Consider the following 144179-nt stretch of genomic DNA (forward strand, 5'->3'; position numbering starts at 1 on the left):
CATGGGGGTAAATACAATCCTCCACAGGCATAGGCTTTAGTAAACCCTGTGTGAATGAGGCCTTAGGCAAATAAAACACCAAATAACTAATATAGAACCTATATTTACATTAATTTACTTATAGTTACATTTATTTTACATATACAGTGCCTTGCGAAAGTATTCGGCCCCTTGAACTTTTTGACCTTTTGCCACGTTTCAGGCTTCAAACATTAAGATATAAAACTGTAATTTTTTGTGAAGAATCAACAAGTGGGACACAATGATGAAGTGGAACGAAATTTATTGGATATTTCAAACTTTTTGTAACAAATAAAAAACTGAAAAATTGGGCGTGCAAAATTATTCAGCCCCTTTACTTTCAGTGCAGCAAACTCTCTCCAGAAGTTCAGTGAGGATCTCTGAATGATCCAATGTTGACCTAAATGACTAATGATGATAAATAGAATCCACCTGTGTGTAATCAAGTCTCTGTATAAATGCACCTGCACTTTGATAGTCTCAAAGGTCCGTTTAAAGCGCAGAGAGCATTATGAAGAACAAGGAACACACCAGGCAGGTCCGAGATACTGTTGTGGAGAAGTTTAAAGCCGGATTTGGATACAAAAAGATTTCCCAAGCTTTAAACATCCCAAGGAGCACTGTGCAAGCGATAATATTGAAATGGAAGGAGTATCAGACCACTGCAAATCTACGAAGACCTGGCCGTCCCTCTAAACTTTCAGCTCATACAAGGAGAAGACTGATCAGAGATGCAGCCAAGAGTCCCATGATCACTCTGGATGAACTGCAGAGATCTACTGCTGAGGTGGGAGACTCTGTCCATAGGACAACAATCATTCGTATACTGCACAAATCTGGCCTTTATGGAAGAGTTGCAAGAAGAAAGCCATTTCTTAAAGATATCCATAAAAGGTGTTGTTTAAAGTTTGCCACAAGCCACCTGGGAGACACACCAAACATGTGGAAGAAGGTGCTCTGGTCAGATGAAACCAAAATCAAACTTTTTGGCAACAATGGAAAACGTTATGTTTGGCGTAAAAGCAACACAGCTCATCACCCTGAACACACCATTCCCACTGTCAAACATGGTGGTGGCAGCATCATGGTTTGGGCCTGCTTTTCTTCAGCAGGGACAGGGAAGATGGTTAAAATTGATGGGAAGATGGATGGAGCCAAATACAGGACCATTCTGGAAGAAAACCTGATGGAGTCTGCAAAAGACCTGAGATTGGGACGGAGATTTGTCTTCCAAAAGACAATGATCCAAAACATAAAGCAAAATCTACAATGGAAAGGTTCACAAATAAACATATCCAGGTGTTAGAATGGCCAAGTCAAAGTCCAGACCTGAATCCAATCGAGAATCTGTGGAAAGAACTGAAAACTGCTGTTCACAAACGCTCTCCATCCAACTTTACTGAGCTTGAGCTGTTTTGCAAGGAGGAATGGGCAAAAATTTCAGTCTCTCGATGTACAAAACTGATAGAGACATACCCCAAGCGACTTACAGCTGTAATCGCAGCAAAAGGTGGCGCTACAAAGTATTAACTTAAGGGGGCTGAATAATTTTGCACGCCCAATTTTTCAGTTTTTTATTTGTTAAAGAAGTTTGAAATATCCAATAAATTTCGTCCACTTCATGATTGTGTCCCACTTGTTGATTCTTCACAAAAAATTACAGTTTTATATCTTTATGTTTGAAGCCTGAAATGTGGCAAAAGGTCGAAAAGTTCAAGGGGGCTGAATACTTTCGCAAGGCACTGTATAAAAGGATTTAGGGTCAATGCATACTAGACAACAGAAAAAATACCAGAGTTGTTGGCAGAAAAAAGCAGCATAAAAAAAGCTTCTACAGAGCATAATATGCACATTTTTCTATGTATTTAGGCCTGAACACTAGAAAAATGCACCCCTAAAAACTCTTGACGTGCCTAAATGTCAAGTTTAGGAGCATTAAGTGTTTTTTTTCAGTCCAAAAGCTCCTCTCAAAAAGGCACTTGTGATGGGCTTTTTTCAGTCTGTAAACGCTGCTCTACAAATATGCAAATACATGAACATTCAGCATGAACATGAATATTCATATGTATGAACACATATGCTAACATAGAGTTGCTTCCACAGGCTGAAAGAATAAATGCCAAACACCTGTAAAAGCAGCATTTTTTTATGCCATTTTTAGTTGTTCATGCTGACATATACATACATAAATGGTAAACTAAGGGTAATTTGCGCTCTCCCTCTGGGTTGCAGCCAGCAAATACACTATCCCAAGTGTTATAATCAAAAAATCTAAAGAAAAGCCCATGCTGCCCAAAAGAGTAGTGAACCTCTTCACAATCCAATCTAGCCTCCGTAGTGTCTTTACCCTTCATGGGATGATTATCTGATGAATGAAAGTCTCCTTCTCTCCACTGCAATCACAAGAGTGCAGATACAGTATATTATCAACTATGCGGCTTCAAGATGTAATCCAAAAACAACTGTTCTCTTAATACTGCAAATACACACACACACCACTATGCATATACAGTTGTGTTCAAAATTATTCAACCCCCAATGCTGTAAAGGGTTTTAGGGAATTTAGTGTACATTTGTAATTGTATTCAGAATGAAATCCTACAAGGACTTCTTAAAGAACCATATGCAACTAAAATTACATCAATTGGTTTTGTAATACAGTAGTAAATGTTTCTTTTGTGAATTCTTCATTGACACAATTATTCAACCCCTTAAAGACTACCACTCTGAAGAACAGAGGTTCATTGAAGTGTTTTCAATCAGGTATTGAAAACACCTGTGGACGTCAGGGAGCAGCAATAAAGCCTAATAAGCACCAATTAGGCAGCTTTAAAATTACTGATACTCAGCTCCTTCTAGACATTTACTAGTGTGGTTACAAACATGGTGAAGTCAAGAGAATGGTCCAGGAAGACAAGAGAAGAGGTGATTACTCTTCACAGGAAGGGCAATGGCTATAAGAAGATTGCAAAGATGTTAAACATACCAAGAGACACCATAGGAAGCATCATTCGCAAATTCAAGGCAAAGGGCACTGTTGAAGCGCTACCTGGTCGTGGCAGAAAGAAGATGCTGACTTCGACTGCTGTGGAACTGAGAAAAGCGCAGAGTGGAGAAAAGTCCCCGTGTGACTGCTGAGGAACTGAGAAAAGATTTGTCAGATGTGGGTACTGAAGTTTGCTCAGACAATATGGCGCACACTGCGTAATGAAGGCCTCCATGCCAGAACTCCCAGGCGCACCCCCTTGCTGTCTCCAAAGAATAAGAAGAGTCGACTGCAGTATGCCAAAAGTCATGTGGACAAACCACAGAAGTTTTGGGATAGTGTTCTGTGGACTGATGAAACAAAATTAGAACTGTTTGGGCCCATGGACCAACGCTATGTTTGGAGGAGGAAGAACAAGGCCTATGAAGAAAAGAACACCTTGCCTACTGTGAAGCATGGCGGGGGGTCAATCATGCTTTGGGGCTGTTTTGCTTCTGCAGGTACAGGGAAGCTTCAGCGTGTGCAAAGTACCATGAATTCTCTTCAGTACCTGGAGATATTGGATGACAAAGTGATGCAGTCCGTCACAAACCTGAGGCTTGGGAGACGTTGGACCTTTCAACAGGACAATGATCCCAAGCATACCTCCAAGTCCACTAGAGCATGGTTGCAGATTAAAGGCTGGAACATTTTGGAGTGGCCATCACAGTCATTAGACTTAAATCCGATTGAGAACCTCTGGTGGGACTTAAAGAAAGCAGTTGCAGTGCACAAGCCTAAGAATGTGACTGAACTGGAGGCTTTTGCCCATGACGAATGGGTGAAGATACCCGTAGATCGCTGCAAGACACTTGTGTCAAGCTATGCTTCACGTTTAAAAGCTGTTATAACTGTAAAAGGATGTTGTACTAAGATTGAATGTCACTTGGGGGTTGAATAAAACTGATAATGATGTGAGCACAGAAAAGACATTTGTGGTTATTTCATTATAAATGTTATGTTATATTTGTCTGACCTACACGTGCCTCTTTGATTTAATTGTAAGCAGGATGACTGAATGATCAAAATCAATGTCAAACTGGCCAAAACAATCAATTTCAGTGGGGGTTGAATAATTTTGAACACAACTGTATGTACATATACAGGATCTCACAAAAGTGAGTACACCGCTCACATTTTTGTAAATATTTTATTATATCTTTTCTTGTGACAACACTGAAGAAATTACACTTTGTTACAATGTAAAGTAGTGATTGTACAGCTTGTAAAACTGTAAATATATTCTGTGTAAACGTGCTGTCCCCTCAAAATAACTCCACACACAGCCATTAATGTGTTGGCAACAAAAGTGAGTACACCCCTAAGTGAAAATGTCTAAATTGGGCCCAAAGTGTCAATATTTTGTGTGGCCACCATTATTTTCCAGGACTACCTTCCTTAACCCTCTTGGGCATGGAGTTCACCAGAGCTTCACAGGTTGTCACTGGAGTCCTCTTCCACTTCTTCCAATGACAACAGCACTGAACTGCTGGATGTTAGAGACCTTGCCCTCGTCCACCTTCCATTTGAGTATGCCCCACAGATGCTCAATAGGGTTTAGGTTCTGAGACATGTTTGGCCAGTCCATCACCTTTACTCTCAGCTTCTTTAGCAAGGCAGTGGTCGTCTTGGAGGTGTGTTTGGGATCGTTATCATGTTGGAATACTCTCCGAAGGGAGGGGATCATGCTCTGCTTCAGTATGTCTCAGTACATGTTGGCATTCATGGTTCCCTCAATGAACTCTAGCTCACCAGTGCTGGCAGCACTCATGCAGCCCCAGACCATGACACTCCCAAGACACACTTGTCTTTGTACTCCTCACCTGGTTGCCGCCACACACGCTTGACACCATCTGAACCAAATAAGTTTATCTTGGTCTCATCAGACCACAGGACATGATTTCAGTAATCCTGTCCTTAGTCTGCTTGTCCTCAGCAAACTGTTTGTGGTCTTTCTTGTGCATCATCTTTAGAAGAGGCTTCCTTCTGGGATGACAGCAATGCAGACCAAATGATGCAGTGTGCGGCATAGGGTCTGAGCACTGACAGGCTGACCCCCCCACCCCTTCAACCTCTGAAACAATGCTGGCAGCACTCATACGTCTATTTTCCAAAGACAACCTCTGGCTATGACGCTGAGCACGTGCACTCAACTTCTTTGGTCGACCATAGTGAGTCCAGTGACCAGTATGAGAGAGTGAGAGTGATAACACCAAATTTAACACACCTGCTCTCCAGTCACACCTGAGACCTTGTAACACTAACAAGTCACATGACACCGAGGAGGGAAAATGGCTAATTGGGCCAAATTTGGACATTTTCACTTAGGGGTGTACTCACTTTTGTTGCCAGCAGTTTCTACATTAATGGCTGTGTGTTGAGTTATTTTGAGGGGACAGCAAATTTACACTGTTATACAAGGTATACACTCACTACTTTACATTGTAGCAAAGTGTAATTTCTTCAGTGTTGTCACATGAAAAGGTACCGTGAGCGCCGAACTGTCTGTTGTTTACCGGGCGCTCGGGTTCGGCACATCACGGATCGGGTGGACAGATTATTGGGTGGGGCTGGGGAAGACCCAGCTGTCATGGTACACGTGGGTACCAATGACATAGGCAGAGGGAGATGGAGTCCTAAATGATTTCAGGGACTTAGGAGCAAAGTTGAGGACTAGGACCTCCAAGGTAGTATTTTTAGGAATACTACCTGTAGCTCGAGCCACACCAAAGAGGCAGCAGGAGATTAGGGAAGCTAACAAGTGGCTGAGGAGCTGGTGTAGTAAGGAGGGTTTCGGGTTCCTGGAGAACTGGGCCGACTTCTCAGTCAGCCACCGGCTCTTTGGTAGGGACGGATTGCACCTAAATGGGGAGGGTGCAGCCGTACTGGGTGAGAAGATGGCCGAAAAGTTAGAGGAGCTTTTAAACTAGGTGATGGGGGGAGGGTACAGAGGTAGAATTAGCCAGTGGGGAGCAAGATTCAGAGGGCACAAATGGGGACATTAGTGGTATGGTGTTCAGAGTTCCTAAATCCAAGGTGTTTATGGAGAAAAATCACAAGAGCAGCCTAAAAACATCAAATAAGGATATGGTATTCATCCGGTCAAAATTACGAGGTTTGTATACCAATGCCAGAAGCCTGGCCAACAAGATAGGAGAGCTGGAGCTGCTGATGTATGAGGAGGACTTAGATTTTGTGAGGATAACAGAGACTTGGTTCGACAACTCTCATGATTGGATGGCAACCATTAAGGGGTATTCCCTTTATCGCAGAGATAGAGAAGGTAAAAAAGGAGGAGGGGTATGTCTGTATATTAAGAACAGTGTACAGGTAAATATGAGGGATGATATTAATAATGGAGCTATGGACGAGGCAGAATCCCTATGGGTAGAACTTCAAAGGGAAGGCACTATGGGGAAGGTAATATTGGGCGTATGCTATAGGCCCCCCAACCAGAGGGAGCAGGGGGGGCGGACCTCCTATCACAGATAGGATTGGCAGTAAGGATGGGAAATGTCAATTTAATGGGGGACTTTAATTATACTCCATTATATAACTTTAATATAATCCAGATATATCCAGATATAGACTGGGCAGAAAGAACCGCGCATTCAGCCAAGGCTCGGCAGTTCCTAAATGTTTTGCAGGACAATTTTATGGGTCAGATGGTGAACGCACCAACAAGAAACAATGCGGTATATGACCTACTGATTACTAACAATACAGACCTGCTCACGGATATAGAAATACAGGGAACTTAGGAAACAGTGACCATAGGTCAATTAGTTTCAGTATTAATCATAGTAATAGGAAACACAAGGGTAATATAAGGACACTGAATTTCAAAAGAGCCAATTTCCCAAAACTGCACTCTGGTAGAAAATATCAATTGGGATAGAACCCTGGGAACAAAGAACACGGAGGAAAAATGGGAGTGCTTCAAGAGCATACTAATCAAAGGGATTGGCCAGTGCATTCCAAAGGGAAATACATTTAAAAGAGCAAAACTAAATCCTGGGTGGCTAAACTCCAACATAAAAATGCATATTAATACTAAAGAAAAGGCCTTCAAAAAATACAAGGCTGAGGGTTCATTGGCAGCATTCAAGCATTACAAAGAGTGTAATAAGAAATGTAAAGGCGAAATCAAGGCGGCTAAAATAGAACACGAGAGACATATAGCGGAAGAGAGTAAAAAGAACCCCAAGAAATTCTTTAACCACTTGCCGACCGCCGCACGACTATCTACGTCAGCGGTCAGCCCCTCACAGGCAAACTGACGTAGGTCTACGTCGCTTGCTTGTGAGGGTCTAGGGAGCGAGCGCCCCCGGAGGCACACTCCCGCGTGGTCACTGACCCCCCCGCGCGTGTGACCGGCGGACCCGATGTCCGCCGGTCACTCTGCGATCGGCGGGGGAGAGGGAGAAAGTCAGGCGGCTTGTGTAAACAAGCTGCCTGTCATTCTCCCCTGTGTATGAGAGATGATCATACGGTTCTACTATGTAGAACCGTTGATCACCGTTCATACAGCTGAAGCCACAGCCAATCACAGTAGAAAGCACGCCCCTAGGGACACACACAGCCCCTCCCTCTCAAATAAAGTTAACCCCTTCACTACCAGTGTATTTTTACAGTAACAGTGCATATATATAGCACTGATTACTGTAGTAATGTCACTGGTAACCCCAAAAGTGTCAAAAATGTCAGTCAAGGGTCCGATCTGTCCGCCGCAATGTCGCAGTACCGCAAAAAAATCGCAGATCGCCGCCATTACGCGTTAAAAAAAAAAACAACAAAAATGACAAAAATCTTTCCCTTTGTTAGTAAACGGGATAACTTTTGCGCAAACCAATCAAAATACGCTTTTTGCGATTTTTTTTTTTTTACCAAACATAGGTAGCATAAAACAAATTGGCCGAAAATGTTAAAAAATTTTGATTTTTACATTTTTTTTGGGGGGAATTTCATATAAAAAAAATGTGAAAAATATTGCTATTTTTGCGAAATTTACGCTCTTTTTTTGTTTATAGCGCATGATCAAAAAATCGCACAGGTGATCAAATACCACCAAAAGAAAGCTCTGTTTGTGGGAAAAAAAGGACGCCAAATTAGTTTAGGTACAGTGTCGCTTGACCGCGCAATTGTCCGTTAAAGTCACTCAGTGCCGAATCGCAAAATACCCCCTGGTCGTTTAGCAGCCAAATCCTCCGGGGCTTAAGTGGTTAAGTATATAATCAGTAAGAAAGTGAGGCCAGAACACATTGGCCCCATAAAAGACGATGAAGGAAATCTGGCCACAGAGGACAGAGAGAAGGCAAAAGTGTTAAATAATTACTTCTCTTCAGTCTTCACAAAAGAATCGGGGGGCTACACTAACCCAGCTTGTAAGGCCGAACTAAACAACACACCTCAGGAAGTACCGCCATGGCTAACAGAGGAAAGACTTAGAACTGAACTAGAGAAACTTAACATAAATAAATCACCGGGACCAGATGGCTTGCACCCGAGGGTTCTTAAAGAGCTCAGCAAGGTGATTGCCAGACCATTATTCTTGATCTTTAAGGATAGTCTACAAACGGGTATGGTGCCAGCTGATTGGAAAAAAGCCAACGTGGTACCAATATTTAAAAAAAAGGCCGCAATATATCCCGGGTAACTATAGGCCGGCCAGCCTAACATCAGTAGTAGGGACCACATACAAGACTTTAGTAATGAAAACGGTATTATTACTAGTAATCAGCATAGATTCATGAAAAATCGTTCTTGCCAGACATATCTATTAACCTTCTACGATGAAGTGAGCTGCCACCTAGATAAAGGAAACCCTGTGGATGTGGTGTATCTGGACTTTGCAAAGGCATTTGACACCGTTCCCCACAAACGCTTACTGTACAAACTAAGGAATGTACAGTGCCTTGCGAAAGTATTCGCCCCCTTGAACTTTGCAACCTTTTGCACATTTCAGGCATCAAACATAAAGATATAAAACTGTAATTTTTTGTGAAGAATCAACAACAAGTGGGACACAATCATGAAGTAGAACGAAATTTATTGGATATTTCAAACTTTTTTAACAAATAAAAAACTGAAAAATTGGGCGTGCAAAATTATTCAGCCCCCTTAAGTTAATACTTTGTAGCGCCACCTTTTGCTGCGATTTCAGCTGTAAGTCGCTTGGGGTATGTCTCTATCAGTTTTGCACATCGAGAGACTGAAATTTTTGCCCATTCCTCCTTGCAAAACAGCTCGAGCTCAGGTTGGATGGAGAGCGTTTGTGAACAGCAGTTTTCAGTTCTTTCCACAGATTCTCGATTGGATTCAGGTCTGGACTTTGACTTGGCCATTCTAACACCTGGATATATTAATTTGTGAACCATTCCATTGTAGATTTTGCTTTATGTTTTGGATCATTGTCTTGTTGGAAGACAAATCTCCGTCCCAGTCTCATGTCTTTTGCAGACTCCATCAGGTTTTCCTCCAGAATTGTCCTGTATTTGGCTCCATCCATCTTCCTATCAATTTTAACTATCTTCCCTGTCCCTGCTGAAGAAAAGCAGGCCAAAATCATGATGCTGCCACCATGTTTGACAGTGGGGATGGTGTGTTCTTTTTGTATCCAAATCCGGCTTTAAACTTCTCCACAACAGTATCTCGGACCTGCCTGGTGTGTTCCTTGTTCTTCATGATGCTCTCTGCGCTTTAAACGGACCTCTGAGACTATCACAGTGCAGGTGCATTTATACGGAGACTTGATTACAGACAGGTGGATTCTATTTATCATCATTAGTCATTTAGGTCAACATTGGATCATTCAGAGATCCTCACTGAACTTCTGGAGAGAGTTTGCTGTACTGAAGGTAAAGGGGCTGAATAATTTTGCACGCCCAATTTTTTAGTTTTTTATTTAACAAAGCTTGAAATATTCAATAATTTTCGTTCCACTTCATGATTGTGTCCCACTTGTTTATTCTTCACAAAAAATTACAGTTTTATATCTTTATGTTTGAAGCCTGAAATGTGGCAAAAGGTTGCAAAGTTCAAGGGGGCCGAATACTTTCGCAAGGCACTGTAGGTCCAGTGCCGAGAATAGAGAGCAATTGAGCATGTGCAGAACACAATGAGGCAGTGTATTACTGAATTTTAAACAGTATAGACACTTATTTTTAATGTTTTACATAGCTATACCTGCAAAAGGGGCCAGCCTGAAGTGATCTATCAGGACATTTTTCTGACTAAGTTGGCTTATGAGAGTAGGGATTGCCCAAAACCTTTTTTTAAAAATGTGGTCAGTCTAAATATATTCAAAACAAAACAAAAGAAATTCCAAGTTCAACTTACCTACCAGCCTGCTAACCAACCAAATTGTCTTGTCTAAAAGTATGCATTAAAAACAGGGGTTTATTTTGCACACATTTACAAATACTTGCGTAAGCTACAGAGCTCCCTCCAGGCTCACCTGCCCTCTGCCTATCCATTATAATGCTCGTGCTTCCACTGTGGAGGCTCTCAAATTTAGAGTTAGGACTACCGAAAAATACTGGGGTGCCTTGACAGGGCTCTGAAGCTTACGACTGTATTTGCAAATGTGTGCAAACTAATCCTGTTTCTAACTCCACCTGTTAGAGAGGACAATTCAGTTGGTTAGTAGGCTGGTTGGTAAGCTGAGCTTGGAATTTCTTTGGTTTTGTTTTGTATGAGTTGCCCTTCCATGTGCCCCTTGCTGCAAAGGACAGTTATAGGTGAGGGCAGTGGCCATTTGTTTGTAGCCTGAATACATGCCCAGGGTAATCAGACCTCAGGTGTAGACTCTAATGCCTCATACACAGGATTATATTTGCATGCCATCGGTGCCAAGAGTTTAAAGTCAATAACTCTACACCAAGTTATCTATATGGACCATGCACCTGTATACAGAGAGTTAACATGATAGCATGTCTTTAAATATTTTCTCAAGGGAGATAAATTCAATTAATCTAACCTTTCCTAGTAGCTGGGGACCTTCAGGCCTCTTATCAGTTGTTTTGCCCTTCTCTGCACTTTCTCCAATTCCCTGATATCCTTTTTATGAACTGGTAACCTGATCTGTATATTCAAGATAAGGTCTTACCATTTATTTATGGGGCTAGGCATAGTAAAGATTTTTATTAATAGATAAATAACAACAAGAATATTTAATATTATTCTTCTAGCATGCATGTTTAGTTTAATTAATCACAATCTTCATCTTTTTGTTTTGTGTATCGCAGGTTACAAAAAAAAATAAAAAATGCAGCCAGTTACAAGAGATCGCTATAAAGAACTTAGTCCAGCCCTAACTCCAGAGGGCAATGTTGTTATGAGCTTCAGCTTTGACAGTTATCAGCTCGAAGAAGAAGAGCTACAGGCAAGTGGAAACAGCCAAACACAAGGAGTCCTTACCTTAATGGAGCCAGGTATAGTTAGATGCCTCCTATATAATAAAATAGAAGTTTATTATATTGATATTATCATGTAGTTTAACATGATCAGTAAAAAATATGAATTGCTTTTGTAATTAACCTGTATGTTTGCTTATGATACGTATGGATTTAAACAAGGATGGTCATACTACCCATGATGCTTTCTCTTTGGAGTTCTGGAGCTTTATAGATATGGATTGGGTGTACGGGGGTGTATTTTAAATGATAGAGACAGAATAGCAACCAAAAATCCAGAAAAAAACACATGATACAAATGTTCAGTTAGTAAAATAAGTATTTTATCTCCAAGCAAAACACGACTTAGTACTTGGTGGAGAAACCCTTGTTGGCAAGCACAGAGGTAAGACATTTCTTGTAGTTAGTGACCAGGTTTGCACACATCTCAGGAGGGATTTTGGTCCACGCTTCTTTACAGGTCTTCTCTAAATCCTTAAGGTTTTTTGTCTGTCGCTTGGCAACTCGAAGTCTCAACTCCCTCCATAAATTTTCTATAGGATTAAGGTCTGGAGACTGGCTGGGCCACTCCATGACCTTAATGTGCTTCTTCTTCAACCACTCCTTTTTTGCCTTGTTTTGGGTCATTGTCATGCTGGAAAACCCATCCAGGATCCATCTTCAGTGTTCTGGCTGAGGGAAGAAGGTTCTCATCCAAGATTTTACAATACATGGTCCCATCTATTAGCCCCTCAATGCAGCAAAATCTTGGACGAGAACTACGAAGATCTGCCACTGCTCAGGCTTGTGGCAGGGGCAATGGGAAATGTCTTTTATCTTGACTGCCTGTTTAATTACATACTGTACCTCACAACTTTTCTGAAATGATAAAGTGAACACCTTTTAGAACACTGTATGAAGGGAATGGACACTTCTTTGCCAGTTACATGGACCGCCCAGATCTAATGACAAGGAAAATGACCCAAAGCATACCGCCAAGGCAACAAAGGAGTGGCTCAAGAAGCACATTAAGGTCATGGAGTGGCTTAGCCAGTCTCCAGACCCTAATCCCTAATTAAGGATTTAGAGAAGATCTGTAAAGAAGAGTGGATAAAAATCCCCCCTGAGATGTGTGCAAATCTAGTCACTAACTACAAGAAACATCTTACCTCTGTGCTTGCCAATAAGGGTTTATCCACCAAGTACTAAGTCATATTTTGCTTGGGGATCAAATACTTCTTTTACTCACTGAACTGAAAATCAATTTATAGCATTTGTTTATATGTTTTTTTGTTTCTGGATTTTTGGTTGATATTCTGTCTCTATCATTTAAAATACACCTATGATAAAAATTAGAGACCCTTCTTTTCTTTTTAGGTGGGCAACTTACAAAATCTGCATGGGATCAAATATATTTATTTTCCCCACTGTAGAGGTTGGATAAAAAGTTTAGTGCAGCATATCACTTTTGGCAGTAAAAAAGTACATTTTGTAAAGATTATTACACTGGGGAACCCAAGAGTGGGGAACGTCTTCAATTATCTATATGGTCCAAGAAACTGTAAGCGATGAGCATTCATCACTTCCGGTTTCGCTGGATGTTAACAAGTTCTTAGTGGGTTGAAAAAAGCATTAGATCATACTGATCTTGGTATGATCTGAAGCTCTTGAGGACAGAGGATAGATCTGGGGTCTAATAGATGATAGATCTCTCAGTAAACAGTACCTTTCACTGCCTATTACTATCATAGAGGATATTTAAATTCCCTGTGATAACATTAAAAGTGATCCAAAAAACTTTTTAAAGGGACAAAGTAAAAAGAAATAAAAGAAATAATTGAAAGAAAAATGTTCCATCCCCTGTGTTTACGCGCAAAAGCGAACACACGCAGCAGTCCTGCATGCGTGCAAACAGCGATCACACCACACATGTGAGGTATCACCGCAAACATCAGATTGTGCTGAGTGTTTCTAGCACCAGACCTCCTGTGTAAATCTAAAGTGGTAACCTGTAAAGGCATTTAAAGTGCCGCCTATGGATGATAAAATGTATGTAGTTTGTTGCTGTTGCACGGGCGTGAGCTATTTTAAAGCATGACATGTTTGGTGTCTATTTACTGGACGTAACATCATATTTTACCAAACAATTTGGTATTATATTTTGTTTTTGTGCATTACAATTCAAAAAGGGATTTTTTTTTCCGAAACAATTGCGTTTAAAAAAAAAAACGCTGTGCAAATATTATGTGCTATAAAAAAAGTTTTAACGTCCACCATTTTATTATCTAGGGCATCTGCTTTAAAAAAAATAATGTTTGAGGGTTCTAAGTAATTTTCTAGCAAATTAAATACTTATTTTTATATGTAAACAAAAAAGGGTCAGAAAAGGCCTGGTCTTCAAGTGGCAGAGCTAGCAGATAGGGAATGATGTGATTGGTTTTGTATACTTGGAGATTGTTAGAGCTATAAAACTGTATAAATAAACAATCAGCCGTAACATTATGAGGTTGGTTTATTAAATACAAATAGACAGACTGTGACCTTTGCAAATGCAGTTGCACTCTGCAAGTGCAGTTGTTCCAGAGCTTATTAAATGAGTTAAAGCTGCACTTTGCAAAGAGTACCCAGTCATGTGCAAGTTGCAAGTAAAAAAAAAAAAAAAAACAGCATTTTAGCTTCCACATTATTGGATGATGGAAGTCAGCAAAGCTTTTCCTACACTTGCAGAGTGCAACTGAACTATGCAAAGTGCACAGTCTATATGCCTTTAGTAAATCAACACCTGTCAGTGGTGAAAGGGAATGACATTGATTATCTTGTTATAATGGAACTCGGAACTTGATGCGCTATATTAGGCAGCAAGTAAACATGTTGTCTCTGAGGTTGATGTGTTGAAAGGAGAAAAAATGGGCAAATGTAAGGATTTGAGTGACATTGACAAGAGCCAGATTGTAATAGCTAGACAACTGGGTCAGAGCAACTTCAAAACTGTAGTTCTTGTGGAATTTTTCCAGTCTGCAGTAGTAGAGACCGACCTAAAGTGGTCAGAGGAAAGAAAACCTGTTAACCAAAGACAAGGTCATGAGCGGCCAAGGCTTATTGATGCATGTGGGGAGCAAACGCTGGCCCGTAGTCCAATCCAATAGAAGAGCTACTGTAGCTTAAATTTATGAAAAAGGTAAAGCTGGGTATGATAGAAATGTGTCAGAACAAACACCATGGATTGTTGTGTAAAGGGCTGTATAGCTGAAGACTGATCAGGGTGCCCATACTGACCTGTGTCCACAGTCAAAAAATGCCTACAATGGGCATGTGAGCTTCAGGACTTGACCACAGGGGCAATGGAAGAAGGTGTCTTCGAGGTGCCTCCAAATTCTTCAGATCTCAATCCAATCAAGCATCCGTGGGATGTGCTGGAAAAACAAGTCTGAGGAAGTGAGAGGAAATTCATCCAAAGTGATGGAGCCCCTGGGTGTTGAAAGGGTAACCAGAGCTAGTGTCCCCATTGAAAGATTTCCCTTTAGTTCTGTTCTGGTGACAACACAAAATTTAGGATTGTCCTTTACTTTCACTCTCAGTGATAATGGTAAAGGACAGATGCAAAAGGTAGCAATAAGAACTGACAGCTGTTAAAATCCTTCTCCATTCTATCCAAAACAAAAAAGAACAATGCCTTTAGTTATACATAAATGTATTTTTTAAATGCAAGCAGTGTAAGTACCTGAATTTTACTTGGTATAAGAATCTTGGAATTAACTGCACAGCAAAGCTCTGAGCGGGGCGTAGAGAGAAGCAGCACAAAAAGCCAATTAGGTGTGTTACAGTGGGAGGAGCATGCTGATAAAAGGAGAGAGCAGAATGAGAGGGAGAGAGATGAGTTCATCAGTGTGCATAAAATATTTGCATATTTGAGATGTTTGCCTTGAATTTGGCTTTAAATACTACTTTCAATAAATGTACTTAGATGTGCAGGAAAAGAATGTGCATTTATAGTTTTTTTGCATCGGAGCCAACAAAGCATTTCACTTTCTAATAGTGGATCGCGGGTGCATTGCCAGGCTCCTGCAAGCTCTTCCTCCAGCTTTATTTCTGTACAAAGGTAAGGACTTTCAGTGGGAGAGCTGGAGCAAGTGTCAAAGAACTACGGGTGTGGTAAAGGCTATGCTCATGCCATTACAGGCTACAAGTGCGTAGTGAGAAGGCATGTATGTTTTAAGAAGGCAGGACTTTGTTTTGACACACAAAGATTAACATTTAAAGGGTAACTGCACTTTCATGGGGGAAAAAAATCAGCAAATAAAGAAAAAAAATATAGCATATACAGTTGAGACACAAATCATATTGTAATTGAATGTTATTAAAAATTACCTTTCCTTTTCAGTCTGCAGCTGTTATAATGTTCTGAAAATGCAATGCAATATGGCTACCTGAAGCTGTTCTGTACACAGAATGTATACTGACCACACCCCAGAAACATCATTTCCTGCTGGTGTGATTGGCTCACCAATTTTCCTAGAAGTCTGCCTAAGATACAAGTCAGATTTCTGGCATCCCCTGCAACAAAAATGTCATTTTAGGTGAGATACTCCCAATAGGAACACATCTAAAGGGATGCAGGCTCAGCAGATTTCCTCATTAGAGCCCTGCAGCTGCCACAGCTGATAGATAATTATAAAACCACTCCCATTTCACCCATTAAGCACAGAGGCACAGAGGAATAAATAATGATTTCTTCAGAATACCAAAAGGTAGGAATCTGCATCAAAGTTTGGTAAAATCCCTGCAATGTACATAGATTACCCAGAGGTTAGTGTTTTTTTTCTCAACAAAAGTGGAGTTACGCTTTAAAATTACTTCAAAAATATTTTAAATGACATTTAGAAGCAATTTCTGTTTTTTGTATGTTGGCTATAAAACCTATTTTTACTGTGGTTCTTTTTCATTAAGATACAAATCCGGAGCCTGCAGACCGTTATCATGGAATATACTTTGCTATGTTGCTTGCTGGGGTTGGCTTTCTCCTTCCATATAACAGCTTTATTACAGATGTGGACTATCTGCACCACAAATTCCCAGGTACATTAAATGTTACATTGAATGTGTTTGCTGACCAAAATCTTTTCCCTTTCATGGCAAATATTTTCCCTTCTCTAACTACTTAAAGGGAATGTATACTGCTGTGTACATATTTTATGTCTGTATGTATTATGATCAGGACAAAAACAACAAAATGTTTTAAATATTTATCTACATTTTGAGTTAGGTAAATCTAAAATACTAGATATTATAATTTTTTGCATTGTTACTCTTAACCAGCAGGTGGAACTATAGGCACTTTTTCACATGCTTTCCTCTGTTCTCTTTAGTGCCTTTGTTTTAAAAAGCCTGTTTACAGAGCTCAATATTTTAAGATGATATTGTGAAATTAAAATTTTTTAGGCTAGTTACATCACACCTCCTCTATAAACATAACATTTGAGCAACTGAATTTATAGTTTCAATACTTATATTGAATTTAAAGTGGCATAAGTAGCGAAACACCCAAACATTTGCCTAAAGTGTATGTACACCCAACATTTCATATTCTTGATATGTGCCTGCTTTACTATGTACTTGTATAGAAATGTATCCTGTTCTCTTTTTATTGCTTCTTTGTGTGAAATCCCTGGTGTTCCTGCCAGTCCCTCTGCTTTCCTATTAAAAACTTACCACACTAAAAAGGAGAGAACAGCATGGTCAGTTCTCTAGCTGTGCTGGGAACTGAACCTGCTTTCCTCCAATGATCAGACTTGTCCTGACATGCCCCCCCCCCCTGCACAGCCATTCACTGGGAAGTTCAGTGTTCTGCTGTTTCTCCTCTCCCAGCTCTTATGCAGCGGAGAATAGAGGGACTGTGATCACTTATTAAAAAAGGGAAAAGGGGTATTTAAAGTGTTTGTTTTTTTTTTTTATTGTTCTATCTATACACACATATTTTGCCTTACATTTCTATTTCAAAACTGAATGGATTGTTTTATGAGTTGAGGGTTTACAATCACTTTAAGACAGGGAAAGCAGTTTACACATACAATAATAGACTATAGCAAATTACACAGGCCTTGGAACATAAAGTATGAGCAATTTAATTTTAAACTGGCTGCATTCTGATATCTTTCCCTGCCATGTATGACATCTATCTCTATAGATTATACATCAAAGCATCAAAGCATCATTGGAGGGGATGTAATACAGAAGGCGCCACTGCACATACTTCAAACATATTGTAATGAAAGTAACATTTAGGATCTCTGGTAGCTGCTGGACCTCAGGGTCTATTTATTTAATGGTTCTATTGTTTCATATAAAGACTGTTGTATTCCTCATGTATTAAATTTGGCAAAGAATATTTTTTGTCTTTGCAATGGAAAACACCATTAGCACCATCTATTAAATCTTGGTTTAATAAGATAGATCATATAAGGTTTCTGTAGGAGCTAACACTTTGAATTGCAATACATGGGACACTTGGAGAAACTTCTACAGAATGTTTGCAGTTTTTTTAGCTCTCAGAATGAAAGACCTAATGAATTTATGACCCATGGATTAGATGTGTGATCTTAACCACTTAAGCCCCGGAAGATTTTACCCCCTTCCTGACCAGGGCCTATTTTGCGATTCGGCACTGCATGACTTTAACGGACAATTGCGCGGTCGTGCAATGCTGTACCTAAACGAATTTGACGTCCTTTTTTTCCCACAAACAGAGCTTTCTTTTGGTGGTATTTGATCACCTGTGCGATTTTTTGATCGTGCGCTATAAACAAAAAAAGAGCGTCAATTTTGCAAAAATAGCAATATTTTTCACATTTTTTTATATGAAATTCCCAAAAATAAAAAATGTAAAAATCAAAATTTTTTAACATTTTCGGCCAATTTGTTTTATGCTACATATGTTTGGTAAAAAAAAATTGCAAAAAGCTTATTTTGATTGGTTTGCGCAAAAGTTATCGGGTTTACTAACAAAGGGAAAGATTTATGTCATTTTTGTTGTTTTTTTTTTAACGCGTAATGGCGGCGATCTGCGATTTTTTTTGAGGTACTGCGACATTGCGGCGGACAGATCGGACCCTTGACTGACATTTTTGACACTTTTGGGGTTACCAGTGACATTTCTACAGTCAGTTCTATACATATGCACTGTTACTGTAAAATTACACTGGCAGTGAAGGGGTTAACTTTTTTTGAGAGGGAGGGGCTGTGTGTGTCCCTAGGGGCGTGATTCTAACTGTGATTGACTGTGGCTTGAGCTGTAGGAACAGTGATCAACGGTCCTACATAGTAGAACCGTATGATCACTGTTTCTACACAGGGGAGAATGACAGGCGGCTTGTTTACATCAGCCGCCTGACTTTCTCCCTCTGCAGCGACGATCGCCGAGTGACCGGCGGACATCGGGTCCGCCGGTCACACGCATGGGGGGGGTCCGTGACCACGCAGGAGCGTGCCTCCGGGGGCGCGTGCTCGCTCCCTAGACCCTCACAGGCTAGCGACGTAGATCTACGTCACTTTGCCTGTGAGGGGCTGACTGCCGACGTAAATAGTGGTTAATGTATAATTTTAATTTATTATTTGTGTAAATTATCTCGTAAATTTTGTCTGACTCAGACTAGTCAATGCTTTCATTTTTTTTCTTTTTCCTTCTTGCTATTTTAGTTAGCTCTCTAATTACATTGTTGATTACATTGAACTGAAGCAAAAAAAATAATAGATATTTTTTTTTTTTTGGGAATAAAATTATCTTTTCCCTAAAAAGTTATTGAGTATTATTTATAAAATATTATAAAATGCAATCTACACATATTTAAATGACACAGAGCAGTTGCTCCCCCAATCCCTTTTTCTCCCACTTTAGAGTTAACATATTTCTGTTTTTTCATATTTTTTATTGTTTTTCCTGACAAAAGCTCCTACAGTCTCACATACCCTGTGTTATGTGTGCTTTAGATACTTCGGCTCAGACATGGTGAAAGACTGGCAGAAGTCAGAGGTTTTTATGATTTTCAATATACGAGGGTTCTTCAAAAAGTTTCTGCACTTTTTTAACTATTAAATATAAAAAAGTGTAGAAACTTTTTGAAGATCCCTCGTATAGTTCTTGATCTTAAGATATCAAAATATTTCTGTATTAAAACTATTATATTTGAACTGATCTGTGGTGAAAAATATATAGAGTTGCATAATATTGCCAAAGGAACATAGAGAGAAAATTTCCTGACCTGGTAAAAAAAAAGATGGACTTAAGTTAGGTTGGCCTTTGACTTTCACGTGAAAGCTAATATGTTCTGCTCACTTTATATTGTTTTTGTCAATATGCACCAGGACTCTGGCTATTGTAATGTTTGCTACTATATGTTACCTCTTGATATATAACTTTTAAATAAAAATGATTAGAATCAAAAAACATGGACTTCTCAAAAATGATTCTAGGGGTGTCAGTGGAAACAAGAGACATCCGGAGCTTTTATACTGTCCTATATTTTAACTTAGATAGCAAAACTTTTTAGCATTTTGGATAGAGTAGAAGGGGGGGGGGGATTAAAACCCCCGTCAGATTTATTTTCACCATCTGTGTACCATTTTAGAGTTTTACTGTCACTTCCTTTCCCATAGCCAAATAGGGAGTATGAGGAAATCTCTGCAAATTAGGGGGGATTCCTTGGGGACCCCCACTTCACCAGAACTAGTGTCTCCATTGGAAGATTTGCCCTCCTATTACTTTTATGGGGACAACCCAAAATTTGGGATTTTCTTTACTTTCACTTTCGATGATAATGGTAAACAGGACAAATAAAGAAGGTGAATCTATTTAACTGGGGCACAGAAATCAATAAAAACTGACAGGGGTTTTAATCCCTCTCCACTTAATTCAAAAGTAAAAAAAAAAAAAGTTTTACCTTTAGGTATACTTTACGTAAGCGAGCACCTATTGGGTTCAGTATCATGTTTTCAGTACTTCAAATACGCACATATATTGTAGGTAATGTTTATTTCAAAATCCTCAGAAACAAAGAAAGGGAAAAGGGGAAGTCATGTTACAGGTTTACTTGCCAAAAAAATATGTGAATAGTAAGATTTTTAGGGTTGTGCATTTTGTTACTGTTTTTTAGATTTTATAATTTGTCAATTATTTCTTTTGGCATAAATAAATAAGAATCATGGGTTATTATTTCGATATTTAATTCACTTCTTATCATTTGCTTTCAGGCACCTCTATTGTGTTTGATATGAGTCTGACTTATATCCTTGTGGCTTTAGCTGCTGTGGTCCTTAATAATGCTATGGTGGAGCTTCTTACTACTCACACGAGGATCACTGCGGGTAAGTAGCAAAAACAAATCTTTGCTTTTAGTTGGGAAAGCCCTTATGTAAAAATCAATGACATGTTAACACAAATGGCCACATTTCAAGGGCTGGAGTTCACTGAGACTAAACAATGTTAGTCTTGGCTCCTTAAGTGGGACTAATTACAAGTAATTTCACATTTTACATACAGTATCTCACAAAAGTGAGTACACCCCTCACATTCTTGTAAATGTTTTATTATATCTTTTCATGTGACAACACAGAAGAAATTACACTTTGCTACAATGTAAAGTAGTGAGCGTACAGCTTGTATAACAGTGTACATTTGCTGTCCCCTCAAAATAACTCAACACACAGCCATTAATGTCTAAACCACTGGCAACAAAATCAGTACACCCCTAAGTGAAAATGTCCAATTTGGGCCCAAAGTGTCAACATTTTGTGTGGCCACCATTATTTTCCAACACTACCTTAACCCTTTCTTTGGTCATGGAGTTCACCAGAGGTTCACAGGTTGCCACTGGAGTCTTCTTCGACTCCTCCGTGATGACATCAGAGCTTTGCGCTCCTCCTCCTGTAAATTGACACTGGTAACCAGTCAGACAGGAAGTCCCCCCATATAACCCCCCCTCCCCCCACCCATACAGCAAGTACCTTAGTTTTGTAGCAAGCAATAAACATCCCAGACAAGAGGGGAGGGACCTCTGTGTCCCGTGATGTACTCCAAGAAATGGATTTTACAGGTAAGCTGTAGGAAAAATCCATATTTCTTTATCGTACATTACAGGACACAGAGCAGCCATATTCATTACTATATGGGATGTCCCAAAGCAATGCACTTGAGGAGAGGGGGTCATCAAAAAATACCGCCAGCAGTCCACAGAAGATCTACATAGCTGCCTGCAGAACACTACGGCCAAATGTAGACTCCTCCTGGGTCTAGAATCTAGTGAACGTTTGCACTGACGACCAAGTCGCAGCTTTGCAAATCTGAGCCAAAGAAGCATGATGGCGAACTGCCCAAGAGGCACCTGCGCTTCTGGTAGCGTGTGCCTTTACCGGAAAAGGTGGAACCTTCCCTTTTAAACTATACACCTGGATAATAACCTCGCGAATCCATTGAGAAATAGTAGATTTAGATGCTGCCTGCCCTTTCCTGGGCACTTCCGGCTGCACAAACAAAAGGTCGGTCTTACAAATCTGAGTTGAACTTTTCAAATAAATCTTAAATGCACGTACTACATCAAGAAAATGTAATAGCTTTTTTTCTGCTGTTTGAGGATTTAGAAAGAAGAAAGGCAGTATAATGTCCTGATTTAAATGACTTTTTGGGCAAAACCTGGGTGTGGACATATAATCACCCTATCTTGATGCAATATCAAGAATGGCTCTTTACAAGAGAGAGCTGCTAATTGTGATACTCTTCTGGCTGAAGATACTGCAACCAAAAAGGCCAATCTTCTGGTCAACAGAACCAGAGGGATATGCCACATGGGCTCAAATGGCTGTTTTTGTAAAACTGCCAGCACAAAATTTAGATCCCAAGGACACAATGGTGGCTTCACTGGTAAAAGCATACGTAGCACCCCTTGAACAAAGGTTTGGACTAAGGAATGCGAACCAATTGCTCTCTGGGAAAAAAACGATGAGGCTGAAATTTGACCCTTAATAGTGCCTTAGGCTAATTTCATATCTACCCCTGCTTGCAAGAAGGCTAGAATTCTCCCGATCATATATTTGTAGGGATGTCATTTGCTGGCCTTACACCAGGAAATTTAAGTTTTTCAGACTCTGTAGAAAATTCTTCCAGCATTTATCAGGTTAGAGACTGCAGGTACAGATATTCCCTGCTTTTCCAAGATCAAGGCTTCAATAGCCAAGCGTCAAATTTAGAGACTGTAAAGCAGGATGGAATATCGGACCTTGAGAGAGCAGGTCCGGGTGTAGTGGGATAACCCAAGGCCTTGCCACTGCCAATTTTAGAATTTGTGCATATCAAAACCTCCTGGGCCATGTTGGAGCCACCAGGATTACTGGTTTCCCCTCTACCTTGATTCTGCATGGAAGAAGTGGCAGCAGCTGCACCAGAGGAAATGCATAACTTCGACTGCTAGTGGACCCCTGGTCCTGGACACAAATCTCTTCAACTTGCTGTTTAACCTGGATGCCAACAGATCTACATCTGGGATCCCCCAGCATTGGCAAATCAATGCAAAGATCTTGGGGTGTAAGGACCATTCCCCCCGGGAAACATCTGTTGATGACTCAGAAAGCCTGCCTGCCAGTTTTCTATTCTTGGAATGAAAACCGGTGATAGGCATGGAACAAATGTCACTGCCCAGGATAGGATGACTGACTTTTGGTGCCTCCCTGATGGTTAATATAAATAAGCCACAGCCTATACTGTTTCTTCAGAGCCCTGTGCCGTGACCGGCGGCTCATTTGCGCTTGCGTGATAGTGACGTCATGCAGCTCCGGACAGTAATACAGCCGGAGTCCGCAGACCAAGAAGGAAGACGGGCGAAAATAGATGCAGCCGGCAGTGGGGACAACGCAGACTTCGTAGCAGGTAAGTGTCACATAATGTGCTAGTATGCGATGCATATTAGCACATTATGCATTTACTTTGCAGGGGGGAAAAAAGTAAGAGTTTACTTCCTCTTTAATGCAAAGAATGCATTAAGGTAAAAACCTTTAGCCTTTACAATCTGTACAGGACAATGTGAATGTGTATTGGACAGCAGGTATACAGTATTACCCTAATATTTGAGTCGTGGTCCCTTTAGGGAAGAGAACTTTGGAGATATTGCTGGGTACTCAGGGTTTCTTACCCATACAGGATAAGGTGTTCCAGGGGAAGTTTGGCTAGAGAGAACTGATTTCCTGTACTCTCTGGATTGATTTAGGACCCAGAATCGCAGAGGTTCGAAGAGTTTTGGGTGGGAATAACCTCCAAACCCTGACTACCAGGACTACTTAAGGGATAAGCCACATTCAAGGGAGGCTTGAAAAGCAGCAGGATAGAATCAGCACCTCTGTTAGTGAGGCAGAGTGGAGTAGTTCACAAGCTGTGTGTATGGGTAAATGCTCTGGGAACCCAGACACTTGTTACTAAACCCCTGCGGCCTGTCCACCACCCTGAAACATGGAGGAACCCTACCCCAGTGTGGGACAAATAGATTAGCAGTGAACCAGTTGTGTGGTTCCTTTTAAGCTAGAACTGTGAGCTGTTTGACTGCTGAAGAAAGCTATTTATGTTTACCTGTTTCGGAGAAACTAATAAAGAACTGTTTGCTTTTACAAATGGCTGCTGGTACTCTTGGGCCCCCACATGACAAATTCAATTAACTAGTGTATTTGCTCTTAAATGTTGATGCATTAATTCTTTCAATGACATTTATATTTATTGTGTTTAAATCACAGGCTATATTTTTGCTTTGAGCCCGTTAATATTTATTGGCATCTGTGATATTTGGCTGGAACTCTTTACATTCAAGCAGTCTTACGCAGTTAACCTTTTTGCTGTTGGTGTGGTGGCCTTTGGATGCACAGGTAAATGATATAAATTAATTTGCGTGTTATTGTTTGTAAATGTGTATTATCATAGTGGATGGGGGTTTCAACTTTACTTAATCAGAACAACAAATCCATGTAGGACTACATGACTCTGCCCTTTTCCCCTTCTTTATAACCTGGAGGAGCATAGATCTGTAGTCCTCAGAGATAACTGAGAATAATGTACCTAATAGCAGTCAGCATAGGCAGAGAGCTCTTTCAGCTCTCAAGATTTCGGGCAAGATCAAAAGGTATCTGCACTTATCAAATAAACATAAGGGGGGGGGGGGGAGTGGGCACCTCGTTTTGACAGGAAGTCCTCCTTCCACCACCCCCCCCCAATCGCAACCATGTCACAGGTCCCAGAAGGCTGTGGGACCAATTACAAAGTGCAGCACGGCTTGCGCATGCACAATGGGCAGTCGGCTGTGAAGCCACAAAGAATCACAGCCAGCTGCTCACAGTAAATATGCCAGGGACCCGAAGACCTGCGAAGAAGCGGTTGGGATGAGCACAGTGCTGGACCCTTGAACAGGTGAATGTCCTTTTATTAAAAGTCAACAGCTTTGTAGCTGCTGACTTTTATTTCTTTCAAACAGGGCAAAGAACCGCTTTAATAATATTCTGTATAATTTATATTTATTTTTCAGTATTACTTCAATTGATTTTATTTAATGGTCATATGTGAACATCACAAATAAAATACAAGAACAATTCACAGAAGGAACTCTAAAGAAATAAAAAAAAAAAAAAAACCTTTAGCTGGAATGCAGCTTTAATTATCCACTAGACAACTGCTTTTAGATGCAGAGGTTTAGACATTTATGGACATGAATAGATCAATAGTTTTAATTAATGTGATTAAACCAGAATGTTCTTCTTGGTTTGATTGATGGATTAGGTTTAAAGCAGCAGTGAAAATAGCCTGAGAAAAGATGTGGGAGGTGTTCAGTATCCAGCAGGACTGGACAAAAGTTAAAACATTAAGCATTCTTAAGGTATACAAGTCACATATCTGCAATGAATTTACCAAGTAGAATTACAACGTACACTAGGCCCCATTTCTGATCAAAAGTAGGGTGTGGGAGGTGTTAAAGGGGCGAGTCATAGCTTAATTTGTAAGCCAAAGTCATTATTTGCATTCTAGTGTACCCCTAGTTTTGGTGATTGTGGGGCATGATAAAGTACAGGGGTTGTAAACTGAAACATAGCATGTAAGAGTGTCATGTATGAGGTTTGCATCACTACTGCCCTATTATCTCAAAATAATCAATATTCTTGATTTGTGATTAAAAAAGGAATATCTTTTAAAATTGACCAAAAATTCTAAACCTATGCAAAAACAAGATTTAAAAGTATGAAAGCTTTCTGTTTTCATATGCACAATATCTTATCACTATTTTATGTTTTTCTAAGTGCAGCAATCCAGCTTTTATGGCTATGCTGGAATGTTACCGAAGCGGTACACACAAGGTGTGATGACAGGAGAAAGTAAGTACATTGGTTAATGCCTTCTTAAGGCCTTACTATGGTAATCCACTGTAATGAATACAGTATACATTTCTTAGTCAGTGTTGTGTGATTTCTGTGATGTATCATTTGGCAACCGTTAGTTTAGGAAGTGTGTCATGTAATATGGCCATCAGTGCTGTGAGTAAAAATGCTCTAGTTTGTGCATTGACAGGTACATGAGAAAAATTAGCGGGACAAGCTTGTACTTTTTTTTTTTTTTTTTTTAAAGGTATTTTATTAGTAAAAGAAAAACAAAAAAAACACACAAACACCGGTAACAAAACCAATACAGGTACAGGAGTACATCATAAAAATAACAGAAGCAAACATAACAGCTTATCAGTAACTCAGGCTAGATATTCCAGCAATTAAATCAGTCCCCCGTATTCCCACAGAGCAACAAAAAAAAAAAAATTTTTTTTTTTTTTTTTTTTTTTTTTTTATTGGATAGTTACTATATTTTTATCAAAAGTAAAAAGATCCAAACAGCAACACAACCCTTCACATCATAAATACCCTTAACAACAGTATAGATACCATCTGACCATTAATAAACAGCGAATGAATCTGCTGACACAACCCCTATGGGTGGGGAAAAAAAAAAAAAAAAAACACACATTCAATGAAGAAATGCCCAGGGGCAGAGAAAGATCATAGTATAAACCGGACCATCTGAATTCCTCCCCATAAATACGGCAGCCCCCAGGGGTCCTAAACCTCAGCCGCTCCCAACACCGATCTAGTCCAGGAGGACCATACCCTACGAAATTTTTTCGGGCACCCCCGGGCCATATAAGTAAGTTTATACATGGGAAGGGCATTATTAACCAGGTCAACCCAAGCGGACACCGTAGGCGGCGCATCTTGTTTCCACCTCAGAGCAATCAATTTCTTGGCATAGAAAAAAAGGATACATAGTAAGGTTTTCTGGGACTGCCGAAGACTCTCCTCCTCCAGATTGCCAAGTAGGCACCTATCAGGAGAACAGATATTCGGAAGTGCCAGTTTCTCTTCCATAAAAGTACACACCCCTTTCCAAAAGGACTGAATCACCGGGCACAACCACACCATATGAAAGAAGTCCCCCTTGTCTCCCTGACAGCGGGGACAGGACGGAGAGGGGAGCCTCCCCATCACATAGAGGCGATAAGGGGTATAGTATATCCTGTGTAAGTAGTTCAATTGGATAACCCTATCCCCTGCGGCTATCAGCCCATGCGACTGAGCCCCAAGAAGATCTTCCCAATCCACCATTTCCAACTGAGGCAGGTCTGCTTGCCACCTTGCCTGTAAGGTCGCCATTTTCCCTCCCCCATCGCCAAGAAGCAACCCATAGTATCGAGAGATAAGTTTAGTGTGGTCGGAATTCATCAGCTCCTTCTCCAGCCGAGTCGGAACCAGGTGGACCCCCCGAAGTCCAAACTGTGCTGCCACCGCGTGCCGAAGTTGCTGGTACAGAAACCAGCATGTCGAGGGGACCCCCAGCTCCGACCTGAACTCAGCGAAGGTCTTAAACGTATGGTCCGAGAACAACTGATGAGCGTACTTCAAATCAAAGCCCGCCCAACGCCTAGGATCTGCCAATTTATATAGGTCTCGCAATCCCGGATTATACCACAGAGGGGCGTTGGGGGATTCATTAAAAGAGGAGCCTCCCACCCTAGCATTACACATATGAGTAATCCTACATGCCATCCGAATAATCCCAGCTCCCTCCCTCCGATACGGGCCTTTCCTATATAAGGAGTTCAGGAGTGCTTCATAGGATCCCATGACCGCCGCCGAGGCGGAAACCGCCGCATTAGGCAGGTCAGGGAAAAACCAGGCGTGCACATGCGTCAGTTGGGCCGCTAAGTAATAGGATTGGAGGTCCGGAGCCGCCAAACCCCCAGCGTGCGCAGGGAGTTTTAGCGTGCTAAGGGAAATCCTCGCCGGCTTCGCCCCCCACATGAACGACAGCAACAGGGATTCAATACTAACAAATAAGCGTTTGGGCAGATACACCGGGGCCTGCCAGAACAAGTAAAGAAAACGGGGTAGATATATCATTTTTTAAATATATTAATTCTGCCCAGCAAATTGAGTGGCAGCTTGCCCCAGGTGGACAGAGTCTGCTTCAACCGCTGGACCATCGGGGCAATATTATTGTCGGCAAACTTCGTAATAGGCTGCTGGATGACCACTCCCAGGTATTTAAATTTAGTCACCGCCTGCAGCCTACGAGGAAGAACCAGGGTAGGAGCACTAAGAGGGTCAAAGGGGAAGGCCACCGATTTGTCCCAGTTCACTCTAAACCCGGAGAACCTCCCGAAAGATTCAATCACCTCTAAGGCTGCATCCAAGGATGCCTGATGATCCGCTAAATAAAGAAGCATATCATCCGCATACAAGGACGTTTTTTCCTCCAGGTCCCCCACTCGGCATCCCCGGATCCTAGCATCTCGTCTAAGCAAGGCAGCCAATGGTTCTATCGCCAGGGCAAACAGCAGGGGGGACAAAGGGCACCCCTGCCGCGTGCCCCGGCAGATAGGAAACTGATCAGTAATCTTATTATTAACCCGAATGCGAGCCACAGGGGTGTCATAAAGGAGCTTAACCCATTTAATAAAGTTCGGCCCAAATCCCAACCTGCCCAGCACAGCAAACAGATAGGGCCACTCTACCGAATCAAATGCTTTATGAGCATCTAGCGACACAATAAGTCTAGTATCCACTTCAGTAGTCGGCATCTGGAGATTCGTAAAAAGACGTCGTAGATTTGTGGCCGTAGAGCGCCCGGGAATGAACCCAGTTTGATCAGAATGAACAATAGTAGAGATAACGGTGTTCACTCTACGGGACAAAACCTTCGCCAGAATCTTGATGTCAACATTGATTAAGGATATGGGGCGATATGAATCACAATAAGTAGGGTCCTTATTTGGTTTAGGAATTAACACGATCAGCGCTTCCCGAAGGGAGGCTGGAAGCACACCACTCTCAAAGGCTTCGGCATATACCGCAGACAAACGTGGGATCAATGCCTCCGAGTAAGCCCTGTACCACTCGATCGGAAAGCCGTCCAATCCCGGCGTTTTATTAGCCGCAAAAGAGGAGACTGCCTCCGCAATCTCCGCGCGAGTAATAGGTCCCTCAAGAGACAGGCTCTCCTCCGCCTCCAGCGAGACCACCGGGATGTCCTGCAAATAAGATGCCAATTCCTCCCGAGAGTAGGTGGCTCCAGAGGAGTATAGAGAACGAAAAAAATCCAAAAAGGCCCCCGCGATCTCCGGTCCCTCCGTGCACAAACGGTGTTGGCCATCATACACAGCAGAGATGGCCGTAGCCGGTTGCTCAGAGCGAGAGAGATATGCCAATATTTTGCCATTCTTATCACCATATTCAAATACCCTTTGTTTCTGGTAGAGCAATTGTTTCTGGGTCTTCTCCAGTAATACAAGGTCCAGTTGTTGGGCACTGTCCCTCCACAAGGCATAGTTAGCGGAAGTGGGATTCCGGATGTATTCCACCTCAGCAGCCGATGCCTCCGACTGCAGAGATTCAACTCTCCACTCTCTATCCTCCCTGAGCTGCTTGATCACGCTGGCCACTGTACTCCGCATGGTAGCCTTGAAGGCATCCCACACAATAGCCCCAGAGGCAGTGTCCTGATTGACCAGCCAGAAATGGGCCATCTCCTTAGCCGTGATGTTAAAGAAAATTTCCTCATTGAGCCACTGAGGGCTCAGGCGCCACAGGTTGTATCCGACCGATGAGGAAAGGCTAAGCTTAACCAGCATAGGAGAATGGTCCGATATGGCTCTTGGTAAATAGGAGACAGACAGTATTCTCGAAAGCAAATCTGGAGAGACAAGGCACAAATCAATCCGAGAGAGTGTTTTATAGGAGGCAGAGTAGCAGGAGAACTCCCTTCCCGTCGGATTCCTCCACCTCCAGCAATCCACCAAACGGTATTTCTCCATTGAGGCCGCTAGAGGAGAGGAAGCCGACCCATCCCCCGGACATCTGTCCATATCGGGCGACACCACGGTGTTGAAATCCCCCGCAATCAGGAGAGGGCCCTCCGCCACCTGCAGCAGCTGTGCCATCACCTTGTCCCAAAAGGCCAAAGTGAATGGAGGTGGAATATAAAGAGATAAAAATGTATAAACCGCATTATCAATTTGAAGCAGAACAATGACATATCGCCCATAGACATCTGTAACAACATGTTTCACCGAGCATTTAAGAGTTCTTGTAACTAAAACAGATACCCCCCTAGCATGACTAGAGAACATAGAATGAAAACCATGCACCACAAACGCCCTCTTCAGGGCCAGAACTTTGGACCCAGTCAAGTGCGTCTCTTGGAGGAATATCACCTGTGGTTTGTATTTGTTAACATAATTAAACACCAAGGCCCTCTTCACTTTGTCGTTTAGGCCCCTGACATTCCAGGACAGTACAGTTAGTGTGTCCGTAGCCATAGTATCAGAAAAAATGTCCGCGGCCCGATGAGCAGAAACATCATTCCCAGGGGAAGCGGTCCATGCCAGGACCGGTCAGCAGGGGGCAGCACAGCAGCCTGAGTCATAGACAGTACCATACAGAGATCAGAAAACAGAGAAATAATTTGTGAAGGTATTAAAACAGTCCCCGAACAAAAAACAAAACCCCCCACCCTGCCCGCAGCCCCAACTTGCCCGAGCTTGAACCCTGAACAAAACCAAGTCATTAAAGAAGGGTGAAAAACAGGTAGAAGGGGTGTTCCTAGAGAGCTACCGAGCATTCGAGCCCGAGCATTGTGTCCATCCGAGGCAAAAGATCAAGAGAAAGACACATCCAAGTTAGAAAGCCCCCAAATCCCCTCAGAGATGCAATGGCACCACAGATCAGCGGAATCCAGGGAGAGGGCCCAGTCAAAGAGCAACAGAACAATAAAGGTGTAACTAACAGTCTCCCAGTCCCTCATCCTCTGCCCAGAGAGTCTAGCCATTGATCAGCCTCCGCAGGATCCAAAAAGAATTGCGTCTTGCCCTTAGCCACCACACGCAATTTAGCAGGATACAACATACTGTAGGGAAATTGACGCTCCCGGAGCCTCTTTTTAACATGGGCAAACGCGGCCCTCTGCCTTTGAGTGGCCGCTGAGAAATCTGGAAAGATAGTAACTATGGCATTATCAAAGCGTAGATCCTGGGAATCCCTGGCCTTTCGCAGGGCTGCATCTCTATCCCTGTAATGGAGAATCCGAGCAAGCAAAGGCCTGGGCCTGGCACCCGGTGCGGGGGCCCTGAATGGGACCCTATGTGCCCTCTCCACAGCAAAGAGCGGGGAGAACGTATCAGGTCCCAGAGTCTGCTTCAGCCATGATTCCACAAATGTTTCCGGATTCTTGCCCTCTGCGCCCTCCGGGAATCCCAAAAACCGGAGATTATTGCGGCGGAGACGGTCCTCCATGTCCCCCAACTTTGCCACCTGAGCCTTCTGTTCCGCCTGAATATCACGCAGGGCCGCAGGAATAGGAAAGACATCATCCTCTACTGCACTAAGGCGCTGTTCAGCGGTAGTGACCCTCTGTCTGATCTTCTGGACATCGTCCTTAAGCAGAGAAAAGTCTACTCTAAGGGCATCAATGTGCGAGGCCAGGGATGTGTGGCAGGTCTTAATGGCCTCCATGATTTGGGATAGCGTGGGCTCCGTTACCTGAGAGGGAGGATGTACTTCATGTTCCACCCCGGGTCGAGCCTCCGGTGACAGCACCGGCCATTCTGCACTGTCCCCCAGCCAGGATGACTGTGATGCAGCTTCGAGCGCACTGTGTGGAGGAGACGGACGGGCGCCATCTTGGATCTGCCTCGAGGGACCCGGCTCCCGAACGGGAGAAGCCGGCCGGTCCCTACCATACTTGACCATCGCTGGAGGATGCCAGAGGAGGTAAGGAGACTCCGAGGGCAGTGTGGAGGTAAATCAGGCCTCGGATGGATCAGGATTCTATGTCGGATTAATGGTCGGCAGCGGAGCTAGGAAAGAACGCTCCTCACATCCCGGAAGTCGGCCACGCCCCCCAAGCTTGTACTTTTCATTCTTCAGACATGATAAATACCAGTGAGACATGGTGAGATTGTATTTCTATAGACAAAAGTGAGATCACACAGAAAAATATACAAAGATTTGTAGCTTAATAGTAGTATGCCAGTTAGACCTATTGGAAATATTTCTGCTGACACAGTAGAAGTAACTGGCATTTTTTTATTTCAGGTATTTATATAGCGCCAATAATTTATGCAGCGTTTTACATACTTCACATCAGTCCCTGCCCTCAAGGAGCTTGCAATCTAAGGTCCATAACTCACATATAGTAGGGTCAGTTTAGACAGAAGTATAAGCTGCTACCATCATGTCTTTGGAATCTGGGAGGAATCCGCAGCAGGCACAAGGAGAACATGCAAACTCCAGGCAACTAGTGCAGTGGTTGGGAATCGACCGATGGCCCTAGTGCTGCCAGACAAAACGGATAACCTCTTAGCCACTGTGCTGCCCATGGTAGCTGGCTTATAGAAGGAAGAGAAAATTACTCCAGCCTGGATACAAATGTTTTCTGACCACAACCACGTGTGGGTGAAAGGGTCAGTGCAACTTACACAAAAGCTCAATGTGACAGCTTAACATTTCAAACACCATTACTAACATGTTTCTAGACTCCTTCTCTTTCTCAGAGTGGCAGCGCCGTCTGACATACCAGTATTCCTCCACATATCACTAAGTATGGGGAGCCATCAGTGCTGATGGAGCTTTAGGCTTGGTCTGTCCTGGCTCTTTTAGGAGTGTGCAGGGCAGGATTTGCTTAACAAAGGAAAGCTATACACTGCTCAAGGTAATGGGAAGCTTGATGACCAACAGTGGTGCTCGACCCGGCTCGCCTCCGTGGACAGTCAGTAATGAAAAGAAATGGCTGCACTCAGATGTGGTCAAAATCCAGGTTTATTGGACATCCCAATGTGGCAAAAAAGTGGCAAGGTAGACGCGTTTCACACACTAATATGTGTGCTTAATCACTTTTTTGTCACATTGGGATATCCAATAAACCTGGATTTTGACCACATCTGAGTGCAGCCATTTCTTTTCAGGATTTGCTTAACACTGGGACAAATCCTGGTGAGTGCACCCTTGCTTGTGTAGTTTGTATTCAGTTTCACTGCCTAATACATTCAAAATCTGTGAGATTTGAAATAGGCAGAGGGAGAGCTTTTCCTGCAAATATGCTTAGGCAAAAGAGACACCCTTACCTCACCTCCAGTTGTGAAGAGTTCAGAAGCAAAATACATACTTTCATGCTTTTTACAGATACCCACAATGGTCAGTGCTAGTATAAAGATGAGCAAAATGGACATTTCTACTGTTTCAAAATATATATTTACTGTTGTTGTAGATTGTCTACACTCTTCAACTAAGGATAACAGATATTTCATTTCTTATTACAGGTACTGCAGGAGTTATCATCTCACTCAGCCGGATCTTCACCAAGCTGCTGTTACCAGATGAAAAAGAGAGCACCATCATCTTTTTTTTAATTTCGATTGCACTGGAGCTTATCTGCTTTGTTTTGCATGTTCTCGTGAGAAGAACAAGATTTGTTCAATATTATACAAATAAAAGCTTAGCTAAAAACATGTTGAAGAACCCAACGGAACCAAGTTTTCGTTACCAAGTGCACCAAAATACCTATGTAGAAGAGGTAAGTGTTTGCATTTATATGTACAGAAATAACATCAAAAACAGTGTAGTTCTGAGGGTACCTAAACATTTGAGATTTTATCTCTTTTATAATAATCCAGAGAAAATATGCATAAACTATCATATCTAATAGGAAAATGGTTTATAAATAAGTACACATTTTTTGGCAGGTCTGTAAGTGGCTAACCACTATATTTTAAATGAATGGACACAAGCATTGTGATCTACTAAACCTTATCATGGAATGGACACAAGCATTGTGATCTACTAAACCTTATCATGGAATGGACACAAGCATTGTGATCTACTAAACCTTATCATGGGGCTAAAAGTTCTGATCAGCAGACCTGACTGTGACTTAAGTGGGGTACTAAGCACTATGGTGTTTAATGAACCAATTGTTCCTGCTCACGGATTACCTTTATCCAAATCCTAAAGACTGTGAGTTCCAGCACAAATTTCTTTATGTAAATATACCATCTCCACTGCTAAATTTACATAGGTACATAGTTGGTAAGGTTGACAAAAGACACAAGTCCATCCAGTTCAACCTGTGGTGTGTGAGTGTGCTTGTGTTTATGTCAATAGTACCTTTTATATCCCTGTATGTTGTGATTGTAAAGGTGCCCATCTAACATTTTCTTTTAAACTATTGATGCTCCCTGTGGATACTACTGCTTGTGGAAGAGAACTCCACATCCTTACTGCTCTTACAGTAAATAACTGTCTACACAGTTTAACCACTTTGAGACCGGAAGATTTTGCTGCTTAATGACCAGGCCCTATTTTGCGATTCGGCACTGCGTGAATTAACGGACAATTGCGCAGTCGTACGATGCTGTACCCAAACAAAATTGACATCCTTTTTTTTCCCCCACAAATAGAGCTTTCTTTTGGTGGTATTTGATCACCTCTGCGATTTTAATTTTTTGCGATATAAACTAAATTTTTCTCATTCTGCTATATATAACATTTCCCAACAAAAAATATGTAAAAATCAAAATTATTTAACATTTTAGGCCAATTTGTTTTCTGCTACATATTTTTGGTAAAAAAAATCGCAATAAGCGTATTTTGATCGGTTTGCGCAAAAGTTATTGCGTTTACTAACTACAGGAAATATTTATGTCATTTTTATTGTTTTTTTTTTTTTTTTTTTGCGGGACTGCGAAAGACAGATCTGACCCCTAACTGACATTTTTGACACTTTTGGGGAGACCAGTGACATTACTACAGTAATCCGTGCTAAAAATATGCACTGTTACTGTAATAATGACACTGGCAGGGAAGGGGTCAACCCTGTGGGTGATTAAGGGGTTAAATGTAAGCCTAGGGGAGTGATTATAACTGTGAGGGGGTTGGGCTTGTGAGATGACCATAGAGACATGCGATCCTATACAGCAGGATCGCATGGTCTCTGTGATCATCTCAGGGAGAAGGACGGATGGCTGTGTTTACATCAGCTGTCCATCCTTTTCTGTCAGTGGGGAGAGATCGCGAGTGGCCGGCGGCCATCTGAGCCGCCTGACACTCGCGACAGCTTCCCTGCTGACGAGCGCACTCGCCCCCTAGCTCCTCCCAGGCGAGCGCCGTACATGCACGGGACTTTGCCTGGGAGAGCTAGCCTACCGCAGTACATCTGCGGCGGCTGGACGTAAAGTGGTTAAGGGTAAACCGCCTAACTTCCAGTTCTAGTGAGTGGCCATGTGTCTTTTTAAAACCCTTTCACTGAAACGTTTTTTTCCCTAAGCTAGGGTCTCCAGTACGGTATTTGTACCTTGCTCATGTGTCCATTTACATGGGATGAATCCCACTGGGTTCTGACAGTACATGGCTATTCAACGTCAGTGTGCTAGTATGATGGTATTTGGCAAGTGATGATGGCATTTTCACAAAACATTTCTGTCTTTAGAGATTCATATTTGCAAATATTGACTTCTAAAATAAGAAACTCTGTTTTTGTCTATGGAAAATCCAGGCTTTTGTTACAAAGAGTGGGAGAAATGTCTTGTGACTAGAAATCCTTTGCTAATAGTTACCGAATGATACATTTATTGGGAAAGTGTGAAAGCAATAATAATTATTGGTCCAATGCCTGGTATACCTATACTGACTTGTAGGCAAAGGGTTATAGGGGTTGCTGGCAACATCAACCAGTCACATGGCAGGTGTGGGAAACAGTTCCAGGTTACTTTTCATTTTAAATTCTAGACTTTTTTCTCTACAGTAATGTTCAAATGCTACAAGAAGTACCCCCTTTTACACAAGGTCCAAACAACGAGTTGCCACGCACTGGTCAATACCTCCCCCCTGCAGTTGTGGTTCTCACTTGATCATATGCTTCCACCCTGCACTCTCTTTCACCCATCCAGTCGGAATTATACTTGTATGTTGAAAAAGAATAGCGCACACATGCAAAAGAAATTACTACCAAATTTGAAGACAATCCATAAATAAAAATGGGGATTTGGTCCCACCATATGGCCATATAGTGCTCAAGCCCACCACTACGTCAAAGTACCCCATTATCAGTGGGTCCTACACTATCCATGAAAAAGAGATGAATCCAGCCTTTCTAACCCTTGGAGATAATACTCCTTGCTGGGAAAGATGTGCAAATGCACTACAGGGGACTCCTCCTATATCCACTTGATAGTGGACACTGATGGAGTACAGGTGTGTGTGGGGGGTGGGGTGGGTTGCTCAACCCCGGTAGTCTGGTCAGACCGAATACATAATAAACAAGCAAAAAATTTGGGGGAGCAAACCCATGTATTTCTAAAGCTGGTGCAGCTATGAACCAAAAGACATGTATGTTGAAAAAGAATAGTGCACACATGCAAAAGAAATTACTACCAAATTTGAAGACAAGCCATAAATAAAAATGGGGATTTGGTCCCACCAATTATACTTGTACTGTTGGGCACAGATCACTCCACCTGACGGTACTAACTACAGGTGTTCTTTCCGCACCAGACACTCCGCTACCGCTCTTTAAACGTTTTGTGATGAGAATGATGCAGCTTTTATGTATTTGATATAGTTTGGCACTAGCACTTTGATACAGTATTGTTTATTAGGAATAATGATGAGGATTTTTTGGGGTATGTAAATACACCAAGTACACACACATTGAGTAAGCAGCACTGGTACTTCACCATTTTTTATTATTTAAAGGCACCCCCTTTTATCAGCAGCAGCTTATTGTATATTTATATTTATATATTTATTATTTTTAAATCCTAAGCGCTGGCCCTATATATTCAATGATGATGCAGCTTGCCACAACCCACTCCCCACTTAAATAATTTGTGCAGGCTAAATAAATATAATAAGTATGTAGCACTGCTAATTTGTTACTATACAAGGTTGCATAAACAAGAGATGTGTACTGTAGATAACATATTATAGAAGGTAAACCTACTTTGTTTAAAATAAGCGACATAACATTTTCACTTAGTATTCACACATTTTTCCAATTGAATCCAATCAGAAAAATGTTTGAAACATGAGAAAACCTTAATAAATAGACCCTGAAGTGTAGAAGATCCTTATTTTTCACTCTTACAAACGTATTGTTTCAGTGATGATCTTCTACAAATGGTATGCAATATAAATAATATAACTAATATTTTAGTGCTTTACTGTATTTTAGGAGAGTAGAAGTGCTGCAGCTGAAAATAGCTTAGAGCTTCAGTCAGATGTATCAGCTAGAAAAACGTATGTCAGGTTTGATGTTCCAGTGCCCAAAGTAAAAAGCAGTTGGCCCAAGTTTAAAGGTAAGCAACAGCATACTTTATTTTTTATCAGATGTATAATGGTATTTTACCAGAAATGGTATTGATTATTTTTTATACATTAGTAAGATCGCACTAAATAGCTGATTAACACACCAGTTTAAGTTTTGCTCATTTGCAGACTGCTGCTGTAATTCGTATTGTTTACTAAGGTCTGTGATTGAAACTTCTAAGTACAAAGGAGGTTCTTAACAACCAGGTCCAGAAACCAGACAGCCTTTAGTGACAGTTACAGCAATAAATCAACAGTACGCTTAAAAAAAATAAAGTTTTTGTAGCATACTATTGGTTTATTGCCATTACGTTGAATAAAGTCTTTCTGATTTTTTGGCCTGGTTGTAAAGGATCTTTTTTTTTTTTTTTTTTCGAAATGATGTTGCAGTTGGACAAGGACTGGGTTCTAAAGCTGGTTCAGGGAGAAGGTGGGGGGGGGGGGGTCACCCATGTGGCAGCAGTTTGTTTTGTTTTTCTGTGATTAAATGCTTGTTGATATTGTCTGAAAATTACTATGTGTATAGCGGATATTAGAGGTTACTTCATACAATTCCATTCAATTTTTATAAATACATTGCATTTTATGCAGACCAACACATAATCAAGCATCTTCATGTCATTGTTATGTAAATATTTGAAACATTAGGCATTGGTAAAATGAAGGCACATAAACATGTTCTGCTTTTTTATTTATATATATTTTTTATGCATTATATTTCTGCTCCTCCCATGAATTAGTACAGTTTTTCAGCCTTCCTTTTGCTGTAGTAACATTGTTGTGGCAACCTACAGACCAGACTGCAAATGCCCTAATCTATACAAAAAAAGGGGGGATTTTTGGACTTTAAATGAAACGCAGTGGTGGATTGCCATGCGTCTCCATCCCTAATATGCAGAAAAATAAAAGAGGTTTTGGGACTTTGAATGAGAGGCAGGACAAAGCTGGCAGGGATATACATTAACATTTATTGGTGTACAAATTGGTAAAGACATAATATGTTACAGAATAAAATAACTCCGTAGACATAAGAGCTGATAAGTGGTACCCAAGTCCAGGTTAATAAAAACCAACATAAAAACATTCCATGGAGTATACAAGTAGTAGACACTTAAGCCTCGTACACACGCAATGAATTTCCGCCGACCGGTCGTCCGTCTTTTGTCCAGAGTGGTGTCTGTTGGTTGGAATGTGCTCTAGACTGCACACAAATTTTCCCACAGGACAGAATTCTACTTCAGAAGTGATGTCCTGTGTTGGATTGCTTTCTTTGTGTTCTTTCATCTCTGAACATGCCTAGTCTTGCTCATAAGATTTTTCCCCATCGAAATCTGTACTAATGAGACGAAAATTGGACGTGTTTTGACGGTCAACTAAAATGATATAGCCTGCATACCAGGATTTTTTCGGTCGAAAAGTCGGAGTCGGTTGTTGGAAGCACCATACTAACAACCCGAAAATCGGCAGGTCGGTCGTCGGACGAAATATCCTGGCCGAATTTCTACTCGTGTGTACGGGGCTTTAGTATTGAAGTCCTAGCATCTATAAGCTCGACCCGTATCATGGACCAAAAATCGCCACTTCATCTGGAGAAAAAAAGTGATGCACATCTGCAAAGAATATAAAAATATGTGTAGGAAAATACCAACATGGAAAGGGGAGGGCAGGGGGGGGACACATACCAACCAAAATCCCACACTTATAAACAGCTTGGGTTGTATTTGGCAATGCTCTTTAGTTTTCCACTCACTCATCTGTCATCACTCACCATACTCTTGGTCACATCTCTTCCAATGTCTGGTATATACATATACACTCTTTATATATTTTTTTTGACAGATACTCTTGTATGCTGCAATAGCAAAGACTCTTCTCATCTCATTACCTCTTACACTCACCCCACCTGTCCGCCACACCTGCCTGACCTGTGCTCCCCCAGCTCCCGGTAGGGATACCTGCGTTTTCAGCCTTACCTCCAATGCCATATACAATCCGAGCTTTTTGTAAGTGTGGGAGTTTTGGTTGGTCTGTGTCCCCCCCTCCCCTCTCCATGTTAGTATTTTCCCACACATATTTTTATACTCTTTGCAGATGTGCATCACTTTTTTTCTCCTGATGAAGTGGCGACTTTTGGTCCACGATACGCGCCGAGTTTACTGATGCTATGACTTCAGTACGAAGTGTCTACTACTTGTATACTCCATGGAATGTTTATATGTTGGTTTTTATTAACCTGGACTTGGGTACCACTTACCAGTTCTTATGTCTACTAAGTTATTTTATTCTGTAACATAATATGTCTTTACCAATTTGTACACCAATAAATGTTAATGTATATCCCTGCCAGCTTTGCTCTACTTCTCATTCAAAGTCCCAAACCCTCTTTTATTCAATTCCCTAATATAACGTTTGAAGTAAAGAAAGCCACTCGTAAACTATCTCCTTAAATGCTTATTTAATTTAACCAAATGCCTATTTGAAAAGTTATAGTTCTTTGTGGTCTGAGGCTCTCCTTTTCATAAACAAATTTAGACTGTCTTCGGGGAACTTGGTACACGTGTGTTGTGTTTCAACTGTAGGTGTGTGGATGTGTACAGTACACCCCTCACATTTTTGTAAATATTTTATTACATCTTTTCATGTGACAACACTAAAGAAATTACACTTTGCTACAATGTAAAGTAGTGAGTGTACACCTTGTATAACAGTGTAAATTTGCTGTCCCCTCATAATAAATCACACAGCCATTATTGTCTAAACCGCTGGCAACAAAAGTGAGTACACCCCTAGGTGATAATGTCCAAATTGGGCCCAATTAGCCATTCCCAGTGTAATGTGACTCGTTAGTTACAAGGTGTCAGGTGTGAATGGGGAGCAGGTGTGTTAAATTTGGTGTTAACGCTCTCACTCTCTCATACTGGTCACTGGAAGTTCAACATGGCACATGGCACTTCATGGCAAAGAACTCTCTGAGGATCTGAAAAAAAGAATTGTTGCTCTACATAAAGATGGCATAGGCTATAGGAAGTTTGCCAAGACCCTGAAACTGAGCTGCAGCACTGTGGCCAAGACCATACAGCGGTTTAACAGGACAGGTTCCACTCAGAACAGGCCTCGCCATGGTCGACCAAAGAAGTTGAGTGCATGTGCTCAGCGTCATATCCAGAGGTTGTCTTTAGGAAATAGACGTAGGAGTGCTGCCAGCATTGCTACAGAGGTTGAAGGGGTGGGGGGTCAGCCTGTCAGTGCTCAGACCATACGCCGCACACTGCATCAAATTTGTCTGCATGGCTGTCGTCCAAGAAGGAAGCCCCTTATAAAGATGATGCACAAGAAAGCCTGCAAACAGCTTGCTGAAGACAAGCAGACTAAGGAAATGGATTAATGGAACCATGTCCTGTGGTCTGATGAGACCAAGATAAACTTATTTGTTTCAGATGGTGTCAAGCGTGTGTGGAGGCAGCCAGGTGAGGAGTACAAAGACAAGTGTGTCTTGCCTACAGTCAAGCATGGTGGTGGGAGTGTCATGGCCTGGGGCTGCATGAGTGCTGCCGGCACTGGGGTGCTACAGTTCATTGAGGGAAACATGAATGCCAACATGTACCTTGACATACTGAAGCAGAGCATGATCCCCTCTCTTCTGGGATTGGGCAGCAGGGCAGTATTACAACATAATGACACCACAAACACACCTCCAAGATGACTACTGTCTTGCTAAAGAAGCTGAGGGTAAATGTGATGGACTGGCCAAGCATGTCTTCAGACCTAAACCATATTGAGCTTCTATGTGGCATCCTCAAATGGAAGGTGGAGGAGCGCAAGGTCTCTAACATCAACCAGCTCCGTGATGTCATCATGGAGGAGTGGAAGAGGACTCCAGTGGCAACCTCTAAAGCTCTGCTTAACTCCATGCCCAAGAGGGTTAAGGCAGTGCTGGAAAATAATGGTGGCCACACAAAATATTGACACTTTGGGCCAAATTTGGACATTTTCACTTTGGGGTGTACTCACTTTAGTTGCCAGCGGTTTAGACATTAATGGCTGTGTGTTGAGTTATTTTGAGGGAACAGCAAATTTACACTGTTATGCAAGCTGTACACTCACAACTTTACATTTTAGCAAAGTGTAATTTCTTCAGTGTTGTCACATGAAAAGATATAATAAAATATTTACAAAAATGTGAGGGATGTACTCATGAACTTTAATGGCATCCCAGCCTTAGTCCGTAGGGTTCAATATTGAGTTGGCCCACCCTTTGCTGCTATAACAGCTTCAACTCTTCTGGGAAGGCTGTCCACAGGTTTAGGAGTGTGTCTATGGGAATGTTTGACCATTCTTCCAGAAGCGCATTTGTAAAATCAGGCACCGATGTTGGAGGGAAGACCTGGATCAATTCCTCCCGAAGATGTTTTATCGGGTTGAGGTCAGAACTCTGTGCAGACCAGTCAAGTTCCTCCACCCCAAACTCGCTCATCCTTGTCTCAAGCCAAAGCCATGGATGCTGGAGCTAAAACTGGAATGTGTTTTAAAAGCAACCTTGCTTCTTCTTTAGCCTGAAGAAGAAGCCAAATTCCTTGGAAACACATTCCAGTTCCAGCTGCAGCATTTTCCCACTACATAAGGTGACTTCTTACCCTGTGTTCCATCCATGGCTTTGGCTTTCCAGTGACAGCGGTTCCCTGCTTCCAATCCACCTCCACTCCCTTGCAAGTGGCCAAGGCCAGGCATCTTGGTTGCGTATCTGATCTCTGTGCCAGAGGCTACCTGACTGTCATTCTGAGCTCTATTTTTATCTCTGTGAGTGCTTTTTTCTATATTTTCTAATAAAATTACACTTTACATGCTACAATATGGTTATTGCGCATTTCTCCCCCTCCCAACAGCCTCTGTATACTGACACTGTTGGATAGGGTAGCAAGGGTCATTTTAAACTTTAGTTGTAAAATTTACAAATATTCAATAGATTCTAAGCTATGAATTTGTAGATTTACGGATCAACACTGCTTTTCTAAATCCTTTATAAAGTCAAGATTGTTTTATTCTAATGCATTTTTTGACAGAGAAGCTCACTGTACTGTTCATTTAAGCACACAAGCATTCAACCATGTTTAGTCTCTTTTGTTTTTCTGTTCTCATGAAATTGCATACTTCGTTTTATTTTCAGTGTTTTAGCCAACAAAATCCATAACAAGTTCGTTTCTAAAGATTAAAATCTTGCCAGCTACATGCTGATAGTTCTGAGGGCTTTTGAGTGTGTATAAACCCTCTGCAGCATTTTGTTAGAAATAATCACTGACCTCTGACATCTAGTACATATGAGCCCTACAAGTATACATTTTAGTCTTTATATTATGCACTTTCTTAAAAAGTCAGCTTCAGCATGTCTTCTGTAGATCTTTGATAAAAAAATAATCACTGTCTTTTAAATTCAGTGAAATATATTTGAATTCTACACAGCTACTCTTGTTAAATTGTGGTCCCCTTTCCCAAGATTGAAAAGCGGATCTCTCGTTCACAAGATTCAACCTAAAACGGAGAACCCAAGTGTCCAATAAGATTTAAAAATTAGTCACATGACTAAAAATAAAGACCCATATCCTTGTGAAAAAGCTGTGTTGCGCCTAATGTGTACTTAAATACCCAATCAATCAAGTCCTACATATCCTAACCACCAGTCAATATTTGTGGTAATCCAAATAACTTTAGTGTCATTTTAATAGACTCTGTGCAGGATTTTTGATCTTTTGTGGTCTAATATTCTTGCTTGATGACTCACTTTTTTATCCAGACATTGTGTGTCTGTCTTATGCATGGAGTCTATTATAGCAAGAGTTGCTCTCAGTCATAAATGCTTCTTGCTACACCCCTCATTTTATCAGGTTCACTGTAATTAGTATTAAGAAATAAACAGAGGGCGCACTGGCCTAGTGCATTATACTCAAGGTAAAAAACTTTATTGTATAAAAAATGATACTCACAAACATACGCTTGGCAAAGGCAATCACATCAAAGTAACTGCAATGTCCAAAGTATCACATCATAGATGTAACGTCCACAGTAATTGGCTAACGCGTTTCAAGGTCCTGCCTCTTCCTCAGAGCCCAAGTGTATGTTTGTGAGTATCATTTTTTATACATTAAAGTTTTTTACATTGAGGATAATGCACTAGGCCGGTGCACCCTTTGTTTATTTCTTGTGAGGGCAGCAAGGGGCATTTTATCCGGATTTGCCTGGATGAAGAGCCTAGAGTAGTATTATTACATAGTTACATAGTAGGTGAGGTTGAATAAAGACAATAGTCCATCCAGTTCAACCTGTGTAGGTGTGTGTGGCTGTAATCATCTCACATAGCCTTGAATGTTCTGATCCTTGAGATGTACGTCTAAGAGTCTTTTGAAAGCCACCATACTTCCCGCAGAAACCACCTCTTGTGGTAGAGAATTCCACAATCTTGTAGCCCTAACAGTAAAGAACCCCCCCACGTTGCCTGAGGTTAAAACATTTCTCCTCTAATCGCAATGTATGCCCTCGAGTCCTCATGCATTCCATTAGACTGAATAGCTTTTTTTCTAATCTTAGATCCCCATTGAGATATTTATAAATTGCTATCATGTCCCCCCTCAGGCGTCTCTTCTCCAGGGAGAATAAATCAAGCGATTGCAGACGCTCTTCATAATTAAGGTCCTCCAATCCCCTAATCAGTATAGTTGCCCTTCTCTGGACTCTCTCCAGCTCCAACACATCCCTCCTGAGGACTGGCGATCAGAACTGGACAGAATACTCCAGATGCGGTCGGACCAGAGTTTTATCGAGTGGAAGGATTATAGTCTTATCTCTGGAATACATCCCTTTCTTTATGCATGCTAATATTCTGCTGGCTTTGGCAGCTGCCGCTTGACATTGCATGCTATTGCCTAATCTATCATCAACCAAGACTCCCAGATCTTTCTCCATTTTTGACTCCCCCAAGGGTTCCCCCCTAACGTGTATTGTGCTTTTAAGTTTTTAGTCCCCAAGTGCAAAACCTTACACTTCTCCACGTTAAACCTCATTTGCCATGTCGTTGCCCACTCCGTTATTTTGTCCAGGTCATTCTGTAGGATATCTGCTTCATGCTGTACAGTTATTGCCCTGGCCAATTTTGTGACATCTGCAAAAACTGATATTGAACTACTGATCCCGTCCTCAATGCTGTTTATGAATAAATTGAACAAGGTTGGTCCCAGGACTGAGCCCTGGGGGACCCCACTTACTACCTCAGACCAGTCTGAGTATGCGCTGTTTACTACCACCCTTTGGACACGCCCTCTTAGCCAGTTCCGTATCCAAGAGCAAACCCTGCTGTCGATACCTGCAGACCTTATTTTATAAATTAAGCGCTTGTGGGGAACTGTATCAAACGCCTTAGCGAAATCTAGGTACACCACATCCACTGGTCTGCCCTTATCTAGCTCACAGCTCACCTCCTCGTAGAATGTTAAGAGATTGGTTTGACAAGAACGCCCATTTGTAAACCCGTGCTGATTACTGCTGATGATGTTATTGTCTTTAGCAAACTCTATGATATAGTCCCTTATCATCCCCTCCAGAAGTTTACATACTATCGATGTCAAACTGACAGGCCTATAATTTCCCGGGATATGCCTCTGCCCCTTTTTGAAAATTGGAATCACATTAGCTTTCCTCCAATCCCCTGGTACATCTCCTGTCCTAATACTGTCAGCAAAGATCAGGAACAGTGGTCTAGATATAACCTTACTGAGTTCTTTGAGTACTCTCGGATGTACGCCATCCGGGCCTGGTGATTTGTTTGTGTTAAGTTTATCCAGCCTTTCCCTGATTTCACCCTCTGTTAGCCATAGTGGCAAGTCCTGTGTATTACTACTAACCATACAGTCAAGGTCAGTGTACCCCTCCTTTTCCTGCGTAAAGACTGACGAGAAAAAAGCATTCAGCACGGTTGCTTTTTCAGTGTCCTCTGTACCCATCCTCCCATCATTGTTAATTATGTGTGCAACATGCTCTGCCTTAGTTTTTTTGCTGTTGATGTATTTAAAGAATTTCTTTGGTTTTTTTTTACTATCCTCCGCTATTTGTCTCTCAAAGTTGATTTTAGCCATCTTGATTTCTTGTTTACTTTTCTTATTTGCCTCCTTGTATTGCTCAAAAGCCGATACTGTGCCCTCTGCTTTATATTTCCTGAAGGCCAATTTTTTTCCCCTAAGTTTTTTAACTCTACGGTTTAGCCAGCCAGGTTTGGCCTTGTCTCTTCTAAATTTATTTCCCATAGGAATGCACTGCAAGATGAATTTGCTTAATATGTTCCTAAAGCATTCCCATTTTTCCTCTGTGGTCAGTGATCCCAGGGTTTGGTCCCAGTTTACCCTTTCCATCAATGAGCACAATTTTGGAAAGTTTGCCCTTCTGAAGTTTAGGGTTCTTATGTTCCCCACTTGCCTTGTTATTTACACTAAATGTGATCATCCTGTGATCGCTAGAGCCCAGGTTGTCCTGGACTTCTACCTCCGAGATTAGGTCTGGGTCATTAGTGATCAATAGATCCAGGACTGCGTTTTCTCTAGTAGGCGAATCCACCAACTGTGACATGTAGTTGTCCTGTAAGGTTTCCGTGAATAGACGGGCCTTCTGTGAGTGTGTAGTCCCCTCTTCCCAGTCAATGTCGGGATAATTGAAGTCCCCCAATATAATGACTGATCCCAGTTTTGCCACTTTACCCAGTAGTGCTAAAAATTCCAGCTCTACCTCCTCCTCTTGTTTAGGTGGCCTATAGCAAACCCCCACAATTACTTTTCCCTTTTCTCCTTCCCTATGGAGTTCTACCCACACAGATTCTAAATCCATGCTCATCCCATCCGTAATGTCACTCCTCTCTATCACCTTTACATTGTTCTTGACATAGAGACATACCCCTCCCCCTCTTTTTCCTACCCTGTCCTTCCGGTACACCGAATACCCCTGGATATTGGCCAGCCAGTCATGTGAGGGGTCGAACCAAGTCTCCGTTATTCCCACAAGGTCTATGTCATCCTCATGTACTAACATTTCTAACTCATCCATTTTATTAGCTAGGCTCCTGGCATTAGCATATACCCCTCTTAGTTTTACGGAAGTTAAGCGTGATTGGCGGTTATGTTTATTCCTGTTTGGTCTGAGATTTTCCCGCACAGACCTGCCAATTGACGTTATGGACCTACTGTCGCTGCTGACCCTACAACTGCCTTCAGTCCTTTGCTCCCTCCTGACTGACTCTACTTCTGAGCCCTCCCCCTGTCTCCTAGTTTAAAAGCCCCTCCAACATGGTGGCCATCTTTCTCCCCAAAAGAGCTGTACCGTCCCCATTAAGGTGCAGCCCATTCTTACTAAAGAGCCGGTAGCCGACTGAGAAGTCAGCCCAGTTCTCCAGGAACCCAAACCCCTCCTTCCTACACCAATTCCTCAGCCACTTGTTAAGTTCCCTAATCTCCTTCTGCCTCTCTTGTGTGGCTCGAGGTACAGGCAGTATTTCAGAGAAAACCACCTTGGAGGTCCTATTCCTCAATCTATTACCTAAGTCCCTGAAGTCGTTCTTTAGGATCCTCCACCTTCCTTTTACTTTGTCATTAGTGCCCACATGCACCATGACCGCTGGGTCATCCCCAGCCCCGCACAATAATCTGTCTGCCAGATCTGCGATGTGCTGAACGCGGCGCCCGGTAAACAACAAACTGTTCGGCTACCGATATCTTTTTTACAGATTGCCCTCTCTGTCCTCTTGATAATTGAGTCCCCAACTACCACAACCTGTCTAACCTTTCCTGAGTCAACGCCCCCCTTCTTCCTGGAGCCGCCCCCTCCCCTGGCAGCTGGGGGAGGGCCTCTTCTCCAGCTCTGCCAACCCTGAGCTGATATCCCCCTCAACCTGCAATGTGGCAAATTTGTTAGGGTGTACCAACTCAGGGCTGGCCTTCCTGACGCTCATCCCACTAACCTTTCTAACGGTCACTCAGCTGCGTACCTCTGCTGCTTGCGTCTCCTCTTCTCCTCCCTCCTCTGTGCTGGCCCCTGCCAGCGCCTGATGGGTCATGTCCAAGCTCCTTTCCAGGTTGTTGATGCGACGCAGTCTTGCCACTGTGTTCTCTAGATCCAGGATCTGGTCTTCCAGAGCAACAAGTCGCTCACATCTTGCACAGCAGTATTCGTCCTCGATTGGTTCATCAAGGAACGCATACATGCAGCAAGAAGTGCACTGAGTGGCATCACCAATCCTGTCGGACATTATTACCCACTACTCTATGGGGATAATATTAACGACCTGCTGTTCCTTACCTACACTACCTCTATCTCCCCTGGTACTAAACCTGGGGCAATCACCAGTCGCTAATATACTAACCAGTCACTAAGATACTCACCAGTCGCAGAGAAACTCACCAGTCGCAGAGAAACTCACCAGTCGCAAGGATACTCACCAGTCGCTAGGATACTCACCCGTCGCGAGGATACTCACCAGTCGCGAGGATACTCACCAGTCGCAAGGATTCTCACCAGTCGCAAAGATACTCACCAGTCGCAAAGATACTCACCAGTCGCAAGGACACTGACCAGTCGCAAGGACACTCACCAGTCGCAAGGATGCTCACCAGTCGCAAGATACTCACCAGTCGCAAGAATACTCACCAGTCACAAGGATACTCACCAGTCGCAAAGATACTCACCAGTCAAAAAGATACTCACCTGTCGCAAAGATACTCACCAGTCGCAGGGATACTCACCAGTCGCAAGGATACTCTCCAGTCGCAAGGATACTCTCCAGTCGCAAGGATACTCACCAGTCGCAAGATACTCACCAGTCGCAAATATACTCACCAGTCGCAAGATACTCACCAATCGCAAGGACACCACTCGCCAGTCACAAGGACACTCGCCAGTCACAAGGACACTAGCCAGTCGCAAGGATACTCACCAGTCGCAAGATACTCATCAGTCGCAAGGATGCTCACCAGTCGCAAGGATACTCACCAGTTGCAAAGATACTCACCAGTCGCAAGGACACTCACCAGTCGCAAGGATACTCACCAGTCGCAAGGATGCTCACCAGTCGCAAGATACTCACCAGTCGCAAAGATACTCACCAGTCGCAAGGACACTCACCAGTCGCAAGGATACTCACCAGTCGCAAAGATCCTCACCAGTCGCAAGATCCTCACCAGTCGCAAAGATACTCACCAGTCGCAAGATATTCACCAGTCGCAAAGATACTAACCAGGTACTCACAGAGCCTCAGTCAGTGTTCAACCTCAGTCACCAGTCTTGTGTGTGTGTGTGTCCCTTTAAGCCTGACACTTGCAGTTCCTGACCTCCTCCCTCAGGCGGTCAGTCTTCTTCCCAAGCTCCTGCCTCCCTCCTCTGTCACCTGCCGATCAGTCTCCCCTCAGCTCCTCTCCTTGCCAATGGCCAGGTCAGGTATTGTACGTCTCCTCTGCCCCCTGCCCTCTCTCTGTCTGCCGCACGCTCTTGCAGGGGGGGGGGTTACCGCACCGCTCGCTGCCTGCACACCACACGCTCTTTCCTCTGGGGGGGGGTTACCGCATCGCTCGCTGCCCGCACACCACACGCTCTTTCCTCTGGGGGGGGTTACCGCACCGCTCGCTGCCCGCACACCACACTCTCTTTCCTCTGGGGGGGGGTTCTCGCACCGCTCGCCGCCGCTCTTCTTAGGAGGGGGGGTGTACACACACACTCACTCACTCCTTTCAGTCACACACACGCTCTCCTCACACACGTCCGCCCTATCAGCCTCTGTTCCTCGCACTCTGCTCTAGTCCGCAGCACAGCACCACCTGTCTGTAGAAAGCCTGCAGGCCTACCTTCAAGCGCAGGAGAGTTGTGTGGTGTATATGTTGAAGTCACTGTAATTAGTCTTGCTTAAATGCTTTCTGACACTTGAGCTAAGTTAGATGCCCCTAGAAGACTTTTGTGCCTCAATACGATCCTAGCTTAGAAGCATGTTTTGATAACTGCCAGTCATTAGGTAATTAACAAAACCATTGATATTTGAAATCTGTTTGTGGTTTGATATTAAAGTGGTTCTAAAGGCAGAAGGTTTTTTATTCTAATGCATTCTATGCATTAAGATTAAAAAAAACTTCTGTATGCAGCAGCCCCCCCTAATACTTATACCCATCTCGATCCAGCAATGTTGTACAAGAGACTTGGCTGTCTAGGACTCTCCCTCCTGATTGCCTGAGACACATCAGATGCCATTGGCTCCCGTTGCTGTCAATCAAAGTCAGAGAAGCAATGCGGAGAGGGGTGGGGCTGCGCCAGGGCTCTGTGTCGGAATGGACACACAGAGCAGCAGCTCGGCTCGGTTGCCCCCATAGCAAGCTGCTTGCTGTGTGGGCAGGAGGGAGGGGCCAGGAAAGCCAGCGAGGGACCCAAGAAGAGGAGGACCTAGGCTGCTCTGTGCAACATCACTGCACAGAGCAGGTAAGTATAGCATGTTTGTTATAAAAACGAAACTTCAGTATCAATTTAACCAGTTACAGACCGCCCGCCACAGTTAAAATATGTAGCAAAATACAAATTGGCCTAAAAGGATGTAAAAAAAAATATTTAATTATTTTATTTTTTTGGGGAATGTGACATAGCAGAATGTGAAAAATATATTTTTTTTCAGAATTGTCACTCTTCTTTTGTTTATGGCGCAAAAAATATAAATCGTATAGGTGATCAAATACCACCAAATAAAAGCTCTATTTGTGGGAAAAAAGGACATCAATTTTCTTTTGGTACAGCGTTGCATGACCGCGTAATTTTCCTTTAAAGTAACACAGTGCCGAATCGCAAAAAATGGCCTGGTCATTAAGGGGGCAAATCCTTCCGGTCCAGAACTGGTTAAGGAAGAAATCAAAGCCTGCACCATCAGTATATCAACAATTTCTAGACAAGCTGCTAAATTCATTAAACTTCTGGTTCCCAATATTATCATCTGTTATACTGTATTTCAAATCTATAACCTTTATCTTTGATCTCCTGACATCAAATACCAAGCACATTTATTTGAGTGTTTAATGCATAGGTAAACTTCAAAACAAACACTTAATATATTGCAGCATGCCCCCTGTTAATGCTGCAAATAACATACTTCATTTCTCAATGACACTTCACATAGGCTGGACTTCAAACATGTCTGCCTTTGTTTATCTCTATTGCATGGTAGATCAATGGGAGATCATTGGGACTAGTAGTTTAAAAAATGGACAAGGGTGGGACCGCATGTTGCCATGGTTTGGCGTCAGGAAAGGAAAATTATGGTAATTATTTGATACAATTTTTCATTTTCCTAACGCCAACATGGCAGCATACTAGTGATAAATAGCTAGCCAATAGGGTGGGTAATGCTTGACCAAACCAAAAACAAATTTATTTTATAACATAACAAAAGACTGGATAGCCCTTCTGCTGAAATCTACAGATGACATGGCACCTGGGTCAACACTATAATGTCTTTAAAAGGTGTTTGGTGAAGACCAAGATGCTGCTCTACAGATGGTTTCCATCGAGACATTCAAGAGGATGCCGCCACCACCACCACCGCCCTGGTAGAGAGTTCAGTCACCACTGAAGGAAGCGCACAGCCCCTCGCTCTATACGCTGTCAAGTTTGACCATCCAACCTGCCAAAGTTCTTGCCGTGGCCTCTTTCCCTCAGTACTTCCCTGTTGGGATTGTAAAGAGCTTGTCTGAAGATCTGGAGGGTGTGGTAGCGCACAAGTATTTCCCTAAAGTTCTGGAGACATCCAACTCATGCAGACTCCCTGAGTGCTCTTCCCGGGAAATTGGGCAAGGCCCAAATACCTGACTGATGGAAGGAAGTTGCCACACTTGGTATAAAGTGGTCAACCGGCCTCAGTCTGACTTGATCCGGGAAGATCCTTATATGTTGATCTGAAGCCCCCAAGACCTGTAGTTCTGAAACCCTCCTGCCCGAGGTTATTGCTGTTAGGAAAACGGCTTTGTAAGTTATGTTCCAGAGAGAATAATCCTCCATAGGGGCAAATGGATGTTCTGACAGAAAACTCAGAAGTACTGATAGATCCCATTGGGGAAAGACCATTTTCCTTGATGGGAGAATCCTGTTGACTGCTTTTAAGAATTGTCTGATTAATGGATCCTCTGCCCATCTAACTTTAGTTATTGCTGATATGGCAGATATCTGCACTTTTAATGAGCTGAGGCTAAGGCCCATATCCAAGCTTGACTAAAGAATGTCTAGTATCACTTATAGTGGGGGCGTTGCAGGATTTAAATCTCTTTTGGCCAGCAGATCCTAGATCCTAGTGTATACTTTATTGGTAGTGGGTTTTCTGGCCCTCAGAAAGGTGGAGATGACTCCAGAGGAGCATCCTAGGTTTTCCAACTGCCACCTTTCAATAGCCAAGTTCGCAGGTCCAACCTGCATATATTTGGATGTATGAATCTGCCCTGTATCAGGAGGTGCGGGAACACCGGTAGGGGATTGGATGCTGTTTGCTCAGGTGGATCGCCAAGGGACAGTACAGGAGAAGGGCCATAACTGCCCCCTGTTCTGTCAACAGCCTTGACCCAACTGTAAGAATGCCCCACTTGGCAGAACTGTACTGGTTGGTGACGTCCCTGGTTGGTCTTCTAGCGGGATCTCTAGCGGGGGCCACCGGGTCCGTAGAGGTAAATTCAGATAGAAATTCTTGTACTACTTTCTTAATGATAAGACCTGTACAATTTCTTGTTCCCTGTCCACTGCAAACTCTTCAGGATAGTTTTTGCACACCAATTTGCTGCTTAAGGGAATAGCTCCACAAGCCTAGCAGGATTTTTTGCTGGGGCGTCTGCATTGCTCCAGAGAAGAGAAGGTGTGTCACCTTTTCCTGGATTTCTTCCTGGAGTGAGAGTGACACCTGGAGCTATGCTCCCTTGAAGAGTGTTTGTCCTGTCTCTGCACTCTGAGAGCATGCGGGGCTGAAACAAATCAAAGCAAACCACATAAGAGGGCATTGTTTTGGGTTTCCCATAAACGTACCTATTTGGAGGTACCCTACCTTAGAAATTGAGGGTCTTGTATATGTAGTGATTGACTCATGGTAAAAAAAAGGACAGAGGAATAGCCAGCAGAAAAGGAGATGGCTGAAAGAAAATAAGAAAGAGGTAGCGAGAAAAAATATATATATATTTTTTTTATATTGCCCTGACCCCCTTCGCCTACACTTTGAACCTGTTTTAAATATAAAAAATATATATAATGGCCCTGCCTGGGCCATTGCACCCTACGACTCTTTTTAAGTGCTCCCTGGGATGGAGAGCCCTCCCCTTGGCTCCTCCTCCTACTAAGGGCAAAAAATTAAATTTTTTCCCTAATTAAAGATGAACTGCTGCCGGCCAGTGCGCATGCGTGAAATGGGCGTGCCCCAATCACAAGTCACCCAAACTGGCAAAAAGCATTGTCCCACCGCTGCCTTTCTCCTATAGGAAAATCAGAATGCTGCTGAGCACAGGGCGGACCGCTCCCCTACACTTACAGGCCAGGTATGCCTTCAATGAAAAGAAAAAAAAGGAAAACAGGGAAAAGAGAAGGGGGAAAAAAAGGGAAAGACATAGCCTGCTAGGCCTGAGAGGCCCAAGAAATACAAAAAAGAGCTGACCCCCCCCCCCCCCCATCAGAGTTGTATACCAAAGTCAGGGGAGCAGCAGATTTTGTTCCTATTGTGGAAACACTGCAGAGGCCCATCAAGAGCCACAGACGAGGGCTCCCAGGCTATCCCGCGCATTTAGCAGCCCAGGCACTGGGACTTCGCACTGGGAGAGGCTGAACCCAGACGGTTACTGCACTAAGGCAGAGGTGGGGGACATAATATTGCTTACTTTATCACTGCTGCATGGGGGTATGAGGAAAAAAAGAAGAATGGGGGGCAGTCTAACAACTTCTTTTTTATGCTATTCACTGGTCCTGAGGGAGTGGTCAAGAGGCGGAGCTATATCACTAGTATGCTGCCATGGTTTGGCATCAGGAAAAGCAAGATAACATTGTTTATTCTGTCTTTTCAGCTCAAGGAAGTGACAAGGGCACTTCCTTTCTGGCAAGATCTACAGATGTTGTCTGTACTTGCTACAACTGTTTGTAGCCTCTAAAAACAAAAGGATATGAATCCACATCCCAAGGTGGGGAATCCCAAAGTTTACCTCTCCCTATTTTTTAAGCTCAGACGGGTCATGCTTGCCTTTCAGGCCAGTGCTAGGTGCAGATTATGGCAGCTGCTGTCCACTGGTCCTAGGATTGTCACCATTTGTTCATGGAATCTGTATGTGATTATCAACTAGAGACATACCTAACTGTCTTCCCTGCATTTAAAACCTTATGTGTGACACTGCATATAATAGTCTTTTGTTTCTATATTACAGCATTCGCCAACATTCTTAACTGATTGTTGGATTCTGGTAAAGCTTGATGGTGGGTATGGGGAAAACCATAAAAATGCAGTAGGAGCCCCTTCTCTGCTAGCCTGTCTTGTAGCCCTCCCTTACTAAAGCCAGTAAAAAAATATAATTTCACATCAGCCTGTATTACTGGCTGGACAGATCCATTTATGACAAGGAGTGTTTTGTCTCAAACATTCTACAGCCTCTGTCTTTTAGATGTCTGCTACCCTGTTCTAGTTATGCAGAAGCTGCGAATGACCTCAGAGTCTGCAGCTGCACTTTATCTAGACAACATTTAGATAAATGATGGTTGAAATTAATAAAACAACTGGTCCTGCAGTACAGTAAGTGTACTCCTTCATTGTAACTTGCACCTATTCAGAAGTTCAGGTACTCTAGACAATCTAGAATTAGAAAAGTCTGTCACTGTCATGTGACTGTATCAGAACTTCCAAATTGGCTGCAGTTTCAGGCATCTGATTTTTTACATGTTACAATAACAGAATACCCTTCCTGAACTGCAAGACTTCTGCTGCCTTATTCATGTTTTATGCCATTTATTTGAATGTATGCTAGAAGTGTGGCTGCAGACTAGGAATCCAGGTACGGTGGAGTTGGTGAAGTCTTCTGCGCCCCCTTCTCTGCTATAGCTTGCAGCACCCTAGGCAGCCACTGCCTCTGGTTCAGCCTGACCCTGCTAATTCAGCAACCATATCTAAGGACTGGGAATCTGCAGAATGTTACATTCTTGTTTTTTGGTTTTTGGTTACCTGTCCATGCCTGTCCATGCATTGTGCATTCAGCATTTAGACACATTTAAGCACGTCAAGCGTTTTTTTTTCCAAAACTCTGCTGCTCCTGGACGCACTGTCTGCACAGGTTTTTTTGTTTTTTATAAAATGCCCTACGTGTACATAGACACCTATTCTATTCTAACATGCAGGGGCATTTAGGAGCAGGGGAAAATGACAGACATCCCTAGGAGCAGCAGAAAAAATAGCCAATGTGCACGAGGCCTAATGCTCTATGAGGTGCTGTTTGTTCATCAGAAAAGTTCCCCTATAGTCTTAGACAAATTCTTTTTGACATCTTCCCATTAGTGTTGAATCTTTTTTCTGATAGCGTAGTGCAGCTTACAACTTGTAAAATCTATCATTTTAGTTACGTTTCAGTAAAAAAGATATTATTTTGCTTACCATCATCTAAAGATCAGACTGAATGGATTAAATATTGTTATGAAACTACACTGCTCACAAAAATTAAAGGAACACCTTGAAAACACATCAGACTCAATGGGGAAAAATATCATGCTAGATATCTATACTGATTTGGACTGGGTAATGTGAACGAAAGGATGCCACATTGTTTGATGGAAATGAAAGCACAGGGCTCCAGTGGTGGCCCTGCCAATTCTGGTGTTCAATAGCAAATGACAATTGAGCTCCACGGTACTGGGCAGTGAGCACAGGGCCCACTAGAGGACGTAGGGCCCTCACGCGACCCTCATGAAGTCTGTTTTTGATTTGTGTTTGAGTTTCTGTTTTGGTCAGAGACATTTACACCAGTGGCCTGCTGGAGGTCATTTTGTAGGGGAGTGTTCATCCTGTTCCTCCTTGCAGATACCTGTCCAGCTTTCCTAGAGTAACTGCCTGTCTCCAGGAATCTCCTCAATGCTCTTAAGACTGCACTGGGAGACACAGCAAACCTTCTGGCAATGGCACGTATTGATGTGCCATCCTGGAGGAGTTGGACTGCTTGTGCAATCTCTATAGGGTCCAGGTATCGCCTAATGCTACCAGTAGTGACACTGTCCCTATCCAAATGCAAAACTAGTGAAAAACAGTCAGAAAAGATGAGTAGGGAAAAAAATGTCAGTGGCCTCCACCTGTAAAACCATTCCTATTTTGGAGGTCCTACCATTGTTGCCTATCTTGTGCATCTGTTAATTTCATTAACACCAAAGCAGCGGAAACTGATTAACAGCCCTCTCTGCTATTTAACTGACCAGATCAATATCCCAGGGGTTTATTTGACTTAATGCTATATTCTGATTAAAAAGTGTACCTTTTAATTTTTTGAGCAATGTATCATCCAAGCCCACCAAGACAAATGAGTTAAGTTGCTTTCGTGTGTGATATTTTCTTACAGCTGAAGACCTTAAACCCAAAAACAATAAAACACAAAAGCAAAAATGTATATTGTAGTTTATTGGTACTTGGATATGGTGGTTGGATTTGTTTTCGTAGTTTCTGCTTTTTCTCTTTTATTTTCATTTGGTGATCCTACTAGTAACACACTTCCTGATCTAGAATCACTTAAAGCACTGTATCTCCATTGTTGTTTATAACTGTCTACCTGTGTATGTTGTTGTACATTGCTTAACACGGATATCACATTTTATTTAAAAAAAATGTTCAGACTGAAATGGTGGTATTCATTTTAGTTATTACAGCCTAAAATTTATTTCTACATTTTGGAAGTAGTAGCTTCCCCATTAGGCCCCATTAGGCCTTTCAACTACTGTCTATGAATGCAGCTTTCCCCCTCCTCTATCATGGTCATGACAGGCTAACCTTGACCTTGTTTTACACCTTTTGTGATTTAGGAATTCACAAGAAGCTGTATGACACAGTACGTACAGTGTATGTCCTAAATAGTTTAGAAAATTCCCCAAATAAATCATGTAAACTACTCCAAAAGGATCATATGTGCAGGCTAATTATGTGTCTCCTGAAGCCCAAGGCTTTTTTATTTCGTCAAGATTTAGGACTAATCTGTTATATTTCTCTTATGAAAGTTTCAAACCTGAACATATTTAGATACCATGGGGTTATTTTTTTCACGTTTTAGGGCTTTTTCACATTGCGCAGAGTTGTTATAACACGTCATTTTTTTTTACTTTTTTAACAGTGCATTGGAATACACTGCGCAATGCAAAGATGCAACATGTCCAATTTGTAACATGTCCATACTGCATTGGTGTAAATTGAAAGAATAAGACATATGCCAAATTGCCTTGTTCTTGCATTGGGGCTACATTTGGCAGCCTTGCCCAAGGCACCTCTTTGTAGCTGGTGTGAGCAAGCACAAAAACAAGGAAAAATTTTATTACATCATTGCTACATTGCTACAAAAGCCACTTTGTAATGTAATGTTAAAGTTAAAAATGACCTTTGCATTTAAGCATTTAAGCGATTGTTAACCTTTTCCTGTACCTGTATACAACATGTGAACCTGGAGCACTGTTCTGTACCATTGCAGGCAGTGATACACATCAGATATCACTGGTCACATGTGATGCAATATTACAGAACACACCCAGTTTCCCGCATGCAGCTGTCTGGGTGCTCTTTATATAGATGGTGATGATAGACTTCCTCCTTACATTCCTTGTCACCACACTTCACCTTTACTTTCGAACTCACATGTCCTTTTGGTGTTTTTCTTTTACAAAATTGTTTATTGGCAAAGATAAATGGAAAAAATCACATTGAGTGTACAATAAGACAATTCATCACATGTGGACAGATTACATGGTTTGAAGAACATGGTCATGATGCATGAAAGCAGAATAGTGGAAGCGTCAGGAAATCTAAGGGGGGCTGTTAAACAGCATAGTCCTATAGATAAAAGAGAGTGGTTAAATCTTTGTGGCCATGAATAGGATATCTATGGTTGTCAGATCTAGAGGAACTTGGGGTCAGAATCCATAGGTAGAACAGTGAGTTTTTTTATGTATCATATTACCTGTGTCTGTTCTTGAATGCTTCAAAGCTCAATGTGGGGCTCCTCCAGGCTCTAGCAATAGTTAATCTGGTAGCCACAAATATATGGGGAAAGTAACACGAGCTCTGGTACCTGACCAAGTGTGGAGAAAGTATCAAGAATTAAAAGAGGGAAGTTTTGTGCTATGGGCACGCAATAGACTGTTAGAAGCTGCTGCCTCCACTAAAACTCCTACCGTTGTAGAGTCAAGACTAATTAAGAATTAAAGAGTGGAGGTGGATCTGCTTAAGTAATATATGACAAAATGCCTGCTGCAAGTATCTATTGGTAAAGTGTCGTGCTATTTCATTCCCTAAATCAATAGATAATATTCATATGTGTGTTATCAGATATGAAAAATATGTCTGGCAATTCAGAAGTACATAATTAAATATATAAAAAAGTGAAAAATTCATAATTTCATAACGAGTGTGATTAAATTATATCCGGTCCAATTATAAAGTGACAAGTGCTATATCTCAAATTAATATACAGTATGTAGAAAGAGAAATCTGAATGGATAAACTCAATATTGGGTACAAAAATATATAAGTCTATGAGTGATCATATGCAACACTATGGTATTGACTTATATATTTTCTAGCTCTTGTCCCAATTTTTAAAGTTGTGAAATCACTTTGGACATAGCACTTGTCACTTTACTATTGCTTTGGATTTTACTTGATCACTCTTGAGATGTGATCACACTGTCATGTGAGATTTTTGTATTGCAATAATGAGTTTCTCCATTCAGATTTCTCTTTCTATATATTGTATATTAATTTGGGATTTAGCACTTGTCACTTTATTATTGGACTGGATATAATTTATTCACACCTGTTATGTATTTGCACTGATATGAGTTTTTTTGCACTTCATCAGCAGTTTATTTATTTATACCTTTTTCATATATATATATATATATATATATGGATTTTTCCACTTTTTTAAATATATATATTTATTTACACGCTTATAGATTGCCAGATATATTTTTCATATCTGATAACACGCATATGAATATTATCTATTGATTTAGGGCAGGGATCCTCAAACTACGGCCCTCCAGCTGTTGCAGAACTACACATCCCATAAAACATTGTAAAACTCTGACATTCACAGAGATGACTAGGCATGATGGGAATTGTAGTTCCTGAACAACTGGAGGGCCGTAGTTTGAAGACCCCTGATTTAGGGAATGAAATGGCACATGTTACTTTACCAACAGATACTTGCAGCAGACATTTGGTCATATATTACTTGGGGCCCTTTCATATGGGCTTTCCATCATACAAAAATGTGATGCGCCAGAAATATAAAATCAAAAAGTGATGACAATAAATCATATCCAGTTCATAAGGCACATAGCAATGTGTGTGCTTCCAATAAAATGATATAAAGAGTGTCCCGTGTTCAGATGAAGAAATCACATGTATCATTGATCAGACTTCCAGGAAAGAGCCACACTATATTGCACCTCGAGGGATCCCGGGACATATAGAAAACAGATGAAGAAATCTAGTGCTCTCCGCTTACTAATGAGGGTATGCTTTATTAGAGAAAGGCAGATCAACTCACATTTGTCGGGCACTCAGCTGTGCCTGCTGTATAATCGATGTCAGCGATCTGTTACCAGAGAGAGACTCTGCGTCGGCCACGCACGCTCCGCCCCCCTATACGCGTTACGTCGAGCGTAATGCTCCTTTGACTTCCTCGGTAGGGGTGGCTAGTGCGTGCCAAGCCTCACTTTAAATACATCAACTCTCAGGTGGATTGGCCAGCAGATCTCAGTCCCTCCCCCCGCTCATAGCTCAGTACAGGACACTGGAACCTCCGAACCAGGCATGTTTACGGCGGTGTCACTGGCTCATATCGCTAATGGGGCAATTTTATTGTATGGGCATTGATCAGATTACTATTGCACATTTGCGGAGATCGCGTGGTGGCGCAGACATCTCTCTGGTTTACATTAAAACAGCTAAGACACATAATCACAAAATCTCATACCATAATTATCACATATTAAAAATACATCAATAAGCTAAAATCTGGAATAATAAATGTTGGCTATTAAAATTTATAAAAAAAAAAAAAAAAAAAAAATTTAAAAATATATTATAAAAAAAAAAAAAAAATAAAAAAATTTTTTAGTCTCAGATAAAAATATATAATGCATGATGGGGTGTTATTTATTACTAATGAAACAATTTAGATCGAAATCCTTATTTAAACCTCTGGGTGCCAACACCTTGGCCTCGTAGACCCAAAAGGATTCCCTTCTACTTAGCTGGCGAATATAGTTGCCTCCTCGCCAGTGTGGTTGGACATGTTCAATTCCCCAGAATTTCAGGGAGTGAGGTTTCTTATCATGAAATATTTTAAAGTGCTTGGATACGTTGTGTGAAACCTCCCCCTTCTTTATGTTAGAGATATGTTCCCCTATCCTCACATTTAGGGCTCTGGAGGTGCGTCCTACGTACTGGAGTCCGCACCCACATTCCATCATGTAAACAACCCCAATTGTGGTACATGTTATTAGGTCTTTGATCTGGTATTCTTTACCTGTGCTATTGCATATAAAAGTAGCACCGCCGTAAACATGCCTGGTTCGGAGGTTCCAGTGTCCTGTACTGAGCTATGAGCGGGGGGAGGGACTGAGATCTGCTGGCCAATCCACCTGAGAGTTGATGTATTTAAAGTGAGGCTTGGCACGCACTAGCCACCCCTACCGAGGAAGTCAAAGGAGCATTACGCTCGACGTAACGCGTATAGGGGGGCGGAGCGTGCGTGGCCGACGCAGAGTCTCTCTCTGGTAACAGATCGCTGACATCGATTATACAGCAGGCACAGCTGAGTGCCCGACAAATGTGAGTTGATCTGCCTTTCTCTAATAAAGCATACCCTCATTAGTAAGCGGAGAGCACTAGATTTCTTCATCTGTTTTCTATATGTCCCGGGATCCCTCGAGGTGCAATATAGTGTGGCTCTTTCCTGGAAGTCTGATCAATGATACATGTGATTGCTGGCCCGTTTGGGTCCTTCAGAAAGGTGAGAGGCTGATTCACCTGGTGGAGGGATTCACTATATTGGTGATTACAAGTTGTTTTCATCACTGGATTTTCTTCATCTGAACACGGGACACTCTTTATATCATTTTATTGGAAGCACACACATTGCTATGTGCCTTATGAACTGGATATGATTTATTGTCATCACTTTTTGATTTTATATTTCTGGCGCATCACATTTTTGTATGATTTATAGTTTATTGTGATTTGTGAAACACGATTGGTGCATGCTGCCGGACACCACTATTGATTTATAAGTTCACACCTGATTTATGCACAGTGAATTGGTGTTGAGTTATTTTATCACATATAATAGGTTTGCGCTGATAGTTTTTTTGTATTTCATATGGGCTTTCCAATCAGGTCCACCTGTCAGTTTTTTTTTCACCCCTATGGAGTGGCGATTGTCAGAGGTGACATGTCCGCTGACACCCACCATATCCAGATGGATGGTGACCCTATTTTCCATCTGTCTGGAGGATCGGATGAAAATGGACAGGTGGTCTGTTTTCATCCGATCCCCCCATAGAAAAGAGCGGGACTCTGACAGGTCTGTCTCGGCACAGTGAGCTGGGACAGACCTGTCCTCCGACTGCTCAGCGGGGATCGCTCGTGTAAAAGGACCATTAAGCAGCACCACTTTTACTCTTTAATTCTCAATAAGGTGAGAGTGCATGTCACAAAGTTCTGACCACCATCTGAATTGGGTAGATTCCTCCCATCCTGGAAGACATAATGGGCAGTGGATCCACTTTAGTAGAGAAAAAAATAGGAATGCTGGCCCGGACAAAAATTCAAGTACCACATTTTTATTGTGAAAGATACCATTGTTTTGGTGGTTTTGTATATAATATATTACAATTTGCTTGGTCTGTTCAATGTATATAATTGACAAAGAGATGATTTTATCCCTTAACAGAATTGATGTGCTATTTTAAAACAACTCCGACAAATCAGTTTTATTTTTTACCAAATTATTTAAATTGTTATATTCCGTATATGATGCCATTATTGTATATAAAATATTAATAAAGTAACACACTTGTTTTGCAGATATGATGTTTCATCGCTATCAGGTGTTACAGGTAATCTGGGCATACATGCTGTCTATCTCTGTGACATACTTCATTACTCTGTGCCTTTTTCCTGGTTTGGAGTCAGAAATCAGGAATTGTACAATGGGAGAGTGGCTTCCTATTCTTATAATGGCAGTATTCAATCTGTCAGACTTTGTAGGAAAGGTAAGTGTCCTTAACATTTCCTCTGTTTGCGACCTGACAATTCATTGTATGTTTCTGCTGATACATATACATATGTGACAATAACTAAAATGTCAGTTCAGTGCCTTTTCTTATGTAAATGGATACAGGAAAAGACTTTATATATTTGACCTTTTACAACAATTTGAATCTCCTGCCTCTTTCAGTTCATTAAGATTATTCACATTTGCTTACATTGCAGTGGGTTTTTAGGGTGCATTTTTGATGTGCATCGATATGAGTTGACATTTCCCGTCTAAAAAAAAAAGCCCTATACATTGTGTTGACAAATTTAAAATCAGACCTGAACAATTTGATCAGCGCACTGCATATATGTGAAATAGTACCATAAAAAAGCAAACCTTTGCACATGTGTTAATGCACTTTAAAACTCATAGGTTTGAAAAGACCCCAAATGATTTGCAGTTGTATCGTTTGTTTTTTAAATTACATTTGTTCTGGGGCGTGGCCCAGCAGTGGATGTAGCAGGACGTGTCCCGTGAGCTCTCCACCGAAGATCCTGACTCTTATCCTTTGGGTGGCTTATTACTGCACCCGCACTGCACTCACCGCACTTCGGGGATCTTGTGGCAGCAAGCGGCAGACCTACGATCAGTCTGCTCGGGCAACAACATAGCCAAAAAGCAGAAAAACAGCCGACATGTGGCTGACTTGCTGGAGCAAGATGGCGCCAGCACCCGCTCCCTCACAAAGGACCGCTACAGAGATGCAGCGCAGAAGATTTTCTCCAGCAAGGGACTCCTCCACCCCTACTGTTACGCCTGGAGAGTCTTCCAGGGCTCCTTCGGACAAGGATGATACAGTCCCACTGGAGGATTCATCTACACAAATGACAGATTTACAGTGAGTACTCAGGCTGAAAGGGATGCTGTACAGGCCTCACATCACAGGGATGACCCAGAGCCCACCCTCTGTGATAATATGCTGGCAGTTACCACCTGCAATACTTAAATCACAGCTCTTACTTGTGAGATTAAGGGGGTGAAGGTTGAGGTCTCCTTCATCAGACATGATCTACAAAAGCTGAAAGAGAGAACCTCTGCCCTGGAGGGACAGGTCAGCACAATTGAGGATGATATAGCCCTCTTAATGAAAGATGTTAAACAAAATGTGCTTAACGTGGCTCAGCAGGCAGCGAGGCTGGATGATTTGGAGAACAGGATAATACGTAACAATGTAAGGGCAATAGGAATACCAGAAAGAGCCGAAGGAAAGAATCCAGTGGCTTTTATTGAAAACTGGCTGCTGACGACCTTTGGTAGAGACATTTTCACATCCATGTTCTCAGTGGAGCATGCACACAGAGTGCCTATGCACCCCCTACCTCCGGGCAGTAGGTGCTCGCACATTCTTATTCAAGCTACTGAACTATAAGGATAAGGATGCAATCCTTGCAAAAGCCAGGGGCATTGGCGAAGCTCTGGTCATTGATAACGCCAAAATTTCCGGAAGTGTAACCTCCAATACACCATGGTTTACCCTGCTAAATTGCGAATTGTCGCTAAAGGGGAGGTCCACTTTTTCGAGAATCCAGCCGCTGCCTCTAACTGGCTGGACAGGGAGGAGAGATCTTTGCGTTCTAACGCGCCAACTAGACCTGCCGTACCTTAATTGGTCTGGAGTGTTGGGAATCTACAGTGTTGGTGTCCACCCGCCCAGGACACTTTAAAACAGGCATATTGCGGATTCTAATGCACATGTACATGGGTCGTATTCAAGATGCAACCATGATTGTTGAGAAGTTCACTGCTCTATCTGAGTCTGCATTGCACCCTCATCACAGTCCTAAATGGACGGTTTCCTGAGAAGCTTACACCCACGTAGGCCACGTTGGTTCTAAATAAGTTAGTTGTTCTCTTTCTTTTTACTTTTGCACTTCTTTTTATATATTTTTTTTTTTGCTTCTGGACCTGGTATCGATAGACCTGATTGTTACGCTGAGCCTCTATTTGCCTTTCCCCTGCAATATCAGTTATGGCCGTGGCTGTGGTACTCTTGCCTTGCTATACATGCCCAATTATACCTGATACCAAACACATGGCTAATGCAATTTGTGTTCTGTCCTGGAACGTCAGAGGACTAAATAATCCGGTGAAACGTACAGCGGTTCTCAGTAGTGTCAAAAAACTTGGGGCCAACATCATATGTCTTCAGGAGACTCACCTGTCATTACCATCGCCCACGTACTTTTCCACTCGCCTATATAGCCACCAATACCACTCCTCATACTCTAGAGGAGTGAGCTTGCTGGTGAGGTGTGGAACCCCCTTTGAGTGTGTTCAGACCCTTGTTGACCCTAATGGGCGCTATGTCTTTGTGTAGTGCAAAATTACAATGTATAATTGCGAGTGTGTATATTCCTCCTCCGTTCTCAGCAGAGGCTCTCAGAAAAACTGGCGGGTTTTATGGCCAGATACCCTGACACCCCACTCTTAGCGGTTGGAGATTATAACAACTTGCTGGATACTATGCGGGCCAGGCTGGTCAATTTATCTCAGAATATGCATGCGATGGGAGGTCCCATTCCTTTCTCTCGCATGGTGGGAGAGCTTGGGCTAACTGATGTGTGGAGATTGTACCACCCTAATGTTAAACAATTTTCTTGTTTTTCTGCTACACATGGGGGTCTGTGAAGGATAGATTTGGGTCTGGGCAATGATCTTCTCCGTGCTCTTCTTGATGAGTATATTGAGTTAAACCTACTCCCCTTGTTAAGTAGATTTTGGGCGAAGTGTAGAGCGTGGGGTAAACTTCCTCTGTCTGTAAAAGGCAGAATTAATTTAATTAACCACTTAAGCCCCGGAGGATTTGGCTGCTAAAGGACCAGGGGTTTTTTTGCGATTTTTTACTGCGTGACTTTAACGGACAATTGCGCGGTCGTGCGACGCTGTACCTAAACGAATTTGACGTCCTTTTTTTCCCACAAACAGAGCTTTCTTTTGGTGGTATTTGATCACCTGTGCGATTTTTTGATCACGCGCTATAAACAAAAAAAGAGCGTAAATTTTGCAAAAATAACAATATTTTTCACATTTTTTTATATGAAATTCCCCAAAAAAAAAAGTAAAAATCAAAATTTTTTAACATTTTTCGGCCAATTTGTTTTATCCTACCTATGTTTGGTAAAAAAAATCGCAAAAAGCGTATTTTGATTGGTTTGCGCAAAAGTTATCGCGTTTACTAACAAAGAGAAAGATTTTTGTCATTTTTGGTGTTTTTTTTTTAACGCGTAATGGCGGCGATCTGCGATTTTTTTTCGGTACTGCGACATTGCGGCGGACAGATCGGACCCTTGACTGACACTTTTGGGGTTACCAGTGACATTACTGCAGTAATCAGTGCTATACATATGCACTGTTACTGCAAAAATGACACTGGCAGGGAAGGGGTTAACTTTATTGGACAGGGAGGGGTTAAGTGTGTCCTAGGGGCGTGCTTTCTACTGTGTAGGGACATTCCTATTGGTGTAAAAGCAAAGATCAACCGTTCTACATAGCAGAACGGTCAGATCTTCACTTTTACACAGGGAGAACTGACAGGCAGCTTGTTTACACAAGCTGCTCTGTCTTTCTCCCTTCACAGGAGCGATCGCAGTGTGACTGGCGGACATCGAGTCCGCCGGTCACACGCACTGACTTGCCTGTGAACGAGCCGCGGCGGGCGCGCGCCTCGGCGGGCGCGCGCCCGCCCGCGATAGGCTCGCTAGTCAGTGACAGGCGAGTGACGTACCGATACGTCACTCTGCCTGGCCGGGGCTGACCGCCGCAGTATATAGTCGTGCGGCGGTCGGCAACCGGTTAAGATGATTTGGGCCCTGCAGTTGTATATATTCCACAATTCTCCAATCTGGATACCTCGGAGGTGGTTCTCACGTATAGACTCCCAGTTTCGTGATCTCATTTGGCTTAAAAGAGCGGCTTGCATTCGTTTATCCGAATTGCAATTGGGAAAGGAACAGGGTGGTATGGCAGTGCCTCAGGCCAGGACTTACTATCTAGCCTCCCAGGTGCAGCAGTTGGGGGGCTGGGGGCTTATGGATGCTGAAGATCCCATTTATATGTTGCTTATGTCAAAGAACATGGAATACTTGGCTCAAGCTTTTTTAGAGGCCGGTTTCACACACATGCCAAATACAGCTTCTACCATCAAGCTCTTTAGGACACTGTGGGCCCAGGTCAAACTAATCTTGGGTATTCAGGATTTCCTTACAGATACTCCAATATGGCCTAATTCCTACTATTAAGAAAGTTGAAATTGGAGGGATTTGAATCTTGGGAACTAGAGGGGACTAGATACATTCACCAGTTGTGTAAGCAAGGTGTACTTAAATCCTTTGCGGAACTACAGGCGGAATTCCCCCTATTTAGAACCCAGTTTTATAGATACCTACAATTAAGGCACGTGCTGAGTACCCAGTCCCACTCCTCCACACTCAAATTAGCAGACCACCCCATCCTTAGTGCGGATAAAAGATAAGCGGGGCATGATCTCGAAAACATACTCTAGTTTACTTAGCGCTATATAGCAGAACCCCATGGATCCCTGCAGAGGGAGGTGGGAGAGAGATGTAGGTAATATCGAGGATGACACTTGGGAACTGTGTGGGTTGGGTGCACCGTTAGTATCGGTGTCAGCCTCGCAGAGGCTCTCACACCTCTTTCTATTACGCAGGGCATATAGAACGCCAATTCAACAACACAAGTGGGTCAGCAGAACTACTCCTCTTTGTCAGAAATGTGAAAGGGAGCATGGAGACTTGCTACACATGCTATAGAAATGCCCCAAGCTGTTTCCTTACTGGTCAGAGGTAATAGGCACCATCTCAAGGGTATATGACTTTCGGCTCCTCAGGGATCCTGTGGTTTGTCTCCTGGGAGCCCTGGAGGTGGAAGTCTTGGGTCCAAAGACACAAATTAAATGTTAAGACTGCTTTTTATAGCTCGTAAGCTGAGAGCGCGTTATTGTATCTCCCCAAATGTCCCATCTAGTAAACAATGGGTAGAACAGGTAAACTCATACCTAATTCGTGAAAAACTGACATATCAACATCGAGGGGTACCAAAAAAATTCTTCTCTTTATGGCAACCATGGCTGGATACACCGGACTTAGCGCCGCATCGGCTGATACTAAACAGATTACTAACATGCTGGGAATATTAATAAAAGTGACATTCTGTTAATGGCTGGAGAGCCTTTTGTACCAGGCAACTCTTTATTTATATTTTTTCTTATCTTATATCTCTCTCTTTTTTACTATTTTTCCTTTTTCTTTTTCTTATCATTCCTTTCTCTTTCTCTTATATTCATTACTGTTATATAAAAGAATGTAAGCTTTGAGGATAGAATTGTTAAAGCCATAATCTCATTATTCTAAATATCACAATACTACTGGAACCACAATTGACTTAAGTATTATGCGTTTTTATAGCTTTGCTATAGAGAAATTAGTCAGTGAAATATGTTAAAAGCAGTATGGTCTTGTTAATTGTATTACTTGTGATATTCTTGTTGTATTTTGTACAATTTACCTTTCTTCCAATAAACTTTATTTTCTTGATTTAAAAAAAAATTATTACATTTGTTCTAGAGGCTAAAGTGAGGCTTTCCAACATGTAGGTGTAGCATTGTTAACTGCAGTTTAGAAAAGAACAAGGTTTATGGTTTTACCATAAATCTGTTTTCAATATTTACTGGAAGAGCAGAAATAAGGATCAGATTTATGGCTTAGGAGCTTTTAGGCACGCTACTATAAGTATCTTTTGCTCATCCATTAACTGACCTTGGGTCAAATCATGCCTCAAGGCAATTAAAGCACTGTGCATGAATACAGATTGGTATAAACTTCCACAAGTTTTCCCTAGTGGGTACAGAAGTGTCTGTATTTTTAAGCTCTAGGCTGCGTTCACATCTTTATCCTTTGGTGCAGTAGAGGTGCAAACAAAACTGAAAGTTCATGTATTTTATTTTTTAGATAAAGGTCTTTCCTATTTAATTACTTGTTGCCTCTACCTAAATTTAATTAGCACCTTCTCCTTTGATCCTCCTTTGCTGATCTTTCTTCACGAAATACAACTCCAATTCCAAAAAAGTTGGGACGCTGTGTAAAATATACATAAAAGCAGAATGCGACGATTTGCAAATCTCATACACCCATATTTTATTCACAATTGAAAACATATAAAATATTTAAAATGGGAAAATGTACTTTCTCTTACATCCTCCGACAGTCGCCGCCACTTCATATTCGTCACTATGGGGTTAATGACCTTTGCTCCATAGGAGTAGCTAGGCAACAGAATATGTCAATATTAAAGCTTTTAACATATCCCACCCCCAGGGGGTGGTCCCCTCAGTCAATAACCTCCTACTTCCTGTATCCATACCTCAGTTTCAATGTCTAGCTTGTGAGGAGTAGCTGGGTGTCTCTATGCTGGGGCATTTTGTCTCAGCCTTTCTCTTCTTTTTTGATTTTATTTGAGTTGTTACTTTTGTCAGCGTTAGTTAGGTCTTCTGATGAAGAGGATCGTGCGGGCTGGGTCTCGGGCTGATTCCCCTGCTCGCAGGTTGTGGGTCAGTGGCTTCCCAGCCTGCCATCGAGCGTTCAGTCAGGTACTTTTCCTGGCACTCTGAACGACCCATCCCTGTTCGATGCAGGGATGCTATGGTGAGGTGGCTACCTCACTGGACGCCATGCGGTTTCGCACCGCAATTCTCCTGCGTCCTGACTGCGACTCTCCCTGTCCCATGTACAGTGGCTTGTTCGCTTGTGCGGGTTCCCCACGCCATTTAGAAGGTAAGTGTATCTGTGTGGGGAACTGTCTGTTTGGGGGGTGTCAGTCTGGGACTGTGAAACCCTGCCTCTGTTCACACTGTTTGGTCTCCCTGTCGGCTTGGCTGCATTCTGTGGGCTGCAAGGAGGGGGGCTATGCTGCACTGTTCTGTGTCAGATTATGTGCTGTGTTTTACTGTGTGACAGGCTGTGTGCTGCGGGGCATGATTGTATCGTGTTATGCACATTTGCGGCGACCGCTGCGGCGGTCCGCCATTATTTTACTTTACTGCATGTGTTTTTGGCGGTTTCACTGTGTGTGGAGGAGCGGCGTTTCGGCGCCAAACGCCGCCATTTTGGCGGCGCTCGCTCCGGCCGCATGTTAGCACTGCAGGCGGCCATTTTTTTGTAGCCTTCCATAGGCTTTAATAGAGCGCCCTGCGATCGAGGCGGCAGCAGCAGCAGCGGTCTCTCCAGGTTTTTACCTCTCTATCCCTGTATCCTTGCCTGAGTTGTACTTTTTCCCTGTGGGGGTCGGCTTGTGCTGGTGTGTGTGTGCGGTGGGCTGCGCTCGCCGCGCTTTTTAAAGGGGCAGTTAACCCTTTATTCTTCCACATACTTGGGGGCATGGATTCTCAGGAAAGCAAATTCCCTGCCACCTTGGTGGGAGGCCAAGGGACTGCTGTGTCCCCCCCCCAGGGGGTGATTTGGCTACGGTTGTGGCTAACCTTGCTGCTCAGGTGCAAATGCTTGTGGCTGCTGAATCCACTAAAAGGCCCAGAGTTTCAATTTCCTCTGATTCAGAGGGTGAGGGTGATGGGGCTGCCATGGCTGGGGTCTCCTTATCGGGGTCCCGTTCCTCCCTGGATCTTGTGGGGTCTGAAGGGGAGGCAGAGTTTGAAGGGGTTGATAATTCTCCCCCTGGCTCGTCTGAAGAGCTTGCACTCATGGATGAATTGGTTGCTTCTATCAAACAGACATGGCGCTTACAGGATGAACCATGTCCTCCTGCTGCCCTGGCCGCTTATGGGACGCAGAAAAGGCGCAAGACATGATTTTCAGCGCGCTGTTAAGGAACAATGGCGCAATATACGCAAGCCTTTTGCGGTGCCGAGTAGGTTCAAGCTGCGTTATCCTTTCACGCCCGCTACTGATGAGCGTTGGTGTGTGCCACCTCCGGTGGATCACGCGATAGCGGTTTTGAGTAAGTCCACTGCGGTTCCTGCAGAGGATACCCCAGTGTTCCGGGATGCCATGGACAGGAGACTGGAGTCTCTTGCTCATCATACTTATTCTATTACTGGCTCTATGCTAAAAGCTCTTTTTGCTTCACTTATGGCAGCCCAGGCTGTCGCAAATTGGACGCAGGTGCTTAGACGCGTCCTGGTGGCTGATTCTGCCCCACCGGCGACGTTGGCCATGGTGGATCAAATCCATCAGGGTGTCATGTATTTGTGTGTTGCGGACTTGGATATAGTACCGGTGGCTGCACGTGTGCACAGTGTGGCGGTGTTGTCTCTCCGCCTGGTTTGGTTGAAGTGTTGGTCTGTGGACCAATCTTCGCGCAAGACCTTATGCAATCTGCCCTATGATGGATCTCGCCTTTTTGGCGAGTCCTTGGATACACTGATAAAGGGGATCACGGGTGGTAAGAGCACGCTCTTGCCCCAATCCCAAAAGGCTAAGGGCGCTCAAGGTAAGAAGCATGCCTCTTTTCGGCCCTCTCAGGGGTCCTTTCGTGCCTTTCGGTCGCACTATAAGGGCAAGCCATTCAAAGGTCAAGGCTCCCCAAAGAAGCCGTGGACAGGTAAGCAGAAGTCCGGCCAGTCCGGATCCGCTGCCCATAACAATGCAGCCTGAAGGGGCGCCCTCACCCAGTTCTGGGGTGGGGGGACGCTTGCTCGGTTTTCTTCAACCTTGGCTGGCCCGTGTTCGGGACAGGTGGGTTCAGGAAATCGTTCGGTCTGGCTACAAGATCTGAGTTTCTCTCTCGGCCGGAGAGCAGATTTTTTCCCTCAAATCTTCAACTGTCTCCAGAGCGTTTGCAGGATCTGCACCTGGCGGTGCGGGACCTGCGGGCTCAGGGAGTGGTGGTTCCGGTGCCTTATCGGGACAGATTTCGGGGGTTCTATTCCAATCTGTTCACCGTGCCCAGGAAGGAGGGCAAGGTACGTCCAATTCTGGACTTGAAAGCTCTGAACCGCTTTGTGCGGGTTCGCAAGTTCCGCATGGAATCCCTGCGGTCGGTGGTGGCTGCCCTGGTTCCGGGGGAGTTCATGGCCTCCATCGACTTGAAGGATGCGTACCTTCACATCCCGATTTTCGAGGGTCACCAGAGGTCCCTTTGATTCGCCATTGCGGAGGATCACTACCAATTTGTGGCGTTACCTTTTGGTCTCGCTTCGGCTCCACGGGTATTCACCAAGGTGCTTGCACCGGTTCTGGCTTTGTTGAGAGCCCAGGGCATCTCTGTCCTGGGGTATCTGGACGACATTCTGGTTCGGTCTGCGACCAGCCAGGGTCTGGTGAAGGACCTGTCCGTCACGACGCAGACTCTTCAGGAGTTTGGTTGGACGATAAATTTTCCAAAATCGACGCTGTGTCCGTCGGTTCGTCTTCCCTACCTGGGAATGATCCTGGACTCGGTCCAGGCGAAGGTCTTCCTACCGGACGACAAACTCAGGACTCTTCAGGAGGAAGTCAGGTCCCTCCGGGACGTTCCGTGCTCGTCCCTCCGGACGTGCATGCGGAGCCTGGGATTGATGGTCTCGGCCTTTGAGGCGATTCCCTTCGCCCAGTTTCACACGCGGGGTCTCCAAGCGGAGATCCTGTCCAGGTGGGACAGGCGACCGCAATCTCTGGAACTCCAGATTTCATTGAGTCATCGTACCAGAAGGGATCTTCTGTGGTGGCTCCAGTCCCCGACGGTGTCGGGGGGCAAGTCTTTTCGTCCTCTCTCATGGACGGTGATCACCACGGATGCCAGCCTGTCGGGCTGGGGTGGTGTTCTGGGCGTTCTGTCCGAATCGTTGAATTTCCTTAACATTTCCATGGATAGGCCAATGTACCACTGCTTTAATCTTTTCAGGATCCATGCTTACTCCATCTGGAGAAATAATGTACCCCAGAAACTGGATCTGGGTTTGTTCAAACTCACATTTCTCCAATTTGATGAAAAGTTGATTCTGCCTTAATCTTTCCAAGACAGTGCAAACATGCTTGCGATGCTCCTCCAGGTTATCAGAAAAAACGAGAATGTCATCCAGATAAGCAATTACACACTGGTCCAACAGATCTCGAAAAACATTGTTGATGAAGTGTTGAAAAGTTTTCATGAGCCTGTAATCAATGCATGGACGTGAGGTGAAGTCTTTCTTTTCAACAAAGAACACGGCTGCTCCTGCAGGAGATGTTAAGTGTCTAATAAACCCCTTCTCTAAATTTTCATCAAGCCACTCCCTGAGCACCTTTAATTCAGGTTCTGACAGATTTAAAAAGGAAGTTCTCAAAATGTCTGCTTTCTTTCTCCTAATGGAAATGGATTTCTTAATAGCATCTACCTGCATTGGCTCAGGAGTGTTGGAATTCAGAGAAACTTTGAAATCCTGCTGAACAAATGGAGTAGCAGAGAAACACATGCCTCCCTTACTTCCAAACATTCCCAGCCTCTCCTTCCTCATTTCAGGAAGTCTGTGATCAATTCGGATACATAATTGGGTGAAGGCATCAAGATCATTAGGAGTCTCAACTCTAGCAAGCTCATCCTTTACCTGTTCAGAAAGCCCTTGGCAGAACTAGCTTTTTTGCGTTGCAGGGTTCCAAGTAGTATCTGTGACTCAACATCTGATTTCTGCTGTGTACTCAGCGACAGAGCGTTTACCCTGCCTCAGCTTTGCTTCGGCAGTAGCACAGCGGTTGGGATTATCAAAAACCTTATTCATTGCGGTCAAAAAAGTCTGGAGATCATTCAAAGTGGCACTGTCTTGTTTTATATATGGGGAGGCCCAAGCTAGAACTTCTCCAGTCAGAAGTTCGAGAATAAAGGTTACCTACCTTTTCTCAGAAGGAAATGCAGCAGGGTGCGTTTGGAAATATAAACGACACTGATTTAGGAAACCTTTGTAATGATGGCGGTCTCCATTAAACTTAGATGGTAGAGACTGAGGTATGTATTAGTATCAACTCGGTCCAGTAGTTGTCTCTGCAGAGTATGAATCTCCTCCTGTTGCCTTTCCACTATACTTTCTAGTTTAGCAACTTCTTCTTGGTAGGTAACACTGAATTCTTGCAGCTCAGCAATTTGCTGCCTAAGAGGAGTCCCAACGCTTGCTATAGCGGCCTTCATGTTTGGGCCAGAATATTCTGTCATGATCTGGGGTCAGTCTCGAAGACCAGTTGCTATAGCAGTGGAAGCTCACACAGGAACCAGCAGGATAGGAACACAGGCAGGTCACCCTGGCAGATGACGCAAGCTCACCGGAGGTGCGTAATCTAAGTACTACCCGGTGTTCACCAGAGCTCCTGTTGTAGATGGGTTTTGCTGCCTGTTGGCACCAGGTCTCGGCAAGCCAGGGTCCAGTAGCAGATAAAGCAGGTAGGGATCAAGCAGAAACGTAGTCGATGAACCACCAAATGTCGGTAACGAATAGTTGCAGGTTGGGATTAAGCAGAAGCGTAGTCGAGGAGCTGTCACGGAACCATGAACCAGATGTACAACAACAGATAAGTGAAAATAAGAAGGCTTTATTGAAAATCAAGCTGTAAAGCAAAAGTCCAAACGGATGGCAAAACCGAAGCAGAGTCCTTGCGAAGCCAGAGGTCAGGAGCCAGGAGGGTAGTCAGAAGAAGCCGGGATCAGGAACCAGCAGGGTAGTCAGACGAAGCCAGGATCAGGAACCAGCAGGGTAGTCAGACGAAGCCAGGATCAGGAACCAGCAGGGTAAACAGACGAAGCCAGGATCAGTAACCAGAAGCAGCAGCAGTCTTAGAAGCATGTGAACACAGGAGGACCAAGCAGGGAACTGAAGCCACAGACCTCCTATATATATGAGCTAGGCATCCAGCTCCTCCCAGTGGGAAGGAGGAGCCGCAGGGTGGGAGGCTACAAGAAACCCAGAAACCAAGATGGCCGCCAGCACATGTCAAACGAAGGAGAGCAGCAAGAAGGTAAGACCATGACAGTACCTCCCCCTCAAGGGCCCCTCCTCCGCGGAGTAAAGAACGGTTTCTGAGGGAAGCGTGCGTGGAAGGCTCGGAGCAAGGCAGGAGCATGGACATCTGCGGAGGGAACCCAGGAACGCTCCTCTGGACCATAACCACGCCAATGAACCAAAAACTGCACCCGACCGCGGACCAGGCGTGAGTCCAGGATATTGCTCACCTCATACTCCTCACGATTGCCCACTCGGACCGGACGAGGCCGAGGAACCGAGGAAGTGAAACGATTACACACCAGTGGCTTCAACAGGGAGACATGAAACACGTTGGAGATTCGCATGCCAGGAGGAAGCGCAAGGGCATAGGCTACCGGGTTTACCCTGCGAAGCACTCGGAAGGGACCAACAAAGCGAGGCGCCAGCTTGGGAGTGGGCACTCGAAGGTTGAGGTTGCGGGTGGACAACCATACACGGTCTCCGGCCTGGTAGGAAGGAGCAGGCGCTCGTCTGCGATCAGCCTGGAATCTCTGGCGCTGCGCAGAGACCTCAAGGGACCTCTGGATCTGTACCCAAGAAGCACGTAGGACGGAAAGGTGATCCTCCACAGCCGGAATATCCTGGGGAGAGAATACCTCCGGTAACACGGCAGGTTGGAACCCATAGTTGGCCATGAAGGGAGACGTCCCAGAGGAAGAGTTCACCGCCGTGTTCCTGGCAAACTCAGCCCAAGGCAGGAGGTCAACCCAATTGTCTTGGTGATCGGAGACATAGCAACAAAGGAATTGCTCCAAGGCCTGATTGGATCGTTCTGCGGCCCCATTGGACTGAGGGTGGTAGGCCGAGGAGAAGGAGAGATGAATCCCCAACTGGGAGCAAAAGGCACGCCAGAACCTGGACACAAACTGACTCCCCCGATCCGACACAATCTCCTTGGGCAAACCGTGCAACCGGAAGACCTCCCTGGCAAAAATCGTGGCCAACTCCTGTGCAGAGGGTAACTTCTTGAGAGGAACACAGTGGCACATTTTGGAAAACCGATCCACAATCATGAGAATGACCGTATGGCCTCGGGATGCAGGGAGGTCCACAATGAAATCCATCCCCAGGTGTGACCATGGGCGCTTCCCGGTGGCTATGGGTTGCAGAAGGCCCAACGGAAGGTGCCGAGGAGACTTACTCTGGGCACAAACGGAGCATGCCGCTACATATGCGGCGATGTCGGAACGTAGGGAAGGCCACCAGAACAGACGTGAAACAGCCCAGGACAGCTGATTCTTTCCAGGATGCCCTGCGGTCTTGCAGTTATGGTAGGTTCGCAACAACCGAGTGCGCAACTCCTCAGGCACAAAACATCTGCCGTTGGGTCTCCCAGAGGGAGCACCAGATTGAGCCGCCAAAATCTGCTCACCCAGGGGAGAGGTCAGGCTGGTGCGAATGGCGGCCAGGATCTGATTCGGAGGTATGACCGAAGTCGGAATCGACTCCTCCCTGGACAGGTCGGAGTACTGCCGTGATAAGGCATCCGCCCTGATGTTCTTGGAACCGGGTAGGTAGGAGACCACGTAATTAAAACGTGACAAGAACAGAGCCCATCTGGCCTGACGTGGTGTCAATCTCTTGGCCTCAGAGAGGTAGGTCAGATTCTTGTGGTCCGTCAGGATGAGGACCGGAACCACCGAACCCTTGAGCAAGTGCCTCCATTCTTTAAGAGCCTGCACGATGGCCAATAACTCCCTGTCACCAATCTGGTAGTTGCACTCCGCGGAAGACAGTTTTCGGGAGTAAAACCCACAAGGAAGCAGAGGACCCTCTGGTGTTCTACGCTGAGACAGAAGGGCGCCTACTCCCGTCTCAGACGCGTCCACCTCGAGGACAAAGGGCAACCCAGGGTTGGGATGCGACAGAATCGGAGCTGACACAAAGGCGGACTTTAGAGCCTCAAAAGCTCGGATGGCCTCGGGCGGCCAGACTTGGGAATTACTGCCCTTCCTGGTCAGATCCGTGAGAGGCTTGGCTAGCATGGAAAAGTCCCTGATGAACTTCCGATAATAATTGGCGAAGCCCAAAAAGCGCTGCAGGGAGCGAAGACCACTGGGCTGGGGCCACTGTAAGACAGCCGAAACTTTCTCAGGATCCATGGAGAACCCCTCAGCGGAAATGATGTAACCTAAGAAGGTTACCTGGGATCGGTGAAATTCGCATTTCTCAAGCTTACCGAACAGCTTGTTCTCTCGTAACCGTTGCAACACTCGTTTGACATCCAGAATGTGGGTCTCCATGGACTCAGAATATACCAAGATGTCATCCAAATAGACCACCACACACTGCTGCAACAGGTCACGGAAAACATCGTTGATGAATTCCTGAAAGACTGCGGGCGCATTGCACAACCCAAAGGGCATAACCAAGGATTCATAATGACCGGTCCTGGTGTTAAACGCGGTCTTCCACTCATCGCCCGCCTTGATCCTTACGAGGTTATATGCCGCCCTCAGGTCGAGTTTGGTAAAGACCGTGGCCCCTTTAAGGCGATCGAACAGCTCGGAAATCAAGGGTATCGGGTAAGCGTTCTTGATCGTGATGCGATTGAGACCCCTGTAATCGATGCAAGGCCTCAACTCACCGCCCTTCTTTTTCACAAAGAAAAATCCAGCCCCTGCCGGGGACGAGGATTTGCGAATGTGTCCGCGTGAAAGCGCCTCCCTCACGTACTCCTCCATGGCCTCATTCTCCGCTACCGACAGTGGATAGAATTTGCCACGAGGAGGAACGGCACCAGATTGTAACTCGATGGCACAATCGTATGGGCGGTGCGGAGGTAGGGCAACCGCGCGCACTTTATCGAATACATCCCGGTACTCCTCGTATTCAGGGGGCAACAGAGAGTCCAAGGAAGTACACAGCAACTTGACAGGCCCATGGATGCAACTAGCCCCACACTGCGGTGACCACGAGAGGATCTCGGCCGATCTCCAATCGAAAATCGGATTATGCTTCTGGAGCCAGGGGTACCCCAAGACCACCGAGTAGTGTGGAGACGAAATAACCTGGAAGCAGGCCGACTCTCTGTGGACGGCACCAATGGCTAACCCCACTGGAAGGGTCTCATGAGTCACGTGTGGCGGCAGAAGGGGTCTGCCGTCTATCGCCTCAAGAGCCAGAGGAGAACCTCGAGCCTGCAGAGGAATGGAATTGGCGGCAGCGAACACACTATCAATGAACAAACCACCAGCACCAGAGTCCACCAACGCCTGGGTCGTCACCGAGCCCCCGACCCAGGAGAGGACAACAGTGATCAGTGGTTTGTCAACACGGGAAACCGGGGACGAGGAGACTCCACCCAAGATCTGCCCCCGACAGGATCTCAGGTGTGAGCGTTTCCCGGACGGTTCGGACATGCCAACCGAAAATGCCCACCGAGACCACAGTACATGCATCGGCCCTCGCGTCTCCGGAGTACCCTCTCCCCCTCGGACAGGCGAGCAAACCCCAGCTGCATGGGTTCACCCCCAGACAAGTCATCCCCAGGAGGCGTGGGAGGAGAGGGAGGCACGGGTGGGACAACAAAGGTAGGCGCCAATCTGTTAGGAGGCCTCCGCAGACTCTCCTTAAAGGAAGGTCTCTCCCTGAGTCTGGTGTCAATCAAAATCAGGAAAGAAATAAGAGACTCGAGCTCCACTGGTAGGTCCTTAGCTGCAACCTCATCCTTCAAGGCATCCGAGAGACCATGAGAGAAAGCAGCGACCAGAGCCTCATTATTCCAGCCCACCTCTGCTGCCAGGGTACGAAACTCAATGGCGTATTCAGCTACAGATCGTGAACCCTGTCTGATGGACATAAGGAGCAGAGGCAGCACGAGCCGGCACATTGAATACCTTCCGAAGAGAAGCAACAAAACCGGAAAACTCGGCAACCACCGGATTGTTGTTCTCCCATAAAGGGCTGGCCCAGGCCAAGGCCTTGTCCGAGAGCAGCGAGATTAAGAAGCCCACCTTTGATCTCTCAGTAGGAAAGGCATGTGGCAGCAACTCGAAATAAATGCCCACCTGGTTAAGGAAACCTCGGCACTGAGTTGGCTCTCCCCCAAAGCGCTGTGGAAGGGGGGCAGAACCGGACATACCCCGAAACACCGCAGGCGCAACAACAGGTGTCGGGGTAGACTCTGGCGCAACAACCGGAGCGGCAGTAGGAGCGGGCCCAGGAGCGACAACCGACCCATCGGCAACGGGAGCGAAATGAACCGTGCGTTCAAGCAGGGTTTGCAACGCCACGGCAAACTGACCCAACAGGTGATCCTGCTGATCAAGTCTGGCAACCAGCGAGGGTAGTGAGGATGGCCCTGTACGGTCAGAATTCATGGCCTGTGGTACCGTGCGTTCAAGCAGGGTTTGCAACGCCACGGCGAACCGACCCAACAGGTGATCCTGCTGATCAAGTCTGGCAACCAGCGTGGGTAGCGAGGATGGCCCTGTACCGTCAGAATTCATGGCTTGGTCCTAATGTCACGGAACCATGAACCAGACGTACAACAACAGATAAGTGAAAATAAGAAGGCTTTATTGAAAATCAAGCTGTAAAGCAAAAGTCCAAACGGATGGCAAAACCGAAGCAGAGTCCTTGCGAAGCCAGAGGTCAGGAGCCAGGAGGGTAGTCAGAAGAAGCCGGGATCAGGAACCAGCAGGGTAGTCAGACGAAGCCAGGATCAGGAACCAGCAGGGTAGTCAGACGAAGCCAGGATCAGGAACCAGCAGGGTAAACAGACGAAGCCAGGATCAGGAACCAGAAGCAGCAGCAGTCTTAGAAGCATGTGAACACAGGAGGACCAAGCAGGGAACTGAAGCCACAGACCTCCTATATATATGAGCTAGGCATCCAGCTCCTCCCAGTGGGAAGGAGGAGCCGCAGGGTGGGAGGCTACAAGAAACCCAGAAACCAAGATGGCCGCCAGCACATGTCAAACGAAGGAGAGCAGCAAGAAGGTAAGACCATGACAGGAGCAAGCCAAATGTCGGTAACGAATGGTAGTGAAGATACGGATGGTAGCAGCAGAGACAAAAGCGAGATATTGGCTGGAGAAGGCAAAATATTCTAGCAACCAGGAAGTGCAGAGACATGGCTTAAATCAGGAAGTTCATGGGAGGAGCAGAGAGTTCAAGAATCAAGGCAAATAAGATTCACAGCAGGATCATTCAAGGAATTGTCCAGAGAACTTTCCATCATTCCAGGTGGCTCAGCAAGCAGAAACATTGCTAGACACAGCAGAGGTCCCAGGTTCAAGTACAGGTCCTAACTCAAGGAGACCTGTTGCACCGGACGACACAACAATAATGAACTGCACTTCTGTGATCCATAGTCATCCATACAGTCAGAAAAGCTTTGGCTATACCTTTCCTTTTAAAGAATCTGGAAATATCTGTGCACAAGGCTGAAAAACAGTATTGGATGCCCACTGTATTATGGCCCTCAGATAAAATTATTTTAGCAACCATGGGCACTGTGTTGTGTGGAATAAAGAGGAGAGGGACCTTCCGGGTTGTTATCAGCGCATATTTCAAAAGCCTACGTCTCTGATGGTATGGGGGTGCAATAGTGTCTATGGAATGGGCGGCTTGCACATCTGGAAAGGCACCATCAATGCTGAAAGATATATCCAGGTTTTAGAGCAGCATATGCTCACCAATCAAAACTTTTTGGCGTATCTTGAAACAAAAAATACAACAAAGAAGACCCAGGAGAATCCTATATCAAGCCATAATGGGACAACATTCCTCTCCCAAAACTCCAGCAACTGGTTTCCTCAGTTCCACTACACCTTGCTATAGATGGTCCTGTCCCAACTTGTGTTGCTGCCATCAATTTCAAAATTACCTTTTTTTTTTCTTAAAATGTCAGTTTAAACATCTGATATGGTTTCTATTTTCTCTTGTGAACTAAATATGGGTTAGGGGATTTGCAGATCATTGCATTTTGTTTTTATTTAGATTTTACACAGCATCCCAACTTTTTTGGAATTGGGGTTTGCATACTTTTCTACTGTTTGCACAAAAATATTTTTTTTTTAATATTTTTTGGGCCATTTTATAGTTCGTCAGGTTGAAAAAAGACACAAGTCTATCTAGCTTAACCAATAAAAAACAAAAAAGAAAACACAACCAAAAGATCCCATTTCACAATCCTATACCCACAGTTGATCCAGAGGAAGGCGAAAACCCCCAGCAAAACGCGATCCAATTTGCTACAGCAGGGGAAAAAATGTCTTCCTGATCCCCTGAGAGGCGATCAGATATTCCCTGGATCAACTTTACCTATAAATATTAGTACCTAGTTTTATCATGTACACCTAGGAAAGAATCCAGACCTTTTTTTAAAGCAATCTACTGAGCTGGCCAGAACCACCTCTGGAGGGAGTCTATTCCACATTTTCACAGCTCTTACTGTGAAAAAAAGTTTCCGTATTTGGAGACAAAATCTCTTTTCCTCTAGATGTAAAGAGTGCCCCCTTGTCCTCTGTGATGACCTTAAAGTGAATAACTCAACACCAAGTTCACTTTATGGATCCCTTATGTATTTATACATGTTGATCATTACCCCCCTAATCTCCTCTTCTCAAGAGAGAATACAGTTCCCCTAAACTTCCCTTATAGCTGAGCTCCTCCATGCCTCTTTCTCCAGTTCCCCGATATCCTTTTTGAGAACTGGTGATTTTGATCATTTTTTTGTTGTATAGGAGAGGATGAAAGTTAATTCATGTTGGTTGGATAGAACATGGGACATCTGTTTACAACAGCTGATAGCTCTGCAGTTGTGATAGGTCCTGTGGGGGTGGAAAAGTAATGGCAGTCTGCTGTGGTTAGCTTGTCAGCTTGGCCAATGCTCATTCTTTTTGACTATCTGTTTAGAGCATGTTGCTAATAGGAAGAACAAAGCACTCTTGGGTCATCGGAATGTCCTACCCTTTAAATAACATCTGCCCACTGACACAAGACATTTAGGCAGTCACATGAGCATTATTTTCCTCATGGTTATGCCCACATTATGTCCACAAAGAAGTCTCTTTTAGCCCACTGGAACTGCTTGCCTGTGAAAATGTAATTAAACTGCAGACCTTGAAATATTTCTTTTGAAGTAGGAACAGAAAAAGCATAAATCTGGAGTGGGTCTTAAATATAGAGACTAAGCTAGAAGCATAAGAGAGAAACAGATTGAGACAGGGAGATTGAATATACGATTGCTGGGATTGAAGCTAAATTACTAAATTAACCTACCAGACATCTGAATATTGTAGTACTCTAGTAATCTTTGGCTTTATACTGAGTTCAAAGAGTAAATCTCCATTGAACATTGTATGATTCACCAGTGTGGAATTATTGTTTCAATATCTTCAGTACTCTTGCCTCTGAGAACAGGACCTGTTATAATTTTCAAGGAACTGTAGACTCTGCACTGACATACAGTGACCTGGTACCATCACACATCATCTTACTGAAGCTAAATTATTAGCTCTTATTTTAAGAGAAAAAAAAAAGAAATCAAAGTTAACGTTACACAGCCTAATGACTCACAGGCCTCTGTGTGCCAACCGATTCACTGGCAAAGTAGCTAGGCCTCTGATGACCTAAAGGCCGAACAGTAGACAATATACCTGAATATCATATTCATCATCCCAAACAGGCAGAACTGCTGAATAAAAAACAAAAAACAGAAGGGAAGTAATAACACATACTGAGCAATCTGTGTTTAACGTAGAATATATTCTTAAGTGCACCCTGATCATTTATATTGACTCCTGCTAGCCCTTCAAATTTTTATTGAGTGACCAGGTCCCTCAGGACCAAAAATGGCTTAGAATTGAATCCATCTTGTGGAAGAAAAAAGGGAGAAATCAAAAGGGGGGGGGGGAGTAGTATAGAGAAAAAAGAAAAGGTGAGAAAAAAAAGAGATAAGGTTAAGGGTTTGATGGGTTAAGGCTTTTAATGGCTGTCGCCACTTCTGCTTCCGTGAATTCCCGCTCCATTATCTCTGCATGTTCATCTGTAACCCGAGGAAGGGGAAGATTTTGGAAAGCGGGTTAGGCTGACCATATAGCTTAGAGTAAAAGTTGAAGAACTCCCTCACTATCAACTGGGGGCTCTGCAACCGATGGCCATTACTTAACCACAGCTTGGGGAGGGCTGGGGAATAAAGACGTGGGGAGAGCTTTTATGCTAACAAAGTGTGTGGTTTGTCCCCTAGGGTATATTAACAGTTCCTGGAGCATCGGTGTATTTTTCGGCCTTTGTGTACAGTAGTTAAACTAACATTAAGTGCCATCCTTGCTGTGTCTATCTTATGTCTAATGCCAACATTGGGATTTTTTTTCTGTTCCCTTAGTAGCTCACGTACCTCCCCTTCCTGTTGACTGATGATCATTTCCCTCTCCCGTTTTGCTCTGGAAGCTATTTGAATTAGTTTGCCCCGAATCGTCACCTTATATGCTGCCCAGTTAACTGTGGGAGATGTTGTCTGCGAAATACTGGCGTTGGGAATTTTATACCTTTCTGAATACTTCAGTGTCATTTATTAATGAGGCATTGAGAAGCCACGCCGCAGGCCAGCTTTCTTCCACAGCTCTGAGACCGTCATCTCAGCTGGTGAGTGGTCTGACCATGGTGTTACCAATATCTGGGCTTTTGTTATGAACATGAGAAGGGGAGACAGGGTAAATAAATGGTCTATACGGGAGTATGCTTTGTGAACATGTGAGTAATGCGTGTTTTCTCTCTTAGTGGGGTGGTTGTCTCTCCAGATGTCAGTGAGACCATAGGAGTGTAGTAAGCACGCCAATTTGGTGCTCTGTTTGGGAGTGTGTTTTAATGCAGTTTTAAGGGTTTTTTAAATTGATCAGTTGCTGTCTCCCCCAAAAATGATATGACCCGTTGCGTGAGGCATCAACACACCTAGTATTTCCCGAAAGAAGGTTGTCCAACGTTGGGGGCATATTACAATGTACCTGCCCTCCTTATCACGTATTATCTCGGAGAGATCTCCGAGAAAAAAGAGCACTAGCATAGTGTAGTACCTAATGTCACTTTATTAATAAAAATCATAAGTTGCACTTACGAAATCCATATGTAAAACTCGTCCATCAATATAAAATTAATGTATACAAGGTCCACTGCATTCTTTCGGGACTTACCTCCATGCTCCGAGCTTGAAAAACGTAGCCAACCAATAAGAGGATAACAAGGAGGATAATTGCCCTCTCTTTTTATTTGGGCAGTTAGTTAAATAATAAGTGGCATATTTTGAATGTAAGTAATTAGGGGATGAAGCCTGAGAGAAATGGGTCTCCTGCAACAGTAGGACGTCTAGCCCTAATGTGTGATAGTAATGGAAAGCGGATGTACGTTTGGTAGGTATATTATGGAATAGAATTCAGTAGTGGTTTCAGCGATCACTGATTTTGGATGGTTAATTGGGAGATATCAGCGAATATTTGGATTGGATCCAATAGGGAGATTTCCTGCCTAGTTCGAGCTACCATCATAATCTTCTCTTTAATCCTTTAGAAATGGGGTTTGAAAATGATATCTCGGGAAAGGCCATCCGATCTTGAAGCTGTCAAGGCCCAATGAAAATGGTCCATGTAACGGAACCGCGACCCACACTGTGTTTGTGGGCTTCCGTCAGTATATGGCTTCCTTCAATCTTGAACATAGATATCAGATTTTCTAGCCGCCCCCATACAAAGATAGCCGACAACTTAGGTTGTATAAGTTTTGGAACATTCTGCTTTATTGAACAACGCACACAGTTTATATACAGCATGGACATCCCTCTCCTGATCAGATTACCACACACAGGTCAGGGGTTGCCTGATTACATTATCATATGCAGATGAAATTGTATACAGAAATAGAATTAACCTGAACTATTTATCTAGCCATCTGGACAGAAACAATATGTGAGTTTATTAACATTTAACAAGGGGACAGACAGGCTTAACAGAATACACATCACACCTCAATACACAGACAATAAGAAAAGCCTGCCAGTGACAAATTGTCTGTCTCTGACATTGAAGTGCAATACACATTATCATAAGTGTAAACACAGAACCCATTTGAAGTAATCCAATCCATATTCTCAGTGTCCATTAAGTATCTGTCTTTCACTCCCAGTGACGGTGAGTACCATCACAGTCCAGTTCCAAGTGATGTGGAGATATGTCAGGTATCAGAACCTTCATTAAGGCATGAAGTGTGGGCTCCAGGACTGTTTCAGGGAGGCCTCGGACCCTAAAGTTATAGCGGTGGGATCTATTCTCAAGATCCTCTATCTTTGCCTGAGCTTGTTCCAGTTGATCCTGTAATGTGGTAATCAGATTGTAGTTCTGGTTCACTTGTTTCACAGTGCCGTCAACTTTAGATTCAATAGAATCCAATCTCTCTCTTATATTCTGGAAATCTCCTTTTATGTCAGTGGTTATAATGGCACATGCTTTAGAAAGTTGCTGTTGCAGTAAAGTGGAGAATCTTGCAATTATCAGTGTCCCCAGAATATGGTACTGACTGTATTGGGGGTGAGACTTTGATAACACCCTGGTAGGTGGGGCGAAACGCGTCAACGCACTTCCGGTTATGGCAGAACCAATTACTTCACTTCCTGGAGTCCGTGGAATGCACGCCGGTGGCGTTCCCGGAAGATTTCCTGTATCAGTCCGCGGGACTGTTTGTTCTTTCCTTTATGCGAGCCTTTTATTACACTTTGTAAGTACAACATAAAGGGGAAATAAAATTATTTTATGCGGAACTTCATTATATGGATTATCTATTTTCTTTGAGCTTCCCAGAGAAAATTATATTCAAGGGTCCTAAGGTGGTCATGTGAATGAGTTCCCCTGGTGACTCCTATTCAAGTCCTTTTGACCCTCTTTGAGGGTCCATCGCTTCCGGTGAGTAGGGTTCCCAGAGGGCAGTGAGACACTCTTCGCACCGTTTGGAGCATCACAGCACTTTGGCTAGTGGCACTTCAAGCTCTTTTATTATATTTGATTCACTTTTTTTTACTTTTTTCAGCACTTTATTGCAAATATTGCACATTATATTGGATCAATTCTAGCACCATTGCACTTGTTTGGTAATGCACCAATCATTCTGTATTGATGCATTAGTGCACTTTGTGTTTTATTAATTATATATGTTTACAAATTGCACTAATCAGTATTTATTGAAGCACTTGTGCACTTTGTGTTCTATCAATAACACACATATATGTTCACATATACAGTACATCCAATTTTTTGTAACACTGATTTATATATTTGTGAGTTTTTTTGCAAGTGCTATCTTTTTGCTTATGACGTAGGGGTACGTCGGTCGTGAGCCTAGTTCTGGGGGGCGAGTGTGCCCTGCCGAGAGAGAACGGTCAGCTGTTGTAAACACAGCTGACTGTTCTTCTCTCTGAAATGATCACAGAGCGCCTGTGATCCTTCTACTGTATATAGGATCACAGGTCTCTATGGTAATTTCAAAAGCCCAACCCCCCACAGTTAGTAAACACACCCCTAGGCTTACATTTAACCCCTTTATCACCAGCTAGGTTAACCCCTTCCCTGACAGTGTCATTATTACAGTAACAGTGCATATTTTTAGCACTGATTACTGTAGTAATGTCACTGGTCCCCCCAAAAGTGTCAAAAAGGTCCAATCTGTCCGCCGCAATGTCGCTGTCCCGCTAAAAATTGCATATAGCTGCCATTACTAGTAAAAAATTAATTTTAAAAAATGACATAAATCGTTCCCCTAGTTTGTAGACACGATAACGTTTGTGCAAACCAATCAAAATACGCTTATTGCGATTTTTTTTTTTACCAAAAATATGTAGCAAAATACAAATTGGTCTAAAAGGATAAAAAAATTGGGGGGGGGGGAATGTTATATAGCAGCATGTGAAAAATATATTTTTTTTTTTTTCAGAATTGTCGCTCCTTTTTTTGGTTATAGCGCAAAAAAATAAAAATTGCACAGGTGATCAAGTACCACCAAAAGAAAGCTCTATTTGTAGGGAAAAAAAGGACATCGATTTTATTTCGGTACAGTCTCGCACGACTGCGTAATTTTCCGTTAAAATAACGCAGTGCCGAATCGCAAAAAATGGCCTGGTCATTAAGGGGGAAAATCCTTTCCGGTCCAGAACTGGTTAAGTGACTTTGAGGTTTACATGAATGAAACAATATCCTTCAAAAAGATTGTGGTATTGAAGGTGTCAGACTGTTAGCAACAGTACATGCTAATTTAAGTAAAAAAAGCAGACTGCAATGGCAGAAATAAGACAAGTACTGTTTTATGTCAAATCAAAGAAGTGAGAGGATCTGAAGGATGAAACAGCAGATAGAAAAGACCATAAGATAACAAGAAGGTAAAATAAGATGAGCAAAAAATTAGTATTGCATACATAAATAACTAATTCCTCTTTCCCCTCTCACTTCCCTATTTTATTGAAGAACCCTGGTCTCCTGTAATTAGCTAATTCCACTCTGCCCACTGCTTTCAGTCTCAGTCGTCTGTCTACAAGCTTTGTTACGTTCTTCTCTTCCATATCATTAATTTATTTCTTTGATCTTTGCTTTTTCTTCATTCTGCATTTCTTTCAGAGTTCTTCTTCCTAAACTTATACCATGTCTGAGCCCCCAAGACACTGGCTTCCCATGTTCTCAACTGTTGATTACGATACTTAGATGCATATTTTTTTTTATGTGTCCTTTTCGGTTTCCCCCTGAGCAAATAATATATGTTCAAACCCACAGTCATTGACGGTTACTGGGCCATATATAGCCATCTACCCATCAACTTTGTTCAGACCTATAATCACGGCATCTGGCAAAGGGATGGCTTCTGTCTTCAACTAGTTTTAGAGCTCTGAGAATGTGTGCAACCAAATACAGAGAGCTGCAAAGAAAGTTGAAAAATACAAAACTGTGAAAAGTATTGTTCTCATTTGTTAAAGGGAGCTGAATGATCAGGATTATTACTGATGATGGCATGGTATTTATTTATTTTTCTTTTTTTAATTAATTGAATTAATGGTAATTTAATTAATTTTCACATAGAAGCAGTCCTCCTGTTTAGCTAATAAAGTACTTACTTTTTTTTACAATTTATTTCTGACAACCCCTTGTTTTTTAGCATATGTAAGTGAAACGGTGTGTTACAAAGGGTGCCTCCGAGGCCAAATGTTCACCAATCCCCCAAATTGGTGTTCCATATTATATAAGTAAAATGTTCCAAATTTATGATGTATTATACAATTATCTTGCATAAACTGACCCTTTGTTGTTGCTGAATCAATTTAATAGCTACTCATTTCGTGCGCATACAACACTTGTATATTATCCCTGACACAGCTATAGACTGGTAATTGGTATATACTGTTTTCTCACCTTTTAGTTTATATTGACAAAAATGAGTCTTTCCTAGTTCTGTGGCATCTCTTCCTCTTTACATACTCACTGAAATTACACCGGATCACACCAAAAGTAGTGCACGCACAACTTTTCAAAAATGCACTGCACCGGATTGCTTGGTACTGCGGGTCAACATTCAGTCAGGTGCAGGCAGATGCAGTGTATCTGCGATGTTGTTAGGAATATATTGACACCTGCAACAGATTGCACACCCTGTGTAGAGAAATGATCCGCACACCGGTAGTTAAAAAAATTTAGTTAAAAAAGTTAAAAAATCTTCATCTTTATTCAAGAACTACAGAACACAACTGCTGATAAGATCAGTTGACGCGTGTCAGCCTATAAGGCCTTAGTCATAACTTAAAGGCTGAAACGCGTCAACTAGTCTTATCAGCAGTTGTGTTCTGTGATTCCTAAATAAAGATGAAGATTTTTTAAGAGCAACTACCGGTGTGCGGATCATCTTTCTACATATGTACTCAGTTAAACGGCTGTGGATCTTGCACCCGGGAGCTCGTTTATTGGTGAGCTGTATGGGTAGTAGCATTGCTCCTTCTGTTTGCATTGCACACCCTGTGCATTTTGAACGCCGTTCAGAAAACATGCACGGAAGGTTTCCTATACCCCGTTCCAGTGTGAACAAGCCCTAAAAGTTAAATAATTGAAATAATTGTAATAAGTTACCAAATGAGTAACATAAAATACAATAAAATATATAAGATGAAAAGAAACTGAAAATATAAAAGTATTCATAATTCATATGGTATATTAAATAATTTTGTACCGCAAGCTTATTAAATGCATGTCTGTTTTGAAACATACATTTCTATCAATGTTAAAGGACAAGGTGATTGTAATAAAAACAAAGAAAGTGCAGGATATATAATACAACAAACAGCATAAAAAAGGCAGAAATTGTAAATAGCAGGATAACACTGATATTTTGACTATGTATGTTGAAGATAAAATCAGATATTTCATTTTATTAACTCTTTTAATTGGCGATCCTATCAGTATATAGTGTGTATAGTACTATATTAATTTATATGATAAGCTGAAGGTCGTGTAAACTCTTGTCTCTAATAGCATAGTTTAACATAATTATATTGTATATCTAAAGTAGATATTTTAAAGTATTCGCATTAGTATGTTACATGTTACAGTAGTAACAGAATACAAAACAAACAATCAAGATACTGTTGAAGAATATATTCTCTCTATGAATCATATCCCTGTACTAATCTCTGGCAATGAAAATGTTTTCCATTTCATCTAATCCAGTGACCCCAAAATTGGGGTTACTTACAATGCAATTATATTTTTTTATTATAATTCCTAATTGACACACATGGAGCACCAAAGGAAAAGCTGGCATGAGAATGTAAACTCATAAAGAAATACGTGTCTCTGGATTATGGCACAAATACAAATTTTGCATTTCTTTTGTGTGCCAGCAAGAGGTATAACATGTAACTCCAAACGATGAATGAAAAACTAGATAGCCCGAGTGTTTAATGCAGCAATTATAATCACCCAAATAAGGTAATTTAGCTTATTCAGTTTTTAATGTTTTTCAGTACAATTACAGTATTTACCAGTGTAGATACGATTCATCACTACCCATACAGTATATACAGGATAAGCAATAAATGCTAAAGATTAAATACCTCTCTTTGTTTTTTTTTCCTTTCTAGATACTGGCAGCTGTGCCATACAACTGGAGTGGTGTTAATCTCCTTATATGTTCTAGCACTCGTGCCGTATTTATTCCTCTTTTTATAATGTGTGTGTACCCAAGTGGGAAGCCAACCTTTAGTCACCCTGCCTGGCCATGCATCTTTTCCCTGCTTATGGGAATCACCAATGGGTATTTTGGAAGTGTACCTATGATACTAGCATCAGGAAAGGTGGTGCCAGAACAAAGAGAGCTAGCAGGTATGAATTTGTTTTATTTAACCTATGGGAGCTTAGATGCTGTTCTATTGAAAATGCAAATGTAAACCAATAGTCAACAATGGACTTAACGATGTTGATGATGACAGCTTCAGAAATTAACAATGCTTTGCTTTTGTCCAAATGATTCTTGTCATACTCTGATGCAGGGATCCTCAAACTACGGCCCTCCAGCTGTTGCAGAACTTCCCATGAGGCATTGTAAACTCTGACCTTCACAGACATGACTAGGCATGATGGGAGTTGTAGTTCCTGAACAACTAGAGGGCCATAGTTTGAAGACCCCTGTTCTAATGTATATTTTGTAAATACTTCAATAAAAAATTGTTTAAATAGAAATGTACAGGTAATCCAAATTATATTTTCATGACATACTCTTAAAGCAGTACTAAACTCTTATCATAAAGTTGCACCTACAGATAAGCCTATAATAAGGCTTACCTGTAAGTACCATGAATATCTTCTAAACTTGCACTATTTAGAAGAGATTTGCATCGTCTGCGACTGATTGCGTCACCGCTACATGCCCAGTAGCTCTGCTTGCAGGGCACACTGGGTGTACCTTGAATGCAGAGAGTGCTATGCTGTGATTGTGAATCCCATGCACATGCGTGGGAATGTTGTCATCGTGACCTGGCCATTCAGACAGCTGGGGATCCTGAACCTGGAAGAATGATTGGGTGAAGATTGAAGCGTCGGGCGGCTTTAAAGCGGTTGTAAACCCTGTAACAAAAAAAATAAAAAAATAAAAACCTGCAAGACAAAGGCATAATGAGCTAGTATGCATCGCATACTAGCCCATTATGTTTAACTTACCTTAAAACGAAGCCCCGACACGGACCCCCGGACATCGATGCGGGCGCTGCCATGATCCCTCGTCGTCTCTTCCGGGTTCGGCGGCTCCGGCGCGCTGATTGGCCGGAAGAGACGGCTCCAGCGCGCTGATTGGCCGGAGCCGCGATGACGTCACTCCCGCGCATGCGCGCGGGAGTGATTTTTCCGGCAAGCTCCCGGCAAGTTAATTGAAGGTCCCCCCGGACCTTCAGAGCGCATGCGCCGCTCGCTCGAGCGGCTGCATGCACTGTAAATATCTCCTAAACCGTGCCGGTTTAGGAGATATTATTTGTACCTACAGGTAAGCCTTATTATAGGCTTACCTGTAGGTAAAAGTGTAAAAAAGCGGGATACAACCGCTTTAACACTGAACCCCAGGCAAACATCGAAATACATAGATACTGCTGATTGGACTGTTAAGGAGCAGCAGCAGGCTGACGAGACTCTGCCTACTATACTCTCTCTCCCTCTCTCTAGTTTGCTCTTTGTCTGCACATTTGCAAGAAGCTCAATTGATTAGCTCCCAGTCCTGCCCCCCATCCTCCGTGCTGCTGTAAAGGGTATTGCAAGAGTTGCATTTAAAATAAATGCATGTAATGATTTATTAACCACTTGCCTACTTTGCACTTAAACCCCCTTCCCATCCAGACCAATTTTTAGCTTTCAGTGCTCTCACACTTTGAATGACAATTGCTTGGTCATGCAACACTCAACCCATATAAATTTTTCGTCCTTTTTTTCATAGAAATAGAGCTTTCTTTTGATGGAATTTATTCACCGCTGGGCTTTTTATTTTGTGCGCTATAAATAAAAAAAGACCGCAAATTTTAAAAAAAACGTTTTTTTTTTAGTTTCTGTTATAAAATTTTGCAAATTAGTAATTTTTCTTCATAAATTTTGGCCAAAATGTATACTTCTACATATCTTTGGTAAAAATAACCCAAATAAGTGTACATTATTTGGTCTGCGTGAAAGTTAGAGAGTCTACAAGTTATGGTGCTAATCATTGAAAATTGATCACGCCTAATGTACTGACAGCCTATCTCACTTCTTGAGACCCTAACAAGCCAGGAAAGTACAAATGACCCCCAAAGGACCCCTTTTTGGAAAGTAGACATTCCAATGTATTTAATAAGAGGCATGGTGAGTTTTTTGAAGTTGTCATTTTTTTCCCACAATTCTTTGCAAAATTAATTTTTTTTTTTTTTTTTTTTACAAAATTGTCATATTCAACAGGTTATTTCTCTCACATGGCATATGCATACTTACAACTACACCCCAAAATACATTCTGCTACTCCTCCTGAGTATGGCGATACCACATGTGTGAGACTTTTTTACAGCTAGGCCACATACAGAGGTCCAACATTGAAGTAGCACCTCCAGGCGTTCTCGGAGCATAAAATACACTTTTCATTTCTCAACCACCTATTACACTTTTGAAGGCCCTGGAGCACCGGCACAATGGAAAAGCCCACTAAATGACCCCTTTTTGGAAAGCAAACACCCCAACGTATAATCTATGAGGCATAATGAGTCTTTTGAACATGTCATTTTTTTTCCAGAATCTTTCGGAAAATGTTGAAAAAAAATGAAAACCCCTTTTTTTTTCACATAAAGTTGTCTATTTATAAGATATTTCCAACACATAGCATGTACATAGCAAAAATGACACCCCAAAATACATTCTGCTACTCCTCCTGAGTATGGCGATACCACATGTGTGAGACTTTTTTACAGCCAGGCCACATACAGAAGTCCAACATTGAAGTAGCACCTCCAGGCGTTCTCGGAGCATAAAATACACTTTTCATTTCTCAACCACCTATTACACTTTTGAAGGCCCTGGAGCACCAGCACAATGAAAAAGCCCACTAAATGACCCCATTTTGGAAAGCAAACACCCCAACATATAATCTATGAGGCATAATGAGTCTTTTGAACATGTCATTTTTTTCCAGAATCTTTCGGAAAATATGGAAAAAAAATGAAAACGCATTTTTTTTTACACAAAGTTGTCCATTTATAAGATATTTCCTAACACATAGCATATACATAGCAAAAATGACCCCCCAAAATACATTATGCTACTCCTCCTGAGTATGGCGATACCACATGTGTGAGACTTTTTTACAGCCAGGCCACATACAGAGGTCCAACATTGAAGTAGCACCTCCAGGCGTTCTTGGAGCATAAAATACACTTTTCATTTCTCAACCACCTATTACACTTTTGAAGGCCCTGGAGCACCAGCACAATGAAAAAGCCCACTAAATGACCCCATTTTGGAAAGCAAACACCCCAACATATAATCTATGAGGCATAATGAGTCTTTTGAACACGTCATTTTTTTCCAGAATCTTTCGTAAAATGTGGAAAAATAATGAAAACGCATTTTTTTTACACAAAGTTGTCCATTTATAAGATATTTCCAACACATAGCATGTACATAGCAAAAATGACACCCCAAAATACATTCTGCTACTCCTCCTGAGTATGGCGATACCACATGTGTGAGACTTTTACGCAGTCAGGTCACATACAGAGGCCCAAAATGCAAAGACACATAGCATGCACATACCATGAATTACCATGAATTACACCCCACAATACATTCTGCTGAGCAAAGGGTAAACAAAAGCTTACCTGTAGTTTTAGAAGCGCAGTTGTCCACAGGAGTTGAGTCCAGGCAGCAGGCAGGGACTTGGTCAGCAACAGTGCATGCAATTCTCCAGGCAAGGATACCAGTCCAGTGTCAGTGCATGCGGCAGGCAGAGGCATGATGGTAGTCCTGCAGGCAGAAGTAGGGCCTCTGTCGGGATAGAATGGGGACAGGGGTAGAGGCTTCTCCCACCCAAATCGCTTTGAAGCCTCCGGGATCCAGACCCTAATCTGAGAAGAAGAAAAAAACAAAAAAAATTGTTTTCTTCATCCAGAAAAACAATTCTGGTCCCCTCACATATGTGAGACCCCTGTGGTATGAATCCCACTACTTCAAGAGGCAGGCAAAAATCGTGGTCAAACAGTCCAGGGTCAGTTCCAGAGCAGGCAGAGGTAGGTACAAAATCAGCAGGCAAAGGCATGGTCAAATAACAGTCCAGGGTCAGTTCCAGATCAGGCAGAGGTATGAACAGAATCAGCAGGCAGAAGCATGGTCAAAAAACAGGCCAGGGTCAGTTCTGGAGCAGGCAGACATAGGTACAAAATCAGCAGGCAAAGGCGTCGTTGAATAACAGTCCAGGGTCATTTCAGGAGCATACAGTGGCATAAGGGGTGAAAGCGGAGGACTACGTTTACCATACTAATGATTTAGACAAGTATGGTAACGGCGGAAACAGTCGTCTACACAGAGGCCTGGTTGGGAAGGACACTGGGGACAATAATAGCGGGTGTCTTTTCGAATTCCTGCCTTGGTACACACCCTACATTTTTTCTGCCGTTTTTGGTCTCTTTGTGTGGGAGGGATTTTACTGGGAAAATGGCGTTCAGACAGTCTGCTTATTACGTCAGATCTAATGTTTTCTGGTGGGCCGTTTGGAAATATGAGGGTTGTGAAGATTTCCTCCAGGTAATAAAGGAAGGGTTGGGGGCTATGGCCAAATGAAAAATATAAATTGCTACTTTTTTGTACCAATGATAGGTACGTCTTGTGGGTAGATAGGGTTCCATCATTTGGTCGTTGAAATCCACTCCCCCCATGAATAAGTTGTACTCATGTACACATGTTGGCTTTCGGACTGGGCCATTCCTTCGTCGGGATTCCACATAGTTGTCATTGTGGATCGAAGACAACATGTAGACGTCTCTTCTGTCCCTCCACTTCACAGCCAGAACTTCCTCATTTCTCAGACTCGCCGTCTCCCCTCTTCTCAGCTTGGTGTTTACTAGCCTTTGAGGAAAGCCTTTCCGTTTTTTTCGGACCGTGCCACATGCAGGAGTCTTCTTTCTGTGAAGGTTTCGGAACAGGGGCAAACTGGTGTAGAAATTGTCTACGTACAGGTGGTAGCCTTTTTCAAGGAGAGGGTAAATGAGGTCCCAAACTACTTTCCCGCTTGATCCCATGTAGTCCGGACATTCAGGGGGATGCAGCTGTGTGTCCTTCCCTTCGTACACCCTGAAGGCATAGGTGTACCCTGTGGCTCGGTCACATAGTTTGTAAAGCTTCACACCATAGCGGGCCCGTTTGCTGGGAATGAATTGTTTGATGCCCAGCCTGCCGGTAAATTTCACAAGGGACTCATCCACACATATATTTTGGTCTGGGGTAAATAATTGAGGGAATATTTCTGAAAAATAATTTAGAAGTGGCCGAATTTTGAACAGCTTGTCAAATGCTGGGGAATTTCGGGGAGGGCACTGGGTATTGTCGTTGAAATGGAGGAACCTCATGATCATCAAATACCTGGCCCTGGGCATTACTGCAGAGTAGATGGGCATATGGTAGATTGGTTTGGTTGACCAATATGCTTGCAGTTCGTTTTTTTTATTGAGTCCCATGTTGAAGGTGAGGCCTAAAAATATCTTGAACTCCTCCACCGTTAGGTCTCTCCACTCAAAGGGACGGAATAAAAAGATGTGGGGTTACTCTGGATAAATTGTTGTGCATACAGGTTGCACTGGGCCACAATGGACGTCAGCAGGTCCTCCGTAAAAATTAAACGGAAGTAGTCAATTGGGGCAAAGTTCTCCGTGTTGACCTGGACTCCTGGCTGGGCAGTGAAAGGGGGGATGATGGCTTCTCCTGAGTTGGGAGGAAGCCACAGGGGGTTCCGAAGGGCATAGGGAAGGCTGGCGTTGGTCCTAACCCTTTGGGGGCGAGGTGACACCCCACTTGAGCTTGGCCTTTCTTGCCGAGGCACTGTGGTGCTGGTGGATGGCACTGCGGAGCTGGTGGATGGCACTGCCTCCTCCTCACCAGAACGCCTTCGTTTGGCAGGCGGGCAGTATTCCTCCTCGTCGGAGTCGGTCTGCGTCCCGCTGCTAATGACCGGCTCGTAATTTACTTCGGAGTCAGACTCTGACTCCGAAGATTCCGAAGCAGAAAGCTCCCTGTCCATGTCCTCACTGATGATATTGAAGGCCTCCTCGGCTGAGAAAAATTTTTTTGCCATCGTTGGTGACACTGATGGGCACGGTGACACTGATGGGCACGGTGACACTGATGGGCACGGTTAAACTGGCTCACTGATGGGCACTGTGATGGGCACACTGATGGGCTCTGTGGGCACACTGATGAGCACGCTGATGAGCGCTGTGGGCACACTGAGAACTGGGCACACTGATGAGCACTGGACGGCACTGATGAGCACTGGGCGGCACTGATGAGCACTGGGCGGGCACTGATGGGCACACTGGTGGGCACTGGGCACACTGATGAGCACTGGGCGGCACTGATGAGCACTGGGCGGCACTGATGAGCACTGGGCGGGCACTGATGGGCACACCGGTGGGCACTGGTGGGCACTGGGCACACTGATGAGCACTGGACGGCACTGATGAGAACTGGGCGGCACTGATGAGCACTGGGCGGGCACTGATGGGCACACTGGTGGGCACTGGTAGGCACTGGTGGGCACACTGGTGGGCACTGATGAGCACTGGGAACACTGATCACTTGGCACACTGATGGCACACTGGTGGGCACACTGGTGGGCACTGGTGATCACTGGTGGGCACTTTTTTATACACTTACGGTCTCTCCTCTCCTCACACTGCAGTCTGTGTGTGAGGAGGGAGAGCTGGCAATGAGTGATGATCTCAAATGTTTACATTTGAGATCATCTCTCATTGGATGCCTCGATCGTGACGAATGGCCGCTGTGATTGGCCATTCGTCACGATCTGTGATTGGCTGTGTCCAAGGGACACGGCCAACACAGATTATCCCCGGTGCGCGCTCGCGGAAGCGCGCGGGGAGTCTGTTACTACCGAAGCAATGACAGATGATCTCATATGTTTACATATGAGATCATCTCTCATTGGATGCCTCGATCGTGACGAATGGCCGCTGTGATTGGCCATTCGTCTCGATCTGTGATTGGCTGTGTCCAAGGGACACGGCCAACACAGCTTTTGCCCGATGCGCGCTCGCGGGAGCGCGCGGAGGGCGTGTTTATGGGAGGCCGTTTAAAAACGGCCTCCCGAAAATTCAAGTCCGCGCTGCAGCCGTATATAGGCTGTAGCGCGGATGTGAGCTGGTTAATCAGTACAGAGCTGCAATTGTTTTGTTAATTTGTGTGTGCCGGGAGTTCATCTTTAATACTCGTGCAAGGACATGTGGAGTTTATTTATACAAGATAACTTTTATATTACTAATAAAAGTACTACAGTATGTAAAAAACATATTCCCATGTGAACCGGTTCATATACTCCCTTTATTGTGTGTTTACAGTTAGTGAAATTGATCTTTTTGGGCGGTAGAGAATAGTTGAACCAGCAGCAGCTAGTATTGAGCACAGCAACTGTTGCAATTATATAAACATTTCTGTTATACACAAATCTTCAGAATTGTACATTAGTGCAATAGTTTGTGATGCATTGACTTTACAGTATGTGTAATAATTGCAGTAATCATTTTTAAAACCACACTGCCTAAATACAAAGTGGATTTTAACAGGAATAACAGACTTATTAGTACAGCAACCATATTAAAAGAGAAGTTCAGGTTTCATACACACAAAAAAATGAAAACCATACTCCACTAACTGGATGCAGCATCAATCCAATGCTGAATCTGTCCCCCTCCACCTCTACACTGAGAACTGAGCAATCAAACACTGCTGATTGCTCACTTCTCCCCTCCACCACCAGCTCTCTGCTTTGCCCTTTCAGCGCTCACTGGAGCGCTGGGATGTGCACAGGGGGCGGGAACGGTGGCTCAGTCTCTGAGCGTCTTGCTGAGGGGCTGAGCCAGCTGGTGAATTCCTTCTATAGAGTTGGGATTGATCCAATGCCTGGACCAGCTGAGGGATGTCAGCCAACAATGGACTTTAGCCCACTGTCAGTTGAAAATGGGTCACGGGAGTGCTGAACAAAGTGCACTTCTGTAATCCATTGGAGAAGTAGGGCCAAAAAAGCTTTGGCCATACTTCTTTAACCACTTACCCACTGGGCACTTAAACCCCCTTCCTAACTAGACCAGTTTTCAGCTTTCAGTGCTCTCAGACTTTGAATGACAATTACTCAGTCATGTAACACTGTACCCATATGAATTTTTTGTCCTTTTCTTCACACAAATAGAGCTTTATTTTGGTGGTATTAAATCATTACTGGAATTTTTAAATTTTTTCGCGCTATAAATGAAAAAAGACTGAAAATTTTGTAAAAAAAAAATGCATTTTTCTTTGTTTCGGTTTTAAGATTTTGCAAATGTAGTCATTTTTCTTCATAAATTTTGGCCAAAAGTTATACTGATACATATCTTTGGTAAAAATAACCCAAATAGGTATATATCATTAGGTCTTTGTGAAGGGTATAGAGCATGGGTGTCCAACCTTTTGGCTTCTCTGGGCCACATTGAGTGTAGAGAAATTTTCTTGGGCTGCATATAAAATATATACTATTAGTTAAGGTATATTAAGTAATAAAACGCCGCCCCCCCCCCAAGCACTAATTTAACACAACTAGTGGATGATCCCCTCCGAGGCTGCCTCTGTGGCCGTGCCCCCGACTCGACTTCCTTCCTCCCCAGCAAAAAAAAAAGTTGTCAGGGGGCAGTGGGCCGCATTTCCTACAGTTCTGGGCCGCAAGCGGCCCCCGGGCCGCAGGTTGGACATGCCTGGTATAGAGTCTACAAGCTATGGTGCCAATCATTGAAAATTGATTACACCTGATGTTTCATGGCCTATCTCATTTCTTGAGACACTAACAAGCCAGGACAGTACAAATACCCCCAAATTACCCCCTTTTGGAAAGTAGACATTCTAAGGTATTCAGTAACAGGCATGGTGAGTTTTTTTAAGTTGTCATTTTTTCCCACAATTCTTTGCAAAATGAAGATTTTTTTTTCTTTTCACAAAATTGTCATATTACCAAGTTATTTCTCACACACTGTATAGGCATACTTGCAACTGCACCCCAAAATACATTCTGCTACTCCTCCTCGAGTATGGCGATACCACATGTGTGAGATATTTACACAGCCTGGCCACATGCAGAGGCCCAACATCCAAGTAGCACCTTCAGACGTTCTAGGCTTTCTAGCAAGTAATGCTGCTTTTGTTTGAATAACGTGTATGTCTGTCCAATACTAAAGCAGACCATTTTGGCAATACATACACTTTAACTTGTGTGTCAACAAGAAAACATTATTTCTACCTGCACAGTCCAAGGAAAGGTGGTCCTTGACCTCAGATGACTGACAGACACGTAGGCATCAACCATCCATCAGGATTGGTCTATGGTTTTGTGCATTATCAAGTATCCAAACATCCAGGTTTTGGCTATTAAAACAAGGAGAGGGAAAGGAGGGCAGGCACCTATTAGTACCAGCTCATCTTGGTGGTAAGCACAGAAATCAGAAAAAATTTAATTTATTTAAAATCTTAAATTTAATTACCCCCAGCAAAGGCAGTAATTAAGTAGCAAACAATGTCTTTTTCCTAGTTTTGTATAGAATAGGGAAGAGTTAAAAATGTGCCAAAATGTGTCCTCATGTGGAGACTCTCATATTCTGTCCCTATGTTGCTTGTACAAGAAACAGAGAAATTGGTTGTCAGTATGACTGAAAGGTGCAGACAGTATTAAAGCAATACCAAAAATGCTGATCTCTGGACGATTACTATTAACGCTACAGCAGTGCTTTACTTGCTGTTTAACCCCTTTATCCTAAAATCAACAGCATGTACTGCATATGAAGATGATTGCACTATAGATGATCTATGGATGATTACTATTAACGCTACAGCAGTGCTTTACTTGCTCTTTAACCCCTTTATCCTAAAATCAACAGCATGTACTGCATATGAAGATGATTGCACTATAGATGAACTTTGGTCTCTTTTTATTGAGCAGCTGCATTGCTCTCATGGTTTGTTTGCTTTTAGTCATTTGTTTTCTCTTTTATTCTGCAGGAAACACCATGACTGTGTCGTACATGACTGGACTAATGCTTGGGTCAGCTGTAGCTTATTTTGCCTACAGTTTATCTAGTACTTCCCAAAGTATTTGCTTCCATCCAGAGTCATACAACAGTTCACTGCCTCCAGAGATTTGAATATATGAACCTCAAAATGGGTTTGTTACTACTGAAACATTTGCAATATTTATTTTAATTCTAAAACACATTGTTATTATGACAAATGCCGTTATTAGACATTTCACAAGTGTTGAACTTTTTGATAAAGCCACATTTGTGCAAGCAGATGCACTCAATGGAATATCAAATCTGACAACATATTTACATGAGTATATCACTTTTGTCATTTTGCCAAAGCCTTTTTGTGTAGTGTAATTTTATAAAAGTCTGTGTTTTGTTCAAGTATTGTTGTTTTTCCTTTTCTTAATATGTAACACTCCTACAACAAAAAGTGGAAATTTGATATTTTTTTATAAACAAATGACATCATGCAGATTCATATGCAAACGTAATTGTGGGTTGTATGCCTTGAAAAACTGTAAACAAAAGGATATTTAATCATCAAATTTGCTTGTGTCATATTTTTTTACATTTGCAACGGTGTAGTAAAGGCTAAAATCAAAGTGAGCAATTAGCTGAGACACAAAATGAAAGTAATGTGTGAAAATGAAAAATGTTATACTTTCCTGACGGTAATTTTCCTTTCCTGATGCATAAGCAGGACAGCATACACGTATGGGTATAGGCTCCGCCCCTTGCCCAATCAGCACTGGTTATACTATACAATTGAGTCCCCCCCCCCCCCCAGCGCGGCATTCTCGTAACTAGACTCAAATGCGAAACTCCCAAGGGAGGGACCTGTAGGCCGTCAGGTAAGTATAACGTTTTCAATTTTCCTGACACAAGCATGACAGCATACACGTATGGGATGTAGCACGCCAACAAAACCCATAAGGGAGGGCCATGCTGAAGTTTTTTAATCAACATATCGTTAGACTCATTTAAAACTGAAGTCGACTCCCCTGTTTCCAATGTTGTTTTAATAACGTTGTAATAGGCTAAAAATGGTTTTTAGTATATGAACCTAGTTGGTATCCTGTAAAAATAATTCTGGACCTATGAATTCTGTCCATGAGCACGCCATTTGTCTGATAAAGTGGACTCTGCACTAGATTGATGGATTCTTCTTTGCCCTATAAGCCCCCCTAGGCTACTTTGACCCGAGATGATGCCATCCTACTAGTGGATAGTGAAATTCTTCTTCTGATACCGCCAGGCCTGAAGAGGCCACTGTCTGACCTTCTAGAGAAGGACCACTTCCATGTATTTCTTCCACATCGAGTCCACTACCCAAGCTTGTGGTGACTTAGACATTTCAGTTTGGACATGCTGGAAGGGTGATGTCCTGTTCCAGATGCAAGGATGCAGATCTTTGTATGGTGCTGGAGAAGAAGAAACTAGAGCTATTTTGTTTGATAATGGTATAAGGCAGTTTACCGCTTGACACTTGGATATCTGAAATCCTTCTCCCAGACTTGATAGCCTTAGGAAATACTGCTTTAGTGTCACGGAAAATTTTGAGGAAGTCTTGCTCAGAAGAATGGAGGAGTGGGACAACGTTCCCAACACTAGTTGCACTGCAAGTTCTAAGGGGAAAGAATGTGTACAGGCCTTTCGGAATTGGTTTGCCAATATGTGCGGCGGTCCTTGGACCTCAGGAAGTAAGGACCTGACCAAGACTTGACTAGCACTTAATCCCTTATCTCAGCTTACTTGCAGACATCTAAATCTTTACAGTCGGGAGCAGAGGATTCCATCCCTAAATTCTGTGAGGTTTCCTATGTTCTAGTATACCTGAAGTTTGTAGCAAGTGCCCTGGCTTCCACAGGGTTTCCCCCTAGATTAGCCTTCTTAGTTGGTTTCCCAGCTGCTTGGTCTAACTTGGATGAATTTGCACACACTTGGCCCCACTGTGTAAGGTCTGAAATCTCAGGAAGGAGAATAGGAAGTTCTTGGGCCAAAGACTGAACTTGAAAACACCGCGGCCTGCAAGACCACCAGGACATTATTGCCCTCATCACAGCTGGATGCCTACGGATCCACTGGGTCTGGTGCCTATATAGGCTAACCTGCTGCCCCAACTGGATGTTAGTAGATCCACTGCTTCAACTTCTGGGAGGCTCCTTCTTGCAGGAATAAATTCCATTCATGACCATAGATGTTACTGTCAGGTTGAAACTCATTGAACTGCTTGTTGGTCTAGGGACACATTCTTGACATCCAAGACTTTGTTTCTTACAGTGTCTGACAGGAAGTTCTGGGAAGCCAGAACACAAAGAATGATGATATGAGACAGGTCCTATTGTTGGCAAACCTGAATGGAAGATACATTTGACAATAGGCTAATAATATTGTATTCCTTCTTGCCATAACGATAAGAGATTACCATTACCGTCTGTTTGGAGCATAACTGAGGCCTCCTAGGCTGTGTTGCCCAAACAACTTCAATGCTTGGGAATCACTGCACCCCTGATGTTAGCCACTTTGTCCACCATTGGCATATGTCTTTGACCTTGAGCTAGGAGGTCACTGAGGTGAATACCAAGAAAGTAAATAGATTGTGATGATTGGTATGACAGGAAGCTAATGAAAGCTGAAAAGAATAACTATCTTTAGCCGCCACCAATGGGACTTGTCTCGTATGTCGGGTCATCTTCTCTGGAGTAGGAAGCGAATCTTCCATTACCTTAGACGGTCAAATTCCAATGTTCTCGATCTTACAGTAATCCAACTGACTGCATGCATTGCTGCAGACTACTTCGTAATCATTTGAGACCATGGGATATGAACAGGTGGAATATAGCTAGGACTTGCTCCAAGTGAGAACCTAATACTGTCACCTTCTGTGAGGGCAACTCGACAGTATTCTCCTGAGTGTCCAAAAGGTCATTCCGCAAGATGGCCACTACTGGAAGCAATGTTCTGGAAAAATGTCTTGAGTATGTGGAAAGGCCAAAGGTTGTTGAATGGACCTGAAGTAAAACTCTCAGAAGCATGGGTGTACTGAAAAGCATATGTACACATCAGCTAGCTCTAGAGAAAACTACAGCTGCTTTATCTGATGGTTTGAGTGATTGTTCTCAATAACACCATATGAAGTAAAGCTGGGCTTTCAGAAAGGATCTTGCATCCCCTGCTAACATGAAGACACATCTGGCCAATCTGATGAAAGCTCCTTGGCCCGCTGCTTTTGAGACAGACGTACTCTTTAAACAAACTTAGCTGTCTAATTAGCTTAGAACTGGAGTGTTAGTGTTTTTTTTTTTTTTAGAATTATATACCTACCTGACCCTCACCATGATCATGGCTGGTCTCTGGGTAAGCTCAAGGATATGAGCTACAGGCTTGTGGTCATAATAAATACCTGGAAGTACTGGCTAGGACATTAGCATTAATACACTCTCAGTGGCCGTCCTCACATTCATCTGCAGACATTGAAGCAGCAATCTGACCTATATTCTATTGTGAGCTAGGAATAACCCCTCAGAAAAAGTAATTATCAATAGATGTGTAATAGACAAATTATATAAGGCACTGTAAACTTAAGCAGAGCACTGAACTTCACTCCAGCATTTAGACAGAACAGGTTAATGCATAACAATCATTAAACACATAGCAGCCCTGAACGTATAGCAGCCATCAATGTTTAGCAGCCAAAAGCATGCATTAAACGCATAGCAGCCATACAACACATAGCAGTCATTTATACTGAAGCATTATTAAATCATAAGCAGCAAAAGGAAGGGATAATATACCTCAGACCAATAGCCATGGCAGGATAACCTACACTAGGCCACTGGTCTGCAAAGGTTAAAAACCGCAAAGCCAGGTATTAGAGCATTAAACAGTAATTCAAACCTACAGAGCCAGGCATTGCTAAGTAAATAGGCTACGCATTAGCAGTACTGCAGACAAAACAAAACCTGTGAGTCATTAATGAAACGAACAGAACTATAAACAGCAATTAATCTACTTTGGCAGCCTGACATTTTAACCGCATAATAATCATGACAAGCCTATGGTTTAGCTTACCTACCTGTGCAGCACACATACCTGACTGGCTCTAAAGTGTTGGGAGAGGCTTGATTCCTGAACAGGTGGCCACCAATACACCCCCAGGCAGCTGCCCGGGGCTCCCAGTCGCTACTGCCGCAAGCCGGAAATTATCCCAAGGCCATTTTGCTGCTCCCTGTCGACCACAAGTCTGTCGGGCGCCATCCCCATTGACACATTTATCTGGAAAGGTCAGCCTGCAGTACAGCCACAGGAAGTAGACAAGGAGACATCTGGGAAGGGGGCAGCTGCTCTAACAACAATGCCAGCATTTTGCAAGGGAAACAAAACATACACAGAGGACCGAACTAACCAAATAGTGTGTGGGGCCACAAATCACCAGGGAGGAGAGACTGGATCAGTCCCAACAAACAACAAGGCAGAACTGTTTTACCTTCATCCAGAGACCAGTATCCTGCACTCCAGTACCTGGACCTGGGGGAGGCCTCCCTCGTATAGGCAGTTTACACCCGAATGGAGGGAGTTTCTTCATGTGCAGCTGGCCACATGAATCCGGCAAGGAGAGCGCAAAAATAAAAATCTTCTTTCCATAGTTATAACCGGTTGAACATTTGAGGAACAAAAAGAGAATGCCGCCTTAGGGGATGCGACTCATTTATATAGTATAACCAGTCCTGATTGGGCGAGGAGCGGAGCCTATACCCATATGTGTATGCTGTCATGCTTTTGTCAGGAAAGAAATGATAGGCATTGTGCATGTCATGGCACCTATATTTTATTTTATTTGAAGCCAACCATTAAAATAGGTTTGGGAGCTTGAATTTAATAGATAATTTGATATTATATACAAGTTCTTTCTTGTTATCATTAAAAATTGTACTTCCTAAAAACATTGTTTTGACATTCAGTAAGCAAAACATTTGAAAGTATTGATTTTTTGCCAATGTCTAAGTTATTGTTAAACTGCACTGAAAAAAGATCCTTTGTAGGTCTTTGGGCACAGTCATGTTGAATATTTATATTACAGACACATGTAGGATTTCTTATAGGCTATTAACACTTCCTGTCTGGTTTTACACATATTTAGGACCCTTACGCAATAGCATTTTGCCTCGATACACCTGCAGTTCTTTCTCAGGCAGCGCCACCTATCTCTGCCTTTAATGCAACCATTGTACCTAGGAGTCTGGCTTCACAGTCTATTTTTTAAGTTAAAAAGATTCAAGCTCCAAATCTGAAGAGTAACTTAATAAGGATGCCCAATATTTAGTATTTAGACTGAGGTTAAGATTTAACAGAAAGAAGTAAATAGGATAAGGGTGCTGACAACGGAGGTAGAAGTATGATGCATTGGGCTTGTTTACTGACAATAGCACAGTGGCAGCTAGGATGGGGGAGCCATGCCCTGTGCTATACATCACGACTTTGTGGTTTGGTAACCTGCTAACATACCTAACTATAGAGATAGCATACGCACTGCCAATAGAGGAAATCCCAACTCACGGCTCTGGAGTGCTAGAAGTTACAGTCTACCCAAAAGCGATATATTAGTTATACATAGAGTCTGGCGGATGAAGTCACACAATGGCTTCCTGTATATACTCCCCTCCCACCACCACCTTGGAGCATTACTTTTCATACAGCAAGGATGTACCCAAATTTCCTGTTTAATTTTGCATAATGCAAAATGAAATAAAATACATCAGTGAGAGCAGAAATGTATTTAATTGCTGCTGAAATTCTCGAGGGATAGATATCACCACCAGAGTACAGGAAACAATAAACCACTGCCAAAACTTTTTTTTTTGGATATAAGTGGCATGAGGAAAGGTTGGAACTTTTGTGAAATGTATATTGCTGTACTGTGTATTACTCTTTTAAAGAAATGTATCCTCATTTACTTTGTATCTAACAGGTTGTGCAAAAGGGTAATTGTAAGGGATACTGAGTGCAGGTATCCAGCAACAGCAGGGGTGACCAGTTCAGTGTAGCTGTACTTAGTAAACTGAAGCCAGACTGTTTATTGTTAAAATTAGATTTATTATTAATTACAAAATGTGTACTAACGGGGGGGACACCGATAAACAGGGTAAGACAAGAAAAGGGGGCCAGAACTAGGATGAGGAACAAAGGGAGCATATATGAAGTAGCAAGGTACTGAAACAGAATCACAGTAGAAATCAGAATCAGGATCAGGAGCAAAGCATCAATACCAGGTACAAGGCACACAGGCAGAACACTGTGCCAGTGAAGGAAGTTAAGGAAGGAATAACCATGTCAAGCATGCAGGACGCGGCTCTCCTAACACAACGCGTATGAAATAGGCAAGTTCAGCCAGTGCTACTCTATTAACCATGCCCCGTTGATGAATTCTGCACCGCCCACCAGAGCTTGACATTGTTACTGCTGGATCAGTTAGTTTGGATGCCAGCACCCCCACATGTGAGAACCAGGGAGAAAGAGCTTTTTCTATTGCTTTAAATGGCAGTTCAAGCTTTTTCAGGTCAAAGTTAGGATAGGGGTTATATGCCTTCCAGTAGCCAGCATCAGGTAAAGACTGATTACTGGGATCAGCTGGCTACTGGGAGACACCCACTGGAACAATACCCTTCTGCTCGCAGCTGGCTACTGGGAGACACCCACTGGAACAATACCCTTCCGCACGGAACCATTCCACCAGCAGGTGCTCCAGGTCCTGATAGTAATATTGCCAATATGGTCTGCTCTAATTGGTAAATGAAAGATACTTTGTAGATAACACAAATAACTCATGACCTATGAGTCAGAGGGACCCCAGCGAAGGACAACAAAGAAAAAGATCCTGTCTTTCGCAAATGTCCGAAGCCACAAGGTTCTACCTGCGGAACAAAAAAGTCACTCCAATCTGTACTTGGAAAAAGCCACTGACAAAGTATAACCTTTACCCTTGAGAATTCTAGTTGGATTAGGATTATTTTGAGATGTCTCTAGCTAAGAGTATGCCAATAAAATTTGTGTTTTAACTACAGAAACTTTTCATACTCTAAAAACACTCAACTATTACACATTTTGCCCACTGTTGTACACTTCAGCACCTGTCTCCTGCTAATACTTCCCGCTGTCATATCCTCTGCACTTCTGTTTTGCACATAGGGCTCACTGTCCAAAACATCTGCATTCCTATACAAACGACCTACTGTCCTAACCTCTGCACTCCTCTCTAGCACATCCTAGCTACTGTCATATTCTTTCTAATGTACTCCTGCAGATACTACCCATGGTCATACCTTTGGAATTCCTCTAAAGCACATACCACCCATTGCCATACCCTCCCTATTCCTCCTGTGCAAATACTGCCTGCTATACTATTTGAACTCCTCTCCCACAGACACTGTGATACCCTCCAGCTGCCTTCTCCTGCACATACTGCCTGCTGTAATAGCTTTTAGCATTCCTGTCCCGCACACAATAACCACTTTTAAATCCTTTCCACTCCTGTCCTGCACATACATCACATACCCTTCACTTGCTGTCTGATGGTATACCCTCCCCACTCCTCTCCTGCACATAAAATAAATGTACACTATATTGTCAAAAGTATTGGGACACCTACCTTTGCACTCACATGAACTTTAATGGTATCCCAGTCTTAGTCCGTAGGGTTCAATATTGAGTTGGCCCACACAGTGCAGCTATAACAGCTTCAACTCTTCTGGGAAGGCTTTTCACAAGGTTTAGGAGTGCAAAAGAAATGTTGGCTGGAGGGAAATTCCTGTATAAAAATACTGGCACCGTCCCCAAACAGAGTAAAAAGTACAAAGTATGTTCCAGGTCATAAGAGAAGAAAGACGCTGGAAATGGGGGATTTGGATGTGCCCAAGACAAATAAATTCTTACAAAAGCTAAAAACAATAAATGTTTTAATTGGTAATACAAAAAAAAAAAAATACACAAAAATGTAGTACAGTAAAATTCCTGCACATATGCATGTATAACTACAATCCTCATATAAAGGTGTTGGATGAACTCTGAAAGAGGTGCGGATCAACGCATTTTGCCAACACTACAGGCTTCTTCAGGATCCGACTTCTATTTTGTATACACCTTATATTAGATAAACAGCACATAATAAATACATAACTTGCACAAGTAATAATGTACAAGTAAGGCTTTTCTTTTTTTCCAAAATACCAGGTACTCTTCCATTGGTACTCTTTCTTATGTACCAATATACCGTTAACCAGTTGCAAACTGCCCTATAGCACATTTACTGCTACAGGGCGGCTGTGCAGGATCACGTATGTATATATATATATATATATATATATATATATATATATATGATCCTGCATTTCCGGGTATTGGGCTAGAGTTTGCAATCCCAGCAGGAGCTGATCAGTGAGTCCCGTGGACCCGATGTCCGCTGGCACCCACTGATTGTTCTGTACATATGCAGAATGGAAATCTGCCTATGTAAACAAGGCAGATCACTGTTCTGTCAGTAAGGAAGGCATGGATCCTGTATTCCTTCAAAGCAGGAACACAGATCTATGCCTTCCTCTAGTAAAAGCACCTCCCACACAGTGATAAAACACTGGTTAGGCACACAGTTAACCCTTTAAATGCCCCTGATGTTAACCTCTTCCCACCCAGTGTCATTAGTACAGTGACAGTGCATATTTTTAGCTCTGATCACTGTAAAATTGTCACTGGTCCCCAAAAAAGTGTCAGAAGTGTCCGTTAGTGTCCAATTTGTCCGCCACAATATCGCAGTCTCCCTATAAGTCGCTGATCGCAACCATTACTAGTAAAAAATAAAAATAAAAAAAAATTCCATAAATATATCCCATAGTGTGTAGACACTATAACTTTTGCGCTTATTGGGATTTTTTAAAGAAAAATATGTAGCAGAATACATATTGGCCTAAATTTATGAAGAAATTTGATTTTTTTACATTTTTTATTGGCTATGTTTATTAGCAGAGAATGAAAAATACTGTTTTCTTTTTGTTTGTTTTTTTCAAAATTGTCAGTCGTTTTTCGTTTATAGTGAAAAAAATAAAAAATAAAAAAAATCGCAGAGGTGATCAAATACCACCCAAAGAATCAAAAGAAAACTCTATTTGTGGGAAAAAAGGACAACAATTTTATTTGGGTACAGCGTCACACGACCGCGCAATTGTTCGTTAAAGTAACGCAGTGCCATATAGCAAAAAAATGGTGTGGTCATGAAGGGGGGTAAATCTTCCAGAGGTCGAGTGATTAATGTACCTCTGTTGCAGAAAAGAAAAAGCTTTCTCTGTCTTCTAGGACAGGTCTCACCTCAGCTTTTAGTCTGCTATGGGAAAGCTGTTGGTGAACTAAGAAAGTAGTTCTGCTGACCTTATTAACACACTACCTGCATCTGCCCCCAGCCACTGAAAGTAAAATTGGTGTGTTTACACCCTCCCCCTTCCTAAGCTTGATCTGGATTACAAGAACATTGATAGCTGAATGTCTGCCTTCAATGAACTTGTATAAAGCTGGCCATACACTATGCAATCTGATTGTACAATTTCCTTTAGATTTACCAAAACTATGAAACAGGAGAACCCACCTGAAATATACATTCAATTTGTATCAAATGAGGCAGGCCCTTGCACTACATAATTGATTATATATCTAAAGAAGATTGTATAATCAGATTGTATTGTGTATGGCCACCTTAAGGGAAGAGGTATGAACGTGGATGGAAAAAAAAAGAGGTAGTATAGTAATTAGAGAGGTGTGGTCCAGAGAGGTAAACAAGCCCTATTCTTTGAGGCAGTGCATAATGAGACATTAACTTCCTGGTAGGTAACATGTCAATACAGGAAGTCAGGTCTCTGAGTTTATTTTTTATTTTAACCTGAGAGGTGAGTATTTAAAGCTACCATAGACTAGGTTAGTGAGAACGTTGGAAAAGGCTTTTTTTTTTAAAGTCTTACGATATGAATAGGGACATATTGCAAATACACTGCTCAAAAAAATAAAAAGGAACAATTTTTAACCAGAGTATAGCATCAAGTCAATTAAACTCCTGTGATATTGATCTGGTCAGTTAAGTAGCAGAGGGGGTTGTTAATCAGTTTCAGCTGCTTTGGTGTTCAGGAAATTAACAACAGGTGCAGTACGTGGGCAACAATGAGACAACATCTAAAACAGGAAAGGTTTAACAGGTGTATTCCACTGACATTTTTTTCCCTACTCATCTTTTCTAACTGTTTTTCACTAGTTTTGCATTTGGCTAGGGTCAGTGTCACTACTGGTATACCTGGACCCTATAGAGATTGCACAGGCAGTCCAACTCCTCCAGGATGGCACATCTATACGTGCCATTTCCCTAAGGTTTGCTGTGTCTCCCAGCACAGTCTCAAGAGCATGGAGGAGATTCCAGGACACAGGCAGTTACTCTAGGAGAGCTGGACAGGGCCGTAGAAGGTCCTTATCCTATCAGCAGGACCGGTATCTTCTTCTTTGTGCAAGAAGAAACTGGATGAGCACTGCTAGAGCCATACAAAATGACCTCCAGCAGGCCACTAGTGTGAATGTCTCTGATCAAACACTCAGAAACAGACTTCATGAGGGTGGCCCGATGTCCTTTAGTGGGCCCTGTGTTCACTGCGTGGCACCGTGGAGCTCGATTGGCATTTGCCAGTGAACACCAGAGCTGGCAGGTCTGCCACTGGTGCCCTGTGCTTTTCACAGATGAGAGCAGGTTCACCCTGAGCACATGTGACAGACTTGAAAGGGTCTGGAGAAGCCGTGGGGAACCTTATGTAACATCATTCAGTATGACTGGTTTGGTGGTGGGTCAGTGATTGTCTGAGGAGACATATCCATGGAGGATGATGGAATTGATACCTTTGAATGGCCTCCATGCTCACCTGACCTAAATCCAATAGAACATTAATGTGTTTAGGTACATTCAATGCTGCCAGGTTGCACCTCAGTCTGTTCAGAAGCTCAGTGATGCCCTGGTCCAGATCTGGGAGGAAATCCCCAGGACACCATCTGTCGTCTCATTAGGAGCATGCCCCGATGTTGTCAGGCATGGATACAAGCACGTGGTGGCCATACAAACTACTGAATACCATTTTGAGTCGCTGCAATGAAATTTCAGCAAATTGGACTAGCCTGCTGCATCATTTTTTCACTTTGATTTTCGGGGTGTCTTTGAAATCAGCCCTCTGTAGGTTGATCATTTTCATTTCCATCAAACGATGTGGCATCCCTTTCTTCCTATCACATTACCCAGTCCATATCAGTACAGATATCCAGCATGATATTTTTTCCCATTGAGATCTGATGTGTTTTCAAAGTGTTCCTTTAATTTTTTTTGAGCAGTGTAAAAAGTAGGTGCTATCCCAATCTGGCTTCAAAAATGGAAATACACTTTAAACATGGGTCAGGTGTAGCATTTTATTTTTTTTTTTTTTTTATAAATTCTTTACTTGAGGTTTTAGAATACAATGGCAACAACGTTGTAAAACCCATTATAGTTGGTTACGGATCGTGGAGGTACATCTAAGTCTTTGGACATTAAAGTGGTGCATACATACAAAGGCGTGACCATACACTAGGTAGCTAAATCAATGACATAGTGAATAGTTTCAGTGCAATACAACACACATCTTTTCAGGGTATTCAAAGAATAGGTATTAACAAAAGGGTAAAGATCCTGGAGGAAGGAAGACAGTTAGAGTGAGGTGCTGAGGAATAAAGAACACTTCCAAGGAGAGGGGGTGAGGTAGGTTGGGTTATGAGGGGGGGAGAGGGTGAAGTATGCAAAAAGGGGAGGGAGGGTGTAGAGAGGCCCAGGCATTGGGAGTAAGGAAACGTGAGGGGAAACAAAAAGGGGAGGTGTGGACGAGGTGCTGTTGTGGACATAAAGTAATTGTAAGCCCTTATTTATTTTTAACAGCAAACATGTTATACCTACCTCTTTACAATGGTTTTCCTCTTCTCAGATCACCTGCTGGACTTCCTGGCTCCACCCCCCCCCACCGAAAAAATGCCTACTATAGCAAGCTGCTTGCTATGGGGGCCATTGTGTGGGCTTGCTCTGTGTGGGGGCACCTGTGTGGGCTTGCTCTGTGTGGGGCACTTGTGGGGGCTTGCTCTGTGTGGGGGCACCTGTGTGGGCTTGCTCTGTGTGGGGGCCATTGTGTGGGCTTGCTCTGTGTGGGGGCACCTGTGTGGGCTTGCTCTGTGTGGGGGCACTTGTGTGGGCTTGCTCTGTGTGGGGGCACCTGTGTGGGCTTGCTCTGTGTGGGGGCCATTGTGTGGGCTTGCTCTGTGTGGGGGCACTTGTGTGGGCTTGCTCTGTGTGGGGGCACTTGTGTGGGCTTGCTCTGTGTGGGGGCACTTGTGTGGGCTTGCTCTGTGTGAGCATAGACACTAAGGGCCTAATTCACTAAGAATAAGGAGAAGAAATAGTTATTCTACATTTAATTACTCCCAATTAAAACAACTGAGACCTCAACTAGGTGAACATGTGAACGGTAAAGTAGGAGTACAAATAGGCGAATATGCATTAGTGAATTCCACATCGGCATAGTCACGGTTCCATAACTGGCAATTGCCAACGAGTTTCCTATATGAAACTGCACTGCAGTATTTATCTATGATCATGTGTGTACATGTATGCCAATAAAATATGGGGTGTGCTCTACCTCGTGTGTGGCTATTTATTTATATTACAATTATTGTGCATGGTTTGTTTTCTTGTTTTGCTAACGACTGCTGTTCTGTAGGATTATTACAGAGTAATGTCTGCTATTCCACGAGGTACATATACAGTTACATATCTGTTATGAAACAAACAAAGATAAAATTCCCAGTTCAATTTGCCAACCAGTCTGCTTACCAACCAAATTGGCCTGTCTAACAGTTTGCGTCAATACAGGGGTTTAGTTAGCACACATTTGCAAACGCATGTGAAAGCTGCAGGGCCACGTCAAGGCTTTAAAATTCATTAGAGTTAGGACTGCAGGTAACAGGGAGCCTTGACGTGGCCCTGCAGCTTTCACATGCGTTTGCAAATGTGTGCTAACTAAACCCCTGTATTGACGCAAACTGTTAGACAGGCCAATTTGGTTGGTAAGCAGACTGGTTGGCAAATTGAACTGGGAATTTTATCTTTGTTTGTTTCATGTGCGTTGCCCTTCCATGTGTTCTTTGCTATGAAGGCCAGTTGTAGGTGGGGGCAGAGGCCATTTTCTTTGTTGTATATGTGTACTGGTGAGTGGACATACTGGGTGCCTTTGCTGTAATACTATCAGCTGGGCTTCCATTATGCCCCCAATTACCTTTCAGGAGGGATGGGCCACCTCCAGGCTCACCTGCCCCCTATCTATCCATTAGCTTGCATGTGCTCCCACTGTGGAGACTCTTTAAAATTCATTAGAGTTAGGACTGCAGGTAACAGGGAGCCTTGACGTGGCCCTGCAGCTTTCACATGCGTTTGCAAATGTGTGCTAACTAAACCCCTGTATTGACGCAAACTGTTAGACAGGCCAATTTGGTTGGTAAGCAGACTGGTTGGCAAATTGAACTGGGAATTTTATCTTTGTTTGTTTCATGTGCGTTGCCCTTCCATGTGTTCTTTGCTATGAAGGCCAGTTATAGGTGGGGGCAGAGGCCATTTTCTTTGTTGTATATGTGTACTGGTGAATGGACATACTGGGTGCCTTTGCTGTAATACTATCAGCTGGGCTTCCATTATGCCCCCAATTACCTTTCAGGAGGGATGGGCCACCTCCAGGCTCACCTGCCCCCTATCTATCCATTAGCTTGCATGTGCTCCCTTTTTTTTTTTTTTTTTACATATCTGTTATATGTAAAAAAAAAAATTTTATGTTACATTTATTTTTTAGGAGACTATAGCAGTCTTAATCAGAAAACAAAAGAAACAAAGCGCACACCGCCCTAGTGTAACACCATTTAATGAAAATAATAGAAGCCATAAAAACAGGTACTCACAAACATGTATAGTGTCATGCATGGAAATAATATCCCCCGATCTGATGTGTACAAGGTACTCTCCTCCTTGCCGGCGGCTCAGCTGTTCTTTCCCGCACTGATGAGTGGATAACGTCCGGCTAAGCCAACCACCTCAGATGACTCAAGGTAACTCAATGCGGTGCGCCTGCGCACGGTCCAGTCGCCGCTGCACACTCTCCAAGAGCCAGATGCTGTAGCCGACAGTGCGGTTGCACAGAGGGGAGATCCCCGATCAGGACCCAGGACATGACATTCATGGGGTTGCTAAGGACTCAGCTATATATATATATATATATATATATATATATATAACTATAGCGGTCTTAATATCTATGTTCATTCTTTAATCATGCTAAACTATTATGTAAGTCAAATTGTACTTAGCATATTGGCTTAGTGGTCTGCGCTCAAAAGCAAAAAGCTCTTAGGTCAGGAGTTCAAAGCCCAACCATGCCAACACCCTGTGTGTTCACTAGTGTTTGATTATTTTATATCCACACAGTAATATTTTTGCTAAATAACATACCATTGCATGCAAATTATAGAAACAACCATTCTGATGGGGCAGTGGCAATTAGGTGTTCGCCTATTTTTAACATACTCTGCTGTTTAAACATTAAGCAGGTGATACAATGCTTGGGATTTGAACCCATGGTCTGAGTCTTTCTAGGTAGGAGTGCTTCCCACTAAACCATTTAGATAAGCATAATTACACTTAGAATATACAGTAGTACCATGATTAACAAATGAACATAGGTCAAGAGAATCTATATTTCCCTAAAATACAAATGCAAGATCATTGTTAAATCATCACAAATTAGTAGATATGACTTGTTTTGATTCTTTTGCTGATATGTATATTATTAGAAAATAGTGTAATGCGCTCAACAAGAATAAGAGATGAAAATAAATTCACATCTAAATAATCCAAATTGTTGGTGATTCCCACACAATATGAAAAACCTTTAAATGAAGGTGTAATGAAAAAATAGTGTACAAATAAACATATAAACAGGCATGTTATTCATAACACATATAGGATGAGTAAAGTCCTCAGATCATTCACACTGATCCCAAAACAGCCAAAGAATGAACTTCAATGAATCAGGAGATCTTGAATCCTGTTAATAATGAATCAATATATCCTTATATGTGAAGTAAAGGGAGCAGCCCCTTACCAGATAAAGTTGCAATGTGAATTTTATAATTCTCACCACCCCACCCCATGAAAAGTTTAAGTGCAGGATTAAACAAATAAAACAGACAAGATATAACATTTGACAAAATAAAAGGCACCCTTCCAAATTTACACACATACATTTCTTGTTAGGTTTAGCAGGAAGCTTAATTTTTATAAAAACTATTTAGGAAACTAGATCAACATTAGGAGTTGTCTAACACATGAGATTCTAAATTAACAATCAAAAGAGAAGGGTCAGCTGATGCTCACAAACAAAAAACGCATGGTCACACTGGACAAAAGACACACAAAATCCACTTAAAGGACCAAAATGCAAAACAATTACAGCAAACAGAAAAAACATTCATCAAACCACAGCCATTGTGGGTCATTATGCACACTATCCCTGCCCACAAATAATCTGGCCTCTTCTCAGACAAAGCAAACCACACTAGTGCAGGCCTTTATATAACATAGGATGGATTGATAGCACACCTTCACCCACCCAGTAAAGGACACGCCCACCAGTGTAATTAATTCTGTATCTTCATGTATGCCTCAATTACTCACACCTGTTGATCACGAACACACACTCTTGTCAAATGAAAGAATGCATCAGCTACATGAGCATATGTATATGTGCAGTTTAGAATGGAAAAAATCAAATGTCCAAGTCTCTAGTCATGATCAGTGATACCAAAAACAAATGTAAACTTTGTAAGCGCTGCTTCACACAAATTGTTGCTAAGCACATTCGTCATCAGCATCCAACATATAAATATGGGTGCAGAATCACACCCTACTTATAAATCCATATCTGACCAAAAAAACTGTTATAGATTTTGTGTAAAACCCACACTCGCTTTATTTACTATGGCAATTCTTTTGTTTCCATTATGTGAAACCTGTCAGAAATATAATACCTTGTGAAAAAGAAGCTATAACACCTCAACAGAGGAAGAACATACAAACCTCTGTTAGATAGTGGCATTCTTGGGATTCAAACCAATGCCCTTAATGCTGCAAGGCAGAAGTGGTAACCAGTTAGCCACTGTGCTGCCACATGCATAGGGCCTACATCTCTGTGGTGTTAAACAGCCTGGGGTGTAAAATGTTAATCAATGCAGATGTACCCTGGAAGTCCTGAGTGCCATTGACCTACCTGTTTCTGTTATATGCCATCTGGTTCCAAGGCTGGGTATGGCTGATTTTTGTCAACATGTTCCTATAGGACCATCTCTAATTTTGAGGCTTTTTGCTTGGTAAGAGGCTGCAATTGATGCTGGTGTGGAATTCACAAGGCTGCTTCTTGTCCTTCCCCATGGAACACATATGACAAGATTTGCAATGATGGTGGAACCCTCCTACACCTAAATACTACATTTCTTTAGGCATTTATCTATAGGTGGTGAAATTACATTAGGTAGGAGTTCTGTTTCTTGATTTACTCTGCAATATTTGGTGTTTATTGGTGTGAGTATAGAATAGTGGTGTTACCCTCTGAATTTTGGTTTGGATTAATGATATTGGTACAAATTTTACATTTTTTTTGGTGAAAATTGTGATAATTTCGAAAAACTAAACAACACACAAAATTGTTACACATTTTAAATTTGCATTTTAAATTTGCATCAGCAATGGTATTGTGTGTGGGACAGCTGTGGGAGTTTTGGTTTAGATTTATGTGAGATGGAGAGCAACGAGTGCATTATCTACCATTTACTTATCAGATGTCAAACAGCTAAGTCTCTGAGCATGCTCAGTTTAACCAGAGATTTTGCTCAAATGGCAAAGTGGCTGAGCATGCTCAGTGTAACAAAAGATATTTCACAAATGGCAAAGTCCCTTGGCATGCACATGGCAGTGTATCTATCTATCTATCTATCTATCTATCTATCTATCTATCTATCTATCTATCTATCTATCTATCTATCTATCTCAAATATGTTAACAGAAAATACATATATATATCTCAAATATGTTAACAAAAAAAAAAATATATATATATATTTATATTTAATGTATGTAGAGAGAGCGAGAGAATATTATCTGTTCCAAAAACAGGAAAACATTACTAGCATTGTTTAAAAAAAGGAAGAAGAAGAAACATAAAAACCCAGCAAGGACAATTTATTTTAGGATATAAAGAGTTCTTCCCAAAATTAACAATGTTTGTTTTTGTGGAAGTAACAGTTATACAATGAGAATCAATGGTTGTTATTTGCATTTATAGTACATAGTTTGCTAGCTTTCACAGATTCACGCTTGTTTGTGATTCACGCATTTCGGAATTCACTATAGCACAGGGCTAAAACGAAATAAGAGTAGGTTTGTGACTAGTTTTCTACTCTGGGCATGCTCAGTTTTGTCAGTACAGAGTTCTAAAAACAGGGTGAATTTATCTCTTCTCAGACTTTCTAGTATATTTCTGCTTTCACAACAATATTTCAAGAAATTTAAAAGCAAATCATCTCCAAACAATATATCACATGTTTAGAAACGATTTAATCTATGAGATAAAGCTTTAAATATGATTTCCAATTCACCTGCTTTTACCACGACTACCTATTTAGATGGTCACTGATTTATGTGACCTATAGTGAACTGGATTTTGTGACTATATATTCATCGCATGCTATAATGAATACCTTTTCCGACTAGATTTAGTCATTTTCGATGGATTTTAGTCGCTTGTAACCATTTGTTCACCCATTTGCTCACTAGGTGCTTAAGTGAATTAGCCGCTTAGAGTGCAGCTCAGCCACACCCCCCTACTCCCTCCTCACTGGCTGTGATTGACAGCAGTGGGGGCCAATGGCTCCCACTGCTGGCTCTGAGACTATAAGGGGGAAGTGAGCCGCTACTTTTGTGCAAATCGCTGGATGGAGATCAGGCTCTGGTAAGTCTAAGGGGGGGGGGGGGCTGGGGTATGAGATGCACTCAGAAGGTTTCTTACCTTAATGCAGAGAATGCATTAAGGGGAAAAACCTTCAGCCTTTAGAACCACTTTAAATGTATTTCCACTTTTAAAGTCAACTTTGAGAAAATCCCACTATATGTTTGTTTTGTGGTCCTTTACCTTACCTTTTAGAGATTTCTTTGGAGCAGGCCTTCTGCAAGTTACAATTTTAAAGTAGGGTTGTCCCCAGCCCAGACAAAGACTAGAGACACAGTTTCCCCTTATTACCATATGACACAGAAGCTAAGCTTCTAGATGTTTAACCCGTTATTAGGACATACAGTAGTCAAATCTGGTTTACAATGGATAAGGAGATCTACCAGCACAGTACTCACAGGGTTAAATATGGTAACTCCTCAGCCCCTTTCTTAACATTACATAGCAGAGGAACACTTCAGTTTTTGGAGTCTTCTGAAAAGTGCAAGTAAAAAGGTAAGCAGCAATTTTTAAATGTTTTGATATATAGTGTACTGTATATGTGCTAAGAGAATGAGAACATGTAACAAATACAGTATGAAGTAGGGTTATCTCTGCAAAAGTGGAAATACACTTTAAGAATTCCAGAGACACTAGTATCCCTCCTAAGTGAAGAAGTTGACTTAATAGAACCATGTGCTGGGAAAGTGCTTATCTGTACCCTTGAGGAAACTAATACGTTTTTCCACAATTTTGATGGTAACTCTGACCAAACAAATCTTTTTTAAACAGTGGTTCAGGTTGCTTTGACAAGGCAGAGGACACAGGGCTGTGTTGTCCAAATGAATTAAGATAAATTGTTTGTACGTCATAAAGGGAAAGGATCGGGAGGTCAGTCAATTTTCAGATGATCTGGTGTTCCAAAAATGCGTACGTTTTTGGCATGACCAAATAAGGTCTCCATCATTGATCGCAAGAATTTTGGGAATTAAGTGCATGGCATGCAGAGTTCCATACCACCTTGTTAAGATTTTGTACCCAGGTACCTGATATTTGTTGCTTATATATGATCTGAGGGATAAGGTAAGAAGTTTGGTTTTCTCTTCTTGTTGTGAGGCTTAAGATCATGTTCCCATTTATCTAGATAAGGTAGAAACAATTCTTTTGTGACAAAAATAGGATGTGATTGGCTGGACCTGTGTTTGTGAATTTTTGTTCATTGGATGTTAAGGGGCAGAAGAATGCCATGGCTCTTAGTAAGGAAGAAAGAAAGTGACCAATTGACTCCAGCTCCAGTTACCAAGAGCTGCTAAGTCTGTATTAGAGAACATGTCTGGTTGTGTGGGCCAGGAAAGCAGGAGGCAAAGTTTGTTCCTCTAAACCTACTTCTCCTTTTCAATGCAGTAAAACAGGGAATTCAATAAAGCAGTAACTGTCACTTTTCAGGTGGCATGTCCACTTTATCATGACCTTGGCCTTATTCAGGAAAGCCTTGCACCAGTTTCAGTATATCTACTGACACCCGCACCAGATGCAGGTAGTTTTTATCACCACCACTTTGAGAATCTGTCACTATGGCTGATTCTAAAATAATTGCCGCCAATTCACAGATAAGTAAACTTGCTGTAAATAAGACAAACTCAAAGTTGCTGTAAAGGGAGAGGGGGGTGTTGTGTGTTAATTTATTTATTAATATGTGTGATTGGTTAGTAGGATGAAGGCTGTTCGGGTCCTAGCAACCAACAATGCAGGTCACACTGAACTGACAGTGGGCGAAGCCTGATGGGGAAATCTAAAAGACTAGCTACTATCAGGTCCACCTTGACTGTGACTGACATCAGATGACAGCTGGCAAATTCTATAGTTGCAGTTCAGTACAAATTTCAGCAGGACTTGAGGCATATACAGTGCACTAAACAAGGAAAAGGCTCTGGTCACCAGACTTCAAAGTGGCCACGATGGTGCCGCGCATGTGTGGTGTGTCGTACATCCTAGCTCCAGAGCTAGGGCTTTAACCCTTTATTCTTTTCATGTACACGTGATACTTGTTTTGTTTTTGTTCACTTATTGTAATATAAGTATTTTTGAGTATTTAATATTCATCACATTTGAGTGGGATTGTGCTTTATAGAAAAAGCTTGTGTAAATTTCCTCACCGTGATATAATTTGTAGCGCAGCATTTTGAGTTATTTTGTTGGCCCAGACAAATTTGTTCAGGAGTGATGTGGTATATAGATGGGAAGTAATTTGTAATGGCACTTTTCCAATGCAAGTACCGTCTCGGCTCTAATCGGCCCTGCTTGGCCCGGTTTGCTTTTCCACTGCTGGTACCGCATGGTACGGTGTTGGAACGGTTCGGTACGGTACGGTATGGTTTGCTTTTCCACTAAATTAGTACTAAAGTTAAGTGGGTGGGATAACAACGGGGTGGGTGGGATTCTCTGACCAATCAGTGGCTAGTAGTGACTGCATGCAAAGGATTGTGGGATATGGTACCGGGTATGGTATCTGTTGGAACCACAATCGAGTAGGTACTGTTTTTGAGAGCCATACCGTTCGGTTCCATGCAGTGGAAAAGCGCCGCCGTACCGTACCGTACCGAACCATGCCTACACTATACCATGCGGTACCAGCAGTGGAAAAGCACAAAAGCGAGCCGAACCGTTCGGTTCCATGCAGTGGAAAAGCGCCATAAGAGGTACAGGAGCTGTTCTGTTTTATGACATCTTTTATGACATTTTAATACACCTTTCTGTCCCTGAAAAAGTTTGAATCCAACTGTCTCTTCCCCACATATAGGTTATTGCACAAAATCTGGGGTAAAGCCGCAGAGGGGTGACTGGGTTTACAAAATGTAGCCCTATTTGGAATAATACCACATACCCGGAACTGGTGAAACTTACCTATGCTCCTAAATAGCGTGCATATGGTATCGCGCACATGCGGCATAATTTTTAGAGCTGGTCAATTATTATTCTTTTCTTCATTGCAGACTCTGTACAGTCTACCACAATCTATGTATTTCTATTATTTGCAGTTGTCCCACGCAGTGCAGGCACAAAATTTGCCCTCTGACTGCTCTCTTTCTCCAACACCTATTTTTGGTCTGTTACAGCACAGTAAAATACAGAAGGGCCTTTTTTCAATTGTTATGCATCCCTACTGAACATCTATTTGGAGGCCTATGCCTGTAGGGCCATGGATCTGTGGGAGTCTGATGTGGGGGACTTGTCTGGAGATAATGCACTGGAAGCAGTGCAAGCTAGCTCTCTTACTACTTCTCAGCATTTATCACAATTATACCTTTTATTGGGGGTCCATTATATCCTGGTGAAATTGTTTAAAATGAGGCTTTTGTCAGGGCCAGTTTGTCCTAAATGTAGAAGGGACCATGGGGATCTCATACACATGCTGTGGAGATGTCCCAAGTAGATACTGGGCGTCTGTTCTTGCAACAATTGTTCCAGTATTCCAACAGTAACAGTATTTCAAACAGGCATCCCTTCTGAACCCAGGCACTGTCTGCTGGGAGTTTTTGATGACATTATACTGGATGCCTTTTCTAAGGAAACTGTTTCCAGGGCCTTGTTTTAGGCACAAGTATCCTCCTCCATTGGAAAAGCACCTCCCCTCCACCCCTTAAGGAATGGCTAAATCACATGGGTAATACTTTAAGATATGAACTGATTATTTACCAGCACCATGGATGCCCCGCTAAACTTGAGAGGGTTTGGGGGGTTGGCTTGATGTACCAGGATTGGCTCCAGTAATTTTTTAGGATAGCATAGGGAAGGGTTAAAACCCCTGTAATGTTTGTTTTGCTGTCTGTGTTTCGTTACAGATTTCACCTCACTTTATGTCCCTGGGCCAATTAGATTTTGAAACATTTTGGGTTGTTGTGGAAACAAGGATTTGTGATAAAGCTTCAGTAGAGACATCTTTTTCCCATGGTAAATCTTACAGGAGTGAATTTCCCTTCCTAGAGGTAGATTTCCTCTCACTTCCTGTTGTCTCCCTCGGTTTGTAAGCATGAGTCATATGTAAGTTAGATGATGTTTGTAATTTGGGGACTGCCTGTATTTATGTTTGTACATTATAACTTTACAGGAAAAATTGATGTGGGAGGCAGGGGTATAAGAGGGGATAGGGTGGCATGCTGTATAGAGTTATTGGCCACAAGGAAGTGAGAGGAAAGAAGATAAAAATTGCCAAATACTTTGCTGGTTGTGGTTTATTTATCAATAAGTTTAAGTTCGGACAGGATGATAGAATCTTCTAGGAAGGATTTAGTTTAATCATCTAGCATGGGGAAGTTAGAGTTCATTGGATATGCTCTTAGACATTCCAAGCAGGATTTTGTGCAGTGTGGCAATCGTGAGTATAGAAAATTGTACAAGTTTGCTATCCATTTTCGTTGTCTTACGGTGTTGGCAAAAAATCTACCTCTTGCTGTACTCATAGAAGCAGCGTTTACGTGGATTTTGCTTTGGTATGGCATAACAGGTAGAGATTCCCTGAGGCGGGTCAGTATGGCAGCTGTGTCAAGAGTAGAGATGTAAAATTTCCAGAAACTTTGAAACCATGAGGGGAAAAAACATTTTTCACGTTTTTATTTTGCAGAAAAATAAAAAATAAAAATAAAAAATCAGTGTGGAGTAGTTTTACAAATAGAAAGTAATTTTGTTACACTGGTAACATGAAATTGTGAAATGCAGTGTATATAAAAGTATTATGCTTGAAGTAAAAGTACAGCTTTTTCAGTAAAAAGCTTCCTACCAATATGCATTTTAGTTTAAAGGCAATGCTGATCCAGAAGCATATATTGCTATTGCATTTTTTTTTTTTTTTTTGCTATTGCATCAATTTTCAGGTGAATTTTCTTGATGAATGTCGTATTTTATCTATAAATGAAGAGATTGCGTATTTTTGTGAAGCAGTGTTTTGCAACACTACCTTACGAAGGTGCTGCTGGTAAAGAAACACTTTCTGATGATCCAGAAGCAGCAGCAAGAATGTTTCTGGAATGAGAACTTTCGAGGGAAAAGCTTCTTGCACTGTCATTATGGTCCACATCATCTAATTCCATAAAGTATTTTTTAATGTCTATAGGGCACCGCATGCATGTTTTGTTATCCTTGTAGCTTTTGGAAAATCATATTTCTTCTCACAACATTTGCAAATTGCAGCCAAAGATGCTGGTCTCACCATTTTACTGAGAGGAGGAAAAGACCTGACCAGAATATAGGTAAACATTATGCTGTGATGGTGGAAAATATAAAAATAAATCATTTAAAGGTTATAAAGATAAACAAATTTGTCTGACAAATTTACCCTCTGACCTGTCAGGCCTGAGAGAGCAGAAACTATCATCTACTGTATCGAACCTGTAGGACAGTGGTTCTTAACCTTGTTGGAGGTACTGAACCCCACCAGCTTCATATGCGCATTCACCGAACCCTTCTTAATTGGAAAAATAAAATATGATTTTATGAGTCTAGTCTCGGGAGGGGCACTGCCAGAAAATAAGGTGTTGTTTACAGAACTGAATTAAACGTATCATACAAAGTAAAATGTACAGAGGTCAGTAGTATGTAGGGCAGCGTACAGAGGTCAGTAGACTGTAGGGCAGCGTACAGAGGTCAGTAGACTGTAGGGCAGCGTACAGAGGTCAGTAGGCTGTAGGGCAGTGTACAGAGGTCAGTAGGCTGTAGGGCAGTGTACAGAGGTCAGTAGGCTGTAGGGCAGTGTGCAGTAGTGAGTAGTTTGTAGGGCAGTGTGCAGTGGTCAGTAGTTTGTAGGGTAGTGTACAGTGCTCAGTAGTTTGTAGGGTATCATACAAAGTAAAATGTACAGAGGTCAGTAGTATGTAGGGCAGCGTACAGAGGTCAGTAGACTGTAGGGCAGTGTACAGAGGTCAGTAGGCTGTAGGGCAGCGTACAGAGGTCAGTAGGCTGTAGGGCAGCGTACAGAGGTCAGTAGGCTGTAGGGCAGTGTACAGAGGTCAGTAGGCTGTAGGGCAGCGTACAGAGGTCAGTAGGCTGTAGGGCAGTGTACAGAGGTCAGTAGGCTGTAGGGCAGTGTACAGAGGTCAGTAGGCTGTAGGGCAGTGTGCAGTAGTGAGTAGTTTGTAGGGCAGTGTGCAGTGGTCAGTAGTTTGTAGGGTAGTGTACAGTGCTCAGTAGTTTGTAGGGTAGTGTACAGTGCTCAGTAGTTTGTAGGGTAGTGTACAGTGCTCAGTAGTTTGTAGGGCAGTGTAGTGAGGTCAGTAACATGTAGGGCATTGTATAGGGGTCAGTAGTTTTTAGGGCGGTGTAGAAAGGTCAATAGGATGTAGGGCAGTGTACAGAGGCCAGTAGCATGTAGGGCAGTGTATAGGGGTCAGTTGATTGTAGTGAAGGATAGAGTGGTCAGTAGGCTGTAGGACGGTGTACAGAGAATAGGGCAGAGGACAGGAGTTGACAGGACAGAGGATAGGACAGTGTACAGGGATCAGTAAAGCCACACACCAGGGGACTGGGAGGGCACACACCAGGGGAGGGTCAGTAGGGCACACACTGGGGGGGGGGGGGGTCAGGAGAGCACACACCGGGGGGTTATGATGGCACACACCAGGGGGTTGGAAGGGCATACACTGGGGGGAGGGTCAGGAGGACACACACTGTGGGGGAGGGTAGTGAGGGCACACACCAGTGGAGAGTCAGGAGGCCACACACTGGGTGTCAGGAGGGCACACATCAGTGGTTGGGAGGGCACACACTGGGGGGGCCAGGAGGGCACACACTGGGGGGGGGGGGGGTTGGGAAGTCATACCATGGGGTATCAGGAGGGCACACACTGGGGGGGTGGGAGGGAATACCATGGGGTGTCAGGAGGGCACACTGGGGTGGGGTTGGGAGGGCATACCATGGGGTGTCAGGGGGCCACACACTTGGGGGGGTTGGGATGGCATACCATGGGGTGTCAGGAGGGCACACACTGGGGTGGTGGGTTGGGAGGGCATACCATGGGGTGTCAGGAGGGCACACACTGGGGGAGGTGTTGGGAGGGCATACCATGGGGTATCAGGAGGGCACATACTGGGGGGGTTGGGAGGACATACCATGGGGTGTCAAGAGGGAACACACTGGGGGGAGGTGTTGGGAGGGCATACCATGGGGTGTCAGGAGGACACACACTGGGGGGGAGTGTTGGGAGGGCATACCATAGGGTGTCAGGAGGGCACACACCAGGGGGCATTCACAATGCTTATTGAGCTAAATGAAAAGGACATGCATTTCCATTTGTCCGCTAACAGCAGCTCTATGCTAAGCTGCAGTAACTCAGCAGACTTAGCATAGAGGTGCTTGCAAACTAATCCACCATGTACAGCTAGCTGAGCCTACCTCCAGGAACATTTACTCGGCTCCCTCTGCTCAGCTGCTCACACTTCCCTCTTCCAGGCGGGCGCGATCTCCGTGGTCAGGTACATCCCCATCCCAACCACTCAAGCAGCCTGCAGGAGATAGGCTGGAAATCTGCTGGGGGAGGTACAGGGGGCAGAGCGTCAAGTGTCTATGTGTAATGGCTGTGAGTCGTCCCGACCGCAGCTCTGATTTCCCGGGGGGGGGGGGGGTTGGCCTCACAATCAGTAATATTTTCTCGGGGGGGGGGGCAATTGCCCTGTTGTCCCCCGCCGAACCCCTGAGACTGACTCACCGAACCCCTGGGGTTCGATCGAACCCAGGTTAAGAACCACTGCTGTAGGAGTTAGATGTGCAATATGTTTCATTCTGAATTGAAAACACATTTTTTAATTATTCGGAAATTTGGATGTATCGGAATTTCCGAATTTACAATAGTAACAAATTTAAATGAATCTGAAATAAGGAATCGAAATTTGGCCAAATTTTTAATTGAATTTGAAAAGAAGAATAGAATAAAATAGAATATAATACACTGTATGTATTTTGGTGTGAGTCTCGCGCTGTCTGGGGGATTTTTTTAGTGTACACTTCCTAGATGCTGCATGTACCGATACTGAAAACCATACAGTGTAAAGCAAAAAATGAGGGGTGGGGAGTACCGCGCCTCTGGGAAGTATCGTAACTAGTCTCCTAAGTTGTTGGTGAACATAGACCAAACACGTGTTCAATAACTATGATGTTGCTCAACCACATCTATATATTAATTACAAATATTTATGTGCACTTCTAAAATATTAAATATATATAAAATCCATAATACCAATAAATAATATGTGTTCGGTCAAATACAAATAAATTACATATAAAGTGCACCAGTGTATGAAGAATTGATGTAAATAAAAATGCTAACACTCTTAGCCGAATAACTTAAAAAGACAAAAAATACATAAACGTGACAAATAAAGTGCTCAGTGCTTGAAAAAACAGGTGGGTGAATACATTTTCAATCTTAGTAAACGGTCCTTGTAAAGTTCTGATAGTGACCAAAATTAGGAAAAAATAGAAAAAAATAACAAAGTGATGTATTTCTTCTACAGGGTGTTCGCCCTTCACCTAACACCGTGTTGAGTTGTGGGGTGCTTCTTCTCACTAGTTACCCCTCAGGGTGTGCTACTTGCTCACCTCAATTTATATGGTCATGCGCCATATGACTCTCATGTCATTTATTTGTATTTGGTATTATGGATTTTATATATATTTAATATTTTAGAAGTGCACATAAATATTTGTAATTAATATATAGATGTGGTTGAGCAACATCATAGTTATTGAACACGTGTTTGGTCTGTGTTCACCAACAACTTAGGAGACTAGGTACGATACTTCCCAGAGGCGCGGTAATCCCCACCCCTCAAAATAGAATATAAAATAAAGGTATAGAATAGAAAAAAAAGAATAGCACAGAGTAAAACATAACAGAATATAAAATAAAGGAATAGAATATAAAATAAAATAATAGAATAGAGTAAAACAGAACAGAATAAAAAATAAAAGAATATAATGGAAAAGAATACATAGTTATAAAGTCTGGTTGAAAAAAAGAAACAAGTCCATCTATTTCATCCAATCAAAGGGAAAGAAAAAGAAAAAACAAATTATACAATATTACAAACACAATCCTTTACCGACAGCTGATCCAGAAGAAAGAAAAAACCCCAGCAAAGCATGATCCAATTTGCTCCAGCAGGGAAAAAAATCCTCTCCTGATCCCCGAGAGGTAATTGGATATTCTCTGGATCAACTTTACCTATAAATGTTAGTACCCACTTATATTATGTACATTTAGGAAATAATCCAGGCCTTTTTTAAGGAAATCCACTGAGCCGGCCAGAACCAGCTATTGAGGGAGTCTTTTCCATATTTTCACAGCTCTTACTGTGAAAAAACCTTTCCTTATTTGGAGATTAAATCTCTTTTACCTTTAGATGTAAAAAGTGCCCCCTTGTCCTCTGTGATGACCTTAAAATGAATAACTCAACACCAAGTTCACTATATGGACCACTTATGTATTTATACATATTGATCATATCCCCCCCCCCCCCCTTAATCTACTCTTCTTAAGAGAGAATACATTCAGTTCCTCTAATCTTTCCTAATACCTGAGCTCCTCTAGGCCTCTTATCAGTTTGGTTGCTCCTCTCTACGATTTCTCCAGTTCCCCCGTGAGTACACATGTGAGTACATCCCTCACATTTTATGTAAATATTTTATATCTTATATTTACATGTGACAACACTTAAGAAATGACACTTTGCTACAATGTAAAGTAGTGAGTGTACAGCTTGTATAACAGTGTAAATTTGCTGTCCCCTCAAAATAACTCAACACACAGCCATTAAGGTCTATACTGCTGGCAAAAAAAGTGAGTACACCACTAAGTCAAAATGTCCAGTGTCAATATTTTGTGTAGCCACCATTATTTTTCAGCACTGCCTCAACCCTCTTGGGCATGGAGTTCACCAGAGCTTCACAGGTTGCCACTGGAGTCCTCTTCTAAACTTCCATGACGACATCACAGAGCTGGTGGATGTTAGAGACCTTGCGCTCCTTCACCTTCCATTTGAGGATGCCCCACAGATGCTCAAAAGGGTTTAGGTCTGGAGACATGCTTGGCCAGTCCATCACCTTAGTCCATCCGTCCAGACTGTTCAGATCCGCCTGTCCATTTTTTTGATGGATCTGAACGGTCCCCCATACATCCCTATGACATGTCCGCTGACATCCGATCCGTCAAATCTGGACGGATGGAAACCCTATTTTCCATCCGTCCAGTGGATCGGATGAGAACGGACCGACGGTCCGTTCCCCTCCGATTCCCCCATAGAGATGTATGGGGAACTGACAGCTGTGTCTCCGCACACAGCGCGGAGAACAGCTGTCATCCTCCTGCTCAGAGGGGGATCGGCGGATCGATCCCCCGCTGAGATAAACGGAGTCTGTCCAATGGATGGATAGTGTGAAAGGGGCCTTACTCTCAGCTTCTTTAGCAAGACAGTGGTCGCCTTGGAGGTATGTTTAGGGTCGTTACCATGTTGGAATACTGCCCTGCTGCCCCGTCTCTGAAGGGAGGGGATCATGCTCTACTTCAGTAAGTCACAGTACATATTGGCATTCATGGTTTCCTCAATGAACTGTAGCTCCTCAGTGCCGGAAGCACTCATGCAGCCCCAGACCATGACACTCCCACCACCATGCTTGAAAGTAGGCAATACACACTCGTCTTTGTACTCCTCACCTGGTTGTCGCCACACAGGCTTGATACCATCTGAGCCAAATAAGTTTATCTTGGTCTCATCAGACCACAGGACATGGTTCCAGTAATCCATGTCCTGATGCCTCGTACACACGCAACGATTGTTGGCCGACCGATCGGCCGTCTTTTGTCCAGTGTTGTTGTGTTGGTTGAAATGTGCTCTAGACTGCACACAAAGTTTCTCGGCCAACAACAACCAACTTCAGAAGTGATGTCATGTGCTGGTTTACTTTCCGTGTGTTTTTTCTTCTCTGATCATGCCCAGTCTTGCTCATCTGATTTTTGTCTGCCGAAATCTGTACTGACTGACGGAAAATCGGCCGTTCTGTTGACGGCCAACAAAAATTTTATAGCATGCACACCAGATTTTGTTCGGCCGAAAAGTCGCAGTCGGTTGTCGGAATCATCATACTAACAAGCCGATAATCGGCCGATCGGACGTCGGCCGAAAAGTCACGGCCAACAATCGTTGCGTGTGTACGAGTGTATAACGGAAAAGGACCCCGCGCTTTAGGTGTATTTAAATAAATAAATAATTAATTAATAAATAAATTAATTGACAATCTGTGAATAAATAGTGAATAAAATATGAATATAAATGTATCATGAGCTGCTAGCTGCAAATAAAGTGCATGTGCCTTTAAAATGTGAAACCAGTGTTGCAGCGCTGCTTAAAATTAATCTCAAAGATATGTGCAAATATAACAATATATGTGTAAACATATACGAACCAGGGACATGCAAATTTCAAAACAATCGTTGCGTGTGTACGAGGCATGAGTCTGCTTGTTTTCAGCAAACTGTTTGCGGGCTTTCTTGTGCATCGTCTTTAGAAGAGGCTTCCTTCTAGGACGACAGCCATGCAGACCACTTTGATGCGGTGTATGGTCTGAGCACTGACAGGCTGACCCCCCTCACCCCTTCAACCTCTGCAGCAATGCTGGCAGCACTCATACGTCTATTTCCCAAAGACAACCTCTGGATATATTGAGCATGTGCACTTAACTACTTTGTTTGACCATGACGAGGCCTGTTCAGAGTGGAACCTGTCCTGTTAAACTTGGACAACATGCTGCAGCTCAGTTTCAGGGTCTTAGCAATCTTCTTATAGCCTAGGACATCTTTATTTAGAGCAACAATTCTTTTTTTCAGTTCCTCAGAGAGTGCTTTGCCATGAGGTGCCATGTTGAACTTCCAGTGACCAGTTTGAGAGAGAGAGTGAGTGCGATAACACCAAATTTAACACACCTGCTCCCCATTCACCCCTTAGACCTTGTAAAACTAACGAGTCACATGACACCAGGGAGGGAAAATGGCTAATTGGGCCCAATTTAGACATTTGTCACTTAGGGGTGTACTCACCTTTGTTGCTAGCAGTTTAGATTTTAATGGCTGTGTGTTGTTATTTTGGAGGGGACACCAAATTTACACTGTTATACAAGCTGTACACTCACTACATTGTAACAAAGTGTAATTTCTTCAGTGTTGTCACATGAAAAGATCTAATAAAATATTTACAAAAATGTGAGGGGTGTTCTCTCTTTTGTGAGATACTGTATATATATAAATACATACACATATATATGTATATGTACTGCTCAGAAATATTCTACCTCCTACGCCATCACCCACTCAGTTTACAAAGTAAATTTTGGTAAATTGAGGGACTCACTCTCCCCTTTCCTCTTCTGTCCAGTCTTCATTCAATATTACTGTTGTTGGTTCCTTACACAGTTTTATATATATATATATATACACATCTTTTAGATATGAACTAAACGTCTACTCCTGATGAAGTGGTACACTCGGTCCACGATACGCGTCGAGTCTATGGATGTCATGATCACACCTACTACTCTATTACTGATGCAACTTTGAGTTCAACATTGTTGTGATTTTATCCAACAACCATATTACTCATGCCCCATTAGCTACATTGTTTTTATGAATACTGGAATTGAGGACTATTTACCAGTTTTTGTAATTCTCTGAAGAATTTTTGTTCTATCAATACTTTGTATATTTTAATGATAATGTTTATTATTTGTTCACACCAATAAATGTAATATATAGTTCCTGACAGCTTGGTCATGTCTTTCATATAAAGTTCTGACCTTTCTCTTTTATTCAATTGAATAGGGATGGAGCCGCACGGCCCATCCCACTGTGCGTCTCATTTAAAGTCCCAAACTCCCCCCTTTCTCCAAAAATATTAAAGGAACACTTTAAAAACAACATCAGATCTCAAAGGGGAAAAATATCATGCTGAGTATCTATACTGATATGGACTGGGCAATGTGTTAGGAACGAAAGGATGCCACATCGTTTGATGGAAATGAAAATTATTAAACCTACAGAGGGCTGAATTCAAAGACACCTTGAAAATCAAAGTGAAAAGTGATGTAGCAGGCTAGTTCATTTTGCTGAAATTGGGTTGGGGCATGCTCCTAATGAGACGACAGATGGTGTCCTGGGGTATTTCCTCCTAGATCTGGACCAAGGCATCACCGGAGCTCCTTAACAGAGCGGCTTCGGATGGACCTAGACATAATGTCTCAGAGGTGTTCTATTGGATTTAGGTCAGGCGAGTGTGGGGGCCATTCAATGGTATTAAGTTTTTGGCTCCATACTCTTGCCACATGAGGCCGGGCATTGTCGTGCTTTGGGAGGAACCCAGGATCCACTGCACCAGCGTAGGGTCTAATACCTAATGGCAGTCAGGGTGCTATTATCTAGCCAGTAGAGGTCTGTGTATCACTCCATGGATTTGCGGATTTGCCCCCCCCCCCCCCCAGGTCATCACTGACCCACCACCAAACTGGTCATGCTGAACAATGTTACAGGCAGAATAAAGTCTGGCTTCTCCAGACCCTTTCAAGTCTGTCACATGTGCTCAGGGTAAACCTGCTCTCATCTGGGAAAAGCATAGAGCACCAGTGGCGGACCTGCCAATTCTGCTGTTCAGTGGCAAATGCCAATCGAGCTCCTTGGTGCACGGCAGTGAGCACAGGACCCACTAGAGGATGTTGGGCCCTCAGGCCACACATAAAGTCTGTTTATCTGAGTCATTCACATCAGTAGCTTGCTGGAGGTCATTTTGTAAGGCTCTGGCAGTGCTCATTCTGTTCCTCTTTGCACACAGGAACAGATACCAGTCCTGCTGATGGGTTAAGGACTTTCTAGTGGCCTGTCCAGCTCTCCTAGAGTAAATGTCTGTCTCCTGGAATCTCCTCCATGCACTTGAGACTCTGCTCTTGGGACACAGCAAACCTTCTGGCTATGGCACATATTGATGTGCCATCCTGGAGAAGTTGGTCAGCCTGTGCAACCTCTATAGGGTCCAGGTATCATCTCATGCTACCAGTAGTGACACTGACCCTAGCCAAATGCAAAACTAGTAAAAAAAAAGTCAGAAAAGATGAGCAGGTAAAAAAATGTCAGTGGCCTCCACCTGTAAAACTATTCCTGTTTTGGAGGTTGTCTCGTTGTTGCCCATCTAGTACACGTTGGTAATTTCATTAACACCAAAGCAGCTGAAACTGATTAACAACCCCCTCTGCTACTTAACTGACCAGATCAATATCCCAGGAGTTTTTATTGACTTGATGCTATACTCTGAATAAAAAGTGTTCCTATAATTTTTGTGAACAGTGTATACATAGACCTTTGTAGCTTCCCTACTGGACTAGGGGTTTCACTTCCATCCCACCCCTCCTTTTTTTTTTCCTACCCCCACCCCCCTCCCTTTTTTTTTTTCTTTTTTTTCCATTCTGCTATTGTACAGTATATTTCAACATCCACTGTGTTATCTCATGATAGGTTATGTTTGCATACACTGTTGTTTAATCTCCTTGACAATTTTTTTTCTTTTCGTTTATTCATATGTTACTGTTCTTGTTAAGCATGCATATATATATATGTGTTCCTTGCAGTGTACAACTTTAAAAACTTTAAATAAAATAAAGTTAAAAAAAAGGCCACAGTTTAGTTCACACACAGTTGTTTAAATAAGTAATAATTGGCAGTGCCACTTACATCCCCTTTTTACTTGTTACTTTTATCATCTTCTAGCTACTGGTAGGAGAGTTGAGGTGAGGCAGTAGCCAGATCCCAGATCCATAGTGCAGAACTACTATCTAGTTACATTTAGTGGTGGTTTTAGGCAGGCCCTTGATGCAGAGTCTAATGTTCCTGTTGCGATCCTTCAGGTCTTCAATCTATTATTGCACCCATGTGAGGTAGGCTGTAGACAATAATGACTTCCATCTAATGTGGAATGGGACTTAAAAACCATCTGCATTTCGGATGCAAATCTCCTGTATAGCATATATGTCCTTTGTCAGGGTTGCTTTACCTCTGGAGAGTCAAAGTCTGTTTTGTTCAGTATTTAAGGAGTGCTCAAAACCAATGGTGGTCATACACCAATAAATGATCAATTATTTTCCAATTGATCCCTGATAAGAATAATCGATCTACAGTTGACAACCCATTTAATGAATATGCCACGCACAGGGAACTGGAATTCAGGTAGGATTGTAACTACATTAAAAGTTATCGATCACATCTTTTTCTAATATGTAATCTCAACAATCAAAATATGATCGTATCTATAGCCAGAGTATCTCAGTGCTGTGGACCAATGCAAAAATCCAGACTGGACTGATCAGAAGGAAAGTTATGGCTATTTGTCAGCAGATTCAATCGTTTACCCACATATTGGACATATCAGTTGGAAAATAAAATCAAACATGTAGGGCTCCTTATTTTGTACAATCGACTTTAGATTTACCAAAATTTTAGCTAATATGTCAGGCACCTTGGGGGATTGGTATCCACTGAGTCTGAGTAGTACATGCTTATACTGTATAGACTATGAACCCCAGGGTGGTACACAGAGCTGTTGATTATCTTGAAGCTTTCCCTAGCCAGGGGTAGCAAATGTTGTGGGGGTGAAAATATGATGCAAATCTGTGTTTGTCTGTGATGCTTGGTGAGTCTTATCTTTCTGTGACCTGGGCATGCCAATCGATGGGCTGATTAACAGGTATGTTTGTGTTTGCTAATGGAAGTTTGCAAAATGAGATGTAATCCCCAGCGCTTCATTTCCATGCTCCTTACACAGTCATACTCAAAACACTCATAGAGTCTTTTACTTTACTAATAGAAATAGTTTTTTTCTTTGCCAAATCACTTTCGCTCATTTTAACATAAAATACTTGGTGTGCACCAACCTGTATTAACAACTTCGACGTGAACAGGAATGTCTGCTATATTACTCCATTTTATAATACAAAATGTATTTCTTTGTCATACTAAAGAATGAGAGCCGGTTCACACTAATACGACTTGTCAGGCGACTTGGTCAGCCTGGCAAGTCGTGCACCGTCGCGGTCATTGAGTAGTACAGGACCGGTTCTAATAGGAGCGACACAAGTCGCTCCGACTTAGAAAAAGGGTCCTGTACTACTTTGGGGCGACCTGGAGGCAACTTGCATTGACATTCATTTTATGAAGTCCGTGCAAGTCGCGCCGAAGTCACGCTGCACGCGACTTCACAGGTCGCCCCCTAAGTTGGAGCGACCTAGTGTGAACCGGCACTAAGTGACCTAATTATTATTATTTTTTTTTTTTTAAACCATCACCTACTACTCTCTTTTATTAGTAAGTCTTATTTTATCAGATTTGTTTTTAGGTTATAAATTTAATAAAATAGAAACTCAGGTTTGTGTACAGTAAATACACACGATAGTACATGTAGTAACAGATTCCCGTCAGTGTGCAAGGGGCCTTAGGCTTCATTAGGGCTGCTTTAAAAAAAAAAAAAAAAGTGTCATTAAACCCACATCATAAAAAAACTATTAATAAATGCTGTATTACATGCTGTTCATACGCAGTCACTATGAGATTAGTTTTCTGTATTCTGCAAAAAACGTAATCCTGCTGCTCTCTATTACCACCTTTTGTTCACGTCCCCAATGAATCTAGGGATTTTGCAGCTGTGGTGGCAACTATGCACATGCTCAGTTTTCAGTAAGTTTCTATGCCAAGCATTTCCTCCCTTATCACAGCTGAGCAGCCCATGTGACAAAGACTCACACATGTGGGCACATACACTGTGGTAAATGACAGCCCACTCCCTTCCTCCTCCTCCTTCTCTATGCCCAATAACCAGCTAAACACAATGGGGGTGGGATATTACATTCAGAATAATAGTGGCTTCACCTCCCACAGATTCTTGCAGTCACGCCCCTCCAGCTTGTGTCTTAGAAATTCGCTCACACCATGTTATTTCTACAAAAATAAAGATTTTATTTCAAATCTAGATTTGTATGCTAATTTAAAACAGTTTATTGATGTTCATTTTTACTCTTTATTCCAAAGGCTTTTTTTTTTTTGGGAACATTTGATCAGCAGCAGATGACTAAAAGCTCCTCCTACTTAGGTTTCCCTGCTGGAAAATATATGGGTCATGTGACAGCTGTATAGAAATATATAAATAGAAGGGACCATGTAAGATGAACAGTATGTGTTTAGTACCACTTTAGGGCTTAAATAACTTAATAAGGGCTGATATTTCCTTCTTTGGGTGATTGGAAGGTAATGAAAGACATTCACACTGCCAATTAGCAGATGGATGATCGATAGTTTTCATGTTTTTAACAGCAAAATGGCCCATTTCTGTGTGTACACTATTCTGCTGGCAGGCTCCCTTCTCAGGAGTACTGAATGAGATTCCTATATCCGAAGTACAATATTTATCAGTTTTATAATCTTTGGGTCAATATAATAAATCATACGAGTGTTTGCAATCTTCTACTGATCAGGTCAAATATATCTGGTATTAGAGGCCATTATTCTAAAATTTTGAATAATTTGGTGCACTTTTGACTTTTATACATTAACCACTTCTGGACTGGAAGATTTTACTGCTCAATGACCAGGCCCTATTTTGCGATGCGGCACTGCCTTATTTTAACGGACAAGTGAGCGGTCGTGCGACGCTGTACCCAAATAAAATTGACGTCGTTTTTCTCCCACAAATAGAGCTTTCTTTTGGTGGTATTCGATCACCTGTCCAATTTGTTTTCTGCTACATATTTCTGGTAAAAAACAAAAATCGCAGTAAGCGTTTGCGTAAAAGTTTTTGCGTCTACTATCTACGGGAAAGATTTGTCATTTTTATTTATTTTACCAGTAATGGAGGCAATCTGCGATTTTTTGTGGGACCGCGACTTTGCAGCAGACAGATCGGACCGCTAACTGACATTTGTGACACTTTTGGGGTTACCAGTGACATTACTACAGTAATCAGTACTAAAAATATGCACTGTTACTGTAATAATGCCATTGGCAGGCAAGGGGTTAATATTAGTGATCAAGGGGTTAAACATAAGGCTAGGGGAGTGACTAACTGTGGGGGGGTTGGGCTTGTGAGATCATCACAGAGACATGTGATCCTATACAGCAGGATCACATAGCCTCTGTGATCACTTCAGGGAGAATGACAGACGGCTGTGTTTACATCAGCCATCCTTCTCTGTCAGTAGGGAGGAGATCGCGAGTGGCCGGCGCCCATCGGAACCACCTGTCACACGCACTGGCTCCGCAGCTGATGAGCCCTAGAGTCTCCTGAGCGAGCGACGAAGTACTACATCGGTTTGCCCAGGAGTGGCCGCCTGCCACAGTAAATCTGCGGTGGGCGGTTGTCAAGTGATGAGAATTCACAATTTCAATCGTTGGGGTGGAGCTTATCGTGAACAAATTATTAGATTTTTTTTAAAATAGCATATGATACATTATAATAGCCAGATGTGTAATAAATGGATCTACAGTGCCTTGCAAAAGTATTCACCCCCCTTGACTTTTTACCTACTTTGTTACATTAAAGCCTTAAGTTCAATGTTTTGTTAATCAGAATTTTATGTGATGGATCAGAACACAATAGTATAAGTTGGTGAAGTGAAATGAGAAAAATATATACATAAAACTATTTTTTAGAAATAGAAAACAGAAAAGTGGCATGGGCGTATATATTCACCCCCTTTGTTATGAAGCCCATAAAAAGCTCTGGTACAACCAATTACCTTCAGAAGGCACATAATTAGTGAAATGATGTCCACCTGTGTGCAATCCAAGTGTCACATGATCGGTCATTACATATACACACCTTTTTTGAAAGGCCCCAGAGGCTGCAAATCCTAAGCAAGAGGCACCACTAACCAAACACTGCCATGAAGACCAAGGAACTCTCCAAACAAGTAAGGGACAATGTTATTGAAAAGTACAAGTCAGGGTTAGGTTATAAAAAAAAATATCCAAATCTTTGATGATCCCCAGGAGCACCATCAAATCTATCATAACCAAATGGAAAGAACATGGCACAACAGCAAGCCTGCCAAGAGACGGCCACCCACCAAAACTCATGGAGCGGGCAAGGAGGGCATAAATTGAGAGAAGCAGCACAGAGACCTAAGGTAACCCTAGAGGAGCCGCAGAGTTCCACAGCAGAGACTGGAGTATTTGTACATAGGACGACAATAAGCCGTACGCTCCATAGAGTTGGGCTTTATGGAAGAGTGGTCAGAAGAAAGCTATTACTTTCAACAAAAAACAAAATGGCACGTTTTGAGTTTGCAAAAAGGCATGTCAGAGACTCCCAAAATGTATGGAGGAAGGTGCTCTGGTCTGCTGAGACTAAAATTTGAACTTTTCAGCCATCAAAGAGAATGCTATGTCTGGCACAAACCCAACACATCATATCACCCAACAGTGATCCCCTCACCATCCCCACAGTGAAACATGGTGGTAGCAGTATCATGCTGTGGAGATGTTTTTCAGCAGCCGGGACTGGGAAACTGGTCAGAGTTGAGAGAAAGATGGATGGAGCTAAATACAGAGATATTCTTGAGCAAAACCCATACCACTCTGTGCGTGATTTGAGGCTAGGATGGAGTTTCACCTTCCAGCAGGACAATGACACCAAACACACTGCTAAAGCAACATTTGGAGTGGTTAAAAGGGAAACATGTAAATGTATTGGAATGGCCTAGTCAAAGGCCCAGACCTAAATCCAATAGAAAATATGTGGTCAGACTTAGAGATTGCTGTGCAAACCATCCAACCAACCGTGCAAACCATCCAACTTAAAGGAACTGAAGCAGTTTTGAAGGAGGACTGTGCAAAAATCTCAGTGGTAAGATGTGGCAAGCTCATAGAGACTTATCCAAAGCGACTTGGAGCTGTGATTGCCGTAAAAAGGTGGCACTACAAAGTATTGACTTTAGGGGGGGGTGAATAGTTATGCACATTGACTTTTTCTGTTATTTTGTCCTATTTGTTTGCTTCACTATTAAAAAAAAAAAAATCTTCAAAGTTGTGGGCATGTTCTGTAAATTAAATTCTGCAAATCCTCAAACAATCCATGTTAATTCCAGGTTGTGAGACAGCAAAACGAAAAATGCCAAGGGGGTGAATATTTTTGCAAGGCACTGTATGTTCCACTGAATATGAAAAATTTGCCCATGATTACTATGTTACATAACTAACATTATGCATTCTGGAGACTTGCTGATTGTCTAGTTTAGAAAGACTAGTCTTAAGCCCCGTACACACGCGTCGAAAATTGGCAGGGAATTTTCGGCCAACGTCCGATCTGCCGATTTTCGGCTTGTTAGTATGATGCTTTCGACAACCGACTCCGACTTTTCGGCCGAAAAAAATCTGGTGTGCAGGCTATAAAATTTTTGTTGGCCGTCAAAACACGGCCGATTTTCGTGCAGTCAGTACAGATTTCGACAGGGAAAAATCTGATGAGCAAGTCTGGGCATGCTCTGAGACGAAAGAACACAAAGAAAGCAAACCAACACACGACATCACTTCTGAAGTAGATTTTTGTGCGAGAAAATTCGTGTGCAGTCTAGGCACATTCCAACCAACAAAAAACCACTCTGGACAAAAGTCAGACGATCGGTCGGCCGATAATCGTTGCGTGTGTACGGGGCTTTAAGCTAGAAGTCTTCTGGTCTGTACTGACAGCAGTTTGCCTGTTGGGCTGAATTTGGCAGCTCACAGGCACTTCCTGAAACCATTTTGGTCTCTGTGTAGGACATCCAGCAGCGTTTTCAGTAAACCTGCCCCTGTCCTGCCCAGAACCACGCCCATCCATCCTGGCCATCAGCAACATGTGTACACGTATCCCCTGTACATCACTTCGGGAAGCCCCTAATGTCAACAGCTGCCAGCTAGCTGCGCTGCTGCCTGAAATTACATAGCTAAGGCGGCCAGGGACATGCCCAGGAGCTGCATTGTTAAGAAAAGACCCGAAGCAAAAAAAGTCACATAAAACAGGCAGACTTCTTTAACCACTTTACCACCGGAGGATTTTCCTGCTAAAAGACCAGGGGTTATTTTGCGATTTTTTACTGCGTGACTTTAACGGACAATCGCGCGGTCGTGCGACGCTGTACCTAAACGAATTTCACGTCCTTTTTTTCCCACAAACAGAGCTTTCTTTTGGTGGTATTTGATCACCTGTGCGATCTTTTGATCACGCGCTATAAACAAAAAAAGAGCGTAATTTTTGCAAAAACAACAATATTTTTCACTTTTTTTTATATGAAATTCCCCCCAAAAAAAATGTAAAAATCAAAATTTTTTAAAATTTTCGGCCAATTTGTTTTACGCTACCTATGTTTGGTAAAAAAAAATCGCAAAAAGCGTATTTTGATTGGTTTGCGCAAAAGTTATCGCGTTTACTAACAAAGGGAAAGATTTTTGTCATTTTTGGTGTTTTTTTTTTTTAACGAGTAATGGCGGCGATCTGCGATTTTTTTTGCGGTACTGCGACATTGCGGCGGACAGATCGGACCCTTGACTGACATTTTTGACACTTTTGGGGGTACCAGTGACATTACTGCAGTAATCAGTGCTATATATATGCACTGTTACTGCAAAAATGACACTGGCAGGGAAGGGGTTAACAGTAGTGGACAGGGAGGGGTTAAGTGTGTCCTAGGGGCGTGATTCTAACTGTGTAGGGACATTCCTATTGGTGTAAAAGCAAAGATCAACCGTTCTACATAGTAGAACTGTTTGATCTTCACTTTTACACAGGGAGAACTGACAGGTGGCTTGTTTACACAAGCCGCTCTGTCTTTCTCCCGCTGTAGCGGCGATCGTAGTGTGACCGGTGGACATCGGGTCCGCCAGTCACACTCCCGCACTCCTCCGTGAACGAGCCGAGGCGGGCGCGCGCCCGCCCGCTATTGGCTCTGGAAGGAGTGACAGGCGAGCGACGTAGACCTACGTCACTCTGCCTGGCCGGGGCCGACTGCCGCAGTAAATATACTGTGCGCAGTCGGCAAGCGGTTAAGAAAAGTTACCAAAGAAGCATATTTTTAAAAATATAACAACGCAGAAAACATGCTATGGTGGATTATGTTTGATTAGCAATGATTACACACAAAGCCTTTCCTTATACTTTAATGGTTTTAATTGCACTCTCATAATAGGAGTTTTGTGTATTTTATATGCACTTTCTACTTTTCCACTTTAAAAAAGTAAGTAGGTAATAATATGGACCCTATTTGTCAGTTTATTTTTTTATGAAGTATAGAGGCAATAGTTGTTTAATTCACACATTGAGGTTTTGTATAGAGTATATTTTTAATTTAAAGTTATGTACTGTACCTATGTATGTAAAGAAGTAAATTCTCAACAATGATGCTTAAAAGTACATCTGAATATGTAAGAAATGATGCATATAAAACTGTAAACCAAATAAAAATCATATACAGAAGTAAAAAAGGTAATTTAATTGAGAAAACACAAACTGAGCCAATAAGAAAAATTCATCCAGTTTACTTAAATGTGCATTCCATTACGCTGGCTTTTCACAACATCTCTGGGAAGGACAGCAGATTCCAACCACCCATCATGTGTTCCTTTTTCTCAGGAAACCATTTCTATATGAAATGCTTTCTCGCGACTGCAAGAAGATTTGTGCAGACAGTATCCATCTAAAAATTGTTCAGCCCTTTGGAAGTTTTTAGCTTTACTGTCATAGAACATAATTACATTTTTTTTTACTCTGATTAAAAGACATCCATTTTATATATATATATATATAAAAAAAAAAATGGTTTTATAACAACAACCCACGAAAATGTCCAAGGGTGAATGCTTTATAGGCACCGTGATTACTTTGCAAAGAGAATTCTGAAGGCGCTGTGTATTCCTGGCATGTAAACCTAAAGGCTGGAGATTAAATGATTAAAGAAGAAAGGCCATGGGCAGATAGACTGGATCATTTATAAATTTCTGGGCTAGAGAGACAAGCTCGACTGAAGTGTAACAATTTCTTTGAATGTGGAATAGACAAACTGGTAAAATTCAAGTTTTGGCAATAAAATAAATGAAAAAATACAGGTAATACAGGATTTTGACTGTAAGGGCTCTTTCACACGGCCGCTCCGCTGTTCTTATCCGCTGCGGGACTTTTTTTTTTTTTTTCATGGAGCGGATGACACTTGTGTCATCCGCTCCGGGTGTCCGCATATCATCCCATCCGTTTGCGGATGATATGCAGACATAATGTAAGTCTATGGGCATTGCGGATGTCAGCGGATGACACCGCTGACATCCGATTTTCCTTCCTTTCCGTTTTTTTTACACCGAGGAAAAATAGGGTTCTGTTCCGTTCCAAAAAACGGAACAGAACTGAAAGGAAGAAAATCGGTATTCCGCTGACATCCGCAATGCCATTGACTTACATTATGTCCGCAAATCATCCGCAAAAAAAATAGGATGATTTGCGGACAAGCGGAGCGGCTGTGTGAAAGAGCCCTAACATCCTTTTCTTGTAGCTCAACGGGTAAGTTCACATTCACAGAAAATATGTAAGGTGAACTTACACTGGACCCCCTCCCTATCCCGCTATACTGGAGTCCCGTGATCCCCCGCTGTGAGACATCGGGTCACCACATTACCGGTCTGCGGATTTGAAAACCCTGCAGCTTAATTTCCTATCCGTACCTCTCAGCGTGTATGATCGGAGGCATTCTAAGTGGTCGGCGTGGACCACTCAGAACCCGCCAAGCCTCTCCTGTCAAGAGCCGGAGAAGAGAAAGCCAGGGAGATTTCAAATCCCCAGACCGGTAGAGCGAAGTCCTGGTGTTTTAAAGCAGGGGGATCGCGGGACACGGGTATAGGGGACCGGGGGGGGGGGGGGTTCCAGAGTAAGTTCACCTTACAGATTTTCTTTCTGTAAAGGTGAACTTACACTTTAACCACTCTGCAACCGCTCACAGTAATACTACTGCGGCAGAGTGGTTCGTTATCGTCCAGCCACGTAGTATTAACGTGACTGGACACTCCCCCTTCTGGGCGGCGCTTACGCGCCGCCGGAGGCTCGCTCCCGCTGTTTTCATTCACAGCGGGAGTCGGGCCAGGGGAGGAGCAGCGGCGATCGCCGCTGCTCTTACCCGATCGTCGGGGATCGAGTCTGGAGATCCGCCCGCTGTGTGTAAACACAGCGGGCGGATCTCCATAGTGACAGGGAGTGTCAAAAATGTCAGTCAGGGGTCCGGTCTGTCCGCCGCAATGTCGCAGTCCCGCAAAAAAAAAAAAATCGCAGATCGCCGCCATTACGCGTTAAAAAAAAAAACACCAAAAATGACAGAAATCTTTCCCTTTGTTAGTAAACGCAATAACTTTTGCGCAAACCAATCAAAATACGCTTATTGCGATTTTTTTTACCAAACATATGTAGCATAAAACAAATTGGCCAAAAATTTTTAAAAAAATTGGTTTTTACATCTTTTTTGGGGGGAATTTCATATAAAAAATAAACGCTATTTTTTTGTTTATAGCGCAAAAAGTAAAAATCGCACAGGTGATCAAATACCACCAAAAGAAAGCTCTGTTTGTGGGAAAAAAAGGACGTAAATTTCGTTTGGGTACGGCGTCACACGACCGCGCAATTGTCAGTTGAAGTCGCACAGCGCCGAATCGCAAAAAGTGGCCTGGACGGAAGACAGCAAAATCCTCCGGTGGTAAAGTGGTTAAAGGACATGGGGGTCAGAAGAAATATTGATACACTGCCACCTACAGAAGAATTGGACACTGGCAACATATAGATGCTATCCAGTCAGGGAGGGAAAGAGAAAGAAAAAAGAATAAAGAACACAAAAAAAAAAACCCAAAACCACAAACAACACGTATGTACTAGCATGTAAGGTATGTACCTACTACCTAGCAACATATAGCTGTGAAGATGCCCACGACCCCAAGGCTAAGGGTTATTTTTTTTGGCGTTTGCTTCTTTCCTCTCTTCCCTCCAAGAGTGGATAGCATCTATATGGTTACATGTTTTTCAAATAGATTATTGATGGATAGCTGTAAATTCTAGACACCAACCTATGCAATGTGTTTATGTTTGCATTTTTAACTTCTAAATTGAATTTTGAAAATGTGAACTCCTGAACCGCAAAACGAGTTGACTTTTTGGATAGATGAGCCATTTCTTTACCAAAATATCTATAGATGGTAAAATTAATTTTGATCTGTAATGTATATGGCTTTTTAGATTTTAAATGGACTTTTTGTAATAAAATATACATTTTTTTTTACAAACTCTGTGTAATTTTGATACTGATGGGCCATCCTTGAACAACTTTTAGTTTCCCTTTTTTCTAAAGTGGTAGATTAGACTCCTCTTCCTCCTGAGCTATATGTGAAACTCATATATCAGAGACAGAGACGTGCCTGGTGATTGATCGGGTGAGCGGCGGTGTCTCACCGAATAGTCCTGGACCCGAATGCTGGTCTTGATTATGATGTGCTTTGCCTATTTATATTCCATGTACGTGCATATTAGTGGATTTTAAATGGAATAAACTAGTTCATACATTATTGCACTAGTTGGCTCTCATTTTTCTTTTATGGTATATGTGGAGCGGCATCTTGAGAATTACCAAGGGTCCATTTTTTCCGATATCCTGTGCAGTGGTGCATATTCCAAAGCGGTGATCAGCCTTATCCATGAGAGAAGAGGGCAAAAAGTGGGGATGAGTGTTCTAGTTGAGGGGAGTGGAGCACAAAGGTGGTGGACACTTTGTTGGTGTGTTTCTGTTCAGCTAACACTGGAATCTCACTGGATCATCTCATATCACTATTCTCCTACTATTGGACTTTTAGTTCTACATTGATTTAGTGTGTTTCACTAGAATTTTTTCACTTGATTTATTGTTCACTAATTACTTTTGGGATTGGATTTTCAGTGATTATTTGAACACATATATTGATTCAATTGTTTGTTTATTTTGTTCACATATATTGTGTGCACTTTTCTGAGTTGAGCGCTGCTAGGTGGGAATATTTTTATTTTTCACTTTTTTGGTATATCAGAGACAGACTCTGAAGAGGCACAGAAATACTCTTGTGGCCTCCATGTTCTGAGTTAGCAATCAGGATCAGTGACCTTTCGCATAGAATTTCACATAGCTGAGGAATATTGCCCCCTGATTACGTAGAGTATGGAGCCAGCTAAAGTCAATGAAGAAAAGTGTGATCTCAATCCAGACTGTGTCATGTGCAAAAAAAAAAAAAAGACACGCTGCAAGCCGCCAAGAGCTCTTAGGTAATTGAGGGCTGAGCAGGCCCACAAGACCAATGATCTTATCTTTCTGATCCACCATACTGCTAGTATGAAGGAGGCTAAACCAGTAAGGGTACTCCTGAAACTCAGCTGCAGGAGCAAGAAAAGTGAGCAGACTTTTTATAACCAAGTCACTGTAGGTGACCTTGGAACACCTCACAGCTGGCCCACACAAGAAATTTGTCTCAGAAGGTGCTTGCAACACACGTGTCACAGTGCTGTCCTCCCAGCTTTGCCCCATATGGGATTCACCAGATAGCACATTCCCAGGCACTTTGTCAGTTGGATGATGCTTGTGCTTTTAGAATCACATTTCAGATAGTCTTCGCCCCTCCAGTAGGCATACTCGAAAGGGGTCTCTATCATCAGGCTTACATCAGTAGGTGTAGTACGGTCCTAGACCTTTAAAGCACTATGTGGCTAATATAGGTCACCAAGGGCCTTGAAAGCAGCAACAGCAGTCGAGTGCCCTAGGGTCATATTATAGTCTGGCCCCACATCTTCATGATGATGGGCTCCAAATATGGCT

The 144179-nt window shown here is 42.7% G+C and overlaps 1 protein-coding gene across 1 annotated transcript; it reads left to right on the plus strand.

Moving 5' to 3' along the window:
* Positions 1-11307: 11307 nt before the first annotated feature.
* Positions 11308-99728, plus strand: SLC29A4 (solute carrier family 29 member 4). Its single transcript, XM_082260902.1, has 10 exons — positions 11308-11478; positions 16387-16515; positions 20683-20796; positions 24205-24333; positions 25753-25827; positions 33312-33565; positions 37220-37343; positions 61691-61878; positions 88981-89221; positions 99143-99728. The coding sequence occupies exons 1-10, from the start codon at positions 11313-11315 to the stop codon at positions 99283-99285; spliced, it is 1563 nt and encodes a 520-aa protein (XP_082117028.1). The 5' UTR covers positions 11308-11312; the 3' UTR covers positions 99286-99728.
* Positions 99729-144179: the final 44451 nt, after the last annotated feature.

This window comes from Pelophylax lessonae (assembly GCF_965119305.1).
Source record: "Pelophylax lessonae genome assembly, chromosome: 6".
Taxonomy (NCBI): domain Eukaryota; kingdom Metazoa; phylum Chordata; class Amphibia; order Anura; family Ranidae; genus Pelophylax; species Pelophylax lessonae.

What these genes read in the sequence shown, in the direction of transcription:
- SLC29A4 (XM_082260902.1), top strand. Translation starts at nt 11,313, where the DNA reads ATGCAGCCAGTTACAAGAGATCGCTATAAAGAACTTAGTCCAGCCCTA. An exon ending in CCTTACCTTAATGGAGCCAG is followed by an intron (nt 11,479 to 16,386) that starts GTATAGTTAGAT and finishes TTTTTCATTAAG; the next exon opens with ATACAAATCCGGAGCCTGCA. An exon ending in CAGTTGGCCCAAGTTTAAAG is followed by an intron (nt 37,344 to 61,690) that starts GTAAGCAACAGC and finishes CTTGTTTTGCAG; the next exon opens with ATATGATGTTTCATCGCTAT.